The 136939-nt window shown below is 35.6% G+C and overlaps 1 protein-coding gene across 1 annotated transcript; it reads right to left on the bottom strand.

The window, feature by feature from the left end:
• Positions 1-50907: 50907 nt before the first annotated feature.
• Positions 50908-111731, bottom strand: LOC145671538 (uncharacterized). The gene is made up of 2 exons (XM_081740727.1): positions 111666-111731; positions 50908-52080 (listed from the first exon to the last, which is right to left on the bottom strand). Exons 1-2 carry the CDS (start codon positions 111729-111731, stop codon positions 50908-50910), a joined length of 1239 nt encoding a protein of 412 aa, XP_081596853.1.
• Between the last annotated feature and the right edge of the window lie 25208 nt (positions 111732-136939).

Below are 136939 nucleotides of genomic sequence, written 5' to 3'. Positions count from 1 at the left end.
AGGAATTACGTCAAGAAGGGTACGCATTCAAGAAATGTTTCCGCATCCGTAACAACCAAGAAGCTACTTACATGGTCCGGGTCTTAACCGAATCGCAAGACAGTATTGATGATCTCTTGAAACACGGGGCATACATCTACAAGAAACGACACAGAGTCGAACCTTCAAAAACTCCAGCCCCTTTACCAATACGTTGCGACCGCTGCCAGGAGTATACACATCCAACATCAAAACGCACTAATTCTTTCAAATTCGGTTACTGTGGTGGTCCCCAACACACCCGGACCTGTCCAAACATGCAACAACCACCTGACTGTACTACCTGTCACGAATGTCATCCTGCTTATAGTTACAAATGCAAATCGAAACCTGTTTCTCAAGAAGCACAGCCTCAATTAGTTGTTCCTCTCCGCATGCCCGATGCACAAAATCAAACCACTGAAACCTGTACTACATCCGATCAACCTATAACTATTAAGCAGCTCTTAGCTTTCATCACTCTGACACTTCAAAACATACATCTGTTTGCACGTTCTCTAGTTTTGCGACACGTTCAATTCGCTGCACAATCTGTCTTTCACCTCCAATTTCATACAGCTTACAATGGACCAACAACGTACTTCCATACATTTACATCACAACCAAGTCTCTAAATTTCATCACATCATGAGCATCATGGATTCAATCTTTCTCTTTCTTAATATTCGTTCAATTCGTTCAATCATCACAAACCACTTTTTCAACCACTCCTGGAAGAAAAAGCAAACGCTTTCCTACTGAACGAAACTCATCTTACTCCGAAACTGCAATGCAAATTCCAGGCTACACTTTAATCCGAAAAGATAGTATTCTACCAGCACGACGTGTCAACGGTTTCTCACCTCCCATACCGCATACACGCAAGCCCAGTTCAGAATCTACCGGAACATATAATAATCACACTCTATTACAAATTAGATTCCATCACCATAGCAACAATCTACGTTCGACTAGGCCACCCAATTCCTCTGGCCATCTTTCAGTATATTTCAAATTCCTTTCAGCGCTATATCATCTTAGCTGACATCAATATCCATAGTCGTTCTAACAGAGACAAAACGAATTTCTTGAACTTCATCACCACTGCTACAACGGGCACATATCATCAACTGCCAAAACCGACAAGCCCAGATTCTAACAGGACTCCTGACATAGCTATCACTTCAGCTACCTTAACACAGCGCACAATAATTGACGTCTTAGATTCTTTAGGAAGTGATCATGTACCGATCAAGCTATGCATTCAAAGTCGCACTCCACGACCTATTGACGCAACTCCACCTTGCATGGTCCCAAGATATGATAAAGCAGAGTGGGAAAAGTATCGTTCATATCTTTCAAAACACCTAGAAGGCCTTGATCCATCCACTACCAAAGATGAACTATATCGTATATTGGACACTATTACACGTCATATGAATCATGCCTCAGCACAATATATCCCACAATCGCAATATACACCATATAAACCTAAACTTCCGCCGCAATATCTTGCCATGGTGCACATTTTTTTTCGTGACTACAATCATACAGGAAGTCGTGAGTCACTTCGTCATCACAGAGCTCTTCAACGTACAGTACAAAATTACATCAAAGCACACAAATTACGTCAATGGGTAAAACCCTGCAACTCTCTATCGGAGACATCCCATCTTTCACGTTACTGGAAACGCTTCAATGCACTTACTGGTAAATTTAACAAAACATCCTATCCACTCATTCTTAACGACACACCACTACACTCTGATCTCGATAAAGCAAATGCCATCGCCACATATCTTCAAGATATCTTCACATCTCTTACACCTGATCTACCTGTTCATAATCATTCGGTAGATCGCTTTGATTTTTCATCCGCTCATCTTCAGCCAGACGCTAAACACCCGCCGAATATTGACAGACCACTAACAGCGACCATCACTCCTGACGATATCACTTCAGGCATAAGAAGGAAACATAACACAGCTCCAGGCATAGACTCCATCTCTTATCACCACATCAAAGATAGTTCATATGTAGTTCTTTACTTTCTCTCATTCATCTATACTTTCATCCTCCGTTCTGGATTTATACCATCCCAATGGAAGACGTCTAAGATCTTGAAGTTTCTTAAACCGAATAAGCCCCGACAGTATCTCTTTATATCGCCCTATTCAACTGACACCTGTGTTCAGTAAATTTTTCTAAAAAAATCCTAGTTCAACGTCTACACGTCCATCTTACTCATTATAATCTTTTACCACGTTCACAAGTCGGATTTCGTCCAAACTACAGCATCAACGATCAGTTATTACGTCTCCTTAATCACATTACCGCCATTACAATACATCACGACCATCTCGTCTTACCTTATTTGATTTGGAGAAAGCACTTGATAAAGTATGGCACACCGGACTTATTTACAAACTTTTGAACTTTCGTTTTCCTATCACCTATATCCGATTTATCTATAACTTTTTGCACTGTCGCCTTGCATACGTTTCTATTAATAACACTTTTTCTCATCCTATTTTCCTTTACTCTGGCGTACCCCAAGGATCTTCACTCTCCCCTCTGCTTTATCTTCTATATGTAACCGACTTACCAGCATTAACTCCAAACGTTCATGTTTTCCAATATGCAGATGACACCGCCTTCCTTGCACTCGGCAAAACTGTTCACCTACTTAACATTTCAATGCAGTCCGCCATAGATTCTTTGGTTAACTGGTGTGAAAAGTGGCGCCTCAAAATAAACGCTCTGAATCCCAGACTATAGTTTTCTTGCCGCCCAAAAAGTGCACGGAGGTCCACCGAAACCCCAACCTACTTCATCTCACAGTCGATGATACCCGTCTTCAACTTAATAAATCTGTCAAATACCTCTGCCTCACCTTTGACGCACATCTCACTTGGAAACTACATTTACAGGACATCATTGCCAAAGCTTCAAACCCTCTCAATTTATTAACACGTCTCACGGGTACTACTTGGGGTCTCAGTTCCACAACTGTGCTAAATACTTACAAGGTATATTTGCGTCCAGTTCTAACATATGCTAATCTGGCTTGGATCGCCGCACCTCCTTCCTTCTACAACAAATTGAAGGCCTTGGAACGCCATGCACTTCGCATTGCATGCAGGATAAAATTGCCCAGCTCGACATACGAATTATACGAAAGAACGCCTTTTCCACATATTCTTTTTCATCTTGAATCTCTCCGTCTCAAATATATCGATAAACATCTGCATGAACGCCATCCGCTCCTTATAGATACCATGAACGCCCACATAGACTTTCCGATTTCATCTTCTATCAGGCATACACCGTTATCTCTTCTCTTCACGATCTAGCACCACACTCTACCCCAAACCACAACTATCTCCCCTTAGCAGAAGAAGTGAAGACAGACGAACCCCAGCCCCTCATCTGTCCATCATTAGGACAGTAATACCTCGGTCACTAATCTGGCTTTCTCTTGTCTTTCATCAATGCTTGGAGCAGCCCCAAGCGAGAAGATTAACCAGCATCTGTCAACTAACTTTTTTTTCTCTTTATCCCTGCTAACTAAGTATTATACTATCCCATAGATCAGCTACAACTCCTCCTATTTCTTCCTATTATGCTAGCACAAACCTTCCCATAGAGGGCGTAATCCTCGAGCGGGTAGCTAGCTCCGGCTAGCAAAAAAAAAAAAAAAAAAGACCAATTGGTTGGATAAAGTATTATTTGTGTTGTCATTTACATGACCAAAAAAGGTTAAAAATTTCGAAGCATAATATTTCTATGTATCTTGTACGACAGATGAAAATGTAAACCTTCAAAAAAAAGCTAAATTTCACTTTAAGGATAAAATTAATTAAGATTTTGATTTAAATGTATTACTTATAAGAAACACGTGCAACCCTAAAAACATAAATTGAAATGTAATTTAAAGTTCAAGGGTTAATCATAATTAATGAATTTGGTTTACAAAAATCTACTTTATATATTTACTGTCTGTCTGTGTGTACATCCATTCAGAAAACAACAAATCTCAAGGACTGCTTGAAGAACCACCAATTCTAGCCAGGGTTTAGAGGTCCAAAAGTTAGGAATCAAGTCCGTTCATGGAGGTGATCTATCCAGTTGATATAAATACATAAGCACTCAAAAACCCCATGTGTTTCTATTGGAGTAATTATAGGTAGAAGCCTTGAATGATAGACTACCTGCAGTATTTGTGAGGTTAGCGGGTTAGTATAATGCTCAGGATGCAAATACTAATCTAGTTTTGGAATAAAATGCTAAAATGAAACTAAATGATTGTCTACTAAATAACAAATCTTCTAAATGACTTAAATATTTTCTATTTTTAAATATTCACTCATCTTACTAAAGTTTTTGAGTAGAGAATAAAGAATGAGGTGAAAAGTAAAAATCCAAACTTCAATTTTCGTGTGACAACGCTGACAAACCGAACTCTTTAAAATGGTGTAAACTGTGACTGCTACTTGTTCTAGATTACTAAATCTTATTAACAATGATGTCACTATACGGTTATTCTCCTAGTGTCAGATTCAGAAGGTTTAATGCGTAGTTTTCGATTTAAAAAATGGGTATCAAATATTCGGATATAAAGCCATATTGTCCAAAATGAATGGTTCTGTTAAGAGATAACATAGAACGATATCATTTATAGTGTAATATTTTAGTGTCTTTGAAATAATCAGGAACCGGCAGGACAAGGGTGCCCATGTTGTGGTTTCCAAGGGGGGGGGGGGCAAGTATAAGTGACGTTTCAAAAATAGTTTCAAATTTTGCTGTAACTAACGTAATAATTCAATATTAATGTCAACTTAATAGATGGGCTTCATCTTGCTTTTATTGATCACGAATGGCATGGTGATATTTTAGTGACATTAAAAATTCATTTTTGTATATTTCTTTTCCTTTAAAAAGAGCAAAGAGGATTAACTCTCAAAAGCATGTTATTTATATTAAGCTCGATGAGCATTTATCGAATGCCATGTGCGTATGTCTCAACTTTGGACTCTTTGTTTTCACATTAATTGGATTTTGTGCAAGACACGAGATGAAACAGATTTTTTGTGGCGAGACACAAGATAACACAAAAGTTCTTTCAATACAAAGATACACACTTTCCGAGACGAGACACATCACTGTCACGACTCCATTTCCGAGACGAGACACATGACTTCCACGATACCCTTTCCGAGAGGAGACAGCAACGATTTTTTTTCTCGTGGGCAACCCTATATGCTATTTTAACTTTAATAACGTTCGCTCAAAATTTTAAAATAAAACTTTGGTGTATTTTTTTGTTTAATTTTACAATAGCATTTAACGAAGAAACAATGTATCCAAACCTCAGACATATATTAATCGGTATCTCTCATCAAACTGAATAAAGTTATGTGGCTGAATGTGTCCGCATGCATAGTTTTCGATAAAACAAAATGGGTATCAAATATTCGGATATAAAACCATATTGCCCAAAATGAATGCGTCTGTTAAGAGATAACATAGAACGATATCATTTATAGTGTAATATTTTAGTGTCTTTTGAAGTAATCAGGAACCAGCAGGACAAGGGCGCCCATGTTGTGGTTTCCAAGGGGGGAAGTATAAGTGACGTTTCAAAAATAGTTTCAAATTTTGCTGTAACTAATGTAAAAATTTTATTGGATTTTCTATATTCTGAAGTACAATTTCCTCTAGGGGGGACGTCCGCCCCACCTTGCCCCCCTGATGGGCGCCCTTGCGACAGGAGGTAATATTCCAAGAAAAATTTTGCTGATTTTCGCATATAAGACCATATTGCCCGGTGGTGTGTAGTTTGCCACAGTATTGTTTGACACAAATCGATTTTAATGTTGTTTGGACGATATTTTCATTTCAGATTTATTGGATTTCATTATGGTGAAGATTGACACATTCCTTACGTATCATCCAAGGGTTGCCAGGTACCTCTATTATTTATTCTTGTGAATAAGTGATAAGTGTACTCGCCTTTGGGATGAAAGAGGTTTCATATAATTTCTCTGCATAAAAGGACATTAAGCTTCTAACAAAAGAACACAAAATATTGTTAATTTCACATAGCTCCTTAAATTGACATGATTCCATTTTCTCTTTTAACGCAATTCTTAATATTATCTTCTGTCATATAATGTTATATTTTGCTCTTACGCTCTGCGACTGAAAGAACCAGATTTTATATAGATAATAACTCTGGCTGTCGCAAGAATAGGATTAAATTTGAGTTTAATGTCTCTTTCATGAGCGACGCTGTATGAGACGTGAGATTAACGTGGGATTCGGACCACATAAGCTCACGGAAGAATACGAAAAGTTACAAAATCTCAATTGTAACAACAGTAGGGGTTACACATGTTAACTTACGAATTTCAAACTTGGTCTGATGGAGCTCTTTGTTTAATTTTAAATGTTTTTAATACCTAAGTATATTGTAATGCGTTTCTAACACTTGGATACATTTCTATAGTTTGAGTCATTCGCATCAGGGGCGGATCCATGGGGGAACGATCGGGGAAATCGCACCCCCCCCCCGCAGAAGAGGAAACTTTTTTATTTTATATATAAATAAAATATACAGTTTATTTTTTGACGCTCTTAAAAGTAGCCCTAAGTAGCAGTATTACAACCCCCTCCCAGAAGTCCGTCCTAGATCCGCCCCTGATTCGCATTGGCGTGTGGCATCAGCCAATGAGCTCGCAGTGCGCAGTTACTAAACCTTCGGAGAGGAATCTAATCATTCATAATTATTCACAAATACGAACAAAATCAATTATGAATGGTTAGCTTAATCTCTGAAGGTTTAGTAACAGCGCACTACGAGCTTATTGGCTGATCCCACACCCCAATTCGGGTGACGCGAACTATACTGATTTGAGGATGCTGAATTCAATTGAACTGTTTTGAAACATATCCATTTATGGGTTAGGGAAAAATGACGCCAAACTGCCACTTATCTCAATGATAAATGAAATACTTCAGTTTAACGCCCCACGATTATGGCCTTTAGGTTAAGGGAAACGAAAGATTAAGGTAAGTACATGATGATGGAAGAATTGATGGAATGATAATGAGGGAGGAAACGAGAGAACCCCAAGAAAACTCACGGACACGATATTGTCCACGACAAATTGACTTGGCAAGAGATCGAATCAAGGATCCTACGTACCAGAGGTAAGCACTCTACCACTGACCTACCGTGTCACCCTAGTAATGATAAAAGTGCTCATGGTTGGATGCATGGGCGGAGTTATTAATTGTGTGCTGGGGAGCAGACCTTTTGTCTGTTGGGGGGGGGGCAGAAATGAGAATTGAAGGCTCTTATAAGTGACATTTTCATTTTTTGTCAAAAAGTTGGGGGGGAACAATGCCCCCCATAATTCCTCCCATGGTTGGATACATTTCTCATTGTGCTTTCTATACCAACTTGAGGCCACTAAACTCAATGGGACTATTTTACAAGACATATTTATTCATGGGAGCACGATAAAAATGACCTCAAAGTTGAACTTTGATTTCAAATAGCTTCTGATTAATTATAATTGACTAAACTCTCACTCACCTGAAATAACAGTCACTAACAGGGTAATGAAAATTCTGAGTGCAATGTAAAGTTCAAGAAACACACATTGTAACTTCAATTTATAAATTTCATTGAAAAAAAAAAGGAACGAAGATCCTTTATTTTCTGTTGACTTAGTCAGATTAGGAAAAGTAACGGTACATACTGAAATACACATTTATTTTTCTTTGACAAAATTGTCACTCAGATCATCAGAATAGGTTGTAATTAATTTCTTGATTCTATCACTGCCATCCAAAGTATTTATTCTGAGAATGGTTTCAAAAGTTGCACAAATATTTATCATTTTTTCACACTGTAACACACACATATATAATATTAAATATTGCAGTCCCAATTCGTTTAAAATTACTTTAGTATCCACCAAAACTTGTAACACGATAATTATTTCAATAAATTAAACTATTTTTATTCTCTTTAAACTTTGAATTTCCTTAATACTTATCATTCATTTCACAGAAATTAAAAATACACTTCAATCAACTAGGCTTCCTCACTTATTGTGTCTTTTAACAGCATAAATAAAACAAGTTTGAACAAGTCTGGCCACAAGCTTTGGTATCATAAGGTACCGGACTATTGTCCTTGTTGCCTATAACTAAATACGTGTTATTGACCTATAACTAAATACGTGTATACATAAACGTTATCGTTGCAACACCAAGAATCCTATGAGATACGATTATATGAAAAAGTATTATAATAATATTTTAAATTGTTCTTCTTTAGTTTCTTCTGGAAGACAGGGGTAAAAGTACGGGGGAACGCGGGGGACGCCGTTCTCCTATCTCCAAAAAATATGTATGGCGTCCCCCCAGTTCCTGAAAAAAACATAATGGGCAATGATAGGCATGGGAACGGCGTGACATCATGCCGCTACCTACCGTCCCCCTACCTTTTCAGACCCATTTTTACCCCTGCTGGAAGTGATTCAGATGCTCCACCTGCGGATTCAGGATATGACCAAAGGAGGGGCAAAACCATAGTTTGCCCTTAATCTAGTGTAATGAAAGTACACTTCGAAAAAAACATTCTCCGGACAGCGGCATATTGTACAAATATACAGAATCCTCTTGCTTACTACAGAAATCAGTACGGAGCATACGTTATCCGTATACTACCTTTGATGTTACATCATGCCGTTGTAGGATGTCTGATATCTAACAGTTTTCCGTATATCACATGCATATACTTATGTCACATTCCTCAGCTATATGTTATATACGTCTATTTGTATGTGAAATTCTGACCGCCTATATTGTTAGGGTTGCCATATGTCCGTATTTTGTATGGATTGTTTGTATTTTGGGGTCCCTGTCCATGCCGTATCGTACAAAGCATGAAATAGGAAAATGTCCGTATTTAAGAATTTTTGGAACTGTCAGAAAATTCCCGAGTCGGGAATCGCTAAAATCTCGGTTGAAATTTAATTTTTATTATTGACATTGGTGGCAATACTGTTAGCGTGACAGAGCAGAACCACGATAGTGCCGTATCACCGCTAAAAAATAGTGAATGTTTTTCTTCACGCACATAAGCAATATTAACATATGCAATAATAAGTTATTTCGAAAAAAAAAACATACTACAGTATCAATGTACTACCCAGTCCTGAAAGTTTCTGAATTTTTAACAAGAAAATTCAACATATTGTTACGAAACTTTTTTATTTTTATTTATTTATTTATTTTTTACAAAAAAGAAAAACTATGGAATACATTTAAAAAGAGTGGAAAAACCAATCACTGTTCCAATTCACAAGAAAGACGACAAAATTGATTGTAATAATTATCGAGGCATTTCTCTTAACATTCTATTAATAAGATTGAACCCATACACAGATGAAATTATTGGAGATTGTCAGTGTGGATTTAGTCGAAATCAACCAGATATTTACCATTCGACAAATACTCGAAAAGAAATGGGAATATATTACCCAGTACATCAACTGTTTATTGATTTTAGAAAGGCTTACAACTCGGTTAGGAGGGAAACATTGTAGGCCCCTACAACATTCTTACAGAATTTGGAATACCGAAAAAGCTAGATTTATTAAGTGTTTAAATGAATCCCAGAATAAAGTCCGAGTAGAAAAATGCGAGCTTCCACGTCGAGATTGGCCTGAAACAAGGATATGCGTTATCACCGTTATTATTCAGCTTTGTTCCGGAGTGCGCTGTAAGAAAAATAAAAGATAAGAACCAGGGCCTAGAGTTGAATTGTATTCACCAGGTTATGGTGTATGTTGATGATGTAAATCTGATAGGAGAACAATCGAAAGAAATACAGAGGCCTTATTAAACGCTTGCAGGGACATGAGTATGCAGAGAAATCTAAATACAAGGAAGTTCACAAGGATCGTAATACGGCAAATTATGAATGCGTTAAAATATCAATTGATACTTTCGACACAGTGGATACTTTCAAATATCTTGGATCAGTATTACCAGATCAAAATCATACCCACAAGGAAATTAAATGTCGACTGAAATCAGGAAATTCTTGTTATTATTCAGTTTAAAATATTTTGTAGTCGCGAATTCTGTCAAGCAATTTAAAGCTTAAAATATATAAAATGATAATCATGCCTGTTATGCTTTATGGTTGTGAAACATGGTCGCTTACGCTGAAAGAAGAACGCAGATTTAAATTATTTGAGAATAAAATTCTGAGACAAATATTTGGACCCAAGAGGAACGGGAATGGGAAATGGCGGAAACTTCATAAAAAGGAAATACATAATTTATACGGTTTACCAAACATCGTTAGAGTCATCAAGTCTAGGAGGCTCAGGTGGGCAGGTCATGTAGCCAGAATGGAAGAAAGTAGGAACGTTTTCAAAGTCTTAACTGGAAGTTCAATCGGGAAACGTCCATTAGGAAAACCTAGGCCCAGATGGGAGGACAATATTAAGATGGATCTAGGAGAAATAGGAATACAGAGTAGAAACTGGATTGAATTGGATAAGGACAGAAGTCAATGGAGAGCTTTTGTGGCCATAGAGAAAGAGGGAGAGACAGAATACATTTAAGTTCTTCACAACAAACATGAGTGAGTGGTTAGCTTTCGCGCTTCTATCGTGAAGTCCGGGATTCAACCCCGCATTCGACCATTTTGACAAAAGTTTTTCTTAACCTTTAGATACACTTGGTGGGTCAAATTGACCCGGTACCTGTTTCTTTTGTTTTTCTAAACGAGTCAGTGATGTTTTTATAAAACCAGTCTTTGTGACATCTCATATTCATCTTTTGTCTACTATACCTGATATTTAGTTTCTTAGTATCACCAAATATGGGGTGGGGGAAAACTGATTTCTCTCTTTGCTCCGTAATTACATTTGGTGGGTCAAATTGACCCGTAATTTAGTTTGCTTTATTTTCAGTAATATATTTCACTTTCGAACACTTGTATTCTCTAAGGCAACATAAGGTCAAAAATGCAGAAATGAAGAGTCAAAGAAGAAGAAGAAGAAAAGAAGAAGAAGAAGAAGAAGAAGAAGAAGAAAATATTTTTCTGTGAATTTGATTTATTGGAAATTGTTGTCAGCTTGTGTATTAGTGTGTCTATTTGTGAGGTGAAATTTAGACTGCGAAAATGAGTGGACTTTCAGATGAGGCTATAAGAGATGAACTTCTAATAGATGCAAGTGAGGATGACGATAGTGACACGGAAGATACTGGACAGCTACAGGCAGAAAGAGTAACTGTTATTCCCGAGAGTAATGAAGAGGATTCCTATAATGAAAGTGAATCTACGGACGACAGTGAAAGCGAAACTACTAACGATGTGCCCATTCCCTCTTGCAGTCATGATATAAACGGTCGATATATTTCTAAAGACGGTACTATTTGGAACATGAATCCCCGTACTTCAAGTCAAACCCTTGTACATAATGTTGTAAGACATAATCCTGGACCTGTCAAAAACATTCATCTCACTTCACCTAAAGCTGCGTTTGATATGTCCTTTTCACCAGACTTGTTGGAAGAAATTAGACTGTGTACAAATCGAGAAGGCAAACGCGCTGCTCGAGAAGAAAGAAGTACGTGGAAAGAAGTTGATATGGTGGAACTTACTGCTTTTCTTGGATTACTTCTTCTTGCTGGCCTAGAAAGAAATTGGGATGTACCGGTAAAAGAATTGTTTCTTGACATGTATGCAAATCCACTTTATCGAGCTACCATGTCGGTAAACAGATTCTTGAATATACTGCGAGTAATGAGATTTGATGACAAGCGTACACGGGATAATAGGCTAAAAACTGACCGCCTTGCTGCAATAAGTTTCGTATGGGATATGTTCATGAAGAATTGTTCCGAAGCTATGATTCCAGACACTTATCTAACCATTGACGAACAGTTGCTGCCATACGGAGGTCGATGTTGTTTTATTCAGTATATGCCCCAAAAGCCAGGAAAATACGGAATCAAAATATTCTGGATGTGTTCTGCTAAATCTGGTTATGCATACATTGGAATGGTGTACACAGGTCGCAAACCTGGACAGCAAGTACAAACTAACTTATCACAATATGTTCTTCTAAAGCTATCTGAATCTTTGAAGAACATTCCAGGGAGAAATATTACAACAGACAATTATTTCACAAGTTTATCTCTTGCTAAAGAGTTGTTACGTAATAAGATTAATTTAGTTGGAACAATTAGGAAACACAGGAGGAAAGTGCCTACAATTATGCTACCAGCTAAAAATCGACAAATTTATTCCTCTGAATTTGTTTTCATTCCACATGCGACAATGGTCAGTTTTGTCACGAAGAAAAATAAAGCTGTTATTTTATTATCTTCTATGCATGGAGATGCTTCAATAGATTCTGAAAGTGCCAAAAAAAGCCAGAAATAATAACATCTTATAACAAAACCAAGGGTGGTGTCGATACTATGGACAAATTGGTACGCACATGCACAACAAAGAGGCAAACCAGGCGGTGGCCTATGACCTTGTTTTTCAACATGCTAGATGTCGGAGGAAATAACGCATATATAACGTACATAGCTTGCAATCCTGACTACGAAGGAAATGCCACTGACACTACAGAAAGTTCTTGAAAGAGCTTGTGCATGACATGTTCGAACCTCAGATGGAAAGGCGTGTGCTGATTCCTGACTTGAAGAGCAGTGTAGTGGATGCTTTGAGAAGATGTGGTATAACACGAGGACCACAAGAAGACCGTGCCGGAATTTCAAGGAAAAGAAAGCGATGCTCAGTTTGTCCTACTTCAGCGGATAAGAAAATGTCTACTGTCTGCTATAAATGTCAAAGATTCATCTGCACAGTTCATACTGTGTCTTTGTGTGAAGAATGTGCGTAAGGTGAGAATGTAGTGTACTTCTGTAGTGAAACTACGTTATTACTTGTTGCCAATAATTTCTAATAGCATTAAAATTCACCTTTGTACAACATATTACGATATGAATAATGAAATATTATTCTGAATTGCAATCAATAGTGTATTTTTACTACAATAGCATGCCTATGAACAAGTAGACATTTCCTTGTACACATAATCTCTTGTACAACCTTCAAACACATTACGACCGTGTGAGAAAATACCGATGAAGCAAACATAAATTCTGAATAAAAATTCCAATTTTTTTGATTACAATAGTAAACCTGTGAACAGGTACACATATGCTCTTGTACAAATAAGTTCTTGTACATATAAGCCCTTGTACAAACTTCAAGCACATTACAACCGTGTGAGAAAATAGCGATGAAGAAAACGTCAATTCTGAAAAAAATCCAAATTCTTTGATTACAATAGTAAACCTGTGAACAGGTACACATATGCCCTTGTACAAATAAGTTCTTGTACACATAAGCCTTTGTACAAACTTCAAGCACATTAGAACCATGTGAGAAACTAGGGATATAGCAAACATAATTTCCGAAGCAAAATCTCCAATTTCCTAAAGATTAAACATCAAAAAGAGCACCGGGTCATTTTGACCCACCAAGTGTAATTACGTAGGAAAAATGCCAAGTGAATCTAAGGGTTAATTCCATCTGTGAATGTAGAGATACTGCGTGTACTGTGAGTCCTGACCGACTTCCTTTCTAATCGTTTTTAAATCTTTGTTATTACTAATTACCAACAGTGGTGGATTTGCGAAGAGGGTTAGGGTGGGGATGTCTTTCGGAGTGAAGCCTCTACCCCAAAATTACGGAATTTCTAAAACAAACTAAATATTAGTTTTGCCTTTACTCATAAACCTCAAGCTGTCCTCAAATAAAAAATTAGGAATTTTTAGAAAAACTAAGCATTAATAAGAAAAGCCCCTCCCAAAATACTTTTCTAAATCCGCCACTGATTATCAGTATATAATGGTCTTCAGCGTTGTATCTGGAAGATTATAGCTGAATGTACAGACGAAACTAAATATTTGTTATGCCTGTATTCATAAACTTAAGCTCCTCTTAAATAAAAGTTAGGATTTTTTTTTGAAAAACCAAACATTATTCAGAAAAAACCCTCCCAAATATTTTTCTAAATCCGATACTGATTATTTCTATCAAATGGTATTCAAGGTGGAAGATTATTGTTAAATCATTGCACAGCTACAGTATAACGGAAATGTGGAAGTACGCTTTTACGAATATATTGAAAAACTTTCGCTCTGACGGATATATTAAGAAACATAAGTTTAATTATGTGCTAGAAGCTAGAGTACGAAGCTCTAACAAATGTAACACAGATGACTAAAAAGAAAAAAATGTCGATAATTCAGAAGTTAAAATAAAGTTAAATAGCTTCTAAAATTGCCCTCAAATACTACGTACTTCATGTTTACCTTAATTCATAAACCATGTGCTCCATCCATCATGATGGTGAATTCCAAGGCGAAATATGGCATTTAGGTCATGGAATCTTATTTAACTTTAGAGTATACTATAAGAAAGCTATTTAAACAGAAAAAATCATGAAAATGAAAAAAGCCAAAATTTCCAAAATTCTCGTCCCCTCCAAAAAAAGCCGGCTTTTATGTGCAAAAAACCATCGATTCAAAAAAGCCGTTTTTTTTTTTTGCTGACCAAGCAGGCACCCGACAACATAGTTTAGAATGACCAGAACTACAACTAAACAAGTGTAAAACCATATGACTTCTCACAACACTGCCTACAGCATCCAGTATCCGCTACTTAGCGTACGCGCCTTTGGCGTGGGAGACACGGGTTCGATTCCCGGCGGGAGCTCACGTGGTTCGGCTTCCACGTTAATCAGTAGGTCCACGTCTCATATAGCTTCGCTGCTGAAAGAGACGCTAAACTAACATCAACTCAACTCAGTATCCGCTATCCCAAATTAATAAATACGTGTTTGCATAATTATGTAACAGTGGCATCAATGCTCAAAAAATAAAAGTCACCAAACTTCCAGAGTATCGAACTTTTTCATATTTATTAAACGCTCAAATGTATTAATAAGACACCAGAACAGATTATAGGTACTCAGAACAAAATTAAAGATAAAAATATTTACAGAAATATTTTTCAAATCTAACAATTCATTTATCCAGAAAAATGGCAGCATGGGCGCCCGATTAAAATTTTCTAGGGGACTCATCTCCCTGGTTACTACGAGGGCTATCCAGAAAGTAGATTACGTTTTCGTCTGTGTCCGCTAGGGGCGGGGCTAGCGCGGCCATCTTGGGGTCAGAGCGTTGCGCAGCTCAGTCGGCATCTAGCCGTGCTAGTGAGAGGTTCGTGCTGTGCTCCGTTAAGATACTGTGACGGTTTGAAATGTCTGCGTTAATTGAAAATCCCGCGAGGTGCGTGCAGTAATAAGGTTTCTGACAGCAAAAAACTGTAAACCGATAGAAATCTATCGGCAGCTGTGTGAAGTGTATGGGGACAACATTATCACTGAAGGTGGAGTGCGACAGTGGGTCATAAGATTTAAAAATGGCCGAACCAATGTTCACGACGAAGATCGAAGTGGGAGACCCAGCAAAGTGACTGCCCAACTTGTCGAAAAAGTCGATGTTAAAGTCCGTGAAAATCGAAAGTTCACAATAACGGAACTTTCTTTGAGTTTTCCACAAATTTCGCGAAGTTTGTTGCACGAAATCATCAGCGAAAAGCTTGGTTACCACAAGTTTTGTGCAAGATGGATTCCAAAAATCTTGACAGAGGACCACAAAAATCAGCGAATGGCTGCAGCGTTGCACTTTTTGGACGCCTACAATAAGGATGGTGACTCTTTACTCGATCGCATCGTTACTGGTGACGAAACATGGGTGAAACACGTGAACTGTGAAACGAAATTGCAATCAATGCAGTGGGGGCACACAGGTTCTCCCCAAAAACCCAAGAAATGCATGCAAACAATGTCGGCAAGGAAGATGATGGCGACTGTTTTTTGGGACAGAAAAGGTGTGATTTTGGTGGACTTCCTGGAAAGAGGCACTACAATAAACGCTCAAAGGTATTGCCAAACTCTGCAAAACCTCAGAAGAGCAATTCAAAACAAGCGCAGAGGAATGTTGAGCTCTAAGATCTTGTTGATTCACGACAACGCCCGGCCCCACACGGCAAATGTCACGCGTGAAGTTCTTGAATCTTTTCAGTGGGAGTTGTTTCCTCATCCGCCGTACAGTCCCGACCTGGCACCGAGCGACTTCCACCTATTCCCAGCAATGAAGAAGTGGCTGGCTATGCAGCGTTTTGATGACGACGAACAGCTGCAAGAAGAGGTAACGAAGTGGTTGAAGTCGCAGGCGGCCGAATTTTTCGACGAAGGAATTTCCAAGCTCGTACATCGCTACGATAAATGCCTTAATTTGAATGGTGACTATGTCGAAAAGTAGTATTTGTGTGTGGCTTTCATCTGTATATAATAAAATTTGTTTCCTATACTTTGTTGATTTTTTATTCCAAAACGTAATCTACTTTCTGGATAGCCCTCGTATATACCCTGTTACATTTGATTTTTTTTATTTGTATTAAGAAATTTAATACGTTTTCATTAGCTAGGGGAGCGACCCCCTGCCCCTCCTTCGGGCACACATGAGTGACAGTATTCTTTTATTTCTGTAACATGAGAAATTCCAGTTGATGCAATACAATTTATGTAATGCTGTACTAAGTACGGTAAACTACGAAGCACTTTTCCTTTTTTTTTTTAAGTATTTCAACATTGTGATTCTAATTCTAGCTACACCACCACTCGTAGTTGGCTACATTATCATAAGACTTTAGTTTATACATCCAGCAGCTTCTTGGTTTCGAATCGTTGCACTTCGAAACGACCTGCTTGCCACGATAGCCAACTAAAGTTTTGTTTGTCACCGAACAAAGTTCAAATATTAACATGGTGCTTTCCCATACATTACCTTGCTTAATGTTGAATTTCCAGGATATCTTCAACAGTAGTAGGCCTACTGTATATATCACACCAGAAAACCACACACTAAACAAACAAACAAACAAAAGAAAGAAACAAAACAAAACAAAGTACAACACATCCGAATCTACGCGCCATCAATCTTCGCTTCGAACATGTGCTTTTTCTCCCCAATTCGCATGCCCGACACAAGCATCTGACAGGAAAACGGTCTCCTACCATTCTTTTAGAAAAACGGTAAACCGTATATTTTTCATGGTAGGAGGCACTTATTTTCACGGTTATAGGTTACAGTGTTGATTTGCATGTTCTGCTTATTCACTATGCTGTGAACGTACTCCCATGCGCAAAAAAAAAAAAAAAAAAAAAAATTGCGCGTATACTGTAACTGAAGATTTTTCGTATTTATTCCATTTTCCTTATGTTTATAGGTAAAATTCAGTTATTAGTATGTGGAGATAATAGAAAGCAATCCATCTAAGGAGATATTTCCAAAAAATATAATAAAATAATAAAAATATAAGCAAAAAACAAAATTATGCTCGGTTTTGTGTATACTGGCAACGATGATTTCTAGGGATTTTTTCAGTAGCAGAGCATGATTGCGGAGGGAATTCAGTAGGGAAGTCGAGGAGTTGGATCAAGGAACTGGATAGTGGACTAAAATGTTGCATTTATTGGTTAAAACCTAGTGTGTAGATTGCCTGCCAAATATAAATTAGCTTCTGTAACTAAGATGTCGTACGAAAATATAGAATTAAACAGAAAAACTCTTATCTTAACGTTCGAAGCGATACGCATCATGATTATGAAGATTTTTTCTTTAAAAAAAATAGCCAACACCACGTAACCTCCGTGGTTAGGTGGATAGAGTGGCGGACTTGTAGTTATTTCATTATTTTGACACCCCATCGAATCCCATCCCATCCCTTTTTTTTTTTACAAAACATTATAGGAAGTGTATAATTTTGATGTTAATAAGAACCGAAACAATATAATAAGGAAATAATTTATTGATAGTATCCTTTAATCGACGTATTTATTCTGTATTAGAATACGTGTACTATTGGAAACAGTTATTGTTTTCAGTTTATAGTCTTGTATGTTACTTCCCGTTCTTGAACAGCAGACAACTCACTTCGGGTTTGTGTGTCTGGAACAGGAAAAAAAACATACGCGACCTTGACAGCCTATCCAGTCTTACTCCTTGTTACATCGACCTGATGTTAAATTATCGTTTATGTGTGTGTGTGCTTGTGTTTTTTGCTTTTTAGAGTATTGACTTTCTCTATCTCTTTTTTTTTCATATCCACAAGCGCAAGAATGCTTTCGTTGAACGTAACTAAATTATACAGATCTATGTATGCGGAACACGAATATTTCCAAAAGATAGCATGAATATGAACGATAATCATACCATATTTCTACATTATATAGTAGCGTGAAAAACTGATATTAATATGATATAACAAACAGGCATAAGTTTTTTTTCTAGCATGGCAACACATCAAACGTAACTCATTAAATTTTGGGAATTACAAATTATCACCTTACGTGTCGTTGTATTCCTATTCTTTTTCACGTTCAAGTGACGAAAGAAGAAATTGTAGTAATAGTGATAAAAATCGAATTCGAGATTTCAATGACTTCAAGTTTCACGTCCCCACATATCGAAAAAGTTATTTTGATGTCTGTCCATCTGTTCGTTTGTCGGTTCGTCACGCTTTTACATGCATTCAAATAGAGGCCATACTGTTCGACGTATCTGGACCGAATTCTAGACATGAATTTTTTATAACACTTTATCGTTTCGAATTCTATATCCTCCGACACCTAAAAATAAGGGTAGTTTACTGATGAATGAAAATTTAAAATAATTAAATTGTTTCAAAAACAGCTGTAAAGATTTTGCTTATTTTTTTTACAAGTATAGTATGAATCATTGCTCTGAAAAAAATACATAAGATGTAATTTACTGTATGGGATGCGTTTTCTTGAACAATTTTCTCAATCACATTTCATAAATAATTGTATCATTAATAACCTAACAATATGACACAACTCGTTCGTCCTGTAAACATTCAGAAGGGGTAGTTTACTCTTCTCCGACGATTTTCCCATTAACGCCTGACGCAATTTTGTTCATATTTCATAAACAAATGTCACATAAATAACCTAAGGATATGGTATAACTCCATCATCCTAAAAAGCTAGAAGTGGTATATTACTTTTCGGAGCAAGTAATTACCCTACGATTACCCTACGATTTTGTCGAGAATGACTCAGGCAATTTTGTTCGTATTTCATAAATAGCATAACTCGTTTGTCCTGAAAAGATATACAAGGGATATTTTATTCTTCGGGATGACTTTTTTGACGATTTCGCAGAAAGTACTCAGACGCTTTTGCTCATAGTTCATTTACAATTAATTCCTTAATAATTCTAATATATGGCATAAGTTATTTCTAACAGAAATATGATCAATGGGTACTTTACTTTTGGACGTAAGTTGCTTCGAACAAAGTTTTCCAAAACACATTATTTTATTCGCATTTCCCTAATAAATGTTTCAGTAATAGCTGCAGCCTAACACGAGTCAGTTTAAGAAATTCGAGCGAGAAAATCAGTGCGTTTCATCCGTACCCATTCTTAAATATGGGGGGCGCGGTGGCTCAGTGGTAGAGCGTTCACCTCTGGTGCTTGGGGTCCCGGGTTTGATCCCAGCCCCCGCCAAGTGAACCTTGTGGTGGACAAACACCATGCTCGTGGGTTTTCTCGGGGTTCTCCCGTTTCCTCCCACTTTCTTCATTCCACCATTTCACTTATCTCTCATTATCACCGTCTCCTTTAGCCTAATCGACATAACCGTGGGACGTAAAACTCGAAGATTTCATTTCATTTTCATTCTTAAATATATTTTTAAATGTTACACCTAATCACAATTTTCCTAACAAAATCGAAACTTCTATTTAAATGTGCCTTGTTGTGGCCAAATGGTTCAAGTGCATTGGTTCTGGATTTGATTCCCGGTGAGAGTTAGTGTATTTTTATACAACGTTAAGGTATAGGTAATAAGTAGGTGCAAAGAGAAAAGTGTTTAAACAAGCTTAACCAAGCTAATGAATAATACAAAGAAATAATACAATATTACGAAATTATAGAAGAAACGTTGTTAATATTAGATATTTGCGTGTGAGATATCCAAACGATGACTGTCAACTCCAAAGGTAAAAAAGTGAAACATCCAATACCAGGTTAATCAGTGGTCTCTAGGTAAAGCTATCCTACTAGGAAGTGATTGAGATACCAAAAAATGTTGTAATCGCTGAGAGACATGTTAGGAGCATGCATTGGGTGAGAGACTTTAAATCATGAATAGTCTGCACCTTTTGTTGGTGTATTGAAGTGCGTAGGTGGTGTGTGTTTGGCACATCGGGTTCCTTTGTTGTTAGTCGCAGCTTTCTAGACCGGATGCAGTTATTCCCGGTAGAAAATACAAGAAAATATACATTTCTATTACTATTAAAGTAAATAATTACACTCATTCCCTCAATGTGACACTTGTTTGTTTAACTGTATCAGCTGATCCGTGGAAGAATCGTTCATAATAATAAATAAAATAAACTCGACAAATATTCTTGTAAATAATAGGTAAAAGTTTGCGTCACACTGTTCATTTTGCTAGGCACGCCAGTGTGCCCCGTTATCCGGTTGTGGCACACTGGAATATAGGGTATGACTTTCTAATTTTTCCCAACTATTTTAACTGCTTCAAGTGAAATGAATTTATAATAATAAGTGAGTGAATTTAATCTTCTTACCCTTCGATTTAGAAATAAGGTCCGCTAAAATTGTATATATAAAAAATAATAATACTCAGAATTTTATAAAGTAGTTTGTTTTATTCGAAATGACATACTTCCTGCAACTGTTTGGGTTGGAATTATTTGAAGTCAAATTTTTAAGTTTTACGACCCACGGTTATACCGGCTAGGCTAAAGGACACGGTGATGAGAAATGAATGCAATGGTGGAATGAAAAAAGTGGGAGAAAACGGGAGAACCCCGAGAAAACCCATGCACATGGTGTTTCTCCACCACAAAATTCACTTGGTGCGAGCTGGAGTCGAACCAAGGATCCCATGTACCAAAGGTGAACGCTTTATCACTGAGCCACCGCGGCCCCTCTGAAATTATTTATAGGAGAGAGTGACTACTTTATGAAAACTTGATATCGAACACATTTGTTTAAAAATACCAGCTTTTTGAGAAATATTGCTTAATATTCAGAAAAACCTGTCAATAAAATAATAATAATAATAATAATAATAATAATAATAATAATAATAATAATAATAATAATAATAATAATAACTATTATTATTATTATTATTATTATTATTATTATTATTATTATTATTATTATTATTATTATTATTATTATTATTATTATTGTTATTATTATTATTAATTAGCTTAAATTAAAAACTCTCTGGACCTAGTGCATTGGCACAATTCCACGAATTAAAAAGAATGTGTTTACTTCTCATGTAAGTGTAGAAGGACTTAATCCCTGTTGCTTTCAATATACGAAGAAAGTGTCCAACTTTCAAATGATATGCTACATAAAATGCCCTATGCAACATAATGTAGTATAGAGTCATCATTTCAGGTTGCCTAAAGAACACTTTCGTTTTAGCAAGAAAGGAAGAAAATAGAAAATACTGAGTTTTCACCTAATAGAAAGTTTGCAGATTTAAGGGAAAATGCACAGAGTTGTTGGATATAAAATGTAGTTCGGATTAATGGAGTAAGACACCGTAAATAGTTTATTGTTTGAAATATACTGGGAGTGAGCAAGCCATTACATATGGAAATATCGAAAGAGATACGTTAATGGTGTTGGTTGCAAACTGTTTTAGAAATGAAAAATTTAAGGAAATCTCTAAAACTCTGATATCACAGATCCAAATTGACTGACTGTTAAGTAAAACTGCTAAATCTGAGTAAAGCAAAAAAAAAAGTATTAATGACCTGTGTTACAGTTTCAGACATATCATTCTCATATCAAAACTACGATAGAAATAAATTATGAATAAAGGTGAATTCACAGTTCTGGAATACCAACAAATGATTCTGCTAGATGTAAATTTTCGGAAAACTTTTTTTATAAGGCTTTAGATTTATTTTTTTGTTTGTTTATTAGCTTCCCCATGCCGTAAACGTCGCCAACTTCTAGTGGCCCACTTGCCGGTAAATGGCGATCGTCGATATAGCGACGCGTCGAAGGATTGCCGCTAGTGTGCCACTAGTGGCAGGGTTTCGTCGAGTCAAAGCAGATATCTAGAATCGGGAAATTTTTTTGTTTTTTGTTTTTTTGTTCGTTTCATCTTTTTTTTTTTGTCCAATCCCTTGTTTAGGTTTCACGTCCTTTTCCCCTTCCCTTTCCTTCTTCAAAATTATGAAATAAATAAACCCAAAAGAGAAATCATTCGCAATGATGATACTTCGCCGGTTTTGAATACTCAAGGCACCGGCTGACAGTAACGCGGCTGAGCGAATGAAAAAAAAAAATGGGGGTATCGGGAAGAAAATATTTGCAACCCATCGCATTGACAGCAGAGGAAGATATCGAACTAACGGACAACGAGGAAGTTAAAACAATAATTAAGAAACTAAAAACTAAAAAAGCTCCAGGATTAGATGGTATAGTAAATGAGATCTACAAAAATAAAAAGGATATTTGGACTCCATATCTAACAAAATTGTTCAACACCCTACTTAAGAAGCAGGTATTTCCCTCGTTGTGGAAAGAATCGAAATTGCTAATTTTGTTAAAAAGTCAGGATAAAGATTTAACAGAAGTGAGTTCTTACCGTCCAATCTGCCTTTTGAGAAACATCTCAAAATTATTAGAAAGGATAATAGCAAATAGAATTCGACGAAAGCATAGGAATATCGAAGATGATAGTTTACAATATGGTTTCAGAAAGGGCAAATCTACGGAAGATGCCTTAAATGCATTTGTGTATCAAGTTAAGGAAAGTAGCATGGAAAGAAAATATGCACTGGCCCTGTTTTTTGACATAGATTGAGCGTTTAATAACTTATGGACACCATCTCTCATTGAAACGTTAAAAGAGCTAAATTTATCACAATATTTAGTAAATATAGTTAGGGATTACTTCTTGAATAGACAGATCATCATCCATGAAAACCTGGGAAATATCAAAGTTACTGCACAAAAGGGATGTCCGCAAGGATCGATCTTAGGACCATTGATGTGGGATTTGGAATACCAGCCGTGTTTAGAAAGACTAAACCAATTAGAGGAAACTGAACGAGTAATTGCTTTTGTTGATGATTTGGCTGTAATAATCTCAGCAAACTCTAGAATAGAATTGGAAAGAAAATCAGCACGAATTATAAACGAATTACTTGATTGGTGTGGAAAGTCTAAGCTAAAAGTCTCTGAGAGGAAAACGAAATACATGATTTTTGGAAGTAAATTATTAAGAGGACCAATAATTAAAATAGGCAACAGTAAGATCGAGAGGGTATCAGTATTTAAATATTTAGGGATTATGATAGATGATAAACTGAATTTTGGAGAGCATATTAATTATGTTACTCAAAAGGGTCATAAAGTAACTAATAAACTCATTTCATTGGCTCTAACAAATTATAGGCTACCGAGAAAATTAATTAAGACTTATCAGGAGGTAATCCTAAGCGCCTCGATGAACTATGCTTCCAGCGTATGGGCATATCGATTATTAGAGAATAACTCCTTAAAAGCAAAAATAAATCGCCCACAAAGAAACCTTTTAATTCGGCTCATTGGTGCCTTCAGCACGACACCGCACAGCGCGTTGTGTATTTTGATGGGTTTCAAACCAATGTATTTAACAGTAATCCAGAGAGCGGCAACGTATTGGTATAAAAAAGGAAATTTAAATTAGACGAAAGAACTTTTAGGGACCAAAGCACAAAAACTCGATGAAATAGAAAGACAAATTCAACAAAAATGGATACAGGACTGGCAAGTAGACAAAACGTCAAGAAGATTATTCACGTTTATTCCAGACGTTGGAACGCGACTCAAATGGAATTTCTTCAATCCCAACAAAGGACTAATTCATTTCCTAACAGGACATGGTCCCTTTCCAACCCATCTTTATAGAATCAACAAAAAAGAACATGATAGCTGTGAATGTGGAGAACAAGGGACACCTGAACACAGTGTTCTGTGGTGCCCGTTTCTGGAGGAGTACTTGCGAATTCGTGACCAAATTAGACAGAAAGATATAAAAGCTATCTTGGAAGATGAAGAGGATTATAGAATCCTGGCACATGTAGCAGAGGAATACTCAGAACTATGCAGAAAACATTTTACAGAGAAAACACAAACTAAATGAACATAAAATATGGAAAACAGAATGAATGAGGATTCCTCCCTCCTGGACCGAAGGAAACTTCTGGAAGCGCTGGATCTCCGCGCCCCCAGGAAGGAGGTTGAGTGATGGTGTGTGAGTGCTTAGAGCATTCTCGGTCTTTGACTGGTAAGGAACTCCGGATGCTCTGGAAGCGTATGTGTGATGCGATGGTGACGGAATGAGTGTTAAATCTAGAGCCGTGGGAATAAATATACACTAATATGTAATAGAAACAATCATATAAAAATATCCCAATTTTGACATGAAGACTCGGAAATAGAGCATCATCTCGAAGCCGCTTCGCGATTCGGTTACGATAGCGTGCGACTTTCAGTCCGTGGGTACGCGGCGGTGGGACACAACTGACCAGGGCCCGCACTAAGTGCTCCGAGTGTGTCCTGGGCCTCATGTCGATACTCACTGTCCGTTTCTGATGTGTAGGATGAACCGAGATCAATGAATAATACAGCTACATCAACAAATACAGCCATAATCAAATTTTTTTAAAAAAATCAGTGAACCAACTTTATCGATATGACACTTAAATGCATTATAGAAAAGTGGTGTGTTAGTGAAGTGATGTGTAGTGTAGTGTTTAGTGAAGTGATGTGTATATAGTGATTATTAACCACACAGGGGAAACCGTGACACAGGAGAGGAACGCACATACAGGTGAAAATCATTTAGGTGAGAAACCAAGATTAGGAAGAGTATCAGCAGTCAGCAGTAAGCAGACACCGAAGTTATCAGAGTGTGATAACAGGAATTTTTCGTGTTATTTAATAAACTCTTAAAATCAATAAGACGAAAATAGAAAATGTATGTTTTGGAAATATTAAACAATTGTCAACTTACTATATATGAAAATTTAGATAGTAGCTAGATAGCAATCAAATTTGTTATGTAATACGATAATAAAATTAGGTAGGAATTAGATAGTAATTTAATTCTTGTTTAGTTAGTTAATATTGATTAGATAGCTCAAGTCCTTTTGTTTTTCTTTTCGTTTTTATTTTTGTTTTTAAAATTTTGTTTTGTTTTATTGTTCATTGTTGTTGGATGTTGAGTGTTGTGGTCTCGTCCTTCCCACCGTTTTCCTTGTTCCCTGTCTTCTTTCCAATTATTGCAAATAAAGGATGATGAAAAAGGCTAAAGAAAAACAAAATGCAATGATGATAGCCCGTTTCGGTTAAAGTCTTCAGATGCCGAAACTGAAGAGGCAGATCTGAGCATAAAAAAAATAAATAAAATAAAATAAATAAAAAAAACGGGGGTATTGAAGTTACCACCACGTAAGAACGAGGACTTCATTTTGGTCCGCGCTCGTTTGATTTGTCACGGAGAATCGTAAAGGGGCCAACATGAACTATCACCAGTCATGTGCATGCGGTTATTATTATATATTATTTTTCGCTGACGAATTGTTATTATAAGGAGAATACTTGAACTCCGGGGGTCAAGAGTAACTCCTGCCTTTACATCATGAAGTGAAAAATCTTGAGATGGGTGCGTATAATTGTATGAATTTAGTTGGCAACTGTCGCCGATCACTAGCAAGTGAATATGGGAGAACTACGAAAAAAGTAAATAGACGCTTGCCATTTTGCTATAAAATTACATGACGAGTACACTTGATCTGATTCCAAACAGTTTTCTTCAAATAGACATGGTTAAAGGAGCACTCTGATTAGAAATATTAAAAAGACTTCAACGATTTATCACTCTACAAGCTGTCTTCATAGTCGCCTCCGTGGAGAGTTCGGAAGATTACGCAACTAGTAACCCTAAGGTTGATGGTTCACGCCAAGCTCACGGCACTTTTGTTTTATTTTTTAAAAAATGTTTTTAGACACCTTGATGCAAAGAAATTACGCATATAGGTGATTTAACGTATTTTAGGGGAATAATTTTGTGGTTCGTTGGCGTCCCGTCGCTTCTCTGCCGGTGGTGGTATAATTTTCAAAACGGAAGTGTTACCAATTTTTGGCTGCGGAACCGCCAATTTTTGGGGACATGTCACTATACAAGATTTCAGATGATAAGCGGCATGGCCTTGAGTTGGCTTTACGCGGCGTCCAATTGGCTTTGAGCGGTGTTGACAATTCGCGACAAGCAGTTCTGCACGCTGACATCTCGCGCTACTGCGAATCTTGACAATAGCAGAGGCGCTTATTAGAAATATTGTATTAGCACATTAACTGCTCACTTTACGAAGTAGAGAAAAGAATTACGAACACATACGTGAAAACTACATCTTTTTATGACAACTGGTTGTCATGATACACGCTTTGAAAGGTTTCCATATAAAACAATTAGTAAAACGAGCGTTGAGTCCCGCCTAATTTCCAGTGGATTTTTCTTCGATTTGGAAATGGAACTCAACTTTTATTAAAGGATAATCAGGGGTGTAACCAACAGGTTGTTCTAGGGAGACATTACTTTCAGGGGGAGGAAAGCTTTTCACACATTAAAAACAGAACAAATGACCTCTTTCAGAATATGAAAGCATTTTAACTCACCATCTATACTATACACATATTATGTTTTCTCGATGCTACCTTAACAAAAGACGGATCTTGACAGTACTGAAGTTGAAAAGCGGATTGTAAGAGATAAATCAATAAGCTATTCATAAGAAAACAAATGCTGTTTCTAGCAGTCTGTTTATCTGACTTTGTGTTAATGTAGATTAAAATACTAAAGGAAAAAAAAACTCGAAAAAATATCAACTCAGATATTATTATGCAATAATATAGTAGTGAGTTCACACGGTGAGCGTCCAGTTAGGGAAATAAGAATATAAAGCATATAATTAATGTTAGTTATTTTAATTAGGCAAGGGCGTAGATCCTGGGGGACGGAGGGGGCCAGGGTCCCCCAAAACTCATGTGGGCCCCCCTCATATTATTTGTAAATTTGCAATATTAGGCATAATTTGAATGCAATTTGTCTTAAAATCATCATATATGCTTTCTGCATCTGAATGCACCCCCCGCCAATTTACAGAGAAATCAGCGTCCTTGTAATTAGGTAAGTACTTACAGAAACTGTATTGATGATGTTTTCTTTTTTCTTTTTTTAAAAATCGTATTTTATTATAAACGTTCCTAATTTGCATTAACTATTAAATAAGTTTACTAAACATATACTAGATGAACCTCATTTCGGAGCTGGAAATACTTTGGAAAGTCAAGGCCCTCTTTTCCCCCGTTTCTACACCCTTGAGAATAGTAAGCGATCGAATTAAATAACAAGCCTCTGCAATTTGATTCATATATATAGGAATATATGAAGGACTTGAGCTATCTAATCAATATTAACTAACTAAACAAGAATTAAATTACTATCTAATTCCTACCTAATTTTATTATCGTATTACATAACAAATTTGATTGCTATCTAGCTACTATCTAAATTTTCATATATAGTAAGTTGACAATTGTTTAATATTTCCAAAACATACATTTTCTATTTTCGTCTTATTGATTTTAAGAGTTTATTAAATAACACGAAAAATTCCTGTTATCACACTCTGATAACTTCGGTGTCTGCTTACTGCTGACTGCTGATACTCTTCCTAATCTTGGTTTCTCACCTAAATGATTTTCACCTGTATGTGCGTTCCTCTCCTGTGTCACGGTTTCCCCTGTGTGGTTAATAATCACTATATACACATCACTTCACTAAACACTACACTACACATCACTTCACTAACACACCACTTTTCTATAATGCATTTAAGTGTCATATCGATAAAGTTGGTTCACTGATTTTTTTAAAAAAATTTGATTATGGCTGTATTTGTTGATGTAGCTGTATTATTCATTGATCTCGGTTCATCCTACACATCAGAAACGGACAGTGAGTATCGACATGAGGCCCAGGACACACTCGGAGCACTTAGTGCGGGCCCTGGTCAGTTGTGTCCCACCGCCGCGTACCCACGGACTGAAAGTCGCACGCTATCGTAACCGAATCGCGAAGCGGCTTCGAGATGATGCTCTATTTCCGAGTCTTCATGTCAAAATTGGGATATTTTTATATGATTGTTTCTATTACATATTAGTGTATATTTATTCCCACGGCTCTAGATTTAACACTCATTCCGTCACCATCGCATCACACATACGCTTCCAGAGCATCCGGAGTTCCTTACCAGTCAAAGACCGAGAATGCTCTAAGCACTCACACACCATCACTCAACCTCCTTCCTGGGGGCGCGGAGATCCAGCGCTTCCAGAAGTTTCCTTCGGTCCAGGAGGGAGGAATCCTCATTCATTCTGTTTTCCATATTTTATGTTCATTTAGTTTGTGTTTTCTCTGTAAAATGTTTTCTGCATAGTTCTGAGTATTCCTCTGCTACATGTGCCAGGATTCTATAATCCTCTTCATCTTCCAAGATAGCTTTTATATCTTTCTGTCTAATTTGGTCACGAATTCGCAAGTACTCCTCCAGAAACGGGCACCACAGAACACTGTGTTCAGGTGTCCCTTGTTCTCCACATTCACAGCTATCATGTTCTTTTTTGTTGATTCTATAAAGATGGGTTGGAAAGGGACCATGTCCTGTTAGGAAATGAATTAGTCCTTTGTTGGGATTGAAGAAATTCCATTTGAGTCGCGTTCCAACGTCTGGAATAAACGTGAATAATCTTCTTGACGTTTTGTCTACTTGCCAGTCCTGTATCCATTTTTGTTGAATTTGTCTTTCTATTTCATCGAGTTTTTGTGCTTTGGTCCCTAAAAGTTCTTTCGTCTAATTTAAATTTCCTTTTTTATACCAATACGTTGCCGCTCTCTGGATTACTGTTAAATACATTGGTTTGAAACCCATCAAAATACACAACGCGCTGTGCGGTGTCGTGCTGAAGGCACCAATGAGCCGAATTAAAAGGTTTCTTTGTGGGCGATTTATTTTTGCTTTTAAGGAGTTATTCTCTAATAATCGATATGCCCATACGCTGGAAGCATAGTTCATCGAGGCGCTTAGGATTACCTCCTGATAAGTCTTAATTAATTTTCTCGGTAGCCTATAATTTGTTAGAGCCAATGAAATGAGTTTATTAGTTACTTTATGACCCTTTTGAGTAACATAATTAATATGCTCTCCAAAATTCAGTTTATCATCTATCATAATCCCTAAATATTTAAATACTGATACCCTCTCGATCTTACTGTTGCCTATTTTAATTATTGGTCCTCTTAATAATTTACTTCCAAAAATCATGTATTTCGTTTTCCTCTCAGAGACTTTTAGCTTAGACTTTCCACACCAATCAAGTAATTCGTTTATAATTCGTGCTGATTTTCTTTCCAATTCTATTCTAGAGTTTGCTGAGATTATTACAGCCAAATCATCAACAAAAGCAATTACTCGTTCAGTTTCCTCTAATTGGTTTAGTCTTTCTAAACACGGCTGGTATTCCAAATCCCACATCAATGGTCCTAAGATCGATCCTTGCGGACATCCCTTTTGTGCAGTAACTTTGATATTTCCCAGGTTTTCATGGATGATGATCTGTCTATTCAAGAAGTAATCCCTAACTATATTTACTAAATATTGTGATAAATTTAGCTCTTTTAACGTTTCAATGAGAGATGGTGTCCATAAGTTATTAAACGCTCAATCTATGTCAAAAAACAGGGCCAGTGCATATTTTCTTTCCATGCTACTTTCCTTAACTTGATACACAAATGCATTTAAGGCATCTTCCGTAGATTTGCCCTTTCTGAAACCATATTGTAAACTATCATCTTCGATATTCCTATGCTTTCGTCGAATTCTATTTGCTATTATCCTTTCTAATAATTTTGAGATGTTTCTCAAAAGGCAGATTGGACGGTAAGAACTCACTTCTGTTAAATCTTTATCCTGACTTTTTAACAAAATTAGCAATTTCGATTCTTTCCACAACGAGGGAAATACCTGCTTCTTAAGTAGGGTGTTGAACAATTTTGTTAGATATGGAGTCCAAATATCCTTTTTATTTTTGTAGATCTCATTTACTATACCATCTAATCCTGGAGCTTTTTTAGTTTTTAGTTTCTTAATTATTGTTTTAACTTCCTCGTTGTCCGTTAGTTCGATATCTTCCTCTGCTGTCAATGCGATGGGTTGCAAATATTTTCTTCCCGATACCCCCATTTTTTTTTTCATTCGCTCAGCCGCGTTACTGTCAGCCGGTGCCTTGAGTATTCAAAACCGGCGAAGTATCATCATTGCGAATGATTTCTCTTTTGGGTTTATTTATTTCATAATTTTGAAGAAGGAAAGGGAAGGGGAAAAGGACGTGAAACCTAAACAAGGGATTGGACAAAAAAAAAGATGAAACGAACAAAAAAACAAAAAACAAAAAAATTTCCCGATTCTAGATATCTGCTTTGACTCGACGAAACCCTGCCACTAGTGGCACACTAGCGGCAATCCTTCGACGCGTCGCTATATCGACGATCGCCATTTACCGGCAAGTGGGCCACTAGAAGTTGGCGACGTTTACGGCATGGGGAAGCTAATAAACAAACAAAAAAATAAATCTAAAGCCTTATAAAAAAAGTTTTCCGAAAATTTACATCTAGCAGAATCATTTGTTGGTATTCCAGAACTGTGAATTCACCTTTATTCATAATTTATTTCTATCGTAGTTTTGATATGAGAATGATATGTCTGAAACTGTAACACAGGTCATTAATACTTTTTTTTTTGCTTTACTCAGATTTAGCAGTTTTACTTAACAGTCAGTCAATTTGGATCTGTGATATCAGAGTTTTAGAGATTTCCTTAAATTTTTCATTTCTAAAACAGTTTGCAACCAACACCATTAACGTATCTCTTTCGATATTTCCATATGTAATGGCTTGCTCACTCCCAGTATATTTCAAACAATAAACTATTTACGGTGTCTTACTCCATTAATCCGAACTACATTTTATATCCAACAACTCTGTGCATTTTCCCTTAAATCTGCAAACTTTCTATTAGGTGAAAACTCAGTATTTTCTATTTTCTTCCTTTCTTGCTAAAACGAAAGTGTTCTTTAGGCAACCTGAAATGATGACTCTATACTACATTATGTTGCATAGGGCATTTTATGTAGCATATCATTTGAAAGTTGGACACTTTCTTCGTATATTGAAAGCAACAGGGATTAAGTCCTTCTACACTTACATGAGAAGTAAACACATTCTTTTTAATTCGTGGAATTGTGCCAATGCACTAGGTCCAGAGAGTTTTTAATTTAAGCTAATTAATAATAATAATAACAATAATAATAATAATAATAATAATAATAATAATAATAATAATAATAATAATAATAATAATAATAATAATAATAGTTATTATTATTATTATTATTATTATTATTATTATTATTATTTTATTGACAGGTTTTTCTGAATATTAAGCAATATTTCTCAAAAAGCTGGTATTTTTAAACAAATGTGTTCGATATCAAGTTTTCATAAAGTAGTCACTCTCTCCTATAAATAATTTCAGAGGGGCCGCGGTGGCTCAGTGATAAAGCGTTCACCTTTGGTACATGGGATCCTTGGTTCGACTCCAGCTCGCACCAAGTGAATTTTGTGGTGGAGAAACACCATGTGCATGGGTTTTCTCGGGGTTCTCCCGTTTTCTCCCACTTTTTTCATTCTACCATTGCATTCATTTCTCATCACCGTGTCCTTTAGCCTAGCCGGTATAACCGTGGGTCGTAAAACTTAAAAATTTGACTTCAAATAATTCCAACCCAAACAGTTGCAGGAAGTATGTCATTTCGAATAAAACAAACTACTTTATAAAATTCTGAGTATTATTATTTTTTATATATACAATTTTAGCGGACCTTATTTCTAAATCGAAGGGTAAGAAGATTAAATTCACTCACTTATTATTATAAATTCATTTCACTTGAAGCAGTTAAAATAGTTGGGAAAAATTAGAAAGTCATACCCTATATTCCAGTGTGCCACAACCGGATAACGGGGCACACTGGCGTGCCTAGCAAAATGAACAGTGTGACGCAAACTTTTACCTATTATTTACAAGAATATTTGTCGAGTTTATTTTATTTATTATTATGAACGATTCTTCCACGGATCAGCTGATACAGTTAAACAAACAAGTGTCACATTGAGGGAATGAGTGTAATTATTTACTTTAATAGTAATAGAAATGTATATTTTCTTGTATTTTCTACCGGGAATAACTGCATCCGGTCTAGAAAGCTGCGACTAACAACAAAGGAACCCGATGTGCCAAACACACACCACCTACGCACTTCAATACACCAACAAAAGGTGCAGACTATTCATGATTTAAAGTCTCTCACCCAATGCATGCTCCTAACATGTCTCTCAGCGATTACAACATTTTTTGGTATCTCAATCACTTCCTAGTAGGATAGCTTTACCTAGAGACCACTGATTAACCTGGTATTGGATGTTTCACTTTTTTACCTTTGGAGTTGACAGTCATCGTTTGGATATCTCACACGCAAATATCTAATATTAACAACGTTTCTTCTATAATTTCGTAATATTGTATTATTTCTTTGTATTATTCATTAGCTTGGTTAAGCTTGTTTAAACACTTTTCTCTTTGCACCTACTTATTACCTATACCTTAACGTTGTATAAAAATACACTAACTCTCACCGGGAATCAAATCCAGAACCAATGCACTTGAACCATTTGGCCACAACAAGGCACATTTAAATAGAAGTTTCGATTTTGTTAGGAAAATTGTGATTAGGTGTAACATTTAAAAATATATTTAAGAATGAAAATGAAATGAAATCTTCGAGTTTTACGTCCCACGGTTATGTCGATTAGGCTAAAGGAGACGGTGATAATGAGAGATAAGTGAAATGGTGGAATGAAGAAAGTGGGAGGAAACGGGAGAACCCCGAGAAACCCACGAGCATGGTGTTTGTCCACCACAAGGTTCACTTGGCGGGGGCTGGGATCAAACCCGGGACCCCAAGCACCAGAGGTGAACGCTCTACCACTGAGCCACCGCGCCCCCCATATTTAAGAATGGGTACGGATGAAACGCACTGATTTTCTCGCTCGAATTTCTTAAACTGACTCGTGTTAGGCTGCAGCTATTACTGAAACATTTATTAGGGAAATGCGAATAAAATAATGTGTTTTGGAAAACTTTGTTCGAAGCAACTTACGTCCAAAAGTAAAGTACCCATTGATCATATTTCTGTTAGAAATAACTTATGCCATATATTAGAATTATTAAGGAATTAATTGTAAATGAACTATGAGCAAAAGCGTCTGAGTACTTTCTGCGAAATCGTCAAAAAAGTCATCCCGAAGAATAAAATATCCCTTGTATATCTTTTCAGGACAAACGAGTTATGCTATTTATGAAATACGAACAAAATTGCCTGAGTCATTCTCGACAAAATCGTAGGGTAATCGTAGGGTAATTACTTGCTCCGAAAAGTAATATACCACTTCTAGCTTTTTAGGATGATGGAGTTATACCATATCCTTAGGTTATTTATGTGACATTTGTTTATGAAATATGAACAAAATTGCGTCAGGCGTTAATGGGAAAATCGTCGGAGAAGAGTAAACTACCCCTTCTGAATGTTTACAGGACGAACGAGTTGTGTCATATTGTTAGGTTATTAATGATACAATTATTTATGAAATGTGATTGAGAAAATTGTTCAAGAAAACGCATCCCATACAGTAAATTACATCTTATGTATTTTTTTCAGAGCAATGATTCATACTATACTTGTAAAAAAAATAAGCAAAATCTTTACAGCTGTTTTTGAAACAATTTAATTATTTTAAATTTTCATTCATCAGTAAACTACCCTTATTTTTAGGTGTCGGAGGATATAGAATTCGAAACGATAAAGTGTTATAAAAAATTCATGTCTAGAATTCGGTCCAGATACGTCGAACAGTATGGCCTCTATTTGAATGCATGTAAAAGCGTGACGAACCGACAAACGAACAGATGGACAGACATCAAAATAACTTTTTCGATATGTGGGGACGTGAAACTTGAAGTCATTGAAATCTCGAATTCGATTTTTATCACTATTACTACAATTTCTTCTTTCGTCACTTGAACGTGAAAAAGAATAGGAATACAACGACACGTAAGGTGATAATTTGTAATTCCCAAAATTTAATGAGTTACGTTTGATGTGTTGCCATGCTAGAAAAAAAACTTATGCCTGTTTGTTATATCATATTAATATCAGTTTTTCACGCTACTATATAATGTAGAAATATGGTATGATTATCGTTCATATTCATGCTATCTTTTGGAAATATTCGTGTTCCGCATACATAGATCTGTATAATTTAGTTACGTTCAACGAAAGCATTCTTGCGCTTGTGGATATGAAAAAAAAAGAGATAGAGAAAGTCAATACTCTAAAAAGCAAAAAACACAAGCACACACACACATAAACGATAATTTAACATCAGGTCGATGTAACAAGGAGTAAGACTGGATAGGCTGTCAAGGTCGCGTATGTTTTTTTTCCTGTTCCAGACACACAAACCCGAAGTGAGTTGTCTGCTGTTCAAGAACGGGAAGTAACATACAAGACTATAAACTGAAAACAATAACTGTTTCCAATAGTACACGTATTCTAATACAGAATAAATACGTCGATTAAAGGATACTATCAATAAATTATTTCCTTATTATATTGTTTCGGTTCTTATTAACATCAAAATTATACACTTCCTATAATGTTTTGTAAAAAAAAAAAGGGATGGGATGGGATTCGATGGGGTGTCAAAATAATGAAATAACTACAAGTCCGCCACTCTATCCACCTAACCACGGAGGTTACGTGGTGTTGGCTATTTTTTTTAAAGAAAAAATCTTCATAATCATGATGCGTATCGCTTCGAACGTTAAGATAAGAGTTTTTCTGTTTAATTCTATATTTTCGTACGACATCTTAGTTACAGAAGCTAATTTATATTTGGCAGGCAATCTACACACTAGGTTTTAACCAATAAATGCAACATTTTAGTCCACTATCCAGTTCCTTGATCCAACTCCTCGACTTCCCTACTGAATTCCCTCCGCAATCATGCTCTGCTACTGAAAAAATCCCTAGAAATCATCGTTGCCAGTATACACAAAACCGAGCATAATTTTGTTTTTTGCTTATATTTTTATTATTTTATTATATTTTTTGGAAATATCTCCTTAGATGGATTGCTTTCTATTATCTCCACATACTAATAACTGAATTTTACCTATAAACATAAGGAAAATGGAATAAATACGAAAAATCTTCAGTTACAGTATACGCGCAATTTTTTTTTTTTTTTTTTTTTTTTTTGCGCATGGGAGTACGTTCACAGCATAGTGAATAAGCAGAACATGCAAATCAACACTGTAACCTATAACCGTGAAAATAAGTGCCTCCTACCATGAAAAATATACGGTTTACCGTTTTTCTAAAAGAATGGTAGGAGACCGTTTTCCTGTCAGATGCTTGTGTCGGGCATGCGAATTGGGGAGAAAAAGCACATGTTCGAAGCGAAGATTGATGGCGCGTAGATTCGGATGTGTTGTACTTTGTTTTGTTTTGTTTCTTTCTTTTGTTTGTTTGTTTGTTTAGTGTGTGGTTTTCTGGTGTGATATATACAGTAGGCCTACTACTGTTGAAGATATCCTGGAAATTCAACATTAAGCAAGGTAATGTATGGGAAAGCACCATGTTAATATTTGAACTTTGTTCGGTGACAAACAAAACTTTAGTTGGCTATCGTGGCAAGCAGGTCGTTTCGAAGTGCAACGATTCGAAACCAAGAAGCTGCTGGATGTATAAACTAAAGTCTTATGATAATGTAGCCAACTACGAGTGGTGGTGTAGCTAGAATTAGAATCACAATGTTGAAATACTTAAAAAAAAAAAAAGGAAAAGTGCTTCGTAGTTTACCGTACTTAGTACAGCATTACATAAATTGTATTGCATCAACTGGAATTTCTCATGTTACAGAAATAAAAGAATACTGTCACTCATGTGTGCCCGAAGGAGGGGCAGGGGATCGCTCCCCTAGCTAATGAAAACGTATTAAATTTCTTAATACAAATAAAAAAAATCAAATGTAACAGGGTATATACGAGGGCTATCCAGAAAGTAGATTACGTTTTGGAATAAAAAATCAACAAAGTATAGGAAACAAATTTTATTATATACAGATGAAAGCCACACACAAATACTACTTTTCGACATAGTCACCATTCAAATTAAGGCATTTATCGTAGCGATGTACGAGCTTGGAAATTCCTTCGTCGAAAAATTCGGCCGCCTGCGACTTCAACCACTTCGTTACCTCTTCTTGCAGCTGTTCGTCGTCATCAAAACGCTGCATAGCCAGCCACTTCTTCATTGCTGGGAATAGGTGGAAGTCGCTCGGTGCCAGGTCGGGACTGTACGGCGGATGAGGAAACAACTCCCACTGAAAAGATTCAAGAACTTCACGCGTGACATTTGCCGTGTGGGGCCGGGCGTTGTCGTGAATCAACAAGATCTTAGAGCTCAACATTCCTCTGCGCTTGTTTTGAATTGCTCTTCTGAGGTTTTGCAGAGTTTGGCAATACCTTTGAGCGTTTATTGTAGTGCCTCTTTCCAGGAAGTCCACCAAAATCACACCTTTTCTGTCCCAAAAAACAGTCGCCATCATCTTCCTTGCCGACATTGTTTGCATGCATTTCTTGGGTTTTTGGGGAGAACCTGTGTGCCCCCACTGCATTGATTGCAATTTCGTTTCACAGTTCACGTGTTTCACCCATGTTTCGTCACCAGTAACGATGCGATCGAGTAAAGAGTCACCATCCTTATTGTAGGCGTCCAAAAAGTGCAACGCTGCAGCCATTCGCTGATTTTTGTGGTCCTCTGTCAAGATTTTTGGAATCCATCTTGCACAAAACTTGTGGTAACCAAGCTTTTCGCTGATGATTTCGTGCAACAAACTTCGCGAAATTTGTGGAAAACTCAAAGAAAGTTCCGTTATTGTGAACTTTCGATTTTCACGGACTTTAACATCGACTTTTTCGACAAGTTGGGCAGTCACTTTGCTGGGTCTCCCACTTCGATCTTCGTCGTGAACATTGGTTCGGCCATTTTTAAATCTTATGACCCACTGTCGCACTCCACCTTCAGTGATAATGTTGTCCCCATACACTTCACACAGCTGCCGATAGATTTCTATCGGTTTACAGTTTTTTGCTGTCAGAAACCTTATTACTGCACGCACCTCGCAGCTCGCGGGATTTTCAATTAACGCAGACATTTCAAACCGTCACAGTATCTTAACGGAGCACAGCACGAACCTCTCACTAGCACGGCTAGATGCCGACTGAGCTGCGCAACGCTCTGACCCCAAGATGGCCGCGCTAGCCCCGCCCCTAGCGGACACAGACGAAAACGTAATCTACTTTCTGGATAGCCCTCGTAGTAACCAGGGAGATGAGTCCCCTAGAAAATTTTAATCGGGCGCCCATGCTGCCATTTTTCTGGATAAATGAATTGTTAGATTTGAAAAATATTTCTGTAAATATTTTTATCTTTAATTTTGTTCTGAGTACCTATAATCTGTTCTGGTGTCTTATTAATACATTTGAGCGTTTAATAAATATGAAAAAGTTCGATACTCTGGAAGTTTGGTGACTTTTATTTTTTGAGCATTGATGCCACTGTTACATAATTATGCAAACACGTATTTATTAATTTGGGATAGCGGATACTGAGTTGAGTTGATGTTAGTTTAGCGTCTCTTTCAGCAGCGAAGCTATATGAGACGTGGACCTACTGATTAACGTGGAAGCCGAACCACGTGAGCTCCCGCCGGGAATCGAACCCGTGTCTCCCACGCCAAAGGCGCGTACGCTAAGTAGCGGATACTGGATGCTGTAGGCAGTGTTGTGAGAAGTCATATGGTTTTACACTTGTTTAGTTGTAGTTCTGGTCATTCTAAACTATGTTGTCGGGTGCCTGCTTGGTCAGCAAAAAAAAAAAACGGCTTTTTTGAATCGATGGTTTTTTGCACATAAAAGCCGGCTTTTTTTGGAGGGGACGAGAATTTTGGAAATTTTGGCTTTTTTCATTTTCATGATTTTTTCTGTTTAAATAGCTTTCTTATAGTATACTCTAAAGTTAAATAAGATTCCATGACCTAAATGCCATATTTCGCCTTGGAATTCACCATCATGATGGATGGAGCACATGGTTTATGAATTAAGGTAAACATGAAGTACGTAGTATTTGAGGGCAATTTTAGAAGCTATTTAACTTTATTTTAACTTCTGAATTATCGACATTTTTTTCTTTTTAGTCATCTGTGTTACATTTGTTAGAGCTTCGTACTCTAGCTTCTAGCACATAATTAAACTTATGTTTCTTAATATATCCGTCAGAGCGAAAGTTTTTCAATATATTCGTAAAAGCGTACTTCCACATTTCCGTTATACTGTAGCTGTGCAATGATTTAACAATAATCTTCCACCTTGAATACCATTTGATAGAAATAATCAGTATCGGATTTAGAAAAATATTTGGGAGGGTTTTTTCTGAATAATGTTTGGTTTTTCAAAAAAAAATCCTAACTTTTATTTAAGAGGAGCTTAAGTTTATGAATACAGGCATAACAAATATTTAGTTTCGTCTGTACATTCAGCTATAATCTTCCAGATACAACGCTGAAGACCATTATATACTGATAATCAGTGGCGGATTTAGAAAAGTATTTTGGGAGGGGCTTTTCTTATTAATGCTTAGTTTTTCTAAAAATTCCTAATTTTTTATTTGAGGACAGCTTGAGGTTTATGAGTAAAGGCAAAACTAATATTTAGTTTGTTTTAGAAATTCCGTAATTTTGGGGTAGAGGCTTCACTCCGAAAGACATCCCCACCCTAACCCTCTTCGCAAATCCACCACTGTTGGTAATTAGTAATAACAAAGATTTAAAAACGATTAGAAAGGAAGTCGGTCAGGACTCACAGTACACGCAGTATCTCTACATTCACAGATGGAATTAACCCTTAGATTCACTTGGCATTTTTCCTACGTAATTACACTTGGTGGGTCAAAATGACCCGGTGCTCTTTTTGATGTTTAATCTTTAGGAAATTGGAGATTTTGCTTCGGAAATTATGTTTGCTATATCCCTAGTTTCTCACATGGTTCTAATGTGCTTGAAGTTTGTACAAAGGCTTATGTGTACAAGAACTTATTTGTACAAGGGCATATGTGTACCTGTTCACAGGTTTACTATTGTAATCAAAGAATTTGGATTTTTTTCAGAATTGACGTTTTCTTCATCGCTATTTTCTCACACGGTTGTAATGTGCTTGAAGTTTGTACAAGGGCTTATATGTACAAGAACTTATTTGTACAAGAGCATATGTGTACCTGTTCACAGGTTTACTATTGTAATCAAAAAAATTGGAATTTTTATTCAGAATTTATGTTTGCTTCATCGGTATTTTCTCACACGGTCGTAATGTGTTTGAAGGTTGTACAAGAGATTATGTGTACAAGGAAATGTCTACTTGTTCATAGGCATGCTATTGTAGTAAAAATACACTATTGATTGCAATTCAGAATAATATTTCATTATTCATATCGTAATATGTTGTACAAAGGTGAATTTTAATGCTATTAGAAATTATTGGCAACAAGTAATAACGTAGTTTCACTACAGAAGTACACTACATTCTCACCTTACGCACATTCTTCACACAAAGACACAGTATGAACTGTGCAGATGAATCTTTGACATTTATAGCAGACAGTAGACATTTTCTTATCCGCTGAAGTAGGACAAACTGAGCATCGCTTTCTTTTCCTTGAAATTCCGGCACGGTCTTCTTGTGGTCCTCGTGTTATACCACATCTTCTCAAAGCATCCACTACACTGCTCTTCAAGTCAGGAATCAGCACACGCCTTTCCATCTGAGGTTCGAACATGTCATGCACAAGCTCTTTCAAGAACTTTCTGTAGTGTCAGTGGCATTTCCTTCGTAGTCAGGATTGCAAGCTATGTACGTTATATATGCGTTATTTCCTCCGACATCTAGCATGTTGAAAAACAAGGTCATAGGCCACCGCCTGGTTTGCCTCTTTGTTGTGCATGTGCGTACCAATTTGTCCATAGTATCGACACCACCCTTGGTTTTGTTATAAGATGTTATTATTTCTGGCTTTTTTTGGCACTTTCAGAATCTATTGAAGCATCTCCATGCATAGAAGATAATAAAATAACAGCTTTATTTTTCTTCGTGACAAAACTGACCATTGTCGCATGTGGAATGAAAACAAATTCAGAGGAATAAATTTGTCGATTTTTAGCTGGTAGCATAATTGTAGGCACTTTCCTCCTGTGTTTCCTAATTGTTCCAACTAAATTAATCTTATTACGTAACAACTCTTTAGCAAGAGATAAACTTGTGAAATAATTGTCTGTTGTAATATTTCTCCCTGGAATGTTCTTCAAAGATTCAGATAGCTTTAGAAGAACATATTGTGATAAGTTAGTTTGTACTTGCTGTCCAGGTTTGCGACCTGTGTACACCATTCCAATGTATGCATAACCAGATTTAGCAGAACACATCCAGAATATTTTGATTCCGTATTTTCCTGGCTTTTGGGGCATATACTGAATAAAACAACATCGACCTCCGTATGGCAGCAACTGTTCGTCAATGGTTAGATAAGTGTCTGGAATCATAGCTTCGGAACAATTCTTCATGAACATATCCCATACGAAACTTATTGCAGCAAGGCGGTCAGTTTTTAGCCTATTATCCCGTGTACGCTTGTCATCAAATCTCATTACTCGCAGTATATTCAAGAATCTGTTTACCGACATGGTAGCTCGATAAAGTGGATTTGCATACATGTCAAGAAACAATTCTTTTACCGGTACATCCCAATTTCTTTCTAGGCCAGCAAGAAGAAGTAATCCAAGAAAAGCAGTAAGTTCCACCATATCAACTTCTTTCCACGTACTTCTTTCTTCTCGAGCAGCGCGTTTGCCTTCTCGATTTGTACACAGTCTAATTTCTTCCAACAAGTCTGGTGAAAAGGACATATCAAACGCAGCTTTAGGTGAAGTGAGATGAATGTTTTTGACAGGTCCAGGATTATGTCTTACAACATTATGTACAAGGGTTTGACTTGAAGTACGGGGATTCATGTTCCAAATAGTACCGTCTTTAGAAATATATCGACCGTTTATATCATGACTGCAAGAGGGAATGGGCACATCGTTAGTAGTTTCGCTTTCACTGTCGTCCGTAGATTCACTTTCATTATAGGAATCCTCTTCATTACTCTCGGGAATAACAGTTACTCTTTCTGCCTGTAGCTGTCCAGTATCTTCCGTGTCACTATCGTCATCCTCACTTGCATCTATTAGAAGTTCATCTCTTATAGCCTCATCTGAAAGTCCACTCATTTTCGCAGTCTAAATTTCACCTCACAAATAGACACACTAATACACAAGCTGACAACAATTTCCAATAAATCAAATTCACAGAAAAATATTTTCTTCTTCTTCTTCTTCTTCTTCTTCTTCTTTTCTTCTTCTTCTTCTTTGACTCTTCATTTCTGCATTTTTGACCTTATGTTGCCTTAGAGAATACAAGTGTTCGAAAGTGAAATATATTACTGAAAATAAAGCAAACTAAATTACGGGTCAATTTGACCCACCAAATGTAATTACGGAGCAAAGAGAGAAATCAGTTTTCCCCCACCCCATATTTGGTGATACTAAGAAACTAAATATCAGGTATAGTAGACAAAAGATGAATATGAGATGTCACAAAGACTGGTTTTATAAAAACATCACTGACTCGTTTAGAAAAACAAAAGAAACAGGTACCGGGTCAATTTGACCCACCAAGTGTATCTAAAGGTTAAGAAAAACTTTTGTCAAAATGGTCGAATGCGGGGTTGAATCCCGGACTTCACGATAGAAGCGCGAAAGCTAACCACTCACTCATGTTTGTTGTGAAGAACTTAAATGTATTCTGTCTCTCCCTCTTTCTCTATGGCCACAAAAGCTCTCCATTGACTTCTGTCCTTATCCAATTCAATCCAGTTTCTACTCTGTATTCCTATTTCTCCTAGATCCATCTTAATATTGTCCTCCCATCTGGGCCTAGGTTTTCCTAATGGACGTTTCCCGATTGAACTTCCAGTTAAGACTTTGAAAACGTTCCTACTTTCTTCCATTCTGGCTACATGACCTGCCCACCTGAGCCTCCTAGACTTGATGACTCTAACGATGTTTGGTAAACCGTATAAATTATGTATTTCCTTTTTATGAAGTTTCCGCCATTTCCCATTCCCGTTCCTCTTGGGTCCAAATATTTGTCTCAGAATTTTATTCTCAAATAATTTAAATCTGCGTTCTTCTTTCAGCGTAAGCGACCATGTTTCACAACCATAAAGCATAACAGGCATGATTATCATTTTATATATTTTAAGCTTTAAATTGCTTGACAGAATTCGCGACTACAAAATATTTTAAACTGAATAATAACAAGAATTTCCTGATTTCAGTCGACATTTAATTTCCTTGTGGGTATGATTTTGATCTGGTAATACTGATCCAAGATATTTGAAAGTATCCACTGTGTCGAAAGTATCAATTGATATTTTAACGCATTCATAATTTGCCGTATTACGATCCTTGTGAACTTCCTTGTATTTAGATTTCTCTGCATACTCATGTCCCTGCAAGCGTTTAATAAGGCCTCTGTATTTCTTTCGATTGTTCTCCTATCAGATTTACATCATCAACATACACCATAACCTGGTGAATACAATTCAACTCTAGGCCCTGGTTCTTATCTTTTATTTTTCTTACAGCGCACTCCGGAACAAAGCTGAATAATAACGGTGATAACGCATATCCTTGTTTCAGGCCAATCTCGACGTGGAAGCTCGCATTTTTCTACTCGGACTTTATTCTGGGATTCATTTAAACACTTAATAAATCTAGCTTTTTCGGTATTCCAAATTCTGTAAGAATGTTGTAGGGGCCTACAATGTTTCCCTCCTAACCGAGTTGTAAGCCTTTCTAAAATCAATAAACAGTTGATGTACTGGGTAATATATTCCCATTTCTTTTCGAGTATTTGTCGAATGGTAAATATCTGGTTGATTTCGACTAAATCCACACTGACAATCTCCAATAATTTCATCTGTGTATGGGTTCAATCTTATTAATAGAATGTTAAGAGAAATGCCTCGATAATTATTACAATCAATTTTGTCGTCTTTCTTGTGAATTGGAACAGTGATTGGTTTTTCCACTCTTTTTAAATGTATTCCATAGTTTTTCTTTTTTGTAAAAAATAAATAAATAAATAAAAATAAAAAAGTTTCGTAACAATATGTTGAATTTTCTTGTTAAAAATTCAGAAACTTTCAGGACTGGGTAGTACATTGATACTGTAGTATGTTTTTTTTTTCGAAATAACTTATTATTGCATATGTTAATATTGCTTATGTGCGTGAAGAAAAACATTCACTATTTTTTAGCGGTGATACGGCACTATCGTGGTTCTGCTCTGTCACGCTAACAGTATTGCCACCAATGTCAATAATAAAAATTAAATTTCAACCGAGATTTTAGCGATTCCCGACTCGGGAATTTTCTGACAGTTCCAAAAATTCTTAAATACGGACATTTTCCTATTTCATGCTTTGTACGATACGGCATGGACAGGGACCCCAAAATACAAACAATCCATACAAAATACGGACATATGGCAACCCTAACAATATAGGCGGTCAGAATTTCACATACAAATAGACGTATATAACATATAGCTGAGGAATGTGACATAAGTATATGCATGTGATATACGGAAAACTGTTAGATATCAGACATCCTACAACGGCATGATGTAACATCAAAGGTAGTATACGGATAACGTATGCTCCGTACTGATTTCTGTAGTAAGCAAGAGGATTCTGTATATTTGTACAATATGCCGCTGTCCGGAGAATGTTTTTTTCGAAGTGTACTTTCATTACACTAGATTAAGGGCAAACTATGGTTTTGCCCCTCCTTTGGTCATATCCTGAATCCGCAGGTGGAGCATCTGAATCACTTCCAGCAGGGGTAAAAATGGGTCTGAAAAGGTAGGGGGACGGTAGGTAGCGGCATGATGTCACGCCGTTCCCATGCCTATCATTGCCCATTATGTTTTTTTCAGGAACTGGGGGGACGCCATACATATTTTTTGGAGATAGGAGAACGGCGTCCCCCGCGTTCCCCCGTACTTTTACCCCTGTCTTCCAGAAGAAACTAAAGAAGAACAATTTAAAATATTATTATAATACTTTTTCATATAATCGTATCTCATAGGATTCTTGGTGTTGCAACGATAACGTTTATGTATACACGTATTTAGTTATAGGTCAATAACACGTATTTAGTTATAGGCAACAAGGACAATAGTCCGGTACCTTATGATACCAAAGCTTGTGGCCAGACTTGTTCAAACTTGTTTTATTTATGCTGTTAAAAGACACAATAAGTGAGGAAGCCTAGTTGATTGAAGTGTATTTTTAATTTCTGTGAAATGAATGATAAGTATTAAGGAAATTCAAAGTTTAAAGAGAATAAAAATAGTTTAATTTATTGAAATAATTATCGTGTTACAAGTTTTGGTGGATACTAAAGTAATTTTAAACGAATTGGGACTGCAATATTTAATATTATATATGTGTGTGTTACAGTGTGAAAAAATGATAAATATTTGTGCAACTTTTGAAACCATTCTCAGAATAAATACTTTGGATGGCAGTGATAGAATCAAGAAATTAATTACAACCTATTCTGATGATCTGAGTGACAATTTTGTCAAAGAAAAATAAATGTGTATTTCAGTATGTACCGTTACTTTTCCTAATCTGACTAAGTCAACAGAAAATAAAGGATCTTCGTTCCTTTTTTTTTTCAATGAAATTTATAAATTGAAGTTACAATGTGTGTTTCTTGAACTTTACATTGCACTCAGAATTTTCATTACCCTGTTAGTGACTGTTATTTCAGGTGAGTGAGAGTTTAGTCAATTATAATTAATCAGAAGCTATTTGAAATCAAAGTTCAACTTTGAGGTCATTTTTATCGTGCTCCCATGAATAAATATGTCTTGTAAAATAGTCCCATTGAGTTTAGTGGCCTCAAGTTGGTATAGAAAGCACAATGAGAAATGTATCCAACCATGGGAGGAATTATGGGGGGCATTGTTCCCCCCCAACTTTTTGACAAAAAATGAAAATGTCACTTATAAGAGCCTTCAATTCTCATTTCTGCCCCCCCCCCAACAGACAAAAGGTCTGCTCCCCAGCACACAATTAATAACTCCGCCCATGCATCCAACCATGAGCACTTTTATCATTACTAGGGTGACACGGTAGGTCAGTGGTAGAGTGCTTACCTCTGGTACGTAGGATCCTTGATTCGATCTCTTGCCAAGTCAATTTGTCGTGGACAATATCGTGTCCGTGAGTTTTCTTGGGGTTCTCTCGTTTCCTCCCTCATTATCATTCCATCAATTCTTCCATCATCATGTACTTACCTTAATCTTTCGTTTCCCTTAACCTAAAGGCCATAATCGTGGGGCGTTAAACTGAAGTATTTCATTTATCATTGAGATAAGTGGCAGTTTGGCGTCATTTTTCCCTAACCCATAAATGGATATGTTTCAAAACAGTTCAATTGAATTCAGCATCCTCAAATCAGTATAGTTCGCGTCACCCGAATTGGGGTGTGGGATCAGCCAATAAGCTCGTAGTGCGCTGTTACTAAACCTTCAGAGATTAAGCTAACCATTCATAATTGATTTTGTTCGTATTTGTGAATAATTATGAATGATTAGATTCCTCTCCGAAGGTTTAGTAACTGCGCACTGCGAGCTCATTGGCTGATGCCACACGCCAATGCGAATCAGGGGCGGATCTAGGACGGACTTCTGGGAGGGGGTTGTAATACTGCTACTTAGGGCTACTTTTAAGAGCGTCAAAAAATAAACTGTATATTTTATTTATATATAAAATAAAAAAGTTTCCTCTTCTGCGGGGGGGGGCGATTTCCCCGATCGTTCCCCCATGGATCCGCCCCTGATGCGAATGACTCAAACTATAGAAATGTATCCAAGTGTTAGAAACGCATTACAATATACTTAGGTATTAAAAACATTTAAAATTAAACAAAGAGCTCCATCAGACCAAGTTTGAAATTCGTAAGTTAACATGTGTAACCCCTACTGTTGTTACAATTGAGATTTTGTAACTTTTCGTATTCTTCCGTGAGCTTATGTGGTCCGAATCCCACGTTAATCTCACGTCTCATACAGCGTCGCTCATGAAAGAGACATTAAACTCAAATTTAATCCTATTCTTGCGACAGCCAGAGTTATTATCTATATAAAATCTGGTTCTTTCAGTCGCAGAGCGTAAGAGCAAAATATAACATTATATGACAGAAGATAATATTAAGAATTGCGTTAAAAGAGAAAATGGAATCATGTCAATTTAAGGAGCTATGTGAAATTAACAATATTTTGTGTTCTTTTGTTAGAAGCTTAATGTCCTTTTATGCAGAGAAATTATATGAAACCTCTTTCATCCCAAAGGCGAGTACACTTATCACTTATTCACAAGAATAAATAATAGAGGTACCTGGCAACCCTTGGATGATACGTAAGGAATGTGTCAATCTTCACCATAATGAAATCCAATAAATCTGAAATGAAAATATCGTCCAAACAACATTAAAATCGATTTGTGTCAAACAATACTGTGGCAAACTACACACCACCGGGCAATATGGTCTTATATGCGAAAATCAGCAAAATTTTTCTTGGAATATTACCTCCTGTCGCAAGGGCGCCCATCAGGGGGGCAAGGTGGGGCGGACGTCCCCCCTAGAGGAAATTGTACTTCAGAATATAGAAAATCCAATAAAATTTTTACATTAGTTACAGCAAAATTTGAAACTATTTTTGAAACGTCACTTATACTTCCCCCCTTGGAAACCACAACATGGGCGCCCTTGTCCTGCTGGTTCCTGATTACTTCAAAAGACACTAAAATATTACACTATAAATGATATCGTTCTATGTTATCTCTTAACAGACGCATTCATTTTGGGCAATATGGTTTTATATCCGAATATTTGATACCCATTTTGTTTTATCGAAAACTATGCATGCGGACACATTCAGCCACATAACTTTATTCAGTTTGATGAGAGATACCGATTAATATATGTCTGAGGTTTGGATACATTGTTTCTTCGTTAAATGCTATTGTAAAATTAAACAAAAAAATACACCAAAGTTTTATTTTAAAATTTTGAGCGAACGTTATTAAAGTTAAAATAGCATATAGGGTTGCCCACGAGAAAAAAAATCGTTGCTGTCTCCTCTCGGAAAGGGTATCGTGGAAGTCATGTGTCTCGTCTCGGAAATGGAGTCGTGACAGTGATGTGTCTCGTCTCGGAAAGTGTGTATCTTTGTATTGAAAGAACTTTTGTGTTATCTTGTGTCTCGCCACAAAAAATCTGTTTCATCTCGTGTCTTGCACAAAATCCAATTAATGTGAAAACAAAGAGTCCAAAGTTGAGACATACGCACATGGCATTCGATAAATGCTCATCGAGCTTAATATAAATAACATGCTTTTGAGAGTTAATCCTCTTTGCTCTTTTTAAAGGAAAAGAAATATACAAAAATGAATTTTTAATGTCACTAAAATATCACCATGCCATTCGTGATCAATAAAAGCAAGATGAAGCCCATCTATTAAGTTGACATTGATATTGAATTATTACGTTAGTTACAGCAAAATTTGAAACTATTTTTGAAACGTCACTTATACTTGCCCCCCCCCTTGGAAACCACAACATGGGCACCCTTGTCCTGCCGGTTCCTGATTATTTCAAAGACACTAAAATATTACACTATAAATGATATCGTTCTATGTTATCTCTTAACAGAACCATTCATTTTGGACAATATGGCTTTATATCCGAATATTTGATACCCATTTTTTAAATCGAAAACTACGCATTAAACCTTCTGAATCTGACACTAGGAGAATAACCGTATAGTGACATCATTGTTAATAAGATTTAGTAATCTAGAACAAGTAGCAGTCACAGTTTACACCATTTTAAAGAGTTCGGTTTGTCAGCGTTGTCACACGAAAATTGAAGTTTGGATTTTTACTTTTCACCTCATTCTTTATTCTCTACTCAAAAACTTTAGTAAGATGAGTGAATATTTAAAAATAGAAAATATTTAAGTCATTTAGAAGATTTGTTATTTAGTAGACAATCATTTAGTTTCATTTTAGCATTTTATTCCAAAACTAGATTAGTATTTGCATCCTGAGCATTATACTAACCCGCTAACCTCACAAATACTGCAGGTAGTCTATCATTCAAGGCTTCTACCTATAATTACTCCAATAGAAACACATGGGGTTTTTGAGTGCTTATGTATTTATATCAACTGGATAGATCACCTCCATGAACGGACTTGATTCCTAACTTTTGGACCTCTAAACCCTGGCTAGAATTGGTGGTTCTTCAAGCAGTCCTTGAGATTTGTTGTTTTCTGAATGGATGTACACACAGACAGACAGTAAATATATAAAGTAGATTTTTGTAAACCAAATTCATTAATTATGATTAACCCTTGAACTTTAAATTACATTTCAATTTATGTTTTTAGGGTTGCACGTGTTTCTTATAAGTAATACATTTAAATCAAAATCTTAATTAATTTTATCCTTAAAGTGAAATTTAGCTTTTTTTTGAAGGTTTACATTTTCATCTGTCGTACAAGATACATAGAAATATTATGCTTCGAAATTTTTAACCTTTTTTGGTCATGTAAATGACAACACAAATAATACTTTATCCAACCAATTGGTCTTTTTTTTTTTTTTTTTTGCTAGCCGGAGCTAGCTACCCGCTCGAGGATTACGCCCTCTATGGGAAGGTTTGTGCTAGCATAATAGGAAGAAATAGGAGGAGTTGTAGCTGATCTATGGGATAGTATAATACTTAGTTAGCAGGGATAAAGAGAAAAAAAAGTTAGTTGACAGATGCTGGTTAATCTTCTCGCTTGGGGCTGCTCCAAGCATTGATGAAAGACAAGAGAAAGCCAGATTAGTGACCGAGGTATTACTGTCCTAATGATGGACAGATGAGGGGCTGGGGTTCGTCTGTCTTCACTTCTTCTGCTAAGGGGAGATAGTTGTGGTTTGGGGTAGAGTGTGGTGCTAGATCGTGAAGAGAAGAGATAACGGTGTATGCCTGATAGAAGATGAAATCGGAAAGTCTATGTGGGCGTTCATGGTATCTATAAGGAGCGGATGGCGTTCATGCAGATGTTTATCGATATATTTGAGACGGAGAGATTCAAGATGAAAAAGAATATGTGGAAAAGGCGTTCTTTCGTATAATTCGTATGTCGAGCTGGGCAATTTTATCCTGCATGCAATGCGAAGTGCATGGCGTTCCAAGGCCTTCAATTTGTTGTAGAAGGAAGGAGGTGCGGCGATCCAAGCCAGATTAGCATATGTTAGAACTGGACGCAAATATACCTTGTAAGTATTTAGCACAGTTGTGGAACTGAGACCCCAAGTAGTACCCGTGAGACGTGTTAATAAATTGAGAGGGTTTGAAGCTTTGGCAATGATGTCCTGTAAATGTAGTTTCCAAGTGAGATGTGCGTCAAAGGTGAGGCAGAGGTATTTGACAGATTTATTAAGTTGAAGACGGGTATCATCGACTGTGAGATGAAGTAGGTTGGGGTTTCGGTGGACCTCCGTGCACTTTTTGGGCGGCAAGAAAACTATAGTCTGGGATTCAGAGCGTTTATTTTGAGGCGCCACTTTTCACACCAGTTAACCAAAGAATCTATGGCGGACTGCATTGAAATGTTAAGTAGGTGAACAGTTTTGCCGAGTGCAAGGAAGGCGGTGTCATCTGCATATTGGAAAACATGAACGTTTGGAGTTAATGCTGGTAAGTCGGTTACATATAGAAGATAAAGCAGAGGGGAGAGTGAAGATCCTTGGGGTACGCCAGAGTAAAGGAAAATAGGATGAGAAAAAGTGTTATTAATAGAAACGTATGCAAGGCGACAGTGCAAAAAGTTATAGATAAATCGGATATAGGTGATAGGAAAACGAAAGTTCAAAAGTTTGTAAATAAGTCCGGTGTGCCATACTTTATCAAGTGCTTTCTCCAAATCAAATAAGGTAAGACGAGATGGTCGTGATGTATTGTAATGGCGGTAATGTGATTAAGGAGACGTAATAACTGATCGTTGATGCTGTAGTTTGGACGAAATCCGACTTGTGAACGTGGTAAAAGATTATAATGAGTAAGATGGACGTGTAGACGTTGAACTAGGATTTTTTTAGAAAAATTTACTGAACACAGGTGTCAGTTGAATAGGGCGATATAAAGAGATACTGTCGGGGCTTATTCGGTTTAAGAAACTTCAAGATCTTAGACGTCTTCCATTGGGATGGTATAAATCCAGAACGGAGGATGAAAGTATAGATGAATGAGAGAAAGTAAAGAACTACATATGAACTATCTTTGATGTGGTGATAAGAGATGGAGTCTATGCCTGGAGCTGTGTTATGTTTCCTTCTTATGCCTGAAGTGATATCGTCAGGAGTGATGGTCGCTGTTAGTGGTCTGTCAATATTCGGCGGGTGTTTAGCGTCTGGCTGAAGATGAGCGGATGAAAAATCAAAGCGATCTACCGAATGATTATGAACAGGTAGATCAGGTGTAAGAGATGTGAAGATATCTTGAAGATATGTGGCGATGGCATTTGCTTTATCGAGATCAGAGTGTAGTGGTGTGTCGTTAAGAATGAGTGGATAGGATGTTTTGTTAAATTTACCAGTAAGTGCATTGAAGCGTTTCCAGTAACGTGAAAGATGGGATGTCTCCGATAGAGAGTTGCAGGGTTTTACCCATTGACGTAATTTGTGTGCTTTGATGTAATTTTGTACTGTACGTTGAAGAGCTCTGTGATGACGAAGTGACTCACGACTTCCTGTATGATTGTAGTCACGAAAAAAAATGTGCACCATGGCAAGATATTGCGGCGGAAGTTTAGGTTTATATGGTGTATATTGCGATTGTGGGATATATTGTGCTGAGGCATGATTCATATGACGTGTAATAGTGTCCAATATACGATATAGTTCATCTTTGGTAGTGGATGGATCAAGGCCTTCTAGGTGTTTTGAAAGATATGAACGATACTTTTCCCACTCTGCTTTATCATATCTTGGGACCATGCAAGGTGGAGTTGCGTCAATAGGTCGTGGAGTGCGACTTTGAATGCATAGCTTGATCGGTACATGATCACTTCCTAAAGAATCTAAGACGTCAATTATTGTGCGCTGTGTTAAGGTAGCTGAAGTGATAGCTATGTCAGGAGTCCTGTTAGAATCTGGGCTTGTCGGTTTTGGCAGTTGATGATATGTGCCCGTTGTAGCAGTGGTGATGAAGTTCAAGAAATTCGTTTTGTCTCTGTTAGAACGACTATGGATATTGATGTCAGCTAAGATGATATAGCGCTGAAAGGAATTTGAAATATACTGAAAGATGGCCAGAGGAATTGGGTGGCCTAGTCGAACGTAGATTGTTGCTATGGTGATGGAATCTAATTTGTAATAGAGTGTGATTATTATATGTTCCGGTAGATTCTGAACTGGGCTTGCGTGTATGCGGTATGGGAGGTGAGAAACCGTTGACACGTCGTGCTGGTAGAATACTATCTTTTCGGATTAAAGTGTAGCCTGGAATTTGCATTGCAGTTTCGGAGTAAGATGAGTTTCGTTCAGTAGGAAAGCGTTTGCTTTTTCTTCCAGGAGTGGTTGAAAAAGTGGTTTGTGATGATTGAACGAATTGAACGAATATTAAGAAAGAGAAAGATTGAATCCATGATGCTCATGATGTGATGAAATTTAGAGACTTGGTTGTGATGTAAATGTATGGAAGTACGTTGTTGGTCCATTGTAAGCTGTATGAAATTGGAGGTGAAAGACAGATTGTGCAGCGAATTGAACGTGTCGCAAAACTAGAGAACGTGCAAACAGATGTATGTTTTGAAGTGTCAGAGTGATGAAAGCTAAGAGCTGCTTAATAGTTATAGGTTGATCGGATGTAGTACAGGTTTCAGTGGTTTGATTTTGTGCATCGGGCATGCGGAGAGGAACAACTAATTGAGGCTGTGCTTCTTGAGAAACAGGTTTCGATTTGCATTTGTAACTATAAGCAGGATGACATTCGTGACAGGTAGTACAGTCAGGTGGTTGTTGCATGTTTGGACAGGTCCGGGTGTGTTGGGGACCACCACAGTAACCGAATTTGAAAGAATTAGTGCGTTTTGATGTTGGATGTGTATACTCCTGGCAGCGGTCGCAACGTATTGGTAAAGGGGCTGGAGTTTTTGAAGGTTCGACTCTGTGTCGTTTCTTGTAGATGTATGCCCCGTGTTTCAAGAGATCATCAATACTGTCTTGCGATTCGGTTAAGACCCGGACCATGTAAGTAGCTTCTTGGTTGTTACGGATGCGGAAACATTTCTTGAATGCGTACCCTTCTTGACGTAATTCCTCCTCAATTTCTTCGTCGCTGTACGATCGATCCACTCCGCGAATGACCACAGATAGCGTAGGAGATCTTCTTGGTGGCGGTAGTAGTTTGGTATGTTAGTCCTGAAGTTTCGTAAGTTTTGCAGTCTTGCCGAAAATTTCGAAACTGTGCTTGTTTCTGATGGTTGTGGCAAAATGCGGTAGAGGCAGAGCTGTAGTCGAGGGTACACGGCGGTACACGGCATATACCCTCTGCTTAATCGTAATCATTAGAGTGTACCTTCTGCTTCAAAGCGTATAGTACTTTCTACTTTTGTTTCGTTTATATTTATTTATTTAATTGGGTTATGACTCCAATGATAACCCCGCCTCTGGATGTGGTGCCTTCATCGCTCACTTCTTCGGAAGTGCAGTCAGCCTGTTCTTTCAGGTTGGAGGTTGTGCCGGGCCGATCACCTGGCATTTAAAACGTGCAATCGAGCACAGTAGATAAGCCTTGGATGTGGACTGCTCTTTTTGGGTGCCAACCTTGCTATGTCCTGTTTACGATAAATGGATTTGTGGTTTCAAGAAGCATGGACCCGGAAGCATGGACCAATATATTATATTTATAAATAGTTTTTTTCATTTGAATTACAAAATTCGTTGCAGCAACCTTAGCTCATAAGGTGCATGTAACAATGGTGTTTGCTCCGGCCTGTGATTACCCTAGATAGTTTCCAGTTATCTTACAATCGTCCGCAATTTGTATAAATTATATACATTACATACAATTTTATTACCTTAACAACTTCTTAAGTCATGTGTTGGTCAGAAAATGGCACAAACTTTCAGAAGACTGCTAAATTCCATTATGGCGTCCATTTTCCAATATGGAGGCCTCATGACAACAGTGGCGTTGGTAAACTTTATTCCATCGTTTTTATCACATTTATTTGAATAAGAGACAATTGTTAGATTTTCTGTTGCAATTTGATTTCATTTTTTATTTTCTTCATTTTCTTATCTGTCTCAACTCCAATGTTAAATGTTTTCAATACTCCCTAAGTACAAAGTATTTAGATCGTATACCTCTTACATAAATTGTAGCATTAAGAGCTTTAACATTGTTCATTTCAATGTTAATGGAGTTATATTTTCGCTGTAGAATCTTAACTCCTTACATTTATATGGTCTAAAATTTCCCTCCAAATCTTCAAGAAAATCAAAGGTTCAAACTTGGAAAAATAATTAATCAGCCTGTTTACTTATGCTATTCCAGCATCAAGTCAAACTGTTTTGCTTTACGTATTTTGAAAAACTTTCATTATTTCTGGTAGTTTTAAGACTTCCAAGCTGTGCATTGCGTAAGTGTCGGAAGTCTTATAGTCTAACGGTTTCGTCAGTCCGTCGACAGGTATTAGAGCAAAAATAATAAGATATATCGAGATGCGGTTTTTCGTAGCCGATTCCGTTCCCTTCGTTAACTATCTATTCAAACTGGAACTGGTTAGAATTAGCCATTTCCGGTTACAACGTTTATCATCATAGAACAAAAACGGTAAATAGATAGCGAGAAATGGTTTCCTGAAAACGATTCAGCGTCACAAAACAACATATTATGGCTATCTGCAACACTCTACCAAAACCGGGCTTTCAAACTATGCTAAGCATAAATATAGGTCTAATAGAATAGCCAGGCCCGTCCATCTGTCTATCGATAGATATCAGAGCGAAAGCATTAACATATATCGAGAAACAATTTCTATTATATGGATTTAGTACCGCAAGAATGGGTTCTTTTACAGTTTTACTCCTTTATTGCAATGGAAAGTGGTAGAAATCTACTTCCACATTTGGTTTTTAAATATATTCCTATAGAGCAAAATCGGTAGGAGATTGCGAATACTTCTTTGATGTGGATTCAGCCTCCGAAGAAGTAGTTTTATCTCTTTCCCCTATTGCAACTGGAAGTTAAGGTATATATTTCTTCTGATTTCAGAGGGTCGCGGTGGCTCAGTGGTAGAGCGTTCACCTCTGGTGCTTGGGGTCCCGAGTTCGATCCCAGCACCCACCAAGTGAACTTTGTGGTGGACAAAAACCGTATGCGTGGGTTTTCTCGGAGTTCTCCCGTTTCCTCCCACTTTCTTCATTCCACCATTTCATTCATTCCTCATCATCACCATCTCCTTTAGCCTAACCGGTATAAACGTGGGACGTAAAACTCAAAGATTTCATTTAATTTTTTTCTGATTTCAGTAGAATGTCAGTTTGGAAGTCTACCGTAGTTCCGCACTATGAAGCGAACATCATCACTCTATTTGCCTGACATTAAAAGATGGGGAAGATGTTCTTGCAGCAGCTCTCAGTCAATATAGTGTTTTGTGAGCAGAAAAAGTAACAAACTACGCTCTAAAACGAACATTTTCCTCATATATTCATATAATTAAAATTGCCTTTGTGGCTAAGGGTGACTGCAATTATTTTTTTAAAAATAACTTCCTCTCTCCTCCTTTTTCATTAATAGGATAGTTATTGCTGGTAAGGATAGAATTCGCCAACTTGTTCAGTTTTTTCAAGTCTTTAATTAAAATTCTGTTCCTCCATGTGACTTTTTTCCTCTTCCTTTTGAAATTCTAGGACCATTAATTCTGAACACAATTATCAAAGTGATCTCTACAAAATTATTTCCTTCCTTCTCTTTATATTTACACACTTTATTTCTTTCTACCTTCCGCTGATTTTCCTTCTTCGATTATTACTTGCGTGACTGTTCATAAAACTGGACTTTAAAAAAAGAGAAATAGAAAAGAGTTAACAACAGCGGAAAAATCTCAGCTTTACAAGAATATATTGGATTTTCAGCATCATCTGAATTGAATATATATATATATATATATATATATATATATATATAAAGAGCAGTGGCGGCGTAAGAGATGGGCCAGCGGTCAGTCGTCCAGGGCCCGCCTTCTGTGGGAGGGTAAGCGGTAGCTAACGCAACTAATCAATTACTTGTTTAGTCAATGGAGCTTCTCGATGGTGTTTGATAATGTAATATCTCCTTGTGTTTGTCACAGGACTTACTTGCTGAAAGGAAGCCACTCCACAACCTCAATAGCTATGCCTAATCATAGATTGCATCGAGAGAACGAGAAGTTGACAGTTTTTCATAGCAAGTCACCCGTGACGGTGCTGAACAATCCCGATTTCCTGTCCCATCCCAGACTCCATGCGTTCATTCATTTACTGATTTAATTTTGGGATGTCAGTCTCGGTAGTGCTATCAGTTTTACTGTGAAAATGCAGCAAATAGACATACATTTAATGGATAAGTTACATAGAGACATTAAAATGTAATATTTGTTCTCTAATTTCTCTATAGAAATATATCTGAAAAGTACTTGGTGCAGAGTACAGAACGCAGATTCATCAGTGGTAGCTTAAATAGCCCCAAACGTACAGTACATCAAAGAACAATTATGAAAATAGTTCGGCTAGTTTAAAGTCTCTTACGGTACCTCTGTATTCAGAAAATGAGGTTCAAGGATGAGCCTTCGCCTATGACGAGTTCATCATATGGTGGACTAAAATCTTGTCAGAGCACGTGACAATGACAAAGGTGATATCAAAGATTATGAACAGAAACATAAATAAAAGAAGTTATCATCAACATAGATGAGATCATCTGTAACAGCTGGAAATTATGCCACCAAAATCGAATCGACTTCCCGGGAAGATAATTAGGATCCAACACATTCTAGATGTTACATTTTAAAATATTACATACTGGAAATCCCAATTAATGATTGAGATTAGTCCGGATAAATCCATAATTAGATTTTAACGTTGTTCGTTATAGAGTGGAAACGATACCAGATAACAAGAAGCTGTTTTGATCCAATCAATTAAGCATCCTAAGAACATAGTGCGTCAACATTCTAATCTCTCTACTGGAACCGGAAGTGGTATAAATATGTTATAACTACCGATTTCAATAATAGTTGAAAATATCACATTATAAAAACTAAACTCCTTCACGTGGTGTACACTTGGCACTGTCACTTGTTTTCTTTTGTCATTAAAGTTTTTATTATAAATAATGCACGAACGCTGACATTACAAAACTTCGATTTAAAACATTCAGTTAATTCTACCTGTATACAGAAATGTTTCCGTCACTGTAAAAAAAAATCGAAGAACTAAGGAGTTCAAACTATTGAATCTAATGGTACTCACTGATAATTATCTGTATTATTAAAAATACTCCTCCGTACTATTGTGGCACAAACAATCTGCATCCAGAGTTGTGTGTAGCTCAGATGGTGGGTCCGTCTGCTAGCACTGCGCCTGCGAAGAGTGCCAGACAGAACTTAACCCAACGTTGCCACTTCAATGTGGCTGCAGAATGGGGAAGTTAAATCTCGTAGATTACTGAACTTATACACTCCGCATAAAAAGAAAAGTGACAGCTAATACCTTACAGCTAGGCCATCCAATATACACCTTCTTATCCCATAATCGTGTCTGGTAGAGAGACCACCTATCTCTCCTCCTTTCGTCTCTCTTATATTAAAATCAGCACAACATGAGCACAATTCTAATTTCAAACCATACGTGTATTAATGTCAATAAAGTCAAAGGATAAAAATGAGACGAAACGAGATTCATAAATTGATGTAGGGAGAAACTTAAACATTTATCAATGAAAAGTTGAAACTAATAGATATGTGTTAGAGATACGGAAGTGAGACAGAGAGAAAAGGAGATAGAAGAAGAAAGAGAAAAGGGAGCACAGATAAAAATATTGGATATAAACGTAGTAAGAATAGAACCTAACATTATAAAATTCCGTTTCCAGAAATCCAACTGTAATATAGAAATAACGTTTGTTTTTTAAAACTTTTGTCAGAAGTATTCGAATATATACATAGAGAATGCTTGAAAAATTTCAAAAATTTCTTAAGCCACTTTCAAAATGAATAACAAACTCGGTGGTCATATTAAATACTCAATTTCCAGTGAAACTGGAAAGTTACGAAACACATCTAGGATCATGGCAAAAGTTTAACACAGGCCCTGTCTTACCGCGTGCTTCGGTTGCAAATTCGGTATTGTTCATTAAACTTACTGATATGAAATACATTATTATAAACCTAGTAGATAGCGTAGTTCATATGTTATTCCAGACTACTAATGTAAACTGAACAAAAAAGTAAAAGAGAAACAAAAACAAGAGATAGAAAAAAGACAGAAAGAAAATTGAATGAGTCCTATTTTACTGCTAAATTTCTATCTGAAAGAGCCTACATTAAAAGTCCAAATTGTATCATAATAAAAAGTTATAAAGGTTTAAAAGGAAAATATGGTGTTGGTTCCTTATCGATATAGCAAATCTTGCATATTTCGCATTTGACACGTCGATAAAACAAATTGAATTATAGGATAGAAACGAATTTTGTCAAATTAATATAAATAAAATCTCTCTTGAAATGACCAAAAAAGGGGGCCATTTTCTTGTGTCGGTTTCTATAATGGATGGTTTCTAAAATGAGGATGGTTAACTTTAATTATAATTACTAAAAGGTTACTAAAGGAGTTAGCATTATTTCCATAGTGATATTCTAAAGAGAGTTATTGACTTGATATTGGTAGAAACCTGATATTGGTAGTATAGTGGTTCATTGTTTTAATTTTAGGTTTTCAAATGCCTCATAAATTAAATTCAAATAGATGCAGATTTATTGAATGACAAATTAAATATTACAGAAGTTGCAGACATGATAATTGAATATTGTCAGAACTTAATTGAATATTGTCAGAACTTAGTACACTAAATGTCTGCTATCAATAATTACAAAATTAAATAAAGCTTCACCAAGATCTGAAGGATCTGGTAGCATGAATTGGCCTATCGGGGGACATCCATGAGAACTGATAAAATACGTTCTCATATCAAGAACAAATTCAACATAAAGAAAAGGTAAACTTACATGAAATAAATCGAGAACGGATAATTCTCAAATCTCGTCAACCAGAAGTCCTTCATGTTTCATCCGTAGCTATCGTCAGAGTTTTCTCTATAGCTTCTTTGTCGCTTCTCCGTTGCTTCTCTTGTCACTTCTCCCCGACAGTAAAATTTGGGAAGTATTTATATGAAAGATGAAGTACTTTCACTGGCTTTTACTACAAAACAACTCGGACGTCATACATCCTTGAATTCTATTTCTAAGTTGTTTTCGTATTTGAAAGTTTTCTTCACATTCTATCTATGCACTATATATGAAATTGCTGTACATACATGATCAAAAGTTTTTTGATGCTTTTAATTTTAATAATAAAAATTTTAATATTTCATAGATCTTTTTAAACGTTGTTAACAATAGTTAACACATTCTAGTCATTTAGGAACATTTGTCTGTTCCGAACATCAACTCTCGATTTCACCCATTGCGGATATAACGTTGTAATTCGCAATGATAGAATGAACACGCTAGAGCTGAAACGGGTCATGGCAGTGACACGGTGATTCGATTGAGACTCGGTAACCCACAGGAAAAAATTTCTTTATATAAAATGTGTTTGTGTCTTATATATATATATATATATATATATATATAATAAGGAAATGCCAATAAAGATGGATAGAGAGAGAGAAAGAGAGACGAATATAAATACGAAAATTACTTATCATTACTCTGTTTCATGAAGAATGCACACAGTGTTCATTCGAATTCTCGCCAGCGATGCCTTGTAACTTCTTCAACCAACGTTGGTAGCGAATATTTAAGGGAAAAAGGATACTAGCTGATGGGGAATCGAATCGAGATTTTCCGTTTGGAAGTCTAGGGTGGTACCAACACCAATACACCACCAATTCTCGCGCACACACACAAACACGCATTTTATGTAAAGGAAATAAGTAATGTCTCTTTTTTCTTTTCCTGTGGGTTACCGAATCTCAATCGAATCACCATGTCACTGCCATGACCCGTTTCAGCTCTAGCGTGTTTATTTTATCACTGCAAATTACAACGTTATATCCGCAATGGGTGAAATCGAGAGTTGATGTTCGGAACAGACACATTTTCAGAAATGACTAGAAAATGGCGCCCAATTTGGTCATTTAAAGAGATTTTATTTATATTAACTTGACACAAACTTCGTTTCCATTCTGTAACTCAGTTTGTTTTGTCCACATATAAAATGTGAAACATTTTTTTGCTAATACTATAAGGAACCAACATCCAGTTTTCTTTTTAAACATTTGTAACTTTTCATTATGATACAATTTGGACACTTAATGTATGCTATTTCTGATAGGAAATTTAACAGTAAAATAGGAGTCATTCAATTTTTCTTTCTGCCTTTTGTCTATCTGTGCTTTTTCTTTTATTGTTCAGCTTATTTTTGTAGTATAAAATGGAAGGTATAAGCTACGCCACCAACTAAGTTTATTATAATGTATTTCAGATCAGCACGTTGAACGAACAATGTCGAATTTGCAACCGAACCACGCAGAAAGACGTGTTAAAATTTTGGCATTATCATAGATGTGTCTCGGAACTTTTCAGTTTCCTGGAAAATGAGTATTTAAGTTGACCACCAAGTTTGGGTTCAAGCGACTTTTGAAAGTATTTTAATGAATTTTCAAGCATTCTCTATGTAGAACTCTGTCAAAAGTTTAAAATAAACAAGCTTTATTTGTATATTAGTCTTAGATTTCTGGAAACGGAACTTTATAATGTTAGGTTCTATTCTTACTACGTTTAAATACAATATTTTTATCTGTGCTCCCTTTTCTTCTTCTTCTTCTGTCTCTTTTTCTCTTTATCTTACTTCCGTACCTTTAACACATATCCATAAGTTTCAACTTTTCATTGAGACACGTTTAAGTTTCTCCCTACATTAACTTATACATCTCGTTTCGTCTCATTTTCATCCTTTCACTTTATTGACACTGATACTCGTATGTTTTGAAATTAGAATTTTGCTCATGCTGTTGCTGATCTTAATATGGAAGAGAAGATAGGAGGAGAGATATGGGGTCTCTTTACCAGACACGTTTATGTGAAAAGAAGGTGTATATTGGATGGCCTATCTGTCACTTTTCTTTTTATGCGGAGTGTATACTGTAAGTTCAGTAATTCCCCATGACTAGAAACAATCAGAAGTGTTTTTGTAACGAAGAAATAACAACATGAAATGTGCGATTTCTTTAAACAAACTGTCGAGATTAGAGAGTCAACAAACTTTACACTTTCGCGTACCGATTACCTCGAAACCTCGTTAGCCAGAAGTAGCTTGGGATATGGAACTTATATTTTAAAAAATGAGAATCTCAGCAAAATGAAGAAGTGTTTTAGTCTGAGAGAAAAAAAGTATTAAATCACTCATTTCTAGTTTTATTAGTCTTGTAGTTCTGAGTCTATGTGAAAATTACTGATAGAAATAAGAACGACGAATTATAATTATTTTACAGAATATATCACTTTAACATCACAGGAATTTCATCTTCCGGTCTGCTCAGTTGTGGAAAGTTACAGTATAGTGCTATACGATGTAAAGCATGTTTACTGTCGCTGATTTCTGATGACAATCAGAAACAGAGATAAAAGATAATAGTGTTATATTAAGAGGGAAGTATAATTACTTTTATTCTAACAAACTTTTTTGGCTTAAAATGTTCGTTGGGTTCACCCCCTCAACCTTATTTACGGAAATACAAGAAGACGTTTAGATTTTGATTGTTGATTTAAGTATATTCCATATCCTAAATTTTTGATATCGATCTTCGGAGGGGGAGTGAGGTATAAGGGGATCCTAAGACTTGAGATAAATAAAGTAATAAAACTTAATTTTTACAATAATGTCTTCTAATGACAATTTCTTTATCACCACAAATTGTAATGTAAATAAGTCCAGTTGCAAATTTGCAATATTGTATACTGTAAGTTCCTAGGCGCCAAAACTTTTCTATTCCCGAAAAAAGAAGGAAGCACCTGTCAAAAGCAAGTGCTTCGAACTTTGACCTAGAATTTATCATAATAAAGTTTTTTGTTCCTCTCTCTCGGAGATTTCCATCCCCCTTTTTTGGGGATCTCTGATTGAAAAAAGTGCACACGACCGCTATATGCAGACACGCTCTCAGGCAGAGTCAGAGATTATTATTATTATTATTATTATTATTATTATTATTATTATTATTATTATTATTATTATTATTATTATTATTATTATTATTATTATAACAATTGGGTTTACAACTAGGATCCCATCTCTCTATCTTGCATGGAAGGCCCGCAAGTCTGCTACGCCAATGGTGTTTCTTAGTCTGTGTTTGTCTCTCTCAGGTTTGCAAAGTACCTAGTACCTAGATACAAAACGCATACCTAAGGTCCGTACCTAGGTACATTTAGTATTTAGTACCTAGTATCTGTACCTAGGTACGATTTTCCTGTACCTAGTACCTATTTTAGGTACATTTTAGGTTAGTCGTACTCAAAACAAATATTGCAGATTTTCTTTTTTCTTTGAAAGAAATTTTCGATCCATCTCGCACACATTGATTTTCAGAGAATCATAATTTGTTACCTGCTTCACCAATGATCAAAGTTCAACTATATCATTATTTGTTAGCACATGTTATTCATGGTTTTAGTTTAAGCTAGTATCAAGTCCAAAGCACAAATAATTCGAGACTTGACGTAATTTCACTTGGTTCGGTTGGTCATATTTCGTAAGAACTGGCATCACTGCTTTCTTTTGCTCACGATCGCGTGGCTTCACACCACTCAATTTCTGAGCTTCAAATGTCGAACGACGAGAAAAAAGAAAGCCAAAATGTTTTCGAGGACATGTGTGGCTTTTGTCTTACAGTCTCATGTCCAACAAGATGAACTTCATTCGACTCGACCACAAAGATTGTTTCGGTCAAAAGTTATCTGGGAGACCTATGCGAGCGATTGAACATAGGCAGGTTCAAAATATCTGACATTGATTTTTTTGAGTGAATATATCACAGTTATGAGTCCTTTGGTGTCAGCGCTGGACAAATTGCAGGGCGACAACTGTGATTTGGTATATTTTTACCTGTAGTGTATCAAGTGAAATCGAAATGTTTACCCCTTCACAAGTTAGGAATTCTGTTCTCCTCTTGTAAGCTCTATCTTGGATTACTTGGAGAGTCGCTTCGCGTCAGTGATTGACATAAGTTCTTCCTCGAGCAATACGTACGTTCTCGCAGCTTGTACTATCCCAAAGCTCAAACTATAATGGATCGAATCTGATTCCGAGAAGCTCAACATGTGCAAGCAGTTATTGTTTAGTGAGGCTGCAAAGTAGTCAGAACTTGAAACCAGGGATTTAGGAGCAAAGTTTGAGCCTTCCGACTACGATTCTGATGACTTTTTTGATTTTCTGAATCAAAAGTCTCCCTCAGACACGCTTTCTTCGGCAGGTAATACAGCCAAAATGCAGGTACTGTCCTATTTGGAGGACAAAAGCAAGGATCTGTCAGCATTGCATTCGTTACCAATTGTGAAACAGATCTTTGTAATATAATACAATTTTGCCCTCATCTGTCCCAGTCGAGCGGCTTTTCAGCACTGGAGGACAAATTTTGACTGTGAGAAGAAACCGTCTAACTGACGATATGTTTGAATCTTTACTACTTTTAAACCCAAGTTACGCTAAGAAGAAGAAATGAAACATCTGAAATTTCGCCACCTGGTGAAACTGGAACTGCTTCATTTAGCCTCGCAGTGTATTGTTAAAAGCTGCAGTGGGGGACAAGGGGAATAACTGTATTTTTGAACCATAGAAAAAACCTGCCCACTTTTTATTAATGCGAATTGCGTTTATTCTAGTCATTTTCAAATAATATAAAATAGATCGCTTCTTAAACAGTGGCCTAGTACAAATTATTTGTGTTTACTGTTCGCTGTCAATGTTGTACTTAAGGTTTCAAGTGCACGGGAAATCTTGGAATAGAATTTCTGTTAAGGAAATAAATTGAGCTTTCGAGAAAATAGTGTAGTCTGTGATCATATAGACTTTCCTTCGAGATTCTTCGTCATTTTTGAACTAGTTGGTAAGTACTCTGCAAAAATTGTATTCATTAAATGATAGTATTTCAGTTATATATATTAACTGATAATTGTTGTTTTGAAAATAATATTTAGCAGTATAAAATCAAAGAAAAATCCGGAAATTTCAGATATAAATGCGAGAAACAACTGGAGCAAAAAGAAGTGGATAAATTTTGCTCGGTTAGTGAACATATTTGTGTTTTCCGGTTGATTTATAACACTTTTCTTTGGATATGGTCTATTACAAACCTCGATACACATTTTCCAAAGAAAATATTTTATATATCGAAAGATGTTTCAGAAATGAACCCAAAATACAAATATGCTCACTGAGCGCCAAATGGGTATGCACTTTTAATCTACAAAACTCAAGTATCCTTGTCTAATGTACAATAAAGCCCCCCTATTGGCTATTATTACAATTAAATATCACATTCTAACTTCATTTGACAGACGACTGTTCATTTATATATGGAAATTCTTGGGTTGAAACTTGTACCTAGAAAAGTACCCTACTTATTTGATCAGTACCTGTACCTGTACCTAGGTACATTGGTCAGCTAGTACCTAACACCTGTATCTAGGTACAATTCTGGTCAGTACCTTGTACCTGTACCTAGGTACAAAAAATGAGTACCTAACCCAACACTGGTCTCCTTTTGCGTTTCTTGTGGATGTTTGTTGTGCTGTTAGGCTTTTATATTAAACCTTTACATTATGTAACCTTTTTTCTTTTTAGGTGTTTTTTTTTTAAATTGGTTTTCTCTAATATCTATATCTTATTATTCATCTTGTTTGAACTTTTAAAGTAAGATCATTTTGTAACTTTTTATTTCATCCATTGCTGTCACGACAATAAAACCGTCATTCTTAACAATTTATTTTACTCCCTGTTTGCAGTTTCCTACACTTTTATATTTGTAACAAAATTGAGGTTTTGTCCAGCACCTTTCTAATTCTCAACCACCCCAACGATCCTGTTGTTTGGGATTCCTACTAGTGCAGAGAAAGGAGAATTGCAGGTGGTAATGCACTTTTGGAGTCGTTCATACGTAAGTCTTACTTACACCTAAAAAAAAAGAGAGGAAATAAACTATTCCGTTGTATCGTGAAGGAATAGCTACTGATACGCATCAGACTTAAAATATGTTTCAAAAAGAATATACGTATTACGAAGAATTATTTTGTCCAAACTATCGATCGCTCGGCTATTGGAGAAACGAATATATAGTCTAGTTTATACTAATAGCTCCTAGATGTCAGTTGTCTTCTATTTTGCTTGGTAACAGTCATATGTTTAAAATGGGTACTCCGCAGCAGAAATCATTTTGTGTTCTCGAGTTTACGAAGGGCAATTCCGTGATTACAGTGCAAAGACGTTTCAGGTTGATGTACCAAATTGATCCACCGAACGGATGGAACATTCGCAGATGGTATCGACAGTTTGTAGATACAGGATGTGTATGTAAAGGAAAGAGTCCTGGCCACCCTCGTGTTCCTGAAGAAAATGTTGCACGAATTGAAACTGCTTTCCAACGTAGTCCTTCGAAATCAACTCGTCGTGCCAGTCAGGACTTACAAGTGCCGACAACAACAATTTAGCGTGTTTTGAGACGTTGGTTGGTTATGAAGCCGTACAAGTTACAGCTGTTACAAGCTCTGCGTCCTGATGACAAACGTAAACGTGTTGCATTTTGTAACGAGATTCTGGATGCTATTGACAATGATAGTGACGTGTTCAGTGATGAAGCGACTTTCCGTGTTAGTGGTCAGGTAAACAAACAAAATGTTCGAATTTGGGGCCTACAGAACCCACATGCAGTCATTGAACATGTACGAGATTCGCCCAAAGTCAATGTGTTTTGTGCGATATCCCGATCATCTGTCTTCTTTAATGGAAACTAGGTTAACAGTCAGCAGTATCTCGCTATGTTACAAAACTGGTTGTTTCCGAGGCTGCACGAAGACAATTTCATTTTTCAACAAGACAGGGCACCCCCTCACTGGAGTCGCCAAGTGCGTGAATATCTGAATGAAACTCTACCGAACTGTTGGATTGGTCGTCAAGGAACTGGCGACTTAGCATGGCTCAGCTGGCCTCCACGGTCACCGGATTTAACACCCTGTGACTTCTTCCTGTGGGGTTTCGTTAAAGACGACGTTTATGTACCACCACTCCCACAGAACCTGGAAGAGTTGAAGAACCGGATCCGTACTGCCATAACAACAGTGATGCAGGACATGCTTGCCCGAGTATGGGAGGAATTTGAGTATCGATGTGATATTGTTCGTGTCGCTGATGGAGAACATATTGAACATCTGTAATTTGAACTTGAAAGGTTCGTAAATGTGTGTGTAAAATTTCATATTCGTATGTCTTAAAGTTTAATAAATATAAGCATTCGAAATACGTATATTCTTTTTGAAACAGGGTATATTTGTAAGGAAACAATAAACAGGAGTCCTTACTGACACATTCGACAGTGACATAGGTTGTATCGTACTTTATTATTTGCTTTCCTGCTGTGTTCTGGAGTTTTAGAGCATGTTTCAAATACTTGAATTGCAGGCACAAACTGAGATTAACACACAACAGATCTGCACACATATCTACAGTAACCGTGTCGTCCGACAATCTTCAAACTTAAAGTAGTATACCTAAATATATCTGATGAGATCTACAAATGAGCATAGAATTACCAGGCGTCCTTTTTTGGCCGGACATGTCCTCTTTTTCGGGAGGTAAAAATGGTCCACGAATTATATGTGTATTTTGAACCGAGATCTGACAATAAATCTCTGAAAAATACAACAACGAAATGTTCAACAAATTGCACACAACAATAGAAGTATCTAGGAAACGTTTGTCAAATTATAATTTAATTACAAATAGGCTTATTTGAAGTAGCTGTTGTTAGAAAAATAATTGTGTTGTTGTTAAAAAGAGAGAATCACTAGGAATAAGAGATGGCGCTGTAAACAATAAGTATTGGAGAGCTTTGCTCTCATTTTTTATTCAATTTTAACTCTTTACAATTCATTACTTTGGACAATTTTATTATTTGTTACAACTTTAATATAAAAAAAATACATTTTCATTATGTTAATGCGCCGCTTATCCTTCAGTATTATTACATTAATAGTGTGATAAACAATTTCATTTAAAACAGGCAATTCGGCCATCTTGGCTCGTGCCATTTTAGTACATTTACTTATTTAAACAATTTATAATTAAAAACAAATATAGTGATATAGTCCACAAGGCCCTAATGGCTGGGACGTCCTTTATAAATCTCCCGTAAGGGAGGTGACTGAAAGAATGAAAGAAATAGTCTTATTTAACGTGAAATAAGTGTTCCTTATAGCGAAGATCATTCCTTCTTCCTATGGTCTTCTTGAAATAGATTCAACACCTCGTAAGTAACTTTAAATAGACACTTTTTAATTAGATACGGTGTAATTTACATGGAACAAAAATGTTAAAATGTTGAAACCAGTGATTTTTGTTTAACTGAACAGAATTGATACCATTTTCTCTTTTAATCCATGTGTTACAATATACAAAATTGTCCTATATAATATAATGTTGAGAACGAAGAAATATATCGAAGTTTGATTTTTATTGTTACTTGTATTAATGATACAGGACTGATCTCTGTGTAAAGCATTCTATGTTCTATTCTAGACCGTATGAATTTGTCAACAATGTCATTTCAATGTGTTTTTCTATGATTTCTGGGAACTGCTGTGGCTCAGTGGTATGGCATTCACCTCTGGTGCATAGGAGTCCTGGTTCGAACTCAATTTGCGTCAAGTGAATTTTGTGGTGAATAATAAGCTTTTTCATCGATTTCCTCGGGATTTTCCCGTTTCCTTCCTTTGTTCGTTCCACTATTTCATTCATTCTCATCATCACCGACTACTTTAGCTTCAGGAATGACTGTAGGATACTAAACTTCAAAAAATCATGAACCCTTGAAGTCCAGCAAGCATTGACATTGTCTTTCCAGGAGGTAACGGATGTTTTGCCAGTTACTTCCCACGTCTATGTAAAAATAAGCTGCATCGAAGAAAAGCATGTCAAAGTCTACAAACACAAGTTGCAGATTTCGAGACTTCGGTGATCAACGTCTTTACACAAATTAGTTGTATTTTATAGGTGTAACCTTTTCTGTTTTCAATATATGGGGAATTCTGAAGCGCCTGACGTTAAATTTGGCTGAGATTTGTTTTTTCTTTTAAATGTTTTCTACGCTGTTATACTAAGCAACGGGCACTGTTATGTCGAAGTCTGCGTTGCAAAGAAATCCTTAATCAACGTTGCACTACTCCACCAGAGAAGATTTTCCCTTTCAATAAGTTCTCGAAATGCAAGAAGAGACGGTGGGATACGTCAGACAAACACAGAAGATGAGGAAGGGCTTCCTACTGCAACTCATGGAGAGTCTACAATGTCCTTTGAACATTTCTGGATACTTATGGGCAAACTTCTTGTGTATTTCATTAAGTGCAGTACTGTAACGATCCATATGATAGTTTTACTTCCACGCAGAAAGACATAATGGATCAACCCCAACATATATCACTAGAGATGCAAAAAAGCCGGCTTTTTTGAATCGATGGTTTTTTTCACATAAAAAGCCGGCTTTTTTGGGAAAAAAACGAGAATTTTGGAAATTTTGGCTTTTTTCAACTTCATGATTTTTCTATCTAAATAGCTTTCTTATAGTATATTCTATAATTAGATAAAAATTCCATGACCTGAATGTGATATTTCGCTCTGAAATTCACCACCAAGATGGATGGAGCACATGTTTTACGAATTAAAGCTAACATGAAGAATGTAGTATTTGAGGCTAATTTTAGAGGCTATTTAACTTTATTTTAACTTTTGAGTTATCGACATCTTTTTTCTTCTCTAGTTTGTCATCCGTGTTTCATTTCTAAGAGCTTTTAGTACTCTAGCTTCTAGCGCAAAAGTTAAACTTGCCCGTTTTTCTATTTATCCGTCAAAGCGTACGTTTTTCAATATATCCGTCAAACCGTACTTCCACATTTCTGTTATATTGTAGCTGTGAAGTGATTTAGCAATAATTTTCCGGACACAACCTTGAATACCAATTTATACAAATAATCAGTAGCGGATTTAGAAAAGTACTTTAGGAGGGTTTTTTCTGATTGTTTCGTTTCCTAAAAAGTCCTAATTTTATTTGGGAAGTGCTTGAAGTTTATGAGTACAGGCATAACTAATATTTCGTTTCGTTGATATGTTTAGCAATAATCTTCCGGATACAACTTTAAAAATCATTTTATACTGAGAATCAGTGTCGGATTTAGAAAAGTATTTTGGGAAGGGTTTCTTACTAATTTTTAGTTTTTTTAAACATTCGTAATTTTTATTTGACGGGAGCTTAAAGTTTATGAGTAAAAGCATAAATAATAGATATTTCGTTTGTTGCAGACATTCCGTAACTTTGGGGAACGGGCTTCAGTCCGAAAGACCGCTCCCCTAACCTTCGCAAAACCGTCACTGCTGGTAATTAGTAATAATAACGATTTAAAACAATAAAAAAGGAAGTCGCCCAACTCACAGTACACGCACTATTTCTACATTCACAGATGGAATGAAGAAAAGCTTTGTCAGAATGGTCGAATGCTGGTTGAATCCCGGACTTCCCAATAGAAGCGCAAAAGCTAATCACTCAGTCATGTTTGTTGTGCAGTTGTATTTAGCCTAACTTAAATATATTCCGTAGTCTTTTTTTTGGGGGGGGGGGGGAGTTCCGTAATGATATGTTGAATCCCTCTTGTTAAAAATTTAGAAAACTTGAGGATTGGGTAAACTGTGATGGTGGTTCTATAAAACTTAACTGTAGAATTTCAAGAATATACAGAACCAAAAGCTCTAGATGTGCAGCCTTTAAGTGTAACATATAAATCTAAGTATTTCTCTTATGTTTTATTTTAATTTTATTTTGTTTCAAAAAGAGGGTATGGAATATTTTGAAGTAAAAATACTACATACTATTTTGCTAGTTATTTGTGTATTCTTTAAAAAGAAGTGTTTACTTTTAGGGTTGGCTGATTTACACCAACTTTTTTTTTTTTTTTAATAACTGGTTTAAACCACAAAAATAAAAAGAATGAAAAATGCGAATCGTGTGAACTTCATGGTAACGTTTCCAGATATCAAACCACCTGCAATAGTTTTATTTCCTTTCACCTTTTAATCAAGATGTCCCATGTTCAATTCTCGGTCCAACCACAATCCTTTTTTCATGCGTAACCCAAGTAGCGGTTCGGATGTCAGTTTAAGCGAAAGTCTTCTCCTTGACAACCTCGGTATTTCGTAAGGATGTTAAGCCTAAATATACGAAACAAACCAAATTGTATATTTCTACATGCCTAAATGCGTGTTGTTTTATAAAGAAGCCAATATTGCTTAAATATATTGATAGAAATTGGCAAAATTTATCGATTGCCTACGTAGCTTCCAACATTAGCTTGGATTGGACTTTCAATGATATCTACGTACCGGTACTAAATTTGTAATTTAATACCTCAGTTTTAGCGTACTGATTATGGTACGTTGACCTTTAAATTTTACATGCAAAGCAATAACAGGATTTTCCCGTTATTGTCTTACATTTCAAGTAATGACGGGATTTTCCCAATGGCTAGGGCAGGAGATTCTCAACTTAAGAAATTTACTGACCGCACTTCTTTAAGCTTATGGGAGTTCTTCCGGCATAACCCCGCTGTTGCATAATAACATCAAGGCGAAACAAACTTAGGCTATTTCTGTGAATATGTAATATAAATACATAAAGCAAAAAATCTAAGTCAAAAAAGCCTGGTTTAAATCAAAAAAGCCTGGTTTAAACATCCCCCCAAAAACGGGTTTTTGGCATATTCAAAAACAACCACGGTTCTTGCCAATTCTGCTTACTTTTGTATATAGGAGGTTAAAAAATTCTTATTATATACATTGGTTAATCCTGTGGAATTCATAATGTAAATATGTTGAAGAAAAATTGTTTGAAATATTTTTTCGAAATTCATAGTTTATTTTCGATGTTTTATATTATTATCAGCATCAACCACTAATTAAATGATTTTTTGTGTTATAGAGAAGCGATACAAAGTCTGTTTTATCAATTTAAAGCAGTATTTTGAAAAAAGCCCAAAATTTCCGAAGCAAAAAAGCAAAGCAGAAAAAACCGAGTTTTTTTCCAAAAAAGCCGGTTTTTTTCCGAGCCCTTGCATCTCTATATATCACCATATTAGAAACCCCTTTTAGGGGTTTTGAAAACAGCCCTGCACTTTGTTCAAGTTCCAACCATTGACCTGAGTATTTACGATTGTCGTAGTAGATACATTTCGGTTCCAAGAACCAATTCGATTCCGAAAACCTTTCCCAGTGATTCCTTAGACCTCGGGAACTGAACACATCTAGACAGCGATTCTTGTTGGGCAATTTCAACTCATGTATCATCAATCAGGTCAACTTTTTTTACCTTACCGATTACACGTAGCCGCCGAACAAAAATGGTATAGTGTATTCCTTGGGTTAAGTTTCAAAGTTGGTCGCCAGTTACTTTACAATATTTTGAAAATTTACTGGGAAGAAATGGATAATTTGCTCGTTTGTGTGCTTCATAATATGTAAGGAGAGCGGAAGTTGTGTTATTTTTTCTATAAGCGGTTATAAACACGGAACTTTTGGCAAGAGGAAAGAACTAGTTCGCGCAAGGTTATCGCATGGTTGGATTGTGGGAAAGTAACGAGTATTTGTATTCTGAACATGGCTGCAGATGCACAGAGACGCTCCATTTGGCATCTTTAAGCCGAGACTATACATTACACTCTATTAATTTTAACAAAGGGGGTCAAAACTTCCCTAACTTTAAGTTAACCCGACCCTACCCTACTCTACTTACCCCTACTTTACTCTACTCTACCTTACGCTATTATACCCTTTGAAAGCGGTCCTAAAAATTTATAATTTTTAAATTTTTAAAGCTGTTATTACTCTTTTTCTCGAAGACCAGGCGGAGACCAACTTCGGAAAAAATGTTTACTCCTTATGTACTCGTCTTCAAGGAATGAACACTTCCGAGGATCTGTTTTCACGGTATTCCTGAGAAACTCATACAGTATAAACATGGTATTGGTCAGTGATCACGGAGCACATTTTGCAATGCTGAGTCACGGAACGAAATTTGACAAATCAACTTCGAATGCTTTCGACCCAAATTGCAATGCTAATGTTATCTTCTCTTTCCTTCTTTCTTGCTATGCAGAATGTCCTCCGTTGATTTCGTAAACAAAAATCAGATTAACCGTTTTCCATAGTGCACTTTCATTCCACCCTGTTTAATAACAAGATGCGCCTTTCTTTATGGATACCCTAGTCTTTAGTTGGACGTGTACGAAGTTAGACATGTCACATTATTTCATCCCTTGTTTCTGTTGCTGAGGCAAGTTTCCCACCAAAGGTCAATGCAAACGTTCATTCGCACCAACTTAAAACGTAACTCTACGAACAACATTGCAAACTGGCAAAAGGTGTGCTCTGTTGTGTAATAAGATATTCTTCAATTCTCGTTGATTTGAAAGACATTTGTTACCTTAAAGCACTTCGACCTTCTCCTATTATATCTAGATATACTCGACTCACTATGGTAAAACAACTACTCTCTATAAGCAGGGCCGGCCTTAGGTGGTGCGGGGCCCAATTAGGAACATTTTGCGGGGCCCAGGTTTACAACTTATTTGCATCAAGGTCTGTGCTACAACAACACCGATAACATTTGGGAGGTGATTCCTGACACCAAGATAAGACAAACGGTATAGACCAACCTGGGTGCACAAATGCTTCCTTTTGGAATTATAAGCCGCCGAAAACCTGAAAAATGAACTTTAACTGTCTATAGCTTCGAAACTATAGGATCTATTGTTCCAAGACCTCACTTAGGACTAGTATGTACCCTATTCAAATATCCAAATTCCAGAATCCTGCGGTACTCCAGCAACAATTTTTATAGAGGTAGTTGGTGAGTATTTCAAATCATATCCCTGTAGCCAAACTCCCTCCATAAAAATTGTTACGTGAGTACGTTAGGATTCTGAAACACATGCTTTTGAATAGCGCACATGTTAGTTCCTATGTGAAGTGGTGACCCGACTACGGTAGATCCTATAATTTTGGAACTATGGACCTTTAAAGTTCATTTTTTCATGTTTTTGGCAACCTATAACTCGGAAAGGAAGCATTTGTGCACCCAGGTTGGTCTATACTTTTCGTCTTGTGTTGGTCTCAGAAATCACCTCCCTAACATTGCAGATGTTGTTTTGAAACACCCTGTATATTGCGCTCTCCCTGCTAGTTTAGTGGTTATTCCCATTTCCCTTTATAACGTTTTTCCATCTGCAAAATGTTATGGTGAAAACGCTCACCCTGTTCATTACTTATAGCAGCTAATTTTTCAGAGAAATAACTGAAATGGAAGCGCAAACTGAATAAATTTTAAAATACATATTTCACCCTTGTGCCTCGCAATTTTCCAAGAAGGTTTTGTACCAGTATTTCATAGTTTTCTTCTCTTACATTTCAAGTTTGAACATTTCATTTTAGTTGTAAAACGGGTAAAGGGATGAAAAATAAAAAAAGACATCATCCGACAACAGGAGGAGTAGACATCTATTTGAGGGTATGCTTATCATGGGCGCCATCTTGAAGTAGACCATCTTCTATCTTGCTCAACCTTTTTTTTAAGATAGGAAGGGAGTTATGTAATATATCAAATTGGACTAGAATTTTACGAGAAATACAATGGTGAAGTCTATGTTTTTATAAGTTTATATTTGTAAGACATAACAAAATACACATTAATATGAATTCGTCAGTTCAAAGATTTCTTAACAGGTGTTACCTTTTTGAAAAGAATTCAAGTAAGGAAAACCTAATGTACGCTAGTGACAACATCGTAGGTAGCCTTATAAAAGGTATAATCAGCTTCAAATCGTTATCGACTGCAGAAAAAATGAAATGATGATGCCATCACAAACCTTAAGTAACTCATGGGAGATGGATGACATATTTTCCATTGGATTATTCGAGTTAGAAGACAAACCTTCATGGAGATTCCTATTCCGTACATTCGGTTTTCCTTACTTGATTTTTTTAAAAAATACATCTACGGGATTTTTCGCAGGAGAGCGCAAAGTTTGTCCTTTGGTTTTGTATTTTTAATATAGCTATAATAAGAGATAAAATATGCAGAGAAGTAGCACTGAGACTGATTTATTTGATACCATCTCAGTATTCACGGTAGTATCACATGGCAATCAGTAAGAACGCCAGGAACATTTACTTAGTGGGGTGTTCAAAATAATAAAACATTTACTTAGTGGTGTGAACCCAGAATAATGATATAATTTTTTACAGAAACTCAAACGAAACAATATTTTTACACCCAGGGATGTGTGTAGGGAAATTGGGGGGAGTGTTGGGAGTATGCAGAATACTTCCTGGATATAATATACCTAGGTATATTTTTACAGCAGAAGTTTTAAACGTAAAAAAATAAAGAAATTACTATAGTATTAAATTCACAAAATATTTGCTTATGCTCGAAAACAATACAAACTATTCATTTACTTGTTAGAGAGAGGCCATACCCTCCCTTGTGGAGTCCATGGATGTATATGCATTGCAATATGTTGTTGTGTGTACTTGACAATCGAGAGTCGCAGAGACATCTTAACGGTACCATAGCCACTTGGCAGGGGGCCCCGCGAGCAGAATGTCATGTATAAATTACATGTATTAGGAGCAAAATTTAGTCACATCGGCCACAATCCACTTGTTTCTTTGGAGCCTAATATGCTATTAAAAAGGCACTGGAGAGTAGATCAGACTGGACAGTAGAGTAGATGGTATTAGCGCGGGGCCCGCTTAGGCGCGGGGCCCGATTGTGAGCATTCGGTCCAATCGGCTTAAGGCCGTCCCTGTCTATAAGTGAGGTAGTGACGTAAGATAATTTGAGTCCAGAAGAGCCTGTCCGTTTGGGACGAGAAGCATTGCTGTGGAACTTAAGAATACAAAGGAATAACAGTACTTAAATTCACTTTAAATGAAAAGGAATTTCGAAAACTCTTTAAACAAAATGCTGCTGGACGAGAACATAATTTATTTGAATCTAATTGAAAATAGCGCTGTTGGTTTCTATTGTTTCTATCAAAAATTATTAAAACAATACGAGTGAAGAGAATTATGTACAAATAACGTTAGATTTTTAATTTCATTACTAACATAGAAGTATATGACGACCATAAGTACTATATAACATTTGAATATTATCACCAACATATAATCACATGACGAAGTACTAAAAAACATAGCATGTGCAATTAAGATATTTTGCTCTGATGGTATAAATATTACAAAATTACCAGGATATTAAAACCTATTCCTTCATATTCTTGTGGTGTTTGTTATCACGTAGGTTTAGAGTTTAAAACTAAATGAAATGAAATCTTTAAGTTTTACGTCCCACGATTATGCCGGTTAGGCTAAAGGAGACGGTGAAGATGAGAAATAAATGAAATGCTGGAATGAAGAAAGTGGGAGGAAACGAGGGAACTCCGAGAAAACCCACGAGCACGATGTTTGTCCACCACAAAGTCCACACGGCGCGAGCTGGGATCGAACCACGGACCCCAAGCACCGGAGGTGAACGCTCTACCACTGAGCCACCGCGCAGTTTAAAAGTAAATCGTGACATAAATAGTATATATATATATATATATAGTGGCAGATCCAGGATATGATCAAGGGATGGGCTAAACCATAATTTGCCGCCTTATCCACAGTAAGGCAGGATTGAAGCCCATTTTATTCAGTGTATACCTGAGCGTCAACGGGGGGCTATTACCCCTATAGTCCCCCTTGGATCCGCCAATATATATATATATATATATATATATATATATATATATATATAGATAGATAGATAGATAGATAGATAGATAGATAGATAGATAGATAGATAGATAGGTAGATAGATAGATAGATAGATAGATAGATAGATAGATAGATAGATAGATAGATAGATAGATAGATAGATAGATAGATAGATAGATAGATAGATAGATAGATATATCAGTACTCTAAGAACACGTATCATCTTTTCTTCCTTAACCGTTTCCTTATAACCAAGAATTCCATGTGGAACTTGCTCCCTTCTATGGCAAACTTAGGAATATATATTAATTCAATGTATATTTCAATTAATATTTCATTATATTCAATTCAATATTTATATTTCGTGTTGCACCTAATTTAATAAGTAATTTTATTTTTAGTTATTTAATAACATTACAAACATTTTTATTTATCGCTATTATTGTCCACCTTTCCTGAAATCAATATTTTAATTGTGAAACAATCAGTTTTTCTTTCTAATAAACTAAAACAACTTTAATATTAAATTTATAGTAGTTATTTTTAAAAAAAAATGTTAAAAATATCATATCTTCGACTCTTTCAAGACAACAAGCAATCGATTTTTTTTACAATATTATACATTTTATAAAATAATCATAAATTATTATTATATTATATACTGACTGTATCTAAAGCAAATGTTTCCCACAAGATAGCAAAGATTAAAGAACGTGCCAATATTTGAACAAAACGTCAATGGTAACAACATTTAATATAAAAAAAACATAGTGTATAATATAAATTTGAACATATTTTTTATAAAAATTAAAGAACTATAGAAGATGAAATGTACCTAAAGTAGAAATATAAGGGCAAATAATTAAACACTTACTATTATAAATATGACAAGAAAAATATATTGATCTTTCAGAGAAAACGAAGACACTAATCCTAACTTCAACACAAACGGAAGAAGAGCATAAATGACTATACAGCTTGAAGATTATAAATATATATAATCACAGCGGACGAACGTTCTGCTTTTAAGTAACAGCAGAGGACGAGGACTGAAGTCCAGAAAATCCCAGCTTCTATGAAGCGAATTAGGAGGAGGACCAAGGTCTCATGACTCATCATTATAGAAGCAATAAGGACGAGGGCAGGCGTCATGATACTCCTAGCTTCTGGAGAGACACATTAGGATGAGGACAAATGCCCGAAGACTCCTTGCTTCCAGTTACATTGATTTCAAGAAAAAATAGGTCATATTATATAATAAAGAAAGGTGCAAAACAAGAAGTGTGGTCTAAGAAGATTCTAAGTTTAAGTAACTGCAGAGGACGAGAACTACAGTCCAGAGAATCCTAGCTTCTATGAAGCGAATAAGGAGGAGGACGAAGGTCTCATGACTCCTCATTATAGAAGCAATAAGTTCAAGGGCAGGTGTCCTGAGACTCGTAGCTTCTGGAGAGACACATTAGGATGAGGACAAATGCCTGAAGATTGCTTGCTTCCAGTTACATTGATTTCAAGAAAGAAGAGGTCACATAACGAAGAAAGGTGCAAAACAAGAAGTGTGGTCTAAGAAGATTCTAAGTTTAAATAACTGCAGAGGACGAGGACTGCAGTCCAGAGAATCCTAGCTTCTATGAAGCGAATTAGGAGGAGGACGACGGTCTTATGACTTCTCATTATAGAAGCAATAAGTTCAAGGGCAGGCGTCCTGAGACTCCTAGCTTCTGTAGAGGCACACTCCTTGCTTCCAGTTACATTGATTTCAAGAAAAAAAGTTCACATTATATAATGGAGAAAGGTGCAAAACAAGAAGTGTGGTCTAAGAAGATTCTAAGTTTAAGTAACCGCAGAGGACGAGGACTGAAGTCCAGAGTACCCTAGCTTTAATGGAAGCGAATTAGGAGGAGCACCACGGTCTGTTGACGCCTCATTATAGAAGCAATAAGGACAAGGGCAGGCGTCCTGAGACTCCTAGCTTCTGGAGAGACACATTAGGATGAGGACAAATGCCCGAACTCTCCTTGCTTCCAATTACATTGATTTCAAGAAAGAAGAGGTCACATAATGAAGAAAGGTGCAAAACAAGAAGTGTGGTCTAAGAAGATTCTAAGTTTAAATAACTGCAGAGTACGAGGACTGCAGTCCAGAGAATCCTAGCTTCTATGAAGCGAATTAGGAGGAGGACGACGGTCTTATGACTTCTCATTATAGAAGCAATAAGGACGAGGGCAGGCGTCATGATACTCCTAGCTTTTGGAGAGACACATTAGGATGAGGACAAATGCCCGAAGACTCCTTGCTTCCAGTTACATTGATTTCAAGAAAAAATATGTCATATTATATAATAAATAAAGGTGCAAAACAAGAAGTGTGGTCTAAGAAGATTCTAAGTTTAAGTAACCGCAGAGGACGAGGACTGAAGTCCAGAGTACCCTAGCTTTAATGGAAGCGAATTAGGAGGAGCACCACGGTCTGTTGACGCCTCATTATAGAAGCAATAAGGACAAGGGCAGGCGTCATGATACTACTAGCTTCTGGAGAGATACATTAGGATGAGGACAAATGCCCGAACTCTCCTTGCTTCCAATTACATTGATTTCAAGAAAGAAGAGGTCACATAATGAAGAAAGGTGCAAAGCAAGAAGTGTGGTCTAAGAAGATTCTAAGTTTAAATAACTGCAGAGGACGAGGACTGCAGTCCAGAGAATCCTAGCTTCTATGAAGCGAATTAGGAGGAGGACGACGGTCTTATGACTTCTCATTATAGAAGCAATAAGGACGAGGGCAGGCGTCATGATACTCCTAGCTTTTGGAGAGACACATTAGGATGAGGACAAATGCCCGAAGACTCCTTGCTTCCAGTTACATTGATTTCAAGAAAAAATAGGTCATATTATATAATAAAGAAAGGTGCAAAACAAGAAGTGTGGTCTAAGAAGATTCTAAGTTTAAGTAACTGCAGAGGACGAGAACTGCAGTCCAGAGAATCCTAGCTTCTATGAAGCGAATAAGGAGGAGGACGAAGGTCTCATGACTCCTCATTATAGAAGCAGTAAGGACGAGAACAGGCGTCCTGAGACTCCTAGCTTCTGGAGAGGCACACTCCTTGCTTCCAGTTACATTGATTTCAAGAAAAAAAGTTCACATTATATAATGAAGAAAGGTGCAAAACAAGAAGTGTGGTCTAAGAAGATTCTAAGTTTAAGTTACTCCAGAGGACGAGGACTGAAGTCCAAAGTACCCTAGCTTTAATGGAAGCGAATTAGGAGGAGGACCAAGATCTGTTGACGCATCATTATAGAAGCAATAAGTTCAAGGGCAGGTGTCCTGAGACTCGTAGCTTCTGGAGAGACACATTAGGATGAGGACAAATGCCTGAAGATTGCTTGCTTCCAGTTACATTGATTTCAAGAAAGAAGAGGTCACATAATGAAGAAAGGTGCAAAACAAGAAGTGTGGTCTAAGAAGATTCTAAGTTTAAGTAACCGCAGAGGACGAGGACTGCAATCCAGAGTACCCTAGCTTTAATGGAAGCGAATTAGGAGGAGCACCACGGTCTGTTGACGCCTCATTATAGAAGCAATAAGGACAAGGGCAGGCGTCCTGAGACTCCTAGCTTCTGGAGAGACACATTAGGATGAGGACAAATGCCCGAACTCTCCTTGCTTCCAATTACATTGATTTCAAGAAAGAAGAGGTCACATAATGAAGAAAGGTGCAAAACAAGAAGTGTGGTCTAAGAAGATTCTAAGTTTAAATAACTGCAGAGGACGAGGACTGCAATCCAGAGAATCCTAGCTTCTATGAAGCGAATTAGGAGGAGGACGACGGTCTTATGACTTCTCATTATAGAAGCAATAAGGACGAGGGCAGGCGTCCTGAGACTCCTAGCTTCTGGAGAGACACATTAGGATGAGGACAAATGCCCGAAGACTCCTTGCTTCCAGTTACATTGATTTCAAGAAAAAAATAGGTCATATTATATAATAAAGAAAGGTGCAAAACAAGAAGTGTGGTCTAAGAAGATTCTAAGTTTAAGTTACTCCAGAGGACGAGGACTGAAGTCCAGAGTACCCTAGCTTTAATGGAAGCGAATTAGGAGGAGCACCACGGTCTGTTGACGCCTCATTATAGAAGCAATAAGGACAAGGGCAGGCGTCCTGAGACTCCTAGCTTCTGGAGAGACACATTAGGATGAGGACAAATGCCCGAACTCTCCTTGCTTCCAATTACATTGATTTCAAGAAAGAAGAGGTCACATAATGAAGAAAGGTGCAAAACAAGAAGTGTGGTCTAAGAAGATTCTAAGTTTAAATAACTGCAGAGGACGAGGACTGCAATCCAGAGAATCCTAGCTTCTATGAAGCGAATTAGGAGGAGGACGACGGTCTTATGACTTCTCATTATAGAAGCAATAAGGACGAGGGCAGGCGTCCTGAGACTCCTAGCTTCTGGAGAGACACATTAGGATGAGGACAAATGCCCGAAGACTCCTTGCTTCCAGTTACATTGATTTCAAGAAAAAAATAGGTCATATTATATAATAAAGAAAGGTGCAAAACAAGAAGTGTGGTCTAAGAAGATTCTAAGTTTAAGTTACTCCAGAGGACGAGGACTGAAGTCCAGAGTACCCTAGCTTTAATGGAAGCGAATTAGGAGGAGCACCACGGTCTGTTGACGCCTCATTATAGAAGCAATAAGGACAAGGGCAGGCGTCCTGAGACTCCTAGCTTCTGGAGAGACACATTAGGATGAGGACAAATGCCCGAACTCTCCTTGCTTCCAATTACATTGATTTCAAGAATGAAGAGGTCACATAATGAAGAAAGGTGCAAAACAAGAAGTGTGGTCTAAGAAGATTCTAAGTTTAAATAACTGCAGAGGACGAGGACTGCAGTCCAGAGAATCCTAGCTTCTATGAAGCGAATTAGGAGGAGGACGACGGTCTTATGACTTCTCATTATAGAAGCAATAAGGACGAGGGCAGGCGTCATGATACTCCTAGCTTCTGGAGAGACACATTAGGATGAGGACAAATGCCCGAAGACTCCTTGCTTCCAGTTACATTGATTTCAAGAAAAAAATAGGTCATATTATATAATAAAGAAAGGTGCAAAACAAGAAGTGTGGTCTAAGAAGATTCTAAGTTTAAGTAACTGCAGAGGACGAGAACTGCAGTCCAGAGAATCCTAGCTTCTATGAAGCGAATAAGGAGGAGGACGAAGGTCTCATGACTCCTCATTATAGAAGCAGTAAGGACGAGAACAGGCGTCCTGAGACTCCTAGTTTCTGGAGAGGCACACTCCTTGCTTCCAGTTACATTGATTTCAAGAAAAAAAAGTTCACATTATATAATGAAGAAAGGTGCAAAACAAGAAGTGTGGTCTAAGAAGATTCTAAGTTTAAGTAACCGCAGAGGACGAGGACTGAAGTCCAGAGTACCCTACCTTTAATGGAAGCGAATTAGGAGGAGCATCAAGGTCTATTGACGCCTCATTACAGAAGCAATAAGGACGAAGGCAGGCGTCCTGAGACTCCTAACTTCTGGAGAGGCACATTAGGATGAGGACAAATGCCCGAACTCTCCTTGCTTCCAATTACATTGATTTCAAGAAAGAAGAGGTCACATAATGAAGAAAGGTGCAAAGCAAGAAGTGTGGTCTAAGAAGATTCTAAGTTTAAGTAATTGCAGAGGACGAAGACTGAAGTCCAGAGAATCCTAGCTTCAATGGAAGTGAATTAGGAGGAGGACGAAGGTATCATGACTACTCATTATAGAAGCAATAAGGACGAGGGCAGGCGTCCTGAGACTCCTAACTTCTGTAGAGGCACATGAGGATGAGGGCAAATGCGCGAAGACTCCTTGCTTCCAGTTACATTGATTTCATTAAAGAAGAGGTCACATAATGAAGAAAGGTGGAAAACAAGAAGTGTGGTCTAAGAAGATTCTAAGTTTAAGTAACTCCAGAAGACGAAGACTGAAGTCCAAGGTACCCTAGCTTTAATGGAAGCGAATTAGGAGGAGGACCAAAATCTGTTGACGCATCATTATAGAAGCAATAAGTTCAAGGGCAGGTGTCCTGAGACTCGTAGCTTCTGGAGAGACACATTAGGATGAGGACAAATGCCTGAAGATTGCTTGCTTCCAGTTACATTGATTTCAAGAAAGAAGAGGTCACATAATGAAGGAAGGTGCAAAACAAGAAGTGTTGTCTAAGAAGATTCTAAGTTTAAATAACTACAGAGGACGAAGACTGAAATCCAGAGAATCCTAGCTTCAATTGAAGTGAATTAGGAGGAGTACGAAGGTCTCATGACTACTCATTATAGAAGCAATAAGGACGAGGGCAGGCGTCCTGAGACTCCTAACTTCTGTAGAGGCACATTAGGATGAGGGCAAATGCCCGAAGACTCCTTGCTTCCAGTTACATTGATTTCAAGAAAGAAGAGGTCATATAATGAAGAAAGGTGGAAAACAAGAATTGTGGTCTAAGAAGATTCTAAGTTTAAGTTACTCCAGAGGACGAGGACTGAAGTCCAAAGTACCCTAGCTTTAATGGAAGCGAATTAGGAGGAGGACCAAGATCTGTTGACGCATCATTATAGAAGCAATAAGTTCAAGGGCAGGTGTCCTGAGACTCGTAGCTTCTGGAGAGACACATTAGGATGAGGACAAATGCCTGAAGATTGCTTGCTTCCAGTTACATTGATTTCAAGAAAGAAGAGGTCACATAATGAAGAAAGGTGCAAAACAAGAAGTGTGGTCTAAGAAGATTCTAAGTTTAAATAACATCAGAGGTCGAGGATTGCAGTCCTGAGACTCCTAGCTTCTGGAGAGGCACATTAGGATGAGGGCAAATGCGCGAACACTCCTTGCTTCCAGTTACATTGATTTCAAGAAAGAAGAGGTCACATAATGAAGAAAGGTGCAAAACAAGAAGTGCGGTCTAAGAAGATTCTAAGTTTAAGTAACTGCAGAGGACGAGAACTGAAGTCCAGAGAATCCTAGCTTCAATGGAAGTGAATTAGGAGGAGGACGAAGGTCTCATGACTCCTCATTATAGAAGCAATAAAAACGAGGGCAGGCGTCCTGAGACTCCTAACTTCTGTAGAGGTACATTAGGATGAGGACAAATGCCCGAACACTCCTTGCTTCCAGTTACATTGATTTCAAGAAAGAAGAGGTCACATTATATAATAAAGAAAGGTGGAAAACAAAAAGTGTGGTCTAAGAAGATTCTACGTTTAAGTAACTGCAGAGGACGAGGACTGAAGTCCAGAGAATCCTAGCTTCAATGGAAGTGAATTAGGAGGAGCACCAAGATCTGTTGACGCCTCATTGTAGAAGCAATAAGGACGAGGGCAGGTGTCCTGAGACTCCTAGCTTCTGTACAGGCACATTAGGATGAGGACAAATGCCCGAAGACTTCTTGCTTCCAGTTACATTGATTTCGAGAAAGAAGAGGACACATAGTCTATTAAATAGAGGAAGAAGAATTTTAAGATTAGAATATTCTAAGTTTGACTATCTAGAGAGAATGAGGAATTTCTAACTCCCGTTGAAGCCAGTTAGGATATGGAATGGAACATTTTGCGTTTAGTTAATTTTAAAGGATGTAGACCTGCATGCAGAAGAAAACTTGGTGAAAAGTAGGTATATATTGTTTGAATTTACATTATTGTCTTTTATATTTTCAATTTCAGTCTAGGTCCTTATGTGAGAAGGGAATTATATTAGAATATTTAATAGTTGATCATTATCCTGATTTGGCTGAGGAATGAATCAGTCAATATTAGCATTGACCTTCGTTCCCATTTTAAATTCCTTCATGTCTCAGAGGTGCCCAACATTGTGAGCTAGTGGTCTACTATGCCACGCTTAATTGCATGCATGGAGAGCATGCCCGCGACCGTTCGGTCTATTTAATGGACGGGTTCCGCAAGAATGTAATGCACCCGCCCGTAGTTCCACAATATACGCTATTATTGCTCGTGCACAAAGTGCACCGTCAAGATTTGTCCCTTAACCTTGACACCTAAGTATGTAACCCCCATTCACTGAGGGAGTGGGTTACGCCCACTGCGCGGCCAGACCAAGTCCTGAGTGCCTACCAGTTAGCCTACTGGTTGAGGCAGACTGCTAGCGAGTCAGTCCTACCATGCTCTGCAGGCATGGCGCCCGAGCGTTATAAGGCAAGCTCATCTCCCGCCCGTGTTAACCGTTACCCAGATTCCTGGGATTGGCTCCCACAAGCTACCGAATCCCACGGTATGACCACAGCCCGGCAGAGTCCAACCCAATTCCGGGGCCCCAGGCAGTGCCCGAGGGGGCTTGTTCAATCCTGGCCCTGCCTACCTCTATCGTTCAACTGGCAACCGCCTTGTCGTATAGAGGTACCACGCACACGTCGAGATACTCCCGTATCTCATCCCGGACCCAATGGTACGTGTTGAGTCACCATTTGAGTTTGGTGCCGGCCCATATCCCACAGTCTTTCCTCCCTTTGGCAGGATCAGAACCGTTACCCAGATTCCTGGGATTGGCCCCTCCCCCACCTCCGTTTGGTACCCCTGCAGGCAGGAGTCCAACACTCCCCTCCCGGTAGGGTCGTCCGAACAATACGGGACTACCTCTTCTTACGAGAGAGGTGAACCGTACATTACCAGACCCAATGGCTGATGTAGACTGTCTACCTTTAAAGACAATGGCCATTTGGGAGCGGCGGCTCCCATGGTAGGGTCGTGGCTCCTGCACCCAGCTCACACTACTGGGACGAAGGAGGGACCCACTTCCTCAGCGCTCCTGAGGTACGAGTATGCGTTAGGATACCAAGTATCCCATCCCGGACCCAAGAGAACGCATTACACTCTCTTTGAGGGCAATACCTCACCCTCCCGGTAGGGCGTTGGATCCGCCCACCCAGGGCACACCAACTACCCACTCTTTTTAGCGTGTTGGGGTACCACGCAGCCTTATCTCCGGGACCCAAGGGCACGGCTTAGTTGCACATTTCGGGGGATACCCGAGGGCTCATCCCCGCCGGTAGGTGCGGCAGCCGAAACTACCTACCCCACTGAGGACGTGATGGGGTCACACGTACTCTCCCAGATCCAATGGCACGAGTTGGTCGCCCATTTCAGAGGATGCCCCCCGAAGGCTCACCTCTGCCGGTAGGTTGTTGTCACCGCGTGTACACCCACTACCATATGGCAGTTAAAGTACCGGTAGTGAGTTCGGGCACCAGTGTCACCTATCTCCCCCTGAAGGGTGCCGAGCCAGCACAAGGCATGTGACCCGGGAAATACACAGGGGGTCCCTCCCCCTTTTTCAGCACGGGCTTGGGACCGGCCATGGCGGGCTTTGGACCGGCCATGGCGAGGTGCTCAACAGAAACGATAAGCCCGGCAAAAGCTCTCATAACCTCTGGGATACAACAGTCGGAAGTGCATTGTGGGTAACCTAGGGAAGGAGCTGGCCGCCTTATATACAAAGGCAAGAACATATCCTGAATTCAAACCTCAACTTTGTTTAGAGGCTCAGTTCTTCCCAAATTCCATGGAGATTCGGGCGGTCAGGGCTTGAAAGTATTTTTCTTTTCAAAGTTTTGTACACCTTAAGTCTGTTTCATTTCTTGAGTTACTCAGTTTCTTAGTCATTGACATTTCTAATGTGACTTAGTCATTTCTAATGTGATATTGGCTATAAACGTGTTTCCAATTAAACTATTTGGCTATTTACTTTGTCAGCTATTTGGCTACTGGTACTTCCACTTATGTATAATTTTTGTTGGAGTATATAGAGGTTAGTATGTAATCAAAGTGTTCATTTTATAAGATGAAAGAGAAATGTATAATTAACAACATTTTATTGTCAACGTTTTTTCCGCTACTCAAGTCGGTTTCGAATCACTCTAGGAGCTAGAATAGAAACCGGTGTAGTCGTCGAATATTGTAGCATAAGCATCGGGAAATGATACGGCAGTTGCCTGCCATCTCAGTTTGGGTCTGTAAGTTGTACAACTAAAAGCGAAAAGTCTCTTGTATTCCTGTTTTCTTTGATCTAGTAACAATTTAAAATAATACCTATCCTTGAATCTTGAATACATAAAATAATAATAATAATAATAATAATAATAATGATAATAATAATAATAATACATATAACTGGAATTCTTTATAATTAAAGTTGAATGAAAATCACAATTCTTATTTTTTCCGTTAGCCGTGAGAGTCACTCGGTTATTACCGACAAGAGTTGCATATAATGTTTGAGACTGAGACATTAGTATATTCTCAGTCCAAGTTTGATATATGGTATGAAATGTAGGATACGATACGTTTCTCAATGACTTAATGTTGTTCCTGTTCTTGTGAGTGCGAATGTCACGTGTGTACTAATTATGAATATAATTTCACTGCACGCACAGTGTATGGATTAATTGTGACAAAATAAAAATAATAATGAATTTCAATGTTTATTTATTTATGAAATTTAATTTTCAGTTAGAGAACACATTTTATGTGTCCTGTTCTCTAAAAAGTATTGACCCTTGAAAGAACAAAATTGAGAATAAATTTCAACCAGTCGTTTGAGAAACCCGATTTGTCCATAAAACTCTATCTTTGATACAACTCAGAAAACATTTCATGTTCATTTCTTTCTGTTTTTTCTCTTGATTACTAACATTTACTCATTACGGACACTTGGTATACACTACACAAGTCAGGTTTATCTTGACAATATTATTGCACATCCTATTTAATTTAACCATAGGAAAACGACCATTAGGAAGACCTAGGCGCAGATGGGAGGATAATATTAAGATGGATCTCGCAGAGATAGGAATACAAAGTAGAAACTGGATGCAATTAGCTAAGGATAGAAGTCAGTGGAGAGCTTTTGTGAACGCGGCACTGAACCTCCGGGTTCCATAAGCCATAGAGTTAGTTAGTTAGTTATTTAATCATAAACTGAAACTCGATTTTTCTTGGACAAGTCAGGTTTCTTAACAGGGTCGTCATTTGGTGAGGGTAGAAGGGTAATCTGCCCCTCTAATTATGAGAAGTCCTTTTTAAATAGATTCTATACTAATATAGTAAGGAAAGAAGGTTAAAAGGCATACGTCGGTGAAGCAACTTGTCTCCTCTGGCAAAATCTGAAATTATGCTACTGTTTCTCAAATGACTGATTCATTTCTTGAGATTTGAAAATAACATTATGAAGTCACATATGCACATTTTTTTTATAACCTTTTGCCATATTCACGGCAACACCATAATCAATTCGCTATAGAATTTATGTTATTTATGAGCAAAAAACTGTGACACGAGGTTTCTACAGAGCTCTTCTGTTACTAATTTCATACTATTCTAGAAGTTCGGCAGAGATCAAAACGGACGGTGCCAGGTTCGGGGTTTACAGTCGTGTCGCCACGTTTGGCCTAATCCTCGTTTCGCCTAACCAATTATCTGACACTTTTATGACAGATAAATGATAAGATTTATGTCCGCCATTTTAGGCGGAAAAAGGATCCTCGTTTGGCCTAATCCTCGTTATGCCTAAAATGGCAGACAATAAGAAAAAATCGTAGAAATTCAGCTAGAGGGGAATTATATAAGAAAAAATTCCCTAGTATATAAAGAATTAAGAAATGCAAAATATATAGATTAATATTATATTAATATTATATTAACTATTTTCGAGGAGTTAGGATTACCAAAACTCCTTTATGTATTTACTAGGACCATGGATATATACGAATATATATGAATAGGTGAATAGCAAAACCCGTTATATTCACATTTTAAAATTTGTGACAAATCGAGAAAATCTGTTTAAACACGTCATAATTGTAAAATAACATTAGAAACTAGAGAACATTAAAAATTTAAGAATAATGTGAGTGTTGGTCTGTCGAAAGCTCTATAATCACGCTAGTCTGTGAATTGCGTTATTGAAGAAAATAGTTTGGATTTAACAGGTTTTGCGTATGTAAATGGAAATAACAGCTTTTGCATCTGGACGAGCAGCCATTTTTGTTGAGGCTCAAGATACAAAACCTATCAAAAACAAAGGGAGTCAGTCAGAAATCAGTATTATGCCTACTAAAATATTGGGGGGGGGATGTATTATCAACTATACATTGCACAAGATTGGCACAAATGAATATGGATACATAAATGCTACATTAATTTTGTTCTAAATTGAAAACAATGGATCCAAATGTGCAAAAAATTGAATTATCTAACCTCCTCTCCATCATCATCTACTAAATGGAAATCCATATCGTCGTCGTCCTCTGGTGCATCGCCATTTTCTCGGTTTTCTATTCCTCAAAAACCTCTTTGTATAACGTGAGCTTTGAGCTGCTTTCAATCGTCAAACCCTTCGTAACTACAAGCGGAGTTAATTGTACCTATCCGTAGTGTTGTAAATAGAAAAAAAACGGTTCGTATTTTTTCAGAAATGTACGTTTTTTTTAGAAAAAAACATTGCCTCTCGTTTTTTTTTTCTAAATTTCGTTTTTTTTCAAATAGTCATTTGTAATGCATCTTACGTCTATTTAAGTATGAAATATTTTTATGTAGGTGTAATCACCGTAAAATGCAACATAAATTAAACGCTAGATACTGATATGCTACAAATATTTTACAATTTACATGAATACCATACCTATTAACAATTCGGGTTTCAGCAGTTTTCATCAATATCAACTAAGAAATAAAAGTAGAAATGAAATTTTGTTTTTTCGTGAAAGCAGGCCTTTAATTAGTACGAAAATAATGTCACGAACAGTATAAAATTCCAATAACTTGTCTAAAGGTAAAAACTAATACTAATTTGCCTAATAGTATTTTTCTAAATGTCATATATAAATAATTTGTCGACTAGATATATATGATATGCAGAGCCGGCTCTACCATATATGCAGTGGCGTATTTACGATTTTGTTTCGGGAGGGGCTTTGCTAACTTTCGGGTGGGGGCTTTGCCTGAAAATGTGAAAATTCTGCAAGATATTTCATATACTTTACTATAGTAAGTACGATTTCGGGGAGGGGGCTTAAGCCCGGAAGCCCTCCTAAATACGCCACTGTATATATGCAACACGTGCATTTGCGTGGAACGGCAAGCTTGTATGGTTCGGCAAAATCTGTCATAAGTATATTATTTAAATTCAATATTTCTTGTTGGAAACAGACTTCATGATGATGGTAGTTACATTTACTAAGCTGACCTTCTATTTGAATACTACATTCATAAATTATGTTTAGGTTGCATTAGTTTAAGGCTACATGGACAATGCTAAAGCAAATGGTCGAATAAGTCCGAGCACAAATTGCTTGATTGTTGTCAAATGCAAGAATTCAATTCTCGAATAGTAGTGAATATCTGTTCCATTTAGTAAGTTATCACAGTTTTGATATGAAAGTAGTCTTGTTTTTGTCAGAAGCAAGTTCCTTATCATTGAAGATAGAAATAAGATTTTTTTTTAAAATGTTAGAAGATGTAGAAGAAAAATCAAGAAATAAAGATAAAAGAGCTAGTTGCACTGGAATTGCAAACTGATACATTGAGATTGAAGCTCGATAGTGAATTCTATAAAAAGGATTACCATCTTTCCTCAGCAGGTGTGTTTGCTTTATCTTTCATTATCATAATAGATTAACATTTCAAGAAAGAAAACAGACAACGGAATTGCATTTTTAGTAAGTATTTAAGCCTTTCTGAGTGCGCCTGTACTTACCCTCACCTTTGTTGTTCATGCTGGAGTAGCATACTTAAAATCATGACTTCTAAGATTTGTTCTTTCTGGAGAAAGGGGTAGAGATGCAAGGGCTCGGGAAAAAACCGGCTTTTTTGGAAAAAACTCGGTTTTTTCTGCTTTGCTTTTTTGCTTCGGAAATTTTGGGCTTTTTTCAAAATACTGCTTTAAATTGATAAAACATACTTTGTATCGCTTCTCTATAACACAAAAAATCATTTAATTAGTGGTTGATGCTGATAATAATATAAAACATCGAAAATAAACTATGAATTTCGAAAAAATATTTCAAACAATTTTTCTTCAACATATTTACATTATGAATTCCACAGAATTAACCAATGTATATAATAAGAATTTTTTAACCTCCTATATACAAAAGTAAGCAGAATTGGCAAGAACCGTGGTTGTTTTTTTAAAATGCCAAAAACCCGTTTTTTGGGGGATGTTTAAACCAGGCTTTTTTGGTTTAAACCAGGCTTTTTTGACTTAGATTTTTTGCTTTATGTATTTATATTACATATTCACAGAAATAGCCTAAGTTTGTTTCGCCTTGATGTTATTATGCAACAGCGGGGTTATGCCGGAAGAACTCCCATAAGCTTAAAGAAGTGCGGTCAGTAAATTTCTTAAGTTGAGAATCTCCCGCCCTAGCCATTGGGAAAATCCCGTCATTACTTGAAATGTAAGACAATAACGGGAAAATTCTGTTATTGCTTTGCATGTAAAATTTAAAGGTCAACGTACCATAATCAGTACGCTAAAACTGAGGTATTAAATTACAAATTTAGTACCGGTACGTAGATATCATTGAAAGTCCAATCCAAGCTAATGTTGGAAGCTACGTAGGCAATCGATAAATTTTGCCAATTTCTATCAATATATTTAAGCAATATTGGCTTCTTTATAAAACAACACGCATTTAGGCATGTAGAAATATACAATTTGGTTTGTTTCGTATATTTAGGCTTAACATCCTTACGAAATACCGAGTTTATCAAGGAGAAGACTTTCGCTTAAACTGACATCCGAACCGCTACTTGGGTTACGCATGAAAGAAGGATTGTGGTTCGACCGAGAATTGAACATGGGACACCTTGATTAAAAGGTGAAAGGGAAATAAAACTATTGCAGGTGGTTTGATATCTGGAAACGTTACCATGAAGTTCACACGATTCGCATTTTTCATTCTTTTTATTTTTGTGGTTTAAACCAGTTATTAAAAAAAAAAAAAAAGTTCGTGTAAATCAGCCAACCCTAAAAGTAAACACTTCTTTTTAAAGAATACACAAATAACTAGCAAAATAGTATGTAGTATTTTTACTTCAAAATATTCCATACCCTCTTTTTGAAACAAAATAAAATTAAAATAAAACATAAGAGAAATACTTAGATTTATATGATACACTTAAAGACTGCACATCTAGAGCTTTTGGTTCTGTATATTCTTGAAATTCTACAGTTAAGTTTTATAGAACCACCATCACAGTTTACCCAATCCTCAAGTTTTCTGAATTTTTAACAAGAGGGATTCAACATATCATTACGGAACTCCCCCCCCCCCAAAAAAAAAGACTACGGAATATATTTAAGTTAAGCTAAATACAACTGCACAACAAACATGACTGAGTGATTAGCTTTTGCGCTTCTATCGGGAAGTCCGGGATTCAACCAGCATTCGACCATTCTGACAAAGCTTTTCTTCATTCCATCTGTGAATGTAGAAATAGTGCGTGTACTGTGAGTTGGCCGACTTCCTTTTTTATTGTTTTTAAATCGTTATTATTACTAATTACCAGCAGTGACGGTTTTGCGAAGGTTAGGGGGGCGGTCTTTCGGACTGAAGCCCGTTCCCCAAAGTTACGGAATGTCTGCAACAAACGAAATATCTATTATTTATGCCTTTACTCATAAACTTTAAGCTCCCGTCAAATAAAAATTACGAATGTTTAAAAAAACTAAACATTAGTAAGAAACCCTTCCCAAAATACTTTTCTAAATCCGCCACTGATTCTCAGTATAAAATGATTTTTAAAGTTGTATCCGGAAGATTATTGCTAAACATATAAACGAAACGAAATACTAGTTATGCCTGTACTCATAAACTTCAAGCACTTCCCAAATAAAATTAGGACTTTTTAGGAAACGAAACAATCAGAAAAAACCCTCCTAAAGTACTTTTCTAAATCCGCTACTGATTATTTGTATAAATTGGTATTCAAGGTTGTGTCCGGAAAATTATTGCTAAATCACTTCACAGCTACAGTATAACAGAAATGTGGAAGTACGGTTTGACGGATATATTGAAAAACGTACGCTTTGACGGATAAATAGAAAAACGGGCAAGTTTAACTTTTGCGCTAGAAGCTAGAGTACTAAAAGCTCTTAGAAATGAAACACGGATGACAAACTAGAGAAGAAAAAAGATGTCGATAACTCAAAAGTTAAAATAAAGTTAAATAGCCTCTAAAATTACCCTCAAATACTACATTCTTCATGTTAGCTTTAATTCGTAAAACATGTGCTCCATCCATCTTGATGCTGAATTTCAGAGCGAAATATCACATTCAGGTCATGGAATTCTTATCTAACTATAGAATATACTATAAGAAAGCTATTTAGATAGAAAAATCATGAAGTTGAAAAAAGCCAAAATTTCCAATATTCTCGTTTTTTTTCCAAAAAAGCCGGTTTTTTATGTGAAAAAAACCATCGATTCAAAAAAGCCGGCTTTTTTGCATCTCTAGAAAGGGGGAGGCGGCAAATTATGCCATTGCACGAGGCGACAAATTGACTAGGATCTGAATATAGGATGACTCAATTTGAAGTAATGCAGGGTATTTCAAAATTAATATTAGGGTTTTGAAACTTTGTAGTATCTATTACAATTAACTTACAATTATAAATATTATATCAGATAAAAGAGCAACTCAAACAGTTTTGTACGCACGCATGTACATGCATTGTTTCTTCTGTCTGCCGTTAGAAATAGCAAGTAGCAAAGATGGAGACTAGAGAGCAGAAAGCTTTTTGTGTTTTAATAAAGACTGAACCTGTACAGTGCAACCATCTGTGTGAAGAATATTAAGGAGACGCTTGCAACTACGTCTTTATTGTTTGCAGTTGCTACAGGACTAAAACCTACAGACTACGGTTTACGTGCCAATTTTGCAAGTGAAATATTCCTGCATAAAAATGAAGATTTTCTGGATCGTGTCGTCTACAGTGATAAATCGACTTTTTACCTAAGAGCTAATGTGAACACTCATAATGTTTGCATCTGGCCGTCAGCAACTCCTCAGGAGATGGTACAATTGAAACGAAACTCCCCTAAATTGAATGTGTTTTGTGCCATATGGCGGAAAGTTTATGAGCCTTTCTCGCCTATCGGCTAGATGTGTGCCGTGTGATGAATGAATCTCACATTGAACACTTGTAGCAAAGACTGTTTGAGGTGCTCTTTTACTTCATGCATTGCTTATAATTGTACGTAAAATGTAATAAGTACTACGAAGACTTAAAACCCCAAAATTTATTTTGAAACACCCTACATTTCTCACCAACAATGTTGGAACTAAGATGTAAAAAGGAGAGAAAATTTTCCTTATAAAGTTATTGTTTACAACGATATTATTATTAGTCGAGACTATAACTACAACAACAACACGAGTTAGTAGTCAAAAAAATGTAATCAAATGTGTACTTGGTGGCCCAGGTGGCCAAAGTGGCACACACAGGTGTGTCACTTGTTTAGGACACTAATTAAGATATCGGGATATTATTCTTGCAAAATGTGGTTGGACTATAGTTTATCATATTAATTTCTTTTTCTTCTGGTGTCGAATTTTCTTCTCAAATTTCACCCCAGTAAAAAATTCGAGAATTTTCTAATTTCGAATTTCCTTTACTTTTTTCCCCTGTAGCTTCCTTCGTTGTAGAAAGACATCCTTAAGACTTGCCAGGTAGATACCTCGGATGGATGCCTAACTGTTGGCATCAATTAGACGGGCCTGCGCGCAGTGTTGCCAATTAGGGAAATTAAAATTATCCTATATTTGGGCAAAAAATTAGAATTTTTTGTTTATAAATCCGTAGCTATACGTCCGAGTGGAAGTCAACTTACGCCAATCGAACATTTGTCCTTACTTAACAAACTAAAGTACAGATCGTTACAATGGGGTAATTAGGGGACGCACGTAAAATTCGTATTTATGTTCTAGCCCTTGATTTTTCTAGTTTTTCCTTATTTTTCTGTTTACCGTAATATATTTTTGGTAATTAGAAGTTTTGTTCCTTAAATATCGCCACAATACTTGTAAGATATATTAGTGGTGTACCAATGTTTAATTTAAGATAGTTTGCGTCTGTCTGGTTGCAGTGTTGCCAGCTACAGAATATTTTAATTCCAGATTTTAGGGGGAAATTTTGGAAAAATTATATGTTTTGTCTCTATTATTTCCCTCTTGTTGGCTATATCGGAACAAACGTACCAGTATCTGGAAGTCTCGCCTTTGCTCTACACAACGCACTATAGAAAGTTTCAATAGGATAATTAGGGGAAGTACAGTTGAGGTTTACAGTGGACCTTGTTTTCTAATTGGAAAGATAACTGTAATTTTTTTTAAAGGTAGAATGAGATATTTTTTATTGACATGCTTACTTTATTAGATATCGTCACAAAACTTGTAGGATATATTAGAGGGATACCAAAGCTTATTTTAAGATAGTTTGTGTATGTCTGATAGTAGTGTTGCTAGCTACAAAAATTTTAATTCCAGATTTTAGGGGCAAATTTTGGGAAAAATTCCCTTTTTTATTTCTATTATTTCCTCCTTGTTGGCTACATTCGAACAAATGTACCAGTGTCTAACAGCCTCATCCTTAGCCTACACAGTGCACTATAAAATGTTTCACTAGAACAATTAGGGGAAGTACAGTTGAGGTTTATAATAAACCATGTTCTGGAAATGGTAAGAAAATGGTGAATTTCTGAGGTAGAATGAGATTTTTTTTAATTTCATGCTTACTTTGTTATATATCGCCATGATAGTTGTAGGATATATTCTTCGAGTACTACGGTTTATTTTTAAATAGCTTTCGTCTGTCTAATGGCAGCGTTTCCAGCCAAAACAATTAATTCCCGCTATTAGGTGAAAAATTCGGAAAATTTCCCTTTTCCCTTCTATTATTGCCCTCTTACTGGCTACATTGAGACAAACGTACCACTACCTGAAAGCTTCCTCTTTGCCCTACAGAACGCACCATAAAAAGTTTCAATAGGATAATTAGAGAAGCTGTATCCGGCATATTTGATTTTTGCCTCTGAGGCGTAAAAAGTGTCAAAATTTCATGTGTATGACAGAATTTTTTTTCTTTCCCTCTTTGAATGAAAGCCAGCGACTTCAGGATTTCACTGTACCTTGTCAACACACCAAAGATTTGTTTAGGTGACTTGAACCCATATAACAGCAGTGGTGCTAGATACAAAAAATTTATGAAATTCGGTTAGGGAATTTTTAAAAAATTTTCACCCCTACATTTCCCTCAATAATTTCCTACTCGTTGGTAACACTGCAATGCAAGTTACACCAAAAAATAGCCACATCCGTTTTCTTAAAAAAAAAGGCCTTAACCATATCAATCGAATGAATAGTTTTTGAGCAATAAGGCACTAACTGGAAATGTAGAAAAACGCCAAAAATGACCTGGGACCGAAAGGAATAATCACACAATTTTGCTCGTATAGGTTCAAAGAAACAAACGATTTGTAAGTTACGAGGGCTTCGACTTAAGTTCTGTTGATTGTTTCAATAATCTGCAACATAAATCAATAAATAATAGTTGCCAGAAAAAAAAAACAGACTTTTGAAAAAAAAAACATGAAAAAGAACGATGTTTTTTATTGAAAAAAAACTTCACAGAAAAAAAACCGTTTTTTTACAACACTACCTATCCGTATACATTTCTAAACTGAATGACTATATTTTGGAAGAGTTTGTAACCTTTTATAGACTAATATAGGATGAATATTAATTTGCCAATTATCCCAATATATGAATTTGAAATATAGCAAAAGAAAATGTGCAAATGTTGAGTTTGAGCAAAACAGTGGCAGAAAGAGAATCAGAAATGGTAAATAAGTGGCAAAATTTTGTAACATGTTGTACCAGAAGCATGTTATAATTTTGAATGATAATTGACACGAGACATTTTAAGAAAGATGTTCTGCTGAAGCTGAAGAGACCGTTTAGAGAAGAACCTAATCCCACAATGTTCTGTTCAAAGTAAAGAGTTACCCTGAAAGACAAAACAAACGACTTTTAACCATAGATAGTCCACTCACCTTGTCTTTTTGGCTACATTTCGTTTCCAGTTTTTTGTCTTGTACGTTTTCTAGACAATTTTCGTGTTGTCTGATAATTATGATCATCGCTGCTTAGAGTATATTTTTCTTTCGATTTTGCGTGCATTTGTCTAGTAATTATTAAAGAAAAGCAAATAAGCATAGAAAAGTTTCATGAACAGTTAGGTTAAGACGTATAATGTCTCCAATTTCAGTCCAGGGTGCGCGGTGACTCAGTAGTAGAGCGTTCACCTCCGGTGCTTAGGGTCCCTGGTTCGATCCCAGCTCACGCCATGTGGACTTTGTGGTGGACAAACGCCGTGCTCGTGGGTTTTCTCGGGGTTCTCCCGTTTCCTGCCACTTTCTTCATTCCACCATTTCATTCATTTCTCATCATCACCGTCTCCTTTAGCCTAACCGGCATAACCGTGGGACGTAAAACTAAAGATTTCATTTTCTTTTTTTTCAATTTTCAGTCCAAAAATAAAAAAAAATAATGAAAGCACACACTTCAAATTCTGGTAAATAAAATTTCGAATGATTTACGAAGAGTTGCAATAAATATTCAGATTACTAAACTAATCCTATACAGTACGAAACCTCAAATTGTTTGAAATATGGAATTAACCGGGTTTGATTCTGCTTTTCTCATTAGGCTATTTGCAGGTTTGGGATTTAACAGTTTATGAAACTGAATATGGAAGAGAGATGTAATTGGTTTTGCATCTGTATTTCTCAGTTCTTCACATAGTAAGGAATATTTTTTTTTCGAAAAATTTCCCTCTAGTTTTATCTCCACGATTTTTTATAGTCCACCATTTTAGGCAAAACGAGGATTAGGCCAAACAAGTATCCGTATTTCGCCTAAAATGGCGGACATAAAGCTTATCTTTTATCTGTCATAAAAGTGTCAGATAATTGGTTAGGCAAACCGAGGATTAGGCCAAACGATGCAAGATCGTTTACAGTGAATGCCTTAAAACTCTCTCAACCAATTTCTCTCAAATACTGACGAGTTCTTAAAAATGTGTCCGGTTTGGTGTTCTCAGCGTGTCCTTTCTGTTGACCAGTTCCGGCTGTGTCTTTTGAATTGATGGGTGCACTTGCTCTAATTGTTGCCGGCATAGACTCGAGTCTATCGTTCTTCCTGGTGGCTTGTAATGCACAATGCTTTTCCAGTTTCTCCCCACTTCGACCACGATCTTTCTTGTATACACGACTCCAAAACTGCATTACCACCTGCGATTCTCCCTTTCCTGTAATAGCAGGCAACCCAAAAAGTAAGGTCGTTGGGCTGGTTGAGAATTAGAAAGGCGTTGGACCAATCCTCAATTTTGTTACAAATATATCAGTGAGACAAACTGCAAAGTAAGAGAATAAAATAAATTGTTAAGAATGGCGGTTTTATTATTGTGAGGGAAATAGATGACATGAAAAGTTACAAAATGGTCTTACTTAACCAGTTCAAACAAGATAAATGGTAAGAAATAGATATTAGAGGAAAGCAGTTACTTTCCTCTTTAAAAAGAACTCGTAAAAAAAGAAAGAATGTTATATAATGTAAAGGTTTAATATAAAGGCCTAACAGCGCAAAACAAAAATCTACAAGAAACGGAAAGAGAAACAAACAGACTAAAGGACATCATTGGCGTAGCAGACTTGCGAGCCTCCCATGCAAGATAAAGAAATGTGTAATGTACCATTACAGATAATGGAACTTTTGTTTGGAGCGGTCCAATAATTTTTGAACCCACTGTACTATGTGATTTTCTAAATATAACTTCGGTCCGTGTAGTATATTCATTTGTCCCTTATTCAAACCAAAATTAATGTGGAAGCTTTGAATAATCTAGTAGAAATTATATTTTGGGGAATAATATCTTTATTTATACATTGTTTTATTATGAGTCCCGTATATGGACATTTTAGATGGATGAGCATTGAAATTATCATCTTAATGCTATACGAAAACATAGTTCCGCAATTGGACAAAAGTTCTTGAAATCATCCACCAATCTTATTTTCGGCAGAATAATTTAGACCCCCTTCGTCCCTCTGAGATGCCCATATTCTACCAAGATCCGGTTTTATCCAGTTTTTGCTATTTTTCATTCGCTTTATAATTTTATAGTAATTCCGTACCGTAATTACATAGTGCATGACTAATAGTTAAAACGATAACAGTAGTGCAAAGAATATTTAATTGTGCACAGGTTGTTTTCATATTACTAGCGCCACCGAGTCCAAGTTAAGTATTATCCGGTGCTAGTGTTCTGTTAATCGAATACTTAGTGATGTGGTGAACACGAAAATGACCCCTTTTTTGTTGTGAATAATAAGTAAATATTAGTTTAGACCCATAAAATGCATTTTTAGGTAACTCACATCGCGAACTATCTCTCTGCAAAAGCACGATCATTTATATAACTTAGTAATCAGAATATTAATAATAATAAACTTCGCGTTCCCACTTAACTCGAAGTTTTATCTATATGGCATTATTTTTGTCGCCAGGCTGCATTTACGAATCAGTTTTATCCGTTGCTTTCTGTGAGCAATTGCATTGTTAACAGTTTTCTCATATATAGTTGCATGCTATTCAGAACATTGAACTTTCATTGCCTACAAAATAACTTTGAAGCCGTGAAGAGAATTATACCGTAGTTTGTTAAGAAAGAAATTCATATGCAGTTTATAGAGGATCACACGTGTTAATGGATTATGGTAATTGCTGATTTTAATGTAGTTAGTTAAACTGCTTTGAACAGTCTTGTTCTTATCGAGAAAGTATAGGGTGTCTAAAAATAAATCGACGTCGTAGAGAAAAGTAAATAAATAAACGAATAAGTGAGTAATGATAATATAATTAATACATAAATATATATAGTAAACAGTATGATTAAATAGTAGCACACCCGTGTGTAAACGTACCCAGTGGTAAAGTTTGCTACGAAGTATAGATGATATATATATATATATATATATATATATATATATATATATATATATATATATATATATAATAAATTTCTTAGTGCGTTAATTCTCACATTAGGATCTTATATAAGAATGGTGCGATACGTAAAAACGATGGGTGGTATTTTCACTTAGTGGCTCGACATTTCCATAGTAAATATACATATTAATTGATCAACCGCCCTGACAATACAAACAATAGCCATATAGCAAACGATCCCAGATATTTCGCAGCTAATCACGTAACAGAATAGCTGTCTACAGAATTAGTACAGTTTAAATATATACATTTGGCTTGCATCTATGATACTACTCTGCAACTCTGGAATTTTTTCACATCACCCGACCAAACCCATTTCATTATTGTCTGTAGAGGTGGCGAAGTAGACAGGATCAAATAATCTAGTAAATCTATTACAGTAGACTCTTGTTTTTCCGTACGCAGGTGTCCACCCTCCCTCCCCTTCAAATATTCTTATTTTTCCTTAGTTCTAAACTAGATAACTATTGAAATTAAACGACACCTCAAGCTTGGCACCCTTGCGGATGTGGGATCCACTAGTAAGATTTGGCAGACCACTTACTAGTACAAAATCTATTTTTATATATTTTTTATATTTGGCCTAGTTTTCAACTTTATCCTAGTTTAGCATATCAACTTTAGCCTAGTTTTCTATACTTTCCTCAGAACACTTCTCAGTTTCTGAGGGGTCAGATACTTTTTTTTATTTAGAAATCCTAAATTAAGAAATCACACTGACTTCCCGGTAGTGCCGGAGTCTCCAAGGCCCCAGCCGGATTACAGCAAGGAGGAGAATTTCCCTAAAGCTAGTCTTTATGAAAGTTTCCTTGCGGGCACAGACTTGCTGTGGGTTTGGAGATTTTATTTTAGGCTACGCATTTTAGTAGGCCAACCATTTTCGGCATATAAAAATATATTTGGCTGTGGATTGTTGTATTTTGAAATTCGACCACTTATCTTTGTAGTTTTAGTATCCTAGATTATTTCTTTGGCGCCGTTTTCTCTCTCCTCTATCTATTCCTCTATTCTTTCTTCAAGATATTTTCTTTAATTTTTAACCTCCCCCCGAGTTTTGAACTTAATATATATCAATCATCTGTACCATTTCAACCTGAGTTACCAACTAAGACATCGCGAGACACGATTCGTAGAGGTATTCATTGATGTGAAGTATAAAGTAGATGTTTTCCACCATATTGAGACTGAAATAGCGAGCGATGGTCCGGTCTACGATTAATTTTGCTTTCGTTTCCCTCCATCATTATCCCTGTAAAATCTTCCGTCAAATTATTAGCTATTCCTACATTTGTTTCCATTGGTAAAGCTTAAAGTAATGGTTGTCGTAGTTGTTTGGGCCCAAGAGTAGAGATGCAAAAAAAGCCGGTTTTTTGAATCGATTGTTTTTTCACATAAAAGCCGGCTTTTTTGGGAAAAAACGAGAATTTTGGAAATTTTGGCTTTTTTCATTTTCATGATTTTTCTATCTAAATAGCTTTCTTATAGAATATTCTATAGTTAGATAAGAATTCCATGACCTAAATGCTATATCTCGCTCTAAAATTCACCATCAAGATGGATGGAGCACATGTTTTACGAATTAAAGCTAACATAAAGAATGTATTATTTGAGGGCAATTTTAGAGGCTATTTAACTTTATTTTAAGTTTTGAGTTATCGACATTTTTTCTTCACGGGATCATTTCAGTTTGTCATCTGTGATTCATTTCTAAGAGCTTAGTACTCTAGCTTTTAGCGCAAAAGTTAAACTTACGTTTTTCTATATATCCGTCAAAATATACGTTTTTCAATATATCCGTCTAACCGTACTTCCACATTTCTGTTATACTGTAGCTGTGCAACGAGTTAGCAATAATTTTCCTGATACAACCTTGAATACTAATTTATACAAATAATCAGTAGCGGATTTAGAAACGTACTTTGGGACGGATTTCTCTGATTGTTTCGTTTCCTAAAATGTCCTAATTTTATTTGGAAGGTGCTCGAAGTTTGTACAGACATAACTAATACTGTCTTTTGTTTCGTTTATATATTTAGAGATAATCTTCCGGATACAACCTTAGAGATCAGTTTATACTGAGAATTAGTAGCAGATTTAGAAAAGTATTTTGGGAGGTTTTTTTCTTACTAATTTTTTCTTTTTCTAAACATTCGTAATTTTTATTTGACGAGAGCTTAAAGTCTATGAGTAAAGGAATAACTAATATATATTTCGTTTGTTATAGACATTACGTAATTTTGGGGAACAGGCTTCAGTCCGAAAGACCGTCCCCCTAACCTTCGCAAAACCGTCACTGCTGGTAATTAGTAATAATAACGATTTGAAAATAATAAGAAAAGAAGTCGGCCAATCACAGTACACGCACTATTTCCACTTCATAGATGGAAGTAGTAATGGGGTCACCCTGTCTAATTTTGGACATTGACCCCGACATTTGTGACGTCATAGGTCAAAGGTCAATGACCTTGGCCCGGGATCAATGACTTAGGGGTACTTAGGACCACCCCCTCTAGATTTTTGCAGGGGTACCTTGGCCCACGTCCTACATTTTGGCAGGGGTATCTAAGACCACTCCCCTTAAAGTTTGGAAATTGCCAAATCTAAAAATTTGGTATGGTAGCCTAGGACCATAGTATGTACCTCTATTAGTATTGGGGGTCCACCTTATTCGCTTTCATGGGTAAAAAATTGCCAAAAATTCAAATTTCGGAGGTTTTTCACCTAATTTATTCCCTTTGATGAGGTCATATTACCCTATATAGTTATATATGGACGTATACTGGGGCACATTAGCTTTCATACGACATGGGCAAATTAATGCACCCCTTTAAAATTTGGGGAGGGGTACCTTGAACCACCCCTTAAATTTTGGAAATTGCCCAATTTAAACATTTGGTATAATAGTACAAAATCCTAATATAGATCACTATAAATTTGGGTGGTCCACTTCGTTCCCTTTTAGGGGTACAAAATTGCCAAATTTAAACGTAAGCAATACGTTGTACCATGTGTTTTGATTTGGCCCAATTTATCCCCTTTGATGAAATCCTATTACCTTGTATGGTTATATGATCATGTATAGGGGTCCATTTCCTATCATAAAACATAGGTACATTGATGCACCCCTTTAAATTTTTGGGAGGGGTACCTTGGCCCACCCATTAAATTTTGGAAATTTTCCAATTTAGTCATTCGGTATCAGTACATGACCTCAACATGTATACTGATAAATTTGGGTAGTCCACCTTGTTCCCTTTCATGGGTAAAGAACTACCAAAAATCAAATTTCGGAGGTTATTGATCCCCCTTTGATAAGAATTTAGCACGTTATATGGGTATGTACAGAGGTTTGTTCCTTTATATGTTTATGTTCCCTTTTAAATTTGGGAATTATCAAATAAAATTCGGTAAACGTTTTCTAGGATCCATTCTAAATGTTGGTGTCCCTCTTATGGCCAAATATTCAAATTTTAAAGGTTATTGACCTATTTTATCTTTTTGATACGGCTTTATTATTGAATGAGTACAGGATTTATTACTTTTTCATAAGACACAGGTGTATTTGTGTACCAATCTTAAATTTTGGGAGAGGTACATTTCTTCTTGTTAAATTAATAATTGTTCTTAGAATTGGGTGGTATCTCATTCTTTGGGTAAATCATTGTGAAATATGAGTATGGTCACGTGATCTGTTATTGACCTATGATGAGATTAGGAGTCCAGGACATTGGTACATTTAAACTTTGTAGGATAATTTGAGAATTGTCAAACTGTGATTACGTCATTGGTTTTGATTATTCCCGCCTATGGGCCAAATATAAACGTAAGCAACACGATATACCATGTGATTGAATAGTGTACAGGGATTCATTTCCTTTTCAAAATTCGTGGAAGTTATCAAATAACACGTTTCTAGACAACAGTTGGTTCTGCTAAGATAAACAATTGACCTAATTGAGACCTAACTACAACATGTAATTATATGATTAATTCTAAGACTTAGGTATATCGAGACAGGTACGTAGGACCATTCTTTAAATTTGGGAATTGTGATAAACAAAATTTTAGTATGAGGCGCGAAATTTGAAACAATACTTTGAACTCAAGTTAAGCTGATAGTCTAAGATCATTGGTGGTGGTGGTTAAATTAACCTTGAGTTTTCAGAAATCTGATAGGTACCTTATTGAATCTTATGACTTATAGACGAAAGACAATACATGCTACAACACTTTGTAATTTAATCACAAGGCGATGTAATCTGACACTGGCAAAGTTATTGATGATGCAATTCGATTTGGCTGATCACTATCTTTCATGCAATCTGATTGGTTGATCACTATCTTTCGTGCAATCTGATTGGCTGATGATTTTCAAATCTGCTGCATTCAGTTTTGTTTTGTTTAAGATTTAAAAATCTTGGTTTGAACACTTTTGTTCAACATTTTGTACTCTCTGATAAATATGATCAAAATCGTTTATTTGTTAATCGAATAGTTAAAAACCGAATAATGATTGACGGTTAACTGTGAAACATGAAATTATTTTAGTTGAAATTTTTGGTTTGACATTGTTTCAAATTTTTTGTTTCAAATCTTTTGAATTTTGTTTCAAAATTTTTGAATTTTTTTTGACAGTTTTCAATTTTTTTTTCAAAATTAGTTTAAAAATTTTGTTTGAAATTTTTTGACATTTTTTTCAAAATTTTGTAATTTTTTTCAATTTTTTCTGAAAATTTTGTTTGAAATTTTTCTTTGAAAATTTTTGTTTGAAAGTTTTTAGTTTGAATTTTTTGTAACTTTCAAAATTTTTAAAATTTTTTTGGATTTTTTTTGAAATTTTTTCTATTTTTTTTCAAAATTTTTGTTTGTAAATTTTAGGAATTTTTTGAAAATTTATTTTTTATTTTGTTTATATTTTTTCAAATGTTTTTTTCAAAATTGTAATTTTTTGGGAAAATTTCTTTGAAATTTTTGTTTGTAAATTGTTAATCAAAATTTTTGAATGATTTTTTTTAATTTTTTCACTTGAAATTTTTTTGTAAATTTTTTCAAATTTTTTGAAAATTTTTTGTTTTAAAATTTTTTCGTTTCAAAACTGAAAATTTTTGTTTAAATTTTAGTTTGGAAAATTTTGGTTTGAGATTTTTTTCGTTTGAAAGTGAAAATATTTGTTTCCAAATTTTTTTGAAATTTTTGTTTGGAAAATTTTGGTTGCAAATTTTTAAGTTTGTGCACTCCTTAGTAAAGAACTGTTTAGAACAAAATCATCTGGCAACACTGTTTATCATGATGCAATAGTACACGTCAGAACATGGGGTTGTACTTGAAAAAACAAATCATTGAAATGGATCATTTTATTATACTGCACTAATTAATCACATATATCCATACCAGATATAGGATCTGGATATTGTCGATACAATATATTTTGAACTTCTTGCACTAGTTTGTCTTTAGCGTATAATTTTAATTCCAACTGAAGTCTTTTAAGGTCTATTGCAATATCAATTGGTGGAAACTCAATGTCCATTTGATCACAAATAAACTGTTTATCAATACAGGTATGCACCCACGAACGATGTTGACAACCATCACAACATCTAGATACATGTACAATATGCATAACACATTTCTCAAAATAGTACTTTTTCAGGAATATACTTGTTTTGTTGCACACTTCCACTGCATGTTTAACACACTGGAATAATTTATGAATTTGTTCCATTTCGTTTGCGTTAGATACACCAATGTGGGGACATGCAATGTACTCTTTTTACGTAACAGCACCATCTTCTCTTCGAGGACTGTACGCAGCACCACTTCATGATTTGAGTCTAATGATTTGACTATGTTCACATTTAGCTCATCATGAAAATGATCATTCATTTGGTCGAATCGCGAACATAATATCTTGCACTCTTTAAAGATCAGTTGTACACCAAGTTGTTCTGCTTTGCCCAATCGAGCCACAGGCTCAAACGTTGTAGCACAGATACCAACAATGACATGTTTTGTTTTAAATATATTTATTGGATAATAGCTTACGAAGAGTAATTCCTTATCATTAGAAGTACAGATCTTTCCTGCTGAAACGCACTTGCTCGAATGATTTCATGGGTTGACACGGTATTTGCTGATTTCATAGTTATTTCTGACGTCATTGGAATGAAATGTGCAAACCAAACCAAATTCATAGATTGCATTCTGTGATTGAAGATTTCAATACAGCTACGGCTGACATCGAATGTGCTGACGTTTGAATTCATGATTCCATCACCATCGCTGACGAAACCAAATTCACAGATCCGGCTGTGTACTAAATTCAAATTGATGACCCCGTCCAACGAGTCTTTTATAGCATAAAGATACAGATCCAGTGTTTCAAAAACGTAATAGTTCTTCTTGTTTTGAAGCTTCCATGGGTAAATATCTTGCTGGTAAAATAATATCCTTATCACGTTCAAGCTTCAGTACGATTCTGAATCCCAACTTTGATGGGATCATTTGGCTAGCTAAGATTCTATAACGTACATTCTGTTGTAAATCAGTAATCTTGATAAATGATTTCATCACATCACGTAAGTTTAGAAATTGCAGACAAGTAGCCATGATGACGTTATGAAGAATACTATCTCGAACGATGATGCAAAACTGATGACGTTGCATTACCATGTTCTGACGTGTACTATTGCATCATGATAAACAATGATGCCAGATGTTTTTGTTCTAAACAGTTCTGGTTCTTTATCAATGAGTGCACAAACTTAAAAATTTGAAACCAAAATTTTCCAAACAAAAATTTCGAAACAAAAATTTTTGAACTAAAATTTTAAAAAAATCAGTTTTGAAACGAAAAAAAATTAAAACAAAATATTTCACAAATTTCAAACGAAAAAATTTTGAAACAAAAAATTTTACAAAAAAATTTCAAAGAAAAATTTTCAAACAAAAATTTCAAACAAAACTTTCAAACAAAAATTTTGAAAAAATTCAAAAAATTTTGAAAAAAAATCCAACCAAAAATTTCAACTAAAATAATTCCACGTTTCACGGTTAACCGTCAAACATTATCCGGTTTTTAACTATTCGATTAACAAATAAACGATTTTCATCATATTTATCAGAGTACAAAATGTTGAACAAAAGTGTTCAAACCAAGATTTTTAAATGTTAAACAAAACTTAAAACTGAATGCAGCAGATTTGAAAATCATCAGCCAATCAGATTGCACGAAAGATAGTGATCAACCAATCAAATTGCATGAAAGATAGTGATCAGCCAATCGAATTGCATCAACAATAACTTCGCCAGTGTCAGATTACATCGCCTTGTGATTAAATTACAAAGTGCTGTAGCATGTATTGTCTTTCGTCTATAAGTCATAAGATTCAATAAGATACCTATGAGATTTCTGAAAACTCAAGATTAATTTAACCACCACCACCAATGATCTTAGACTATCAGCTTAACTTAAGTTCAAAGTATTGTTTCAAATTTCGCGCCTCATACTAAAATTTTGTTTATCACAATTCCCAAATTTAAAGAATGGTCCTACGTACCTGTCTCGATATACCTAAGTCTTAGAATTAATCATATAATTACATGTTGTAGTTAGGTCTCAATTAGGTCAATTGTTTATCTTAGCAGAACCAACTGTTGTCTAGAAACGTGTTATTTGATAACTTCCACGAATTTTGAAAAGGAAATGAATCCCTGTACACTATTCAATCACATGGTACATCGTGTTGCTTACGTTTATATTTGGCCCATAGGCGGGAATAATCAAAACCAATGATGTAATTTCATTTTGACAATTCTCAAATTATCCTACAAAGTTTAAATGTACCAATGTCCTGGACTCCTAATCTCATCATAGGTCAATAACAGATCACGTGACCATACTTATATTTGACAATAATTTACCCAAAGAATGAGATACCACAAAATTCTAAGAACAATTATTAATTTAATAAGAAATTACCTCTCCCAAAATTTAAGATTGGTACACAAATACACCTGTGACTTATGAAAAAGTAATAAATCCTGTACTCACTCAATAATAAAGCCGTATCAAAAAGATAAAATAGGTCAATAACCTTTAAAATTTGAATATTTGGCCATAAGAGTGACACCAGCAGTTACAATGGATCCTAGAAAACGTTTACCGAATTTTGTTATTTGATAATTCCCAAATTTAAAAGGGTACATAAACATATAAAGGTAACAAACCTCTGTACACCCATATAACGTGCTAAATCCTTATAAAAGGTGGGTCAATAACCTCCGAAATTTGATTTTTGGTAGTTCTTTACCCATGAAAGGGAACGAGGTGGACCATCCAAATTTATAGAGGTACATATTGAAGTCCTGTACTATGATACCAAATGCTTATATTAAACAATTTCTAAAATTGAGTGGATGAGCCAAGATACCCCTCCCAAATTTTTAAAGGGGTGCATCAATGTACCCATATCTTATGATAGGAAATGAACCCCTATACATGACCATATAACCAAATAAGGTAATAAGACCTCATCAAAGGGGATAAATTGGGCCAAAAAACAAACACGTGGTACAACATATTGCTTAAGTTTATATTTTGGCAATTTTTTACCCATGAAAGGGAACAAGATGGACCAAAGCTACCATACCAAATTTTTAGATTTGGCAATTTCCAAACTTTAAGGGTGGTGGTCCTAGATACCCATGCCAAAATGTAGGGGGTGGGCCAAGGTACCCATGCCAAAATCTAGAGGGGTTGGTCCTAAGAACCCCTAGGTCCTTGACCCGGGGTCAAGGTCATTGACCTTTGACCTATGACGTCAGAAATGTCGGGGTCAAAGTCCAAAATTAGACAGGGTGACCCCATTACTACTATGGAATGAAGAAAAGTTTTGTCAGAATGGTCGAATGCTGAGTTGAATCCCGGACTTCCCGATAGAAGCGCTAAAGCTCCACTCAGTCATGTTTGTTGTGCAGTTTTATTTATCTTAACTTAAATATATTCCGTATTTCTTTTTTTCTTTTTTTCTTTTTGGTAGTGGTGGAGTGGGAGAGTTTCATAATGGTATGAAGGGTGTGAGCCAAGAACATGGTAACTAACAAATTTTCAATTGCTGAGTTATGCAGCACCAGACAGACAGCAACGCATACCGCTTCGTTTAATCCTTCATGTATAGTCTTATGTGAAAAATCAGCTTTCCGGCTTTCAAAATGGATTGTGCAGCAGAAAATTTCTAATTTCTTAAAATAGTAAAATTATGAGTTACCATGTTCTTACCTCACATCCTTCATATGTTGAATCCCTCTTGTTAAAAATACAGAAAACTTGAGGACTGACTTAACTCACTGGACTTAACTTGAGGACTGACTGAGGTGCTAATATAAAACTGTAGAATTTCAAGAATATACAAAACCAAAAGCTCTAGATGTGCAGCCTTTAAGTGTATCATATAAATCTAAGTATTTTTCTTATGTTTTATTTTAATTTTATTTTGTTCCAAAAAGAGGGTATGGAATATTTTGAAGTAAAAATACTACATAGAATTTTGCTACTTATTTGAGTATTTTCTTTAAAGAAGTATTTACTTTTAGAGTTGGCTGGTTTACACCAGCTGTTTTCTTTTCTTTTTTTTAAAGTAAACAACTGGTTTAAACCAAAAATAAAAATAAAAAGAACGAAAAATGCGAATCATGTGAACTTCATTGTGACGTTTCCACACATCAAACCATCTGCATTAATTTTATTTCCTTTTCACCTTTTAATCAAGGTGTCCCATGTTCAATTCTCGGTCGAACCACAACCCTTCTTCCATGCGTAAACGAAGTAGCGGTTCGGATGTCACTTTAAGCGAAAGTATTCTCCTTGATAACCTCGGTATTACGTAAGGATGTTAAGCCTGAACATATGAAACAAAACTAAATTGTATATTTCTGCATGCCTCAATGCCTGTTGTTTTATAAAGAAGCCAAAGTTGCTTAAATATATTGATACAAATTGGCAAAATTTATCGATTGCCTACGTAGCTTCCAACATTAGCTTGGATTGTACTTTCAATGATATGTACGTACTAAATTTGTAATTTAATACCTCAGTTTTAGCGTACTGATTATGATACATTGACCTTTAAATTTTACATGCAAAGCAATAACAGGATTTTTCCGTTATTGTTTTAAATTTAGAGTAATGACGGGATTTTCCCGATGGCTAGGGCGGGAGTTTCTCAATTTGAGAAATTTACTGACCGGACTTCTTTAAGCTTATGTGACCTCTTCCAGCATAACTCCGTTGCTGTATAATAACACCAAGGCGAAACAAACTTATTTCTGTCAATATGTAATATAAATACATAAAGCGAAATATCTAAACCCAAAAAACCTGGTTTAAACCAAAATAACCTAGTTTAAACTCCCCCAAAAAACGGGTTTTTGGCATTTTCAAAAACAACCATGGTCCTTGCCAACCCTGCTTACTTTTGTATCTAGGAGGTTAAAAAAAAATCTTATTATATACATTGGTTAATCCTTTGGAATTCATAATGTAAATATGTTGAGAAGTAAAACCGTTTGAAATGTCTTTTCGAAATTCGTGGTTTATTTTCGATGTTTTATATTATTATCGGCATCAACCACTAATTAAATGACTTTTTGTGTTATAGAGAAGCGAAACAAAATCTGGTTTATCAATTTAAAGCAGAATTTTCAAAAAAGCCCAAAATTTCCCAAGCAGAAAAGCGAAGCAGAAAAAAAAACTTTTTTAAAAAAAAAAAAACCGTTTTTTTTTTCGAGCCCTTGCATCTCTCCCCAAGAGTATTATCGATACCTTTAGCTTCATTTATATCTATATTTTTTGTGTTTACGTGCCTGCCTTGTATATCAAATGTCCACTATTTTAAATAGAATACTTGAAAATATAAATTTTATCGTTATGCGCGGGAAATTTGTGTACTATGCAAAATTTCATTCTTTAATAAGTTACGATATTATTTTTTTGGGTTATTCTACTGAATGTATTAGCACGTTTCGCTTACAAAAGAAAGCTTTAAGGGTTGTGTTTGGATTGTCACCAAAAACTTCTTGCAAGCCCATCTTTCGAGAACAAAAAATATTACCATTACCTTGTCTGTATCTATATAAAACTATCTTGTTTACCGTAATAAACACTTATTTATTGAAAACAGTAACGTCTATAAATACAATACTCGATTCGTTAATAATTTGCATGTTATCCCGAAAAATTTCTCGTTTTTTCAAAAAAGGGTATATATTAACTGTACAAAAATTTTCAATAAGTTACCTGACTCTCTAAAGCAAAATAAATATATATTCTGTGTTTAAATATGCTCTTCACAAGTTCATAGTAGATAACTGTTACTACTCGGTAAATGAGTTTTTTGAAGACAATGTATAAATGTATTTTGTTAATTATGTTATGAATGTGTAAGCTTATAAAAGTCATGGTTATGTATGTATTTTTTTTTTTTTTTTTTGTAAGTTTTTATAGCATATATATTATTTTGTTATTTTGACAACTGTATGCGTACTCGAGAATATTCTCATTTGTATGCAAAACAGACAAATAAATAAATAAATAAATAAATATGGTCATACTGAATGTTTACTAACGCACTTGCATGAATGTTTTTCTTATATATCTAGCTATTATATGTTTAAAATACGTGTTCTAGATCATTACGTTTGTAAGTTACATGCATTTTCTTTAGAATTCCTTATATCTGGTGCAAAGTAATCCCGTCTTACGGTACACATGTTCATTAATTGCTGATTAAAATGAAGCACTATTTAGTCTTTAACAAAATAATTGGAGCTTATAAGGAGAGCAGGACCAAACCTCTTCACCTGGAGTTTTCAGTTATTGAACATAGTAACGATAGCAATAGATCTTCATAATTACTTTATTACTACTGAAGTGCCACACCAGAATATATAATTTATCATTACTGTAGCATGAATTAAGGTTTGAGCCATCCCGACGATGCACACTCAGGATGTGTGCCCGAAATATATGTGAACATTGAGAGATAATTTTAGTCTCATAGGAATACTTCTAGGTCATTATTGTGACTTATATTAATGTGTTCCTTACATTCAATTAGCAATTACCATCTATATTTACTCAAGTTGAGAGGGACTTCTTCATTACATAGTAACCTACAAATTGTTCATGTATAGTTCTGAAAAAAAGTCAAATCCTAGTGCTAGAATCCAGCAAATTCCATTCCATTCCTACGGCGTATACCCCAGCATCTCAGCTTGATGCTTAGTGAGTTTCAGATTTCACTCAAATTGTCCAGTCTAGAAAAAATGATCAGGAGACATTAATTCTTTTTATGTTCCGGGTTATAATTTGAACCAAAGGAAGTGCATGTTCCAAATAATTAACTTACCTGTTCTTCTGGAGAGAATTTTTGTAGCAAAGACTGGAGTTCAAGTCTATGCGGTATGGGTTTCATAGCGGATGGTACATTAGGGCAATGGTTTCGATCCTTTATCTGATGATACACTTTACTAAACACCCACGAAATCGCGACAAACTTGCTTCATTTTTTATTAATAATAATAAAATATTATAGTAGTGTAAGACAATGAGCTTCTACAAAATAGTGACTTTAGGTAATACTGAACTCTGTTGCTGTAGATGCAGACATTGACTGATACAGTCTATCTCAAAATCAGTTTAAACTTACTTCTAAACACGATGATTTTTAAATTCTAAATTTCGCGACACACGGGTTGGGAACACTGTATTGTAGTACTCAATATTAATTTTATTCTTTTCGAATGTTCCGACAATTTCTGTTATAGTCTAGCCTCTGTCCATAAGAGCTGTAGAAAAGTCGGGGATGACAGCAGATCTCTTCAGACCCTGTTAGAGGGTGATCAATTAATTAAAAAAAAAAAATCAAAGGTATCACTTCCGCAACCGGGGCCTTCATTGTGAAATTCAATATTCAAAATGGCGCCCGCACGCAAGTACCAAATTATATTTGAACTGAAATATCGTCTCACAGAAACAAGTTAGAAACTTTGTTTTTGTACCAAATTAAAGATAATTGATAGTAGAAGTAAGAAAACTAAGTATATTGTTTACATGTTGGCGCCATGTTTAAAAATAACGGTTATTTGGGCCAAAAATTAAGTTTTTCTCGTTTCTCTTTTTTTCATTTCATGACAAATAACTATGAAGTTATTAAAAATATGAAAACGAAGCCCAAACTAATTAAAGGAGCATAATCTTAGCTTTCTATCGTTACCAATATATTTAGTAGATCTTAAAAAATGACGGAGCTATTTAAATTTAAGTGGCGCAGGGTGTAGCGTTTTTTGGACTGTTTAATAAATTACCGGAAAAACACTCACTATGCGCAAAGCTTTCAAAGCTATTACTTTTCAACAAATTAAAACAGTCCATTCATTTTATCGATAAATTAAAGGTAATAGGTTGCTGTGTCGTAGGAAGTGAAATAATAATGTTATTGCATTTGTCAAATATTATTATTGACATGTTTGTTCATATAATATGTAGCTAATATAATTATTATATTTTTTTTTATTTTGCAGACTTCGACGTCATGAGAATTTACTTGAATTTGATAGTAATATCATGTGTGCTTGTGAGAGCTAGTAATATTTAACTATGGTTTTCTACAGTTTCAAAATTTTTACGAATATACGACTTTAGCTGTGCTTTAGAGAATATTTATATATTTCTTTTCAGAGCATAATGTAAAGTTACTGACACTCAACATGAAACACTCATGTAATTTTGGAACACTTGAAGTTGTCCTTCATACTAAAATACTTGAAACTATGAACTTGATTTCAAAATTTCTTCAGAGCAACGATGTTGATATTTACCAGGCATCAGCCCTTCTTCAGAATGCTACTGATACACTATCTAATTACAGAAATAATTTCCAAGATGCAATGTTGTCAGCTACTGAACTTGCAAAACAATGGGGTTCCGGCATAACATTTGAGAACAAGAGGGTTCGAAGAGTCAAGAAAAATTTCGATGAATTAGTTCAGGACGCTCGTTTGACAAACCCGGGAAGATATTATCAAGTAACTGTATTTAATAATACCCTATACATCATTATACATCAAATCCAAATTAGATTTGAATCAATGAAAGAACTAAGTGAGTTAGTTTTAGACTAACTCCCCAATTTTTGTCTTCTGCTTCGGATGAAGAGTTACATAGGGAAGCAATTCGCTCATTTTCTACATAGGAAGAGGCCCGGACAGATGATTTTGCATATCAAATTCAAAGTTTTAAATTAGTTTTACACAATGAGATAAAGTTGAAAGTAACAATTCGGGAACTAGCATATATCCAATTGATAGATAAGTATACTTCGGCTTCTAATATTTCAGACGTATGTACAGCTTTTTTGTTATTTCTGACCTTACCAGTGACTGTTTCTACAACAGAGCGATCTTTTTCAAAATTAAAATTGATAAAGAACTACTTACGTAGTTCCATGTCTCAAGAACGGTTGACTGGTCTCAGTATTTTAAGTGCTGAATGTGAGAGAGGAAGAGCAATAGATGTAACTGAAACAACAGAAAAATTTGCAACAAAAAATGCTAAAAGATTACACCGCTTCAAATGAACTTCGACATTCAGCGGTTTGTTTGTCTTTTTCGGTGAGTATTAATTTTAATATATTGCATGGTCAATATATTAATTATGATTTATTAACCATTGTCTTCTACAGGGACGTAATATAGTAGGAAGTTAATGGGCATGGGAAGGGGGCACAAAAAAATCCTGCGGGAGTCCCGACATTTTTGCGTTACGCTACTGCAACCAATTCCATTGGCATACTCCTTATCATGTTATATGTACACTGGAGTGTAGAAAGGACAAAAGTAAATTTCGCATGCTGTGTTATTCTCAAGTAGAATAAAGTAGTGCTACAATATGATATAAGAGACAACAGAGAAACACATGATTAGAAATACAAAAATGGAACTTTAATACAAGGCAATAAGTTACTCTGCGACTCATGATGACCCCCCTGACATTACAGAAGGAGCGGAATGGTCCTTATAAGGGTGTATAAAAAACACAGATAGCGATGCATGCTCTGTAGCATGCGCACATACTGCTCACAAAGTTGGTAATGAGTTGTGGTGTGGAGTTAAATTACTCCACTAGCGCTGTTGACAACTGCTGTATAGTCCGTAATACACCTGGATGTGCTGTAAGACGTCTCCTCATAGCAACCAAACGTCAGGAAAACAGACAAGACAGTCCATTCGCCAAATATCTTATCCTTCCAAGAGCTCCGTTACCTACGTTGTTCAATACGGTTGCACATTATCATCTGTAAAGAAGCTGGGGAAGACTGTATCTACGTAAAGACGCATGTGGAGTAGTACAGTGTGGCCGATGGTCATTACGATAGTATTTCGTTAACATCTGCACATGTACCGCACTCTTTGTGGTGGAGCCAACATCAGGACTCAACCGAGAAGAAGTAGGCTCGCATTCCGTTCTTCTACAAGATCAGATTCAGTCTGGGTAGTAATTCTGGTAATATAATTATCTGGTGAGAGGTGGGAACACCCAGGAACATTGTGGAACATGATCATTATGGTGATCCGTTGTTCTTGTGTGGAGGCATAATGTTATACGGGTATAGCGATCTCCCAATTTTTGAACGCTGTGCACTCACCGTTCAACGTTGTTATAACACAGAGACCACCCCATGGTCCTCTTAAATGTGCTTGTAATTCCACTCACTGTTCGATGTCAGTTCCTTCTTGCTTGTTTCACAATGTAAGAGTTCCAGGCGGTCAACCGCCACCTCTCCTTTTCACAGCCTTGCCTCTGGTTCGGAATGCTCCTCATGCACGTGAAACAATAGTGGGTAATATCAAATTCCTGGGTCACACTTGTCACACTTCGCCCTTCTTTCGGTTTTCCAACGATTCTTCCTCCCCGTGAAGTCACTCAAACGTGTCCGGGCCATGTTGTGAGTACCATCACCACAATGCACCTTAACAGCTTTTTGACCGATATACACTGTTTTGTTCCTTTCATTCACCTGTTTCGTATTGCTAAAGCAAATTCATTCGGCGTTACGGTCATGCTGTGCACATATAGAAGACTTCTGGTAACATGCTGCTAGGCGTTCATTCATTTCAATCGAAAACGCAATATTTTACGTTACCTTATCTATCTCGTCATTGTCTTACACACCAGTGTAATTTGAATAGCTATACATCAGCTGAACACATTTTCTTCGTAGTTCCCTATAATTACACATTATAAGGCAAAGAGTAAAAAAAACCATCATATTGGTTTCATCGAAATTGCTTCCTGAGGGGGAGATTGATGCATCTGCTGACGCTGTTTATATGTAACATGTTCGAAACAAAATGAGGCGATAACAAATGCATTCCATACATTTTTCTATGCTGTTTATGTCTTTAAAATACCGTTTCACCTTTGTCATTCTCAAAATAGATCAGAAAGTGTTTCTACTTGGAATATATAATACAAGGTCTATTTAATAAATAACAGAAAAGTTGTATTAAAAGTTACAAAATTTCGACAAAGTCTCTGCTTCTTCGTTATATTTTGGTGGTGTCCTAGAACTGTTATCATATGGACCTGGGTTTCAATATTTCAGCTAACGGAAATCTAATGACACTCCGCTGCTCCACGTTGGTACAAGCCTGCAAGGGTGCCGCTATCTTGCTTCACCGATTCCCGTTCGCGAGGCAGACGTGCCTGGCCCATCTGATAATAGTTCTAGAGCAATACCAAAAAATAACAAACACAAACTGTCGAAGTTTTGTATTTTTTATTCAACTTTTCCGGTTATTTATTGGATGGACTTTGTATTTTAAATTGAGAAAGTTTTCCCTTTTTCCTTCAACATGAATAATTTCTTCTAATTCATTTGATGTTTACAAAACTTTGCAGAGATAGTTGATGATAGATCAGAACGCTTTTAGAAACCAATCTTCAATCCGTGGACACCTCTCTTTGTAGTGACGGGATCAAAATAAAATAAATGGAAATAAAGGAATTCTGTTGCGAAATTTCATAAATTCCCTCAATTTCAGATAAACTAGCACTTTTGTTCAGAAGGTAGTCGACAATTTTTGAGCCAATTTACATGAATGAAACAAGGTATAACTCATTAAAATACGATAATTCCAGTGCATTATGTAAAAAAAAAAAAAAAAAAAAAAAAAAAATGATTATCCAGGATATGAAAAAAGAAATATCCAAGTATGAAATAGATTTTAAAAATTTACTATAAAATAAAGAGTGATGGAACACTCATATCCATATTCATCAGCAGCAGGCTTTTTTCTGCCTATTCTCGGCCAGGTAGCAAGATCTTCAACTAGTGCTATTAATAAAATAAATTACACCTTTTAATATGTCTGTGAAGCTTCCATCGGTGCAGCTGCATTAATGTATCTGTTATATTAAAAAAAAAAAAAAAAAGTTAAAGAAAAACAGATCTGAGACACGCTCATAATCTTTACTATCTGTATGTATTCACTCATTCTCTCCCGTGGGTGACACGAAAGAAAGAGAAAATAGATCTGAGCTAATTGAGATTTCATCCAGCTTAATCTCAGTCCGATCACATGACTGCAGAAACTGAGAGTGCACGAAGTTATTCTTTGATTCCAATCACTATTTCAGCTTTAGAAGATTATTTATTACAATGTGTAGAATTCAGCTTCAATGTAAACATTACGGTTAACGAATTGTCGAAATCTCAACTGTAGAACTACCAAATTTTCAATAAAAGTGAAACTTCATCGTTCTTCTTCGGTGTCATTCACTTATGAGTATCAGTGGTCTATTTCTGGTACCTTAGATTATGCATGCAAGTTCTAAGTTTCACAGATGCTGCAATCCTTGGCACCGTTTAAGATCCTTATAGACATCTGTCAAATTACTTCTTCTGTTCATTCCGACTGCAATGTTAAGACTGATCACTTTATTCTTATAAACTAATATCATTTATTACTTACTAAATACTTTAAAAAAAAAAAAAAATCGCGATCTATTGCAGCCTGAGGCGATGTCGGATTAAGTTTTGAAATACTGCTCGTGATTATTCATAACTGACAAAATGCCCGGTTTAGCATGAGATGAATAAATGTTTATAATATTTGAAAGTAAAGTACTGAATAAAATAAATAACGACAAGCAACGTTCACGGCGTTACCCAAGTCAATTCCCTGGCTAGCTCACATACGCGTCCTTGACTAAACTTGGATTTAAGTGGCATCGCGACTGCCATTAATCAGGTTAGCAACCCTGAAAACTATGAATTTGACCCTTATCTCTTGTCATTTTAGATATTTTGATTTTCCACTTTTTCATACCCCCATCTCATACCGATGGGACTGAACTTGGACTTAAGACGGCATCTGGAGTGTTACTAATAATTTCAGACACCCCGTAAACTATGGATTTGACACTAACAGCGGTCGTTCTCGATATTTTTTTCTATGTCAACCCTTCTTGCTCCTTTATGGATGCTAGGGATGTCTTACCCCCACCTCGCACCTTTTTTTTTTTTTTTTTTTTTTTTTTTTACAGATTTTAAGTTATACGTGCAGGTCAACTTGTTTTCAACAACGACTTTACATGCAAGAGTTTCATCATCCTAACCTGTGGAACTCGTGAGAAGCGTTATTTCTGACAAATTTTAAACCATCTTCTCATTCGGACCCCCTCCTTGCCCTTTACAATATGCATCAAAAAAATTTAAATAGTATACAACCTCTTTAGACTTACTTAGAAATATGCCAAGCCAACAATATGGATTTGTAAACCGGATAAACAAACAAACATTCATATTTATATATACGATATCTGTCCTCAGGGAACATGAAGGTGTGTGTTATAAATATATTACATTATGTTCTGGAAACTAACAAAATAATACATAATTGATAAACAGTATGCACTTTTATTTTTCACACACATGAAACTGCATAGTTACTTTATATAATAATAATAATGGAGCTACTTTACAGAGTCATTTACAAATGTTTTGTTTTTCTTCACTAAGTATGTCATGTTACACGATATACTGTCGAATTATATGGTAATAGAAAACCTAAAGATTTTCAGGTATTAACAAGCGGTTTGGCTACACTGTGTATACCATTGAAAAGAAAAAGATACTTGCTACACAGCACTAAGTCCAGCTCTTATATAAAAGCGTTTTATAGATATGCAGCCACAAACATAGTATATTAAACGAACTTTTCGCGCTGCCGATAATAGTGAAAATATTATTATGCACATATACATACCATTTACATTAATTTACACATTTTTGTACCATCAGATCTTTACTGATAACTCTTTTTTTAATAATCTAAAAATAACATCATTTACTCTCTTTTATAAGTTAACTCTTAAACTCAATTTCTGCAACTTCTCACGCATAAATTTAGAATTCCCGATGTAAGCATCTATCTCCCCACTGGAGATGTAGCACAGTTCAAATTAATATTAATATCTCAAAATGATATACACATACGATGAAACCTATCTACCAGTTGGCCACTTCTGTTTCCACAAAACTATAAAAATCTACATGATTCTGTCAGAATGAAGTCTTTAGTTTAACGTCCCTCTGTTACGTTATGTGGGCTAAAGGGGACGGTTAATAAACACAAAGTGAATGTTGATGAAAGAACAGAATCAATATAGTGAAACAAATTCTACGAAAACAAACAAATACAATGCTGTCCACCAGAAGTTCAAATGATCTGGGATTGAACCACAACCGCTTTGCATCAAAGGTGAATACAGTTTCCACAAATAAACAATGAAATGAAACGTGTGGCCAACTCAACAGGTTTTCTGTATATTACATATATGCACACACACACACACACACTCACAAACTACTTAGTATATAACAATATTAACCTAAATATTTTTTTCGTACCATTCTAAACATATGCCATGCTTACTGTTTGTGTATTTTCAAGTCAACATTCCCACACATCTACCATTAAATATAATCTATCAAACATGCTAAAGATACGCACAATGTACATATTTTTTAGTAATTTAATTACAAATTGTTGTTGTTGTTGTTGTTATATTTACATTTCATACAAAATGTATCGTATATTTAAGTAATGTTAGCACAGATTGGAAATACAATGATTTGTTTTCCTTTCTTCTCGTATGTATATACATACACACACATATACAACACTTGTATTTTCATTAGCAGCCTTCAACGCGTGTATTTGCAAAATGGCACAACATAAGCACAACCAATTCCCGATTTGTCATTCTGTAATGACTAGAAAAATGGCGCACGGGAATTTCCACATGACCACTTTCCATAGAAAGTGCACATATTACTTTTGCTGAAAAATAAAATTACAATTAACATGTTAACTATGGCATGTATGTTTAAAAACATGCGTTATGATGAAATGCAAAATTTGATACAAATAATGTACTCCGCGACTAGTAACATTATTATTTTGATTACATTCACTATTTCCGAATGTACATAAATATATATATTATATATACAGTGGTCGACGCATTTTTCTTTTAAGAAAACATTTATAAGAGTACCACCTAAAACATATTCACACACACTCTAATATATGTATATATATATATATATATATATATATAAAAATATCATATAATTGTAAATGTGGTTGTTTTTCGTTAAATCAAACATCTAACATCTACAATATTCATCCAACGGTAAGGGCAAAAATCTATTATATGATGCTTAACTGAATACAAGAAATTCACGACATTAAAAAGTGTCCTTCGATTATAAACCCATCCTTCATTCACGAAAAGAACTACATGAAAAGGAAGGATGATACAAGTCTTACCCACTCCCTATCAAAACTGCATATATCCGCATACATAATTTTCCAGTAACATCAGATCTGGTAAAACCTGAAACATTATATAGTCATTATGATTAGAGTTGCTTTAATCTTTGTATTATGTATGTTCAAATGTTCTCGGGATGGTTTTCTACCTGGGCTGGAATCAGGTTAAGTACGTCTTCTATTTAAGAAAGGCTTATGCGTGCTGTGAAGGTAAGTCTCACATATTTGAAACCTCGTAACATAAATGAAGTGATCTCATTAGGCTTGGCCGCCTTTATTCCCCAGACTACTTTAGGTACCCTTTGACAGAGGGCGTGTGAACCCTTGTGCTGCATTGTAGATGAGGGTAGAAAAATAAATAAATCCACTCCCATCGGGACACCTGGTTTGTACATAAGATGTCTTATGACTACGCTAAGTCGGTTTATTATTTAAAACTAATAAGAAAAAATAATTTACCTAGACAATTTTATTTCGTCAAAACTTCACTTTCGCTGCAAAGAATTATTGTTGCTAATAATATATAAATTCCTCATACCCAATTGTTTCCTTCTAATTAATTTTAAGCATCTAACCTTTTGACAGATGGCATATGTAACCTAACACCTAAGTACTTCACCTCGTAAAAAGTTCTTAATAAAAGATAAACGATCATTAAGGATACGAATACGTTACAAAGATTTCTGTAAAGTTTAGTTGAACGTAGGGAAAATTAAGGGACTGTGCGTTGCTTTGTTTATTCGCTTCTAAGTTACTGACAAAAGAGAATCATGCATACAATGAGTATTATCGTTTGTTAATCACTATATAATACCTTTATCATCCTTTTGTATAATTTAGCTGAACCAGTATGATAACTGGTGGAATTTGTAATATGCTATTTCACCGAATTTCACTGCTCTTCATTAAGTATAGTGCAATACTAGCCCGAACTGGAATCGAACAAAAAAAATAGTTTGCACTATAACTGCTTAATTATTTTAAATTACTCCAATTAATGAATTCAAACTGCACAACACAAAATAAAATTTACGAATAACGACTCTAAACTTGTTTACTTCTTTATATACAATGAAGTGCACGAGAAACTATCTTAATCTGATTGAACCGTAAGACACGATGCATTTTCCACTAGTATTGTGGAATGCCTGTTTCCTCACACTTATTTCCGAAAAATCTTCCTTACATTTATTTTACGAGGTTTAACACGCATAGTTACACCATTAGTTATAGCATTATTAAAGTTTTTGGCATTGTAATGAATTATTCATTGTTGTTGTTACTTATTCACGGTATATGATATTTTTGGGATGACAAGAAAGATTGTATTTCTAGTAGAACCCAAGACATAACATATAATTAGGACGTGGGAAACTCCTGCACGCACATGTAAAATCAAAATACAGAAGAAATAGTAAGTACTTCGGTGGGTATTCATCTCGCAGCTTGGCGAGTCCTCGTGCAAAGCTACTTCCAATACAAGTGCGAAGTTGGTACTCTGCTAGCAAGTTAGTATTCACACATAAGAACATTTTTAAATTTAAAAAAAAAAATAGTAACACATGCCAAGTTGTCGTTTTTGCAATTATATTTGCTAATTTAAAATACGATGTACAGTTCAGTGCCATGACTTTGTTTTTGCAGTTCGCAACGTCGTCCACTGTAAATCCCGCTCAACTTCAATCTTAACAAAATACACAAGTATTGTAAGTGTCTCTACTTACTACTTTATTGGAATTTAAATCCAGAGTTTAAAAATGTGATACTTATTTAACAATAAAACAATAAACTTATTACAATAATACATTTATAAATCGAACACAAAGCAGTCCTTGCCTCACTCTGAATGAACTTGCCCAAAGAATAACCTCACTGCTGAGAGGAAACACTTAACTCTCAGCTTGCCATTACCAGTATGATCTTTGTCCACTCGCCAAGTTACATGGCAATAACAATAGTAATATCAATTATTCTGAATGAAATATATAATACATATCACCATATTTCAACAAACGAATACTAATATTTACTTATTTAAAAAAAAATACAAATACCTTTTTTTAAACAATGCACTCACTATATATAACATCGATGCAGGAAGGTCAATTCAGGTTTTGCTTGAAGGAAACGTAAAAAGAGTGTTTTTCATTGGTATATTAATATACTAATAATTAAAACCTATACATAAAACTCAAGGGTAGCACCTGCCCCCTTGCCTCCATAAATAACGCCCCTGCATCGATGATCCAACGAAAATTCACTTACTGCTTTTTAGAAAAAAAAATATTAGTAACATATGGTGTGGTATACTCAAGAATCAATTAATTTGACATGTACTATTGTAATCCTTTAGGAGAAACGAATCTCTTGGCAACAACTTGGTAATGTTTTCTCAACTCTATGGAACATCTTTTTGTAAGCCACAGTTAAAGTTGATACCTCCTATTCAGTTTATGTAATAATAATAATAATAATAATAATAATAATAATAATAATAATAATAATAATAATAATAATAATAAATGAACAGGTAGATTTGACTGCAGCTTCATGATAAAAGAAAACTCATGAAATAAGCTTTATCCATTTTGAAGTTATCAGCCAAATGTTTGAATAGACGTGTACCACATATTGCTGGCAACTACACACTAATACAGTCCTTTATTTGTGTATGCTTACATCTATGTATTTTGCAGCACTCAAGTACGAAAGTGGTGGCACAGTGGCTCAGTGATAGAGCGCTTACTTCTGATGCGTGGGGTCTCTGGTTCGATCTCAGGCCCAGTAAGTTTGTAGTAGGCCTTCCACATTCTCATTCCACCAATTCTTCCATGATCTCCCTTAGCCTAAAAGGCATAATCGTGGAACATTAAACTGAAAAGATTTCAAGTACGAAAGTACTTAACGCTCTTTAATACTTCTATAATAGGTTTTGAACGTCAGACCCTGAGAGCTGTTACCTCCCAACCGAAACTCGCATGTTGATATGATATTTTTACTCAAAATATTCTCCACTACCACTTACTAAACATCTTTTCTAACCTGTATTGAAGCATTCTGTACAGAGTACTTAAATTAACAACATAAACATACATACGAAAAAAGTAAACCAAAACCATTCGACTGTATATGGGTTACTGTCAAAAGTATTTGTTATCAAGACAATGTATTTCTCATATCTTTCCGAAAACGATCTACAGACAGTCCAAGGCGATTGCATCTATTTTCTTTGTGTTTTCCAACTCTTAAAAAATGTGCTGTAAGTATTTAAATAAATAAAAATCCCAAATATACAACACTACGTTTCGAGTGTAAGCATGTCTCATCTTCTAGTATATTGGGGAGAAGCATATCGGAGAATAAGAACAACTACAAATAAAACTTTAGTGCTAAATAATAATAATAATAATAATAATAATAATAATAATAATAATAATAATAATAATAATAATAATAATAATAATAACTAAAATGTGGTACGATAATTACACATATAGCAAATCTAATAGCTCTATAGTTGTCTTTTTTCTATTATACTGCTTGGAATCAGAGGCGCAACTAACAAAATCCCTGACGTGCCTGTCGCCTTTCACTTCCCAAAAGCATCCAAAACTGGATACCATATTTTGTCCGATTGTCTGCTATTTACATTTAAATGTGGATTCTTCATTCTTTATATATATATATATATATATATATATATGAAAAACTTCCCTTATCATCCTATTAATATTACTGTTGAACTTACATAAAAATTTGTAATCATCTTGATGTGAAAAGTTTGAATTTTGAAAACTCTTGTTCATTTTTTTACAAAGCAACAATATAATTTACAAGTCTCTAAAATTCTTTAAATTTAGCACAGATATTTCTTTCTTGTGGTATCTATATACAATTCCTTGCACGAGTAGGAAATCACAAATTATCCGTCAACCCTTTAATGCACGAATTAATTTAGTTGTATTGACATTTTTCTCTATGGATTACAGGTAATGTAAATAATCCATAATATTTGTGTGTGTGTGTGTATTAAGTTACAGAATTGGTGTTATTTGACATTATAGTGCTACGTTAATAAAATCAAAATTTGATGCTAGTCTCAACAGAAATCATGTAGTACGGAAAATTGTGAAGAATTATTTATATTAGATAAGAAGACAAAAGTAATTTGTGGCCTGTCTTACACGTAACAAATATCTTCATAAAAACAGCAGTGTGACAGGAAGTGTTCTGCCTAATGCCGTATGGCATCAGCGTGCACCATTCGCTAATATACACATTTTAAGAATATCGTGATTGTTATAAATTCCCCATGATGCCAACTGTCATGAAAATGCAATTTACGGTTAAGTAACTTTTATAGTCCGTAAGATGTTTCTTATTATTCCTCCCTGTTTTACCATTGTATTTAAACGATGTCCGTTATTTATTTATTATTATTTTCTAGCTAGTTACATTTTTAGGTTTAAAGTTGGGTAACCTAATTCATTTCTGTCCCCCAAGAGAAGTCTCATCACGGGGCCCCCGATTTAAAAAAAAAAAGGGGGAAAAAAAGAAAAAGAACTGATTTCCTCTCCTCAATTCTCTTTTAGAGCATACTAGGATGGCTCTCCGAAAGAAATTCTTCTATATATTTGCTTCTAATCATGGCGGATGCGCCAATTTGTAGTGTATGTATACAAATCCCGCCATTGGCTTCCTCTAAAGCACTGTATTAAACTTCAAGTTTGTCTTCATGATGTATTCATAAATATAGGAAATTATATTCGTTAATTACTGTATTCTTTTTTAACCTTAAATCTTATTATTTATGATACCATTAAAAATAATTTAAAGTTGAATATTAAAAAATAAGATCTCTGAAAAATAAATTAGAAACGCTTTGAAACCGATAAAATAATGTATATACGAAAATAAAGAGGTTGCCCAACATATTTGGTTAAAAAATGGTGGGAAGAAAACGGGAGACATGACCCCTATGTGTTAAAACTCTTCATGGGAGGAAGGAGGCAGAAATGGATTGGGTTACTTGAAAACCACCTTACGAACTACAAAAGTAATTTTTACGGGTAATTACAAAGTACAGTAGTATGCTTGTGTAAGATGCATTAGGTACTACAAGTGACGTAAAATTAAAATTAAAAAGCATATAAGTGACGTAAAAAAACAATAACCAATCACCAGGCTCTCACAATACTTAAAACATAATAAAACTTATGATAAAGGAGACTGGAATATTACATAAATCCAACAGTAATATTACAAGGATGATACAGAAAGGTTTCATATTATGTATTATGTACGTATATGAATATAGCGGCGTTTAAATCTAGACAGGGAACAAAACCTAATACCAATTATTATTATTATTCATGGGGACGTGGCAATGATTTAGTTACCGATAACTCTTGATTTCAAGCAGTATAATAAAAACAAAACTACAACGCTACCTGATGCCTTGCATGTGTACTTATCGTACTACATTTTAATAAATGTTTATACTTAGGACTACGCAGAAAAATTTCGACAAGGAAGGAGAGGAGGAGGTAGTGAGTTGAAGTTTATGTTGTTTCAGGAGTTTTATATACATATTTTAATATGGTAGATATTTATTTTTTCATAACAGCTCGTTGAAGAAGATGGGTTAAAACCTGAAAACCACCTCTTTCTGTACACTATTGGGACTGAGTACCCTTGCACCACAGTTGTTCTTCGCCTCCTATGTATTTCTTGAACAAATCAGAGGACGAGTTATGCTGAAACTCGAAACACAGTGTTGAATACTTCGGAAAGGTGAGTAATATTTTTCGTTACTTGATGAACATACAATTCCATCGTGCCCAATAATCGGGATGTGTGGTGTGAGTACTTTATACAGCGTATTTCACAAGAAATAATAGATATTTTGACAGGTAGTAGTACCAATTATTCAGACTCCAATCTTTTGACCACCTTCGGAACGAGTGGATCAATTTGGGTGCGTTTTCAGTAACAGAAAAATTACGTCCCAACTACGTTAACATAAACTGTATTCCAACTCCCATATACACCGTATGAGATACACACTTAAATGCTACAATAAAAGGTCATCTGAAAAGAAGTCTATCACATGCATGCACTTGAGAAACTTGTATACTCAAATAACTAATTATCCGAGTTTCCCCGCTTGTTAATCTAGTAAATATTGAAATTTCCAAACCGCAAGTGAGTATCCACTTAACATAAATTTCCTGTTTCTGAGAAACTTCGAAATGAAGCCCTTTTAAAAGACTTATATATATATATATATATATATATATATATATATATATATATATATATATATATATATATATATATTAACGCAAACTGTTTCAATTCGGTTCACGAATCCACCGTTTAAGAGAAAAAGAGATCATATAGGTAAATATTTAATTATTCTGGCAACTGTGGCGATTATTTATATGATACTTTTAGCCAGTTATAATTATATCCAGAAAAAACAAATATATTTAACTCTAGTAATCCTTACAATATCAATGATGATGTAACAATTGATGATTGCTATTACTACTAGGAGTTTTATTAGTAAAGACTCTTGTATAGTCCACGTGAAACTGTATTAATAGTTCTACCCTCGTACCTGACAACTGATTTACTACTATTTTTTAATTTCTTCAATTTCGTTCACTCAATCTTGCATACAAGAATCTACTCTGTATTTGGATGTTCCAATAATACAGATAATAACGATGCGCTCTATACGGGGTACGGATGTGCCAATTAAACCATAAAGACAAGTTTACCATAGCATTTTTACTGAATACATTAAACATCGAACTGTATGTTCTTTTTATACCCATAAGTTTATATAGCACATTCCTTTGCTTCGTTTAGAAAAAGATAAGTAAGTTCATTTTTGTTCATATATAGGAAGGCTGATCAAAAAATTTAAAATTAAAATTAATAATATGCTCTTGGTAAAGAATCTAGAAGTGTCTGTACCCCACTTTTTGTTACGAAGAATAGCAATACAGAAAAATTACAAAAATCTATTCGAGAAATTTTTTTACAAGCATTCTCGAGTTCGGAGAATTTCGTATAGTATATACGTGGAGATTTGAGAGTCTGCTTACGTGTAGTTAACATGAAGTAAGAAGTTAATGTATGTATGAAAAGCTGTTGATAAAATGTGAAAATATTGATGTGTCTGCATTTTTGATATAACATTGGAACCATTGGAACTAAACTGCAATCTTACTACTTGTTATCACACAACAGAATAATACTGAATATAATGCACACCCAGGGCTCAAAATTTCTTTGACAAATACTTTAATATTGAGTTGTTGCTTAAGTTGTGCGATTTCATATCTCTTTGTCATATGTCAGTGAATTCATTATGTGATCCGTGCTTTAGTTTCTCTTACAATTAAGCGTTCTTCATGATTCATTAAGTTACATGGAAGAAGTGTTTTGTTCAGACTTCAGAGATCTGCTTTGTATAAGTTAACACACGTTCCACCACTGCAAATACTGGTAAAAACATTCGTTATACATAGAGAAAATATCTTAATCTATTTTTTATTATTATTATTATTATTATTATTATTTTAAATCCTGTTTCAGAGATGTAATTCATACTTCAATTACATTATACTTGTACCAGCCAACCATCGAAATTCTATGACGAGTTATGAGCATACGTAACGGACGAAAAATCAAAATGAAATCGTCGTTTCACGTTCACGCCTTGTATGTTAAAGGAAAACGAGTGATAAGTGGACATAAATGATGATGGATGAAAGAGCAAAGGGAAGAAACGAGAGAACCACAGACACGAGGAAGACGACCATAAAATCATGTCTAATAGCTGCATGAATTACTCACATCACTGACAATAAAACCAGCGTTATGTTTCAACAGGACCATCATTAGTGCGGCCAGCAGCACAATAGATCGTGTGTCAACATCAAATGTGATTGAGACCACACTGACAACAAAAAATCTATTCCACGCTTGATCCGTATGCTCACAAAGGACATGTTGGGACATAATAGGTATTATCTTCACTACAAACTACTTCAGAAAAAAGTAAACTGTCACTCTAGCATAGTCCTGTCAGGAACTTCACTGCCCAGTGGAAATTATTCATGTGAAACCATCGCATTGCACAAGAACAGAAAAATATTATAAAAACTGTTATTCAGGACGATCAAACTGTCTTGACCTACTACTACTGTGACTTGACCCCAACAGACTTTTATGTGCTTCGTTTTCCCTCGAACATTCTGCTTGCAAGAATGCTGCTGTAGAAATTTGGTTGGATGACTTCTTAGAAATCACCTTGTAAAATTCTTCAAGCGTTGATTACTGGCTCAAAAATTGGAAAAATATCATCAATGAAATAAGATACTTCTCTACGTTTCAGCTTTACATTTCATCATAATTCAATGTCCAAGTCAACTAAATGAAGTTGAACATTTTTTAAAAAAATTATGAAAGGAAAACAATCTGAACAACCCATTCTTAATCAGTTTAATAATTTTAGTTAACTTTGTAGTGTCAAACTTTGATGCCAAGTTACTAGGTTCATGTATTGTGTAATTTAAATTATGCTTTTTAAAACAGAAAAGAAAAAAAAGGACCACAAATAGATAAAATGTATGGTTTTGAGGTTATATGTCGCATACTGGAACATCATTCTGTTAATCACTTATTTTTATTTGTCGATCTGAATGCTACGAAAAATCGATTTTATATATTTACCTGTTTGTACGATTTCAGTTATAAATTTAAACTTTAAAATAAATAAAATTACTGATTTGTATATATGTAAATAATATTCAGAAGATTTCATTTTAGAACTGTTTGTTCAATCACTATTTCTACACGAGACCAACGTGCGTGCATGTTAATAACAGAACAAAGAGCTCTAAGTTGAAAGTACAGTTCACATTTTTACGACGGAATTTATCAATAAAAGCTTAAAAGATATGTACTAGCAGAAATACTCCAAGTTACAGAACTCACAGCTTTCCGTGTAGTATTTGACATAGGTGTTTAACAATGCTATATTTTATACCTTATAAGTTTCAAAAGGAATTTACAACACTGCCTAAGAATATATATTTTGTTCGTTACTTCTCTTAGATTCCTCACACGACAGAAAACTCAACAATTTCTTCACGAAAATTTAGACGTATCTTACAGTACGATATGTTTCAAGTAAAACTGCTGTCTTGTCCTTTCATAAATAAGACTCGGAAAATCTAACTTCAAAATTCCTCTTAATCATTGTTTCACATACAGAATCAGCTGCAGTTCTTAAATAGTAATATTGTCCATCAAAAGTTTTATTTTCTTAACCATTCAAGTTTAGACTAAAATAAGTTTCATTGCATGAAATATATCTATTTTAGGGACCGATCCACTTTCGAAAATGATGGGAGTTTAAGACCGGAAGACATTTCTTTTCTCTGGTTTCTTATTATATAAATTGCATAGCCTGTTTCATAGCCATAGAAGAGTTATTTGTCTCTTCCTCCTTTTGGCACTTGGTAGTACAACTTTACGAACACCAATTCCGATCATCCATATATTTAAAGCAAAATAATTGTAATGTTAAAATCAAAATCAATCTAACTGTATTTTATTTTATGTATTGTATATCATTGTATTGTAATTTTCTTTTATGAGTAAATTCCAGTTTCTCGGCAAAATAATGAGCTTTTATAATACGAAATACAATCCAGAACACCTTATAAAATTCCCGTATACATAATTTGGCACCGAAATATCCGCAAGATAAAACTGTTAATAAAAAAAAAGTTTATCTTAAAAGTCATCAGAAAATTAAATTATGCCAGCATTGAACGTTTGTATGAAGTTAACATGGCAGCTACTATATTATGCACACAGTTATTCACATTGTGTTTAATAACATTTCTTCGCAAATTTGGTTCTTATAGTAACAAAAGCACACTCCACATATAGTACACTTCCTCTCTTTAAGAACATAAGACACTCAACAGGATGTAACAAGGCCATGTTCACGGAGCTCTGAAAAAATAGCCCGAGGATGTCTGCAGCATCCGAACAAATTAAATATAGCCAAGAAAAAGGAAGTAAAGTATTACGGTAAAATATATTCTTCCTTTTTCACACATAATTCTATTAAAAAACAAAAGGAAGTAGCGTAGTGCTAGATTTCGTATCGGGTAATAATTACTGACATCTAAAAAGCTTTCAACGACTCTTGCGGTATTAAATGAGAGAAACTTTGTTTATTGGTGTTTCATCCTACTTCTGAATCATATTCCTTGAAATATGTACGAATATCTACATGAAAGAGTGAAATGTATACGAATTTAAGTAGTACCATTGCTCGAAGTATGGTATCACTGATGAATCGTCTTTACGCTAGCTTGATTCAGCGTGTGAGAATCCGAAAAACTTTCAAGAAGGCTCTCCTGATTTCTTTCAATCATTTTGAAATGAATAACCAAAGCAGGACGTCCTAGCTACTAGACGAGCGAGGAGGGCTTTCAGCCGCTTTTACACATGCCTCTCTGCAGGTTGCTAAATGGAGATACTTACAATTTTTCTTTTTTAATTTTAACAAATAAAACTGTTGACAGATTTTATATACTATTGTCGCTATTAACCAACCATTTAATTATATTTTTTCTGCAATTAAAGAGTGAAATATATAGTGATTCTACTACTAAGAAAATATTTTTTCAAATTGAGAGAACATAGTTGTAGCAGACAAGAGCTTTAATGTCTCATCCAGCCCTACGCTACTGTCAACAGGTTGTCATTTAAACAAAATCCCGCTACTGCCAACAAATTAATTATCACTTAAACAAAATCCCGGTATTGCCAAAAAGTTAACTGTTTCTTCAACAAAATTCCGCCAGTAAGGGTTATTGTTTCTGTCTCGTTAAGATCTACCTTTCTATTATCTTGGTCAACCAATATTTTATGCACTCTGTTCATCATATAGTTACAAAGTGTACATGTCTTCTCTTGTTTTCCAGTATTTTGCTTAAAATATCACACAAAATGTGAAATAATATGCATTTGCTATTTCCAAATTCATGTGTTCGGGTACATTACAAAATTTACTTAATTAAACTTAAGTTAAAAATAACCAAATAAAACTTCATGAAGCAGTGATATTTTTGCCTTCAAATTGGGAGATTTTACAATGTTAACCTAATATAGGCCACACTGCTTGCTCTCTAGCTTTTCCTGTCATGCAATGAAAGCCGTATCAAAATAGCCAAAGACTGTTCCCTTGAATTGTATTTGTGTACGCGAATGATAAGTATTTAAATACTTACCCTGTTTGCGTCGCGAAAAAATATATATATATATATATATACCTTAGAATTTCAACAGTTCCTGCTACTTTCTTTTAACGCTGTAAGGCTAATTTTTTTCTGCAACGCAATCAGTGTAAGTATTTGAATATCTATCACTTTTATTATTCCAAAGATGCATTAATCTCTCTCTTTAAATAAAAAGAATAAATACAGTTATATTGGTACGAAAACAACAAACTACATACAATTTTTCAATTGCACATTAAATAATCAAGTGTATATGACATCTATTTCTTAAAATGTAACTCAAAAATCTGACTATGACTTTTGCATTGAATATTTATTCATCGTTAGTTAGATTGATAACACGGTGGTACGTACAAGAATTCCAACCATAGGAGCATCCTATGGGCCTGAGATGGAAAATAAGAATATATAGGTGTTCACAGTGTACTTCCTATTATCTCTTACTTGCGTCATTCCACCAGTTATTCATTGCTATTTACATCGCTTTCTTTAGCCTACATGGTATAACTGCGAGACCGCAAATACTATTTTTTCCTTTATTCATTGTTACCCATAAGGATTCAAAAAGAAACAACAAAATGACCGAAGTTTATATAGACTACTGATATTAAAACTTTTTCTTTAAAAAAATAAAACTCCAAATGTTGTATTTTTATTACTGAAACTTGCTTGTTTATTTATACACTCAAACACTGAGACGATCAAATAGGTTTATAGAATCTCTGATACGTTACTATATTACATTTATGGTTTGCCTTCGATCTAAAACTCGTATTATATATGTATGTATAAAATTAAAACTTACAGAATCAAAGAAGAAAATAGATATAAAGTAGTTAACCATTTATCTAGGGACATACAATAACCCAAACAAAGGGAAGTTAGTTTTCTAAAAGACAGCATAATGCACTGTAAAAGCGAATACCCATCTCAAGCAAATTGATTAACATGTTTATATTGTATTTTGCGGACTGGATGGCATAGTGGTTAACGCATCGGCACGATAACCAAGAGACCTGGATTAGAATTTCGGTCCAGCCGTGTATTTTTTTTTTTAAATTATTGTGTTGTAATGTTCATAATTTTGACTGAAGTAGGGCCATTGTAATTCTCTTGAAGTTAATGAAAACTGAACACAGATTGGCTAGTTAGTGTACAGAAGTTACTGACGAAAATAAACGTGGTATTGGTATGAATTGATTGACTGATTTGAATTTAGCGTCTCTTTGCAGCACTGAAGCTATGAGATAGAATTTAAGGAAGAAAACTTTCCTAATGCATTAATTATTGATAAATACTATTTACTGGTATACTAGGTAAGTTTTCTTCCCTTAGTTTACAGCGATAAAGCTGAATTTTTACCGACGTGACCTCCCTCAAGAGTCGCCACTGAATATCACTGTATATTTGACAATGCAAACAACTAGCATCTAATTTTCTCGCAAAGCACACAATTAACATCATTAATGTTAACAATAATGCGAAATAATAATGGCAATAGAGCTTAAAATGCTTCTTTAAAAAAAAAAAAAAAAAAAAAAAAAAAAAAAAAAAACTGTTAAAGATGTTTCCCGAATGGTAAAGCGTTTCAATGTGATATGCAGATTAATCGAAACAAATTCTATATTGTACAGAGCACATAGGAAATATATTTTGTAACGTTCCACATGAATAAATTTACAAGCAAGCTAATTATTTCGTGCAATAATATATATCATATTTTGCAAGAATGTTCATATTCACTCCATAACTTCCACATACATGCGTTCAACACTGTTAATTTTATTCTACCTAACCTCATTAAATATGTAAACGTGTGAAGTACATTAATTACTAATTATGTTTTACTTAACTTCATACGTAACTATTATTACATATTGTATTATGAACGCCTTAGCAATTTTATTCATGTTGGGGCACACACTTTATACACTACATTAACAACTAAATTTTCACTCTAAAATAGCAATAAACAAATAAAGAAGCAGAAAGACCGCACATTGAAAAAACATACTTAACATATACCATAACATAGACATTGAACCAGTGTAATTGCTATAAAGCAAACAGTTGCATAACGCTGTTTCTAAATCCTATTGGTGAACGCTTAACGAAAATATTTCTTTCCCTCAATTTCGGCCATTCAAATTCCTGATTAATATATTTTATATCAGCCACGTGCAACAGCCGCTCCACTGAACGCTGTCTTCCGGCTCGCCTGACCCGTTATTAAAAATGTATTTCTTACGTTTCCTGGATAACTTATATCCACCTAGAAAATATTCTCCGTGTTAGAACCTCCAGCATACCACCAAACATTCAGAGATTAGAACATAAAGAGTATATATATATATATATTATAATTATATTCAGTTCTTCTGCAGTAAGTAATGGCTACTTACTTTCTGTGAAATTCGTACGGCCGTCGACGTCAAGAAGTTTGATTGGTCTTGCCCCTGTTCCAACTTGTACACTGGTTAAAAAGCTTCGGTTTTAAAGATTGACCTTACATTATTTTCTGTTTTGTTTTGAACTAAAAAAGGGGAGGAGAGAGAGAAGAAGATAGAGACTGAGAATAGAGTTTTATCCAGACAAAAACTTTGCTGTTTCTATTTAATAGCTAGGAAATTACCCAAATAACTACAAACAAGATCAGAATTTAAATAGATTATAAGATTCAAGGTATTTACAGATTTCTTTACAAGGAACACGAATACATTGAAACACTAGATTTCAAAAGAAGAATAGTGCTCACAGCAAGCAGTAACATACAGTTCAATCCAATCATGAGAGTAATAGATGTATTTACAAATACACAGTATAGTACGAGTCTTTATTATGGTAGGAAAATAAGGTTTCCAGCATTCAATATATAAAGCATTTATTTCGTAATGAAGACAGTTTGGTTCTGAAACGAAACAAAATCTTTGGTAATGTCATATGGTTGAGTCATTTAGGCTAAGTGAATGAACACGAAATAATTGATGAAATGAAAATGCATAAGAAAAGGAAAATAAAATCCGAGAAAAGTCACGGTTATGATATTGAACACTACAAATTCAGATGGCCTGGAATCAAACTAGAAATCTCAAGCCTCAGAGTTGAGCAGTCAACCACTCAATCACTATGCCTAACAGTTTAGTTTTGATGAAGGTTTCCAGAAAATGCGTGGTGTGATTCAAAGGAGTACCTTCCAATGAAAGCATAACAGAAATTGCCAAATCTTAAAGCACCGACTGGTGAGGTGAACTGGTCTCTAGGGAAGTGTAAAAGCAGCTCGAAAGAACTACCATACAGATATAGTGGATGCGATTGATGGCAAATACAAAACCAGAATGCAACGAACCAAACGTTAAAAAATATAGGAACAACGTAAGAGTTATCGTACAGCATACAACCACGATTTTCTCTCAAGAAAAACAAATTGTTGTTTGGTAGAGAAATAAAGAAATGTTTAAAAATGCTGTACTGATGTGATCTTCGGGAAATTCATGCCAAATTATCAATGTCAGAAGTACTTATGTCCTCCTTAAGAGGAACAAAGTCGCCGCTACTTTAACAGCACTTTAACAGCAACTGAAGCAGCGAAGGAAGTAATTTCGTTATTTAATTATCTTATCACCCTAAAGAATGAGACAGTCCTTTAAGTTGACATCTCAGCACTGTAAGATTTGCTCTGAATCCTACATTCCATCGAATAACACAGCGTACATGAAGTAATACTTCACTCTTGATGAGAAAAATCATTAAAGAAAAATTGGAATTTAGCCACTTGATACTTCACAAGAGTGGTAGGTACAATAAGTGCACTAACAAAACCTCGAGATTTTCATCTGTGCAATGATATGGAACTTTCATAATCGTAATTTATGGTTTGGTGCACTTTACTGGAATTCTTAAATTTACAAAATTAGACGCTGAGGGTTAGATATTAATTCGTCTGAAGTTCACCACTCCATATTCCATTAAATGGCTACTCAGTTTACTCGTTACTAACTTATACCTCTTAGTTTAGTATCACAATTACATATGTTTTATGTAAACAAACAATTGAAGTTTGCTGTTCGTTGTTTAACAATTAAGAAATCATTCTGTTAATCAAACATAAGAAGTTAATATAATACTCCAAGCCCCTGTTTGGATTTATATTCCTGATATTCCATCCAGCAGAGTTCACCAGTGAAACAGTATAGAACCCAATCGTAAAATAAAATGAAATTTCTAGTTTTATGTCCCATAATTATGCACTGAACATTAAAGCAGACGAATGATTAATGAAAATGATTAAATTGGAGGAATGCAAGTGTGGAAGGAAACGGAAAAACCTCGACAGAACTCACGGACACGATGTTGTCCACAGGTTCACATGATCTGAGGTTAAACCACTCGCGCCAGATATGACCAGCTATAACACTCAAACACCATGCCCCGTGAAAGCAACCGTGTTAGATTATATATTCAATGAAAGAGGAAACAACCGATTTTTTAAGACACTAGATCCTCTGTAGATGTGAATACTGTAACACACAAAGAGTGACTGACTGGACCAGGACTCGAGTCCTGGTCCAAAAAGTCGCTTTTTCATTCTTTGTGTGCGTGTTAGATTAGTTTATAGTTTTATATAAAAATTGCAATATGTTATCTGTGGTTCACTTTCCATCTTTAGAGATAAATAAATAAATTCAACATTATGTTTGAGAAACTTCTAAAAATTGACCACATTCCTAATAAATATATGCATGATTGGTTGCAAACAATTAAAATTTTATTTTCAGTTTAGCGTCCCTTTGCAGCAGCAAAGCTATATGAGATGTGGACCTACAGCTTACTATGGGAGATGAACCATATGATCTCTCACCAGGAAGCAAACCCGGGTTTCCCATGCCAAAGGCGCGTACGTTAACCGCTTAACCACGAGGGAGCTCACGAACAACTAAAATAATGACATACCCAGCTTCCTGTTTACTTTACTGGCATTATTTTTTTTTATTTAACAATAAATAAACATTTCGTGAAAAACATACCACACAACTTGTACCTTGTTTCCTAATAAAAATAGGCACAACACGCGAATGAAAAAAAAAAAAAAAATCAGAACGCAAACAATATTTGCTTGAAAAATATTATCAATATTTTTAACAATACTTACTACAAAACATCATATACAAAAACAAATATTCAATGTGCGGTCCATCTATTTAAGAGACTGTTATACATTTTACAACATCGCTGTTAATACGAGTTATAGCTTTAAAAATAAATAAATAAATAAATAATTAAAGCATGCTGAGAAGTTGGCATTAGTAAAAAAAAGGAAAATATTTTTTAAGATATTATATATATCTTACATAAAATGAAAAGTTACTTAAACGATGAAACGGCACAAAAAAACAACACAAAAACAGTCACTGAAAATACGACATTTCTACTGACAAACTTTTTTG

This window comes from Thermobia domestica, chromosome 15, assembly GCF_964235325.1.
Source record: "Thermobia domestica chromosome 15, izTheDome1.hap1.1, whole genome shotgun sequence".
NCBI lineage: Eukaryota > Metazoa > Arthropoda > Insecta > Zygentoma > Lepismatidae > Thermobia > Thermobia domestica.
This window is presented reverse-complemented; position numbering and strand designations above follow the sequence as displayed.

Coding starts and splice junctions, on each gene's coding strand:
- LOC145671538 (XM_081740727.1), bottom strand. CDS start 111,731: ATGAAACCCATACCGCATAGACTTGAACTCCAGTCTTTGCTACAAAAA. Junction 52,081..111,665: donor AATTCTCTCCAGAAGAACAG/GTAAGTTAATTA, acceptor AATTCCTTTCAG/CGCTATATCATCTTAGCTGA.